This window comes from Clarias gariepinus, chromosome 8, assembly GCF_024256425.1.
Source record: "Clarias gariepinus isolate MV-2021 ecotype Netherlands chromosome 8, CGAR_prim_01v2, whole genome shotgun sequence".
Taxonomy (NCBI): Eukaryota; Metazoa; Chordata; class Actinopteri; order Siluriformes; family Clariidae; genus Clarias; species Clarias gariepinus.
In genome coordinates this window covers 10,392,621-10,523,890 of record NC_071107.1, presented here as the reverse complement: position 1 = coordinate 10,523,890, position 131,270 = coordinate 10,392,621, and the positions used below count along the sequence as shown (strand labels likewise).

General features: G+C 38.1%; 5 protein-coding genes across 8 annotated transcripts in view; 4 read left to right on the top strand and 1 right to left on the bottom strand.

The window, feature by feature from the left end:
• Positions 1-12,188: 12,188 nt before the first annotated feature.
• ldb3a (LIM domain binding 3a) lies at positions 12,189-35,896 on the top strand. Of its 3 annotated transcripts, XM_053502379.1 has the most exons (9): positions 12,189-12,375; positions 19,315-19,466; positions 24,365-24,440; positions 29,603-29,625; positions 30,599-30,802; positions 32,417-32,446; positions 33,401-33,564; positions 33,856-33,892; positions 35,526-35,896. In XM_053502379.1, exons 1-9 carry the CDS (start codon positions 12,280-12,282, stop codon positions 35,620-35,622), a joined length of 879 nt encoding a protein of 292 aa, XP_053358354.1. In that variant the 5' UTR covers positions 12,189-12,279; the 3' UTR covers positions 35,623-35,896. The 3 variants fall into 3 exon arrangements, with proteins under 3 accessions (XP_053358354.1, XP_053358355.1, XP_053358356.1); XM_053502380.1 differs by lacking the exon at positions 32,417-32,446; XM_053502381.1 differs by lacking the exons at positions 29,603-29,625; positions 30,599-30,802; positions 32,417-32,446 and adding an exon at positions 25,783-25,991.
• Positions 35,897-48,775: 12,879 nt separating this feature from the next.
• Positions 48,776-57,709, top strand: LOC128529064 (LIM domain-binding protein 3-like). The gene is made up of 9 exons (XM_053502378.1): positions 48,776-49,093; positions 52,165-52,221; positions 52,774-52,967; positions 53,396-53,446; positions 54,072-54,468; positions 54,581-54,761; positions 54,868-54,988; positions 56,083-56,198; positions 56,302-57,709. The coding sequence occupies exons 2-9, from the start codon at positions 52,172-52,174 to the stop codon at positions 56,389-56,391; spliced, it is 1,200 nt and encodes a 399-aa protein (XP_053358353.1). The 5' UTR covers positions 48,776-49,093; positions 52,165-52,171; the 3' UTR covers positions 56,392-57,709.
• Positions 57,710-61,992: 4,283 nt separating this feature from the next.
• Positions 61,993-98,179, top strand: bmpr1aa (bone morphogenetic protein receptor, type IAa). Its single transcript, XM_053501483.1, has 13 exons — positions 61,993-62,265; positions 80,085-80,203; positions 85,820-86,094; positions 92,515-92,680; positions 92,763-92,865; positions 92,961-93,057; positions 94,054-94,147; positions 94,833-94,971; positions 95,075-95,267; positions 95,870-96,167; positions 96,281-96,456; positions 96,625-96,755; positions 96,904-98,179. Exons 3-13 carry the CDS (start codon positions 86,025-86,027, stop codon positions 97,027-97,029), a joined length of 1,593 nt encoding a protein of 530 aa, XP_053357458.1. The 5' UTR covers positions 61,993-62,265; positions 80,085-80,203; positions 85,820-86,024; the 3' UTR covers positions 97,030-98,179.
• A 17-nt stretch (positions 98,180-98,196) lies between these two features.
• Positions 98,197-115,243, bottom strand: mmrn2a (multimerin 2a). Its single transcript, XM_053501481.1, has 8 exons — positions 114,748-115,243; positions 109,869-109,991; positions 109,676-109,782; positions 109,479-109,556; positions 108,704-108,874; positions 104,150-104,589; positions 101,896-103,381; positions 98,197-99,340 (listed from the first exon to the last, which is right to left on the bottom strand). Exons 1-8 carry the CDS (start codon positions 115,092-115,094, stop codon positions 98,937-98,939), a joined length of 3,156 nt encoding a protein of 1,051 aa, XP_053357456.1. The 5' UTR covers positions 115,095-115,243; the 3' UTR covers positions 98,197-98,936.
• A 6,777-nt stretch (positions 115,244-122,020) lies between these two features.
• The window catches only part of sncga (synuclein, gamma a), a 10,213-nt gene continuing 963 nt past the window's right edge, over positions 122,021-131,270 (top strand). The window contains exons 1-6 of one of the 2 annotated variants that reach the window (XM_053501417.1): positions 122,021-122,342; positions 126,375-126,416; positions 128,457-128,584; positions 128,726-128,746; positions 129,893-129,949; positions 131,222-131,270. The exon at positions 131,222-131,270 is cut by the window's right edge and continues 963 nt beyond it. In XM_053501417.1, the coding sequence (XP_053357392.1) occupies positions 122,222-122,342; positions 126,375-126,416; positions 128,457-128,584; positions 128,726-128,746; positions 129,893-129,949 (369 nt within the window). In that variant the 5' untranslated portion in view covers positions 122,021-122,221 and the 3' untranslated portion in view covers positions 131,222-131,270. The remainder of the gene's footprint in view (positions 122,343-126,374; positions 126,417-128,456; positions 128,585-128,725; positions 128,747-129,892; positions 129,950-131,221) is intronic. The other variant, XM_053501419.1, reaches the window with a different exon arrangement.

Below are 131,270 nucleotides of genomic sequence, written 5' to 3'. Positions count from 1 at the left end.
GCTGCATACAATACCTCGGTTGTAACGAGTGGTTATTTCAGTCAAAGTTGCTCTTCTATCAGCTTGAATCAGTCGGCCCATTCTCCTGTGACCTCTAGCATCAACAAGGCATTTTCGCCCACAGGACTGCCGCATTCTGGATGTTTTTCCCTTTTCACACCATTCTTTGTAAACCCTAGAAATGGTTGTGTGTGAAAATCCCAGTAACTGAGCAGATTGTGAAATACTCAGACCAGCTCGTCTGGCACCAACAACCATGCCACGCTCAAAATTGCTTAAATCACCTTCCTTTCCCATTCTGACATTCAGTTTGGAGTTCAGGGGATCGTCTTGACCAGGACCACACCCCTAAATGCATTGAAGTTACTGCCATGTGATTGGTTGATTAGATAATTGCATTAATGAGAAATTGAACAGGTGTTATATTCCTGGACTCCTTTCCACAGGTGATCATCTGATCCACATAGTCAAAGTCAACTTTATTGTTGATTCTGCTACTGTACAGTGCATGCATATAGAAAATTGAAATTGCGTTACTACCTTTCAAAAAGGGAAAGATATCATACCAGAAGGCTGATATGGTGCAAAGTGGAACAGTGCAAATAAGTGTAGTTTAAATGACCTTTTTTTAAAAAAGTTTGTTTAAAGTGACATAGGTTAACAGTTCTCTATTGCTGAGCTGAGGTACTGAACAGTCCAATATTGCACAAGTGACAGGTGCATGTGAGTGTATGTAAAAACAGTCCAATGCCGCACCATTGACAGGTGCAGGTGAGTGTATGTGAAATGGGGAAGTCTGTGTTCAAGAGTAACCTGTGTGTACAGTTCTTCATTGCTGGGCTGAGGTAGTGAGCAGACCAATGCTGAAATATTATATTAGTCTATCTGGCACAGGTTTTACACCAGATCTCCTTCCTGACAGAATTTGTATAGAGGCTTGGGCCCAGTGCTGAGAATGCACTTGTGCATGGTTTGGACAACCTTTTGGGGAACCTCACTGTGCTCTTCTGTCAGAACAATGGAGATACTTCAACTGTACTTATGGAGCAATAAAGCATGTATATATTAGGAGGCCTAATTACATTATCAGTGTAAGTGCACAGAAGTTGAAGTACTGTAATGAAAATAAGTTAAAACCTTGAAAGGACTGTATGATGCACAGCATCTATAGTAATGTATGCAGTATTGTATGTAGTGTAATCTCTGGGACTTTAACTGAGGCATGACTGTGATACCAGATGGGCTGGTTAGAGTATTTCAAAAACAGCTGATATTCCTTCTTTTTTCACACACACTATTTATTTTCTACATTCTTTGGAAAAGATGAAATAACACATATGCTATTAGGTAATTCAGTAAAAACACCAACTGTTCTGTTGGTGCATTTGCAAAACCCATCAAACACCATAATGAAACTGGCCCTCATGAAGACCTTCCCAGGAAAGCAAAAACGCAACCTACCTCTGCCGCAGAGGAGAAGTTTATTTAGAGGTACCAGGCATCAGAAATGGAATTTTTGACTTCTGAATGTTTGTATATACAAGGGTAAGGAACTGCACTCTGGCTGTATAGTTTATTTTAATAAGCCTTTAGAAAAGACAAACTTGACATAATGTCATTGTTTTGTCCATCTGTAAGTTTTTGTGTTCCCTCATTAAAAAATATATTAGGCTGCGCAGTGAGCCACGAATGCGCCGCTGTCTTCACTTATTTATCAGAAGCAGACGCGCATCGCCCTCGGAAAGCAGTCCTCTGTGTCAAATCTGAAGTTTAGACTTCAGCACTTCAAAAAGCATCTTACTGTAACGAGCACTGTTGATTGTTGACGGTTTTTCCTAATTTTATTTTTTATTTAGACAAATTGTAGGTGTTTAATTGCACAGGGACTGTATATAGGGCCGTACTCTTCTATATAAAGATATCTTTAACGATTATTGTTTTTTTTTTATTCTCCTACTTCGTAATAATTTAAACAACGACTGAAACTTGTTTCTGTTGTAGCAGACCTAAATATACTAGTGAGAGTGTGGTCATGGTGAATATTTCAGATGGCCATATACTGTATTATAAAGGGGCATGCATGACATTTAATTTAACTTAAATGTGATTTAAGTTAAGTGTGATTTAAGTGACATTTAATTTAACTTAAATGTGCCATAAGTAAAATGTCCATCCAAAATTGTTAAACAGAAAGGTAAATAAAAAATTTGGTTTTAATAAATTTCTGGAATGCTATTCGTTGAAGTTGTACATTTTAAAAACACTTTATTTTACCTTTTTTTTTTAGCAGGGACAATTGGTGTTACCTTGTTAGTCTGTTAAAGAGTCAAGGTTGAAGGTTGACAATCTGGTGAGTGCCACAGCAATCCCACCCATATAGTTGACAGACCAATGTAATACGTCAAAATTTTTGCTTTATGTTTGACCTCCAAACATGTGTTTGACAGACACTGGATCATCTGATGGCAGACATATGTGCATGGGTAGGAGTGTAAATATGGAATGAAGGGAATGGGTTGAAATTTCATCTTGTGTCTGTCAGGTCAAAGAGGGGCACTGGGGACCATATCACAGACATAATTTGCGAAATTAATGAATAAATCTTTGAAAATAAGAATGAAAAAGTAAACATTTAGCAAAAATGTTAAATTGGCCTGTACAGTACTAACTTGATTAACTTTCATGTTTTATGTGACTATGTGTTTGTCATTTATCATTATTGTAAAGCTTGATTTAATTGTCATTCTTTTACTAAAATAAAAAATCATATCCTCATTTAATCTGAAAGTTTCAGTTACCAGTTAGTTCTCATTGTCTAAAAATTACTCCTGTAATCTTTTATTAAATTCTGTTTTAAAGGAATGCAAACTGATTGTTGTGCAGATCTGCCCTCTTCTGGATAGAGTGTGATCTGCACACACTTCAGCAATAGCTTTCAGGGTTAGATTTTCAATCTAAGTACTGTATGTACAGTACAGTATTTTGCTTACGTATACAGTAAAAGCGAAATAATGTAATTTAAACCACCTTATATATAATATATAGTTTTCATATAGTTTTCTTACTAAGCAGAAGCTATCCTGGTGAAGTAAATACAGTATGTCATCCAAGCAACCCACTCTTCAACTTGCATCTCATATATAAATGCATTTTAAATATTCAAAATGTTACAGTGTTTTTAATAAGAAATGCAAGCTTTTACAGGGGAAGAGCATGAATATTTATGATAACTGTTTCCAAAACATTATTTATCGCATTTGGTATAAAATAAAAATATGAAAAATGAATTAATGATGTCCAGCAAGATTGTACAGTAGGAACTAGGAAGTCCTTCCATCATGTCTCCTGGAGGTGCGAGATGACAGTGCTAATCACTAAGCCACCAATGTTAAGCAAAATGTTGTTTGTGCCAATGATGTACTTCTCTGAGGCATCATGAGAGAGAGAGAGAGAGAGAGAGAGAGAATTCCATACCAAATGTGACAATGATGCAGGTATTCTGTCATTTACTATGCAAAGGCAATGATGCAGGTTTGTCATCATATACTATAACTGTAAAGTGTGTTTTAATATAACAACAGCAGCTGCCGCTCAAATTTTGAACAAAGCCCTGTGTTAGTCAGTCAATCCAAAAGTAATCTTTATCTTAAGCCATGGTCATGCCCTGTGGTAGTCACTGTTAGGATAAAATCACCAGTAGTCCTCCAGAGAGGTGCTGACAATGTCAAAACATTCGGCTGAGGAGAGAAGCCAGGTTCTGATGAAAAGATCATAGCTGTAAGGAGTTCTAGAAACATTCGCTGAATCGTGTATACAGCCATGTACATAAGGTATTTGGTTGTTTCACAAAATTTACTTTCGCATGCTAACTTTCCAAGCACTCTGCCTCTTACGTCTGGCGAACATAAAGTTTAGCTGGGATTTCCCATACCCATGTAACTCCAGGGTCGAGGTCTTGATTCCCCCCTCGGGTCTCTGTGCGTTGAGTTGGTGGGTTTCCTGCGGGTTTTCCGGTTTCCTCATGCAGATTAGGCTAATTAAGTGTCCAGGGTGTACGCCGCCTTGTGCCCATGGTCCCTGAGAGACTTTAAGGACAGGCTCCATGTTTCCTCATCCTTGTATGAATAGTTTGGAAACATCCGGGAATCTAGGAGGAGATGGAATCTATGGCTAGTGTCACCAGGACCTCCACCAAAAAGGTCAAGGTAAATATGTCAAATAATGAATAAATACCTCTAGGTTCCAGGTTTGATGAGTCTGTGTGCATGGAGTTTAAATGTTCTCCGCGTGCTTGGTGGGTTTCCTCCGGGTAGCCCTGTTTCCTCCCACTGTCCAAAGACATGCAGGTTAGAATAATTTCGGTTCTGTAATGTGTAAATGTTGACTGGAAGTCCTAATACAGTCGTAAAAATGGGAATAAATCGATGGTCACCATTGGCCTCCACAGTCAATAGTTGGTCTCCCGAGGTTCCTTGATGGATGGATCGATACATGGCTGAGCTAGTCGTAAACAAAAAAATTGTACTGATTTGATGAAGTTACTACAGGCGTGTATTTGCCCTCTCCTTTTAGCCAGTTATGGATGGAGACTTAATTAACACCGAGCGTAGGCAGTAAAACGAACTTCTGCATGGGGTCACAATAGACTGTGTGGGCAATATTTCTTCCTCGCCATTTCGAGGTGGCTCTAACAGGGCACTGGAGTTGATGAGGATGCCCCTCCATGCATGCATGCCCTGTCCCTCTCCCGCGGCTTCCGTAGATCTCAGTCCTGCAAGCGGATCAGGCAGCGCGCGCGCACGGAGGGGTAACGGCGGACGGGGACGCGCATCCACTTCTTCACGGCAAGTACTTTAGAAACGGGTGAACTTACTTACACTACAGCTGGACTGTCTCTGAAATAAAACTTTTGGATACAACAGGACATGCGCAGTTTAATGCTCGACGTGTTGACTCGCTAGGCTGCCTACGGCACGCGCTGGAAGGCACGCGGCCGGTGTTATGCGCGTGCACCTGTTTATCGTTAGCATATGCTAACTAGTGTTAGTTAGGTTTTTTTTTTTTTTTTTAGTTCACCTGTAATTGTAAACAGCTCGTTTAAAGTAGCTGGCATGCAGTTATTGCAGAAAAACGGCGTGTTGGATAAACAAAATGTTGAAGTATCTTCTAAAAGTGTTTATTTGTGTCCAGCTGGATAACAATATACACACTAAGTTGTTATAAAGTGTTTGACAGGTTATGTTAATATAAAATATGTGGGTATAAACATTTTGTGAAACATGTATGTAGTTATAATTATTTAAAAGTAACAAAGCTTCTGTGGAAAGAATTTGGATTAATTTATTAAATATTTCTGGAAGTCTTGAGTTTATAACAAATCTTTTAATTCATTCCCCCCTAAATATGTACTTAATTAGTGTAAATTTCTTTGTCTTGGGTTGGCTGTCTTGTAATTTTAATTATATACATATTTAGTGATGTTAACTCATAAAACTAAACATTTTCTTTTAACTTTTGAACACAAGGCCTGGAAGCTTTACTTCCATTTCGCTTTATATAATAATAATAAACCTCAGAAGTGTTATATCCAATAGATATATAGTATACCCTATAACAATTATTCCAAATCGATTATTATTATTATTATTTAATTGTTTGTTTTTATTATTTAGAGGGGTTTCTAAATAATAATTTTAAAAAAAGTAGTATCCCCACCCATTCCCAGCCGTCATTAGGGCACTACCCCATTAAGGTGCAACAACCAGTCACGGAGGGCCGAAGACTATAACTTGTTTCCTCTAAGCCATGTGATGCCAGTCAACTGCATCTTTTCGAACTGCTTGCTCACACCGTTAGGAGCACAACACACTCGGAGGACAGCAGTACTTGCTCCTTCCGCTTGCATGAGCTCACAGAGGGCATGATTGGCTTAGAGCCATGATTGATGTGAAAGCACTAGAGTGCCTCTCATCCCTCCCCTCTGAGCCCTCTCTAGGCCAACCAGCTCTCTCTGGGCCACTCGGCTGCGAGAGGCTACTGCACCAGTAAGTTCAAGGGTTCGATTGCCCCCCCAGGTCTGTGTGCGTGGAATTTGCATGTTCTCCCTGTGCTTGGTGGGTTTCCTCCAGGTACACCGGTTTACTCCCACAGTCCAGGGACATGCAGATTAGGTTATTTGGTGTTCCCAAATTGCCTGTAGTGTGAGTGTGTCCTGCGATGGATTGGCACCCTGTTCAGAGTGTACTTTGCCTTATGCCCTAAGTCTCCTGGAATAGACTCAAATACAAGATCTGATAACTGCCACACAAGTAAGAATCATGAAAATAATCCACAGGATTTGATCCATGCCGATTTTTTTCCCTATAAATGCAAATTCCCAAGTCTTAAATTTACATTGTTGTTAAATGTCATGTTTTCTATACCATTTGTAGTAACATAACGTTATGGAACATCTGTTGGGCAGGTTCAAGTTAAACTTATGCTATAGCAGCAGATGTATTTTATTGTTGTTGTTGATTGCTGTACATGTACAAACAGGAAGGGGAAAATCTGTCATGTATTAAACTTTGGAATGTGTATCCAGCCGCCACATCTTTTCCAAACTGCTGCCCATTTTCCATTAAAGAACAGCTGGATAAACCTGGACAACAGCTGTCTGCCCATTATTGTAAATATAAGCTCCAAACATGCATTTGGCTACTCTTGCTCTAATCAGCAAAGGGGAGAGTGTATGACGACCCTCTCACCAAGAGAGCTCAGGCGATAAAGGCTCTGACATTTTCTGCATTCCAGCTACAGAGAGAGTGATCTCCTCTCTGTTGCAAAATCATAGGTTTATTCTTGTTATAATACATTATCACTTCTGTAGTAACATCCCATTCATAGGGAAAAACTGGAAATATATAATGTTGAAGGACAATGCTTTTTGAAGTTTCACAGTAACAATTTGCATTTTTTTTTAAACTTTATCCAAGAGAGAGAAAAAGGCTGGTAAGGAATATAAATGTAATGCATGCTAACCTGTTTCGAAACACATTTGCTGGCAAATTGCTGTGGTATAACAGGAATAAACATTCCTATTAACACTCCAGGATGTGTCCATCAATCTAGCCATCTATCCATCCAGCCATCCATCCATCCATCCATCCATTGTCAGCTGCTTATCTATAATTGGGTTGGGGGAACCCCAAACTTCCCTTTTCCCCAGCCAGCTCAACCAACTCTGACTGGGAAATCCCTAAGTCTGGCCTCCTCCTAGCTGGACATGCCAAGAACCCTTTCCTTAGGGAGGTGCCTTGGTGACATCCTTACCAGATGCCCGAACCACCTCAGTTGACTCCTTTCCACACAAAGAAGTAGAAGTTCTACTCACAAATGTCTGAGTTCCTCATCCTATCTCTAAGGAAAAGACAGCCACCCAACTGAGAAACACGATTTCACCTGTTTGTCTCCACAATCATGTCCTTTTAGTCATAACCCAATGCTCATGCCCATATATGAAGGTAGAATCGACTGAAGGATCGAGAGCTTTACCTTTTAGTTCAACTGTCTTTTTCGTCATTACGGTGCGGTAAAGCAAATCCAGCTACTGCGGCTCAGATTCTATGGCCAACCTCAAGCTCCAGCATCCTCTCACTGGTAAACTAGACCCTGAGATACTTAAACTCCTTTACTTGAGGTAATGACTACCTGGAGTAGATAATCTATTGGTTTCCTGTTGAGAACAATAGCCACAGATTTAAAGGTGCTAATCTTTACTCATTCCTCCTGTTTCACACTGGTCATAGGAGAATAATCAATTCTTAGCAGCAGTAACTCTTTATAGTTAACCATTCTGACCGTGATTTATTTTCTTCATCAGTATACCATTTTCCCTTGTTTTTTTGGAAATATTCCTGCATGCTATGGAGAGTTACTGTACTTTAAATGACTGTCAAATTGTCAATATGTTAAAATCAGACAGCATACTATACCTCTATCGAGCCTCACGTTAAACTTAAATGTTGTAGCAATCTGATAGTACAATAACTGATAACTATAATTAATGTTTGACATAATTTTACCGTCATTGTTAGTACAGTAGTCCTTTAGTGTCACCATATGCCATGACTATAAAACCCTTTGCCCATGACTTCTTTAACTAGTTGTTAAAAATCAAAAAGTACCTAAATATCCTACAATTATTGTGTCTCTCACTTTGTACTGTATTTGGCTGGCACATTGAACGGAGTTTAAGCTTCCTATATACAACATTACTGTTCTTCTACCAGTAGCTGACTCTCGATAATCACACCGTTGGCATTATAACAGGAACTTGATTACAGAATTGTTACAGAGCATTACTTCAAATTCTTCCATTGACAAAGAGCCCTAAATTTAGCTACTCAATAGAGGTCTCCCAAATTAGGCAGGGTGGTCAGGCAGGCCTGAAACGATTATCTCGCTCCTCCATATCCATGTCCTGAGCCTGTGACAGCACACCAGCTTCATCTTATCTGTGTGGTAGAAGCAGAGTGCAGGACTGACATTATTCAGAGGCTTTCTTATGAGGACTTTTTGTAGATACATCATAGCAAATAGCAAGTAGCAAGAAAAGATACTTGCTTAATTACTGCCGTTATGGTACTATTTAGATTTAGAGGTCCCCCAAAAACAGCATTTATTTACACTAAGAAAATGTGTGAAAGTTAGGATAGGTGTGTATAAAGACCAGGAGGACAAAGAACTGGATTTAGATAAGGACCAACTCCAATTTGGATAAAAGTGTTCATAGATAGGTCCAGATTTTTGTAACCGAATGTCCATTATTTGGGCCCTGATTAACTATAGGTGTGTGGAAGCACAGGCAAATTTGATAACACTTACAGAAACCATTCATGCTGATTTACTAGCATAGTTCTGAGGATATTGTCTGTCATATTTGCACAATTCTGTGCAAAAGTCTTGACCCACCCCTCATTTTTTCTTTTTTTGCAAAAAGAGTCAAACATTTTTGTACTTTTAATGTAGTCTTGGATAGTCTTACTATCCAATAGCTATAAGATTAAAGTTGCAAGGCTCAATAGATTTATAGTATGTTGTCAGATAGTCCTCCAACCTTTCTGAAGGAACTTTGGCCCTCATTTTCAGTCCAGTCCCTGTACCTGACCATTTTCAAAGGAATGTTTTTTGTCTGTTAAGCCACTTTGTGACCTATGAATCAATCAAGCATGAAACACCGTCCAACTTAAGGCATGAACCAGTGAGAAACATGTGCAGATGATGACAAATCATCAGGCCAGTGATTGTCATATTGGTGATGCCGAATGCTGAGTGGTTAGAATAGAAGTGAGGTTGCTGCTGAGGTCCTACTGAACTTGTATCTCTGAGCACCTATGTACATTTTCACCTCTGCATACTATCACAGTAGTTTCAATTTAATTTTATATAAAGTTTAATTTAATATGCATAATTTCATTTCATTTCATTTACATTAATTTTGTAGAAATGAGGAGTGACTCAAGACTGGTGCACAGTACTGTAAGTATGAATTTGCTATAAGAGGTGGAGATAAGTTATTTTATGACCTTATATAGTATTTAAAAATAAACCAGTTTGTTTATTGATTGTTAGCCTATTAGATTTAGAAATTAGAAAAAATGCAAACATAACCAGAATTACTAAAAACAGTTTTAATTTACATGGATGCTATTAATAAAATGTTTATGCATGTCACCAAGTTTTAACTAGCCGTTTGTTTAAATGTTTTTGGAAGTCTTTTTGGATCTACTGTAAAAAAAAATTTCTTGACATTTAAATATACATTGGATTTTGGACATTGGAAGCCGTTTAGAAAAAAAATAGCACAAGGAAAAACCTCATTTACATATTTTAACTCTTTTAACACAATTTGTACAAGTAGTTCTTGTAAATCACTTCCAAGATGATTACCTCATGCACACTCAAATAAAAAAAAGTGTAGTTTAGAACATGTTTAATTTAGAGCTGTACAACACAGTGTTACTCTATAAAATATATATATATATATATATATATATATATATATATATATATAGTGGAACCTTGGATTACGAGTATTCCACAAGACGAGCAAATTTTTTTAATCAAGTTTAACTTGAAAAACGTGCATTGTCTTGGTTTACGAGCACCGAGTATCATGTTTCACGCATGCGCCTTTTGTTTTGATGCCGAGCGTCACGTGATCTGAGCCAACGGTTTTTCTCTGTCTCGCGCTGCGGGATCGTCTCCCCTGCTGGGTCTTAGTGCTCGTCTCTTACTGGTATAATCAACATCTGTGCACGCGTGTACTGTTTACTATAACACTGTGACTACATGTGTGTGTGTAAAACATATTTTATTTTGTGTTCGGAAGCGCATGTGTACAGCGCGTGTACTGTTTCTTATAACACATGTGTGTGCGCGTGAGTAAGGCAAAAAAAATTCTCAATACAGAGGATAAAAATCTATTTTCTTCCTTATGTGTGTGTGTGTGTGTGTGTGTGTGTGTGTGTGTGTGCGTGTGCAAATTTACAAACATTAAATTTACAAATGTAACATTTTTAAATATTAAATATTATAACTTTTACATTTATGGCATGTTTGATAAATGGCTGAGTAGGATAGGTTTAACTATATGTCTCTCTTTATATGTAACAGTATGAAGAAGTTTATCAAAAAAAAAGTAAATTCTCTTTTTTGTTAAAAGTAAAAAATAACAAGCCATTTACTTCTCAAAGCTATTTTAAGCTATTTTTTAGGATATCATTAGGTTAAGTGTAAGTTTAGCATCAGTGAGAATGAGGGTAAGAAGGAGGAAGCACAAGAAGCAATGCACCCATCGTACATGGTGACCATGTGCTCGCCCTATCATCCGGAGATCGCTGGTTCGAACTCCGGTGATGCTGTTTTCCTCTCACAGCCGGAGGCGCAGAGAGAGCTGATTGGCCGTGCTCTCTCAGGGGGGAGGGATGAGAGGTACTTGCGCTCCCACATTAATCACGGCTCTACAGCCAATCAGGGGCGTCTGTGAGCTCGCGCATGCGGAAGGAACGGCTACCGCTTTCCTCCGAGTGTGTTACTTCCCTCCTAATTGTGCGTGAGCAAGCAGTTCGAAAAAATGCGGTCGGCTGACATCATGCGGTTCGGAGGAAACACGGGATAGTCTTCGCCCTCCCGGCTGAGTGGTAGTAGTAGCCTTAATGTGGGAGCCCCCTAGTGACGGGGAGGAATTGGCTACGACTAATATTGGGGAGAAAATTGGAAGAAAGAAAAAAAGTATACATGGTGACCACTGTACAAGACTCTGGAGGCAGTGTTATGATCTTGGATTGCTTTGGTTGGTCATCAATATCAATGTTATATGGAATACAATGGAGTCAGGTGACTGGATTAATTTTTTTTTTTTTTATGTCACTGCCAGGAGCACTAATGAAATCTAAATGCAGTCCAACGAAAAATAAAAGTGCATGGCATTGTTTTATCAGTGTATCTCTGACATAGTTCTTCATACTGTATGTGTACCCATCTAACATTTTTAGGATTTATGTCTCTAACTGGTCAGTTTTCTTCATGCATTGAGCACACCATCATTTTACATCATCCAGCTGTAACAAAATCTGATGCAAGATCTGTTGCAGGGTCACATCAAACCTACAGAGTACTTTAAAATGGCAGGTCCTTTGCAAGCTGGGTTAATTCCTGTCCAGTATGATCAATAAAGTTTGTAGTAACCTTTTTACTTTGTAGACCTCTTTGATTTGGTGGGTCCTAGCAGTGGGGTCTAGAAATCTCTTTTGGCCTAAGAGGAGACTATATTAGCTCTGTGAATCATTGGAGGCTTAGCATTCTGGGTGTCCCCTTACACGCCATATAAGGCCCCCCTCCCCCCACCCCACCACCCCAATGCCTCTGCGCTATCGGTTTCTTCAGAGAGACGCCTATTCTTAGGCTGTCAGTCCAGCTCATCTGAGCAGGCAAGAACCCTCTTCCTCTTGTTCTTGACTTTTTACTGTCTCTTGCACTCATTCCTTCGTATTAGTTAGACTTTTGCTTCAGCCTGTATTGTTTGTTGTACTATTGATTTTTGCTATTTAATTTTTTTCATTTATTTTTATAACGAAGAAAAAGTTTTGCTTTACTGATTTTCCCCCTCTCATCTTTATTTTTAATGTATTATCTTTTTTCAGAGGCTACGTAGCACCTTCCTGATCTTCACCTCTATTTTTCCCCAATCTTTTGAAGGAAGACATACAGACAAAATAAGAAGGCTTTTTTTTCATCATGAGCACTTATACTGTGACACTTGCCGGATCTGCACCATGGGGCTTCCGCTTGCAAGGGGGCAAGGATTTCAACATGCCTCTCACCATCTCCCGGGTAAGTCCAGAATCAAGTAACGCAAGTCTAGTTCATATTCGCTGATCGTTTAAAATCCACTCACACTGAGAACAAGTGGTGTTCACACAGGCTAATATGTATGGCCTGATTGAATGAATAAATGAATGAAACTGTTAAGTTACTCAGGATGCTCTGAATTAAGTGTTGGTTTTGTTTATGTGATTTATTTAATTGAATTTAACTTTCAGTGTAGTGCTATTATACCAGGCTGACTTATAATGTAAGATTGTATTAATGACTATTTCTATTGGGGCTTTGATGTATATGGTACCATTATGCAAAGGAGGATAATTTCAAGACAGTGAAACAAATGGCATTTCAGGCTTGTGTTCTCCAAGTTTATTATTGCTCAAAATGGCATTCGTAAAAGTACCTTATGGGCAACAGGTTAAATTAGTAGTAAGAATAAAATATAATGGTCATGATGCTATAGGACAATAATCACTAATTAGCGTGGTGTTACCAAGTGTTTTTATTTATCATATTCACCTTTTTCCACTTTTAAAATTTATATTTACATCACTTTTTGCAACCTAGCGGTTTTGTTTCTCTTAAAGCCCAGAGCATTGTTTTGAATTTTTAAAAACATGAAGAATTGAAATTAAAGGTAAAGAAACTTCATGGGAGCTTCCCAGACCTCAAAGAATTTTGAACATTTTCTCCCGGGAAACTTTTCACGTGTTAATCCATTTACATGATCATCCATTTTAGAAAAGCAAAACTTGCATATTAAAATGACCCTTTATTATAAACCTTCAGCTCTCAGTATTGTCAAAGTTATTCTAATAGACACAGCATCTGACCAATCAAATATGAGAATGTGGTATGAAGTATAGTAATACATATGCAGGTCTTTTAGGGTTTCTGCATTAAGTGTTTATATGTAGGGATACTATTTTGTTAGTGTTTGTGCCTAGTGACATGTTTTTTTTTTCAGCTAAAGTTCTAGTCTTTTCTATTCTTAGCTCTCCAGTGAGGAACAGTTCATGACTCAATTGTCATTCTAGCTTTAAAGGCTCCTGAAAAAAAAAAGACATGTGCAAAGGGATAAGGAGGGCTTACAGTAGCAGTTGGATACAATCTCCATGACGCTGATCCTCTCCCATTCTGTCACCACTTTTCACATGCCTTGTAGTCAGGAACAATATGTGTCCACTCATTTTCCTGGTTAACATCACTCCTCTGACGTTAATCCCCCTTTGTGGCCCATCAATGAAAAAAAAAAACGGTGCCAGTTTTGCTTTGTGGAAACACAATGCCGTAGCCATGATACGTTTGTATGTGGGTACAGTATTTTGGTTTTATAGTAAACATATTTGGATGCACTGAATGTCTTGTTTTAGGCGGATTCCTTTGGTTTGGACAGTATTTGGCTGGAGAGTGGTGGTTAAATTTGGATGTGTGAGTCAGATGTGAAGGCTTTCCCCCTGCAGTAAAGGCCTAGCAGCAGAAGGCCTAGTCAGTCACTGCAGTGACAGCTGAGATGCAAAACTTCACTCTGTGCAAAGGGGCTCGGTGGCATTCTGCTAAAAATACCCCTAAATAATGGCAGTTTCAGTTACACACATAGGGTTGTAGAGGTACTGAAAAAAACCTGCCAGGTGTTAAAGTGATTTGAGGAAGTTTCTGTGTTTGCACAATTGTCTTTGTGTTCTTTGGGATATTTTTTATTAGCATGCTTTAGGATGGGATTAAAGTGAACTATACTCCTGGTTCTCATGCACTGTGTCTCATGGTTAATGAGTTATGGTGACTTTCTGGATGTTTTTGATGACTATGTTGCCAATATTCAAAATACCACACTGCATTCCTACTAATTACATAGTGCGGTTTGGATATTCTGCATCCACTAAGGCAAATCATTTAAATACTTATCCTAAAAATTGTGAGTTTTTATTAGTGCACAAAATAATCCCCAGTATGGGGTAAGACATGACAATATGCAGTGTAATATATAATAAACTGATTTCTGTTTCAGACACACCAATTTATTTTCTATAAGCTATAAGCTAATTTTATGGTACAACTAAAATTAATTGTATGTTTTCTGTTGTCACTTTTTTGTATTAAACGTGGAGCAGGAGAAATGATGAGTAGTATTGGCCACTATCAGATTTTCTCAAGTGGTACTTAAATATCAATTTCTTATTTTTGTTTCATTTAAATTACATACACACTTCCACTTACAGAGTTTATTTTTGCCCACCCAGAATTGTTAATTCAAAGCATTACTTTAGTTTTTTCCATACTACTTCTTTTAATTAACTAAAATCTTTATTAATTGGCATTTATAAGGGCTTGGCTTTGAAAAAAACAGATGGCTCTTAGGAAGCATTAGATTGCAGCTCTTATAATCGAAGGCAGCAGATGAAAGATATAAATACTTCTATATGAAGTTAAAAACCTACTAAAGGAGGCCAGATGGGATCAGTATACAGCAATCTCATTCAGGAGGCATTCAGGATAAAAAAGGGGAAGACTACGAGATACCAAGATGCTGGGCCTCATTTATCAAGCTGTGTATGAAGAAAACCTTTTCAGAAATTGTGTAGCATTAAGACTTTATTTGTCACATATACACTACTAAACGCTATATTTCCCATTTTTTTTCAGTTGTATAAACTAACGTGTAATGACTTATGTTAAATTGGTTAAACTTTTTTGAGATGGGGCTTCACAAAATGTCTAGTGTTAATTAACTGCATTCTGAAATTGTACTTGGTTCTACGGAGACTTGTAAATTTGGTGGGACTATTTGGGACGATGTTTAGAAAAGGACATGTGACAATGCAGTCATTTAAAAAGATTAATCATCGCCTTTTAAATTTATTTATAGGGCAAACTCATTTTGTTGGGCGTTTAAAAATCATTTTTCTTCCTGGCTGACTTAATATTGAAAATAATCAAGCCACAAGAGTAAAATATCCAAAAAATCTATTGCTTGCTGGAGAGGTCTCACATAACAATGGTGTAAATAGTCACTATAATTTTACAGTAATTGTAACACAGTGATATTAGACTGGACTCTAGTTAATATCTAGTCATTAATGGACATATTAAGTCGTGTGGATGCAAAAAATGGTTCAGCTTAAGTAAACTGTAGGCTTATTATATATTTTTTTATTATCAGAGCCCTGTGATATTTGATCCAATAGGACAGTGGCATTCGAAATGGCTCCTGTCATCAGGTAGTAGACCTAAATGTCAAACATCGCTTACACACTTTCTGATTTATTATATCTGCAATGCTTTACTATCTATTCTCTGCAATAAAATTTACTAGGATACATGATTGGAGGTATGAGACAAATAAGCAAAATGTGAAGTTTAATTGACCAAGGTTAAGGGTAGGGTTAATAGTATTTAGCATTTAGTAGTATGTAGGAATATTTATTTACAGTAACACATACGTCACTAGAAATACCTTACAAAGATACAATTACAAGTGAGTGTGTGGTAGATGACACACTGGCATGTATGACCCAACAGTTCTAAGGTTCTAAAGTATTTTTTTAATCATACCACATACCATTCCGCCAGCTTCTAAGCATTACATATTAAACTGTAATAGTTATACACATGACATTTATTGGACTGATCTTTGGTTTCCAGAAAGGAGATGAAGATCAGGTTTTATGCATGCAAACATGCATGCAGGGAGATCTGGTGTTTTCTGACATCTAGGGTGAGTGAATGATGTGTGATGGATGATGGAACAAGCAGTGAGAATAAACAGTGGAAGGATGAGGAATTGCTGATTTAACTGATATTTGGGTAATCTTTTTGAGCAAAACTGCAGAGATCCCACTGAAACCGATTAGTGTTCAAAACAAGTACCCAAAAAAAATTGATGTGGTATTTGGATGCCTGGATGGACAGTGGAGCTGTGCAATAAAGCTTGTAATGAGAAAGGAATGCTTTAATTACAAGTCTGCACTCATCCATCCAACTTTTTTGTTTTACCCACAAATTAATGAATCAAATTCTTTATCCATTTGTTCCAGTTACATAATATCCATGTTAAAAACAAAACGTTTTCTACTTTGATGCACATGATGGACGTTAAGTGGCATGAATTTGGGGCTTGAACCAGTTAATGTTAAGTCTTATTACTTTTATTGATCAAATATCAGGAGCCTCCAATATTCTTAAAAAAAAAATAATAATCCCGGCAGCCTCTCCTGGCTTGGCTTGTGCAGTGAAAGAGCCAGTGGCTGAGTGTGCTGACAGGCATGGTTGTTTTTAGTGCCCTGTTGAAGGTCAGCTCAGCACTATTGGAGAGTTATTTATATATATATATATATATATATATATATATATACAGTATATATATATATAAAAATATATATATATATAAAACTCAGGCAAACTAGCCTGCTCCATCTTCTCTGTGGTGAGTATGTCAACTGAAAGACTTTTTTTTACAACATTTTTTATAATTGTTAGCTGGACATTGTCTACCTTGATTTAAAACTGGAAACTTGATTTAATAGCTTTACTAAAAAAAGGGCATTTTAAGCAGTATCCTGGGAAGAAAAACAAGCGGTGAGATAACTGTGCAATTGTACATCCATGATTTTTATCAAAAATCTACTTATTAATCTCTTACTGAAATGAGGCACATTTGTCCTAACATACTGTTTACTTTCTTTTATACTGTATCTCTAAACACTAAACCATTCATTTGTACTAAGCACACTACTATCAGATTTAAATGCCAGTTATGTGGACTCATTCAGAAATGTAGACACAATGTACTAACATAACCTTAATGTCGATCCAGTATTATCTTATCTTCTTTATTTTCACTTTCCAGTCTCAGTAAGTGGTGTTAATAATGCAGTTGAAAATATCAAGAGTGGTTTGCATCATACCAACCCCAACCTTTATCTTCTTATTTCGTATGTATTTCCTCTCTTTTCCTTTTTTTTCTCTCTGTGGCCTACTTTCTCCCCTTTCTGTTTTCTTTGGCACACAGAACAGGTCTTTTTTGTGTGTTTGTGAGGGAACAGGAGATTTCAACAGGGGTATCAGCCACCCATTCACCCAGGAATCAACTGGTATGAGCTGAGCGCAGAGTTAAAGTGTGAGCCAGTGCTGCTAATCCCACTTTCAAAGCCTTTGTTGTGACATGTTGCTTTATTATTCGTCACTCTTTTAGTTTGGTCTAAATCGGCTTAAAAACAGATCAATGAAACAGAAGTGAAATGGGGGTGGCTTGTCTTTACTTTTAAGTACAAATCAATAGCAGAAAGCATCCATTTCCTATCAATCCATTTATAATGCAGCATATTAGGTTTGTTGGTGTTGTTTTGGGGTTTCTGTTGAGGCGGGACGTTGGTGTAACACTTCCAGGGTCAAGGTTTCAATTCCCCCCTCAGGTTGGTGGTCATGTTTTCTCCGTGCTTGGTAGGTTCCCTCCAGGTACTCTGGTTTCCTCCCACAGTACAAAGACATGCAGATTAGGCTAATTGTTGTTTCCTAATTACACATGATGTGTGTGGGTTTATGCCCTTAAATGGATTGGAACTCTTTCTAGTGCCCCGAGTTCCCTGGGATAGGCTCCAGGCCCCAAGCAACCCTGTACAGCCTGAGCGGTATAGCGAGCGAGCGAGTGAGTGAGTGAGTGAGTGCTAGTGTTCTGTAATAGATTAATATGAAGGGAACGCCATTTGTTTCCCAATTATCATTTTAAATAAAAGATTCTAAAAAAAAAGTTGTAAAAAATAAATAAATATATTATTTGGTAATAAAGCAAGAACAGAAAGAAATAACAAAAGCTTGAAGACCGTAGGTGGTTGTGGATGCAGGAATAGTCGAGTATTTATTTTTCTTTTCAGCTCAGTAATCCAAAATATTGCTAGAGCACTCCACTCTACTGCAAAACCTCTACTTGTTACTTAAAGGTCTTACACACATTCCATGATACATAATATGCTTGATTCATTTAGTTTTTTTTTTTTTTTTTTGGTATGTTATTAGGCATTACCCACACAGGCCATCCCTTCATGATGGCTCAAAAGTAATTCTCCTAAGTAATTTTGGACCTGGTTTCAGTCCACATTGGAATTCAGGTCAGATTAAAATTAAACACAATACATAGGCAGCATAGGCAAAAGCTCCCTTAGATTGGCAGTGTTACACTGAGGTGCAGTAATCACCTGTGTATCTAAGTAAACTAAGCCGTTGCATGAACTGTAGACTGTACCACATGATAAAATCCATCAGCAAAAATCTCTCATCAAGCACCTGCAGAGGTTATTCAGAGGTTTGGAGTCATTAGCAGTAGTTTTTCACCAGCATCAGCAGCACTATCACCACACTAACCTTTACACAGATATTAAGAGTCTCAGACTGCTCCGTGACTCAATTACAGATGACATTTACAATAACGAGGATGAATGGTCTCTATCATGTGGTCATGTGATTACTCCCTAGACTAGTGAGTTTAACTGTTGCCCTGAGGAAAGAAAACAACAACTAGCCAGTGCTACACAGATCTAGCCTAAACACAATTCCAAAGACATCAAATCATTCAAGTGGATGCACCAGAAAACATTTATGAAATCACCAGGACTAATACAATCTTATCATGATACCTAGGTGCTGATTTGATTTGTTTAGTGATTCTGTATTATGATTTTATAAATATCCTTAATATTTTGTAATTATTGAACCTACAGTATCTTCACTGTGAATGTACAGTAGCTGATATAATACGACTCTTCCTGTATAACAGGAGTAATAGTGCTTTTATTGACAATAAAGCATCCTTAAATATATTTTAATCATGACATCATTCTCTAATTAACTCGCCTTTATTTTGAAATATTGATAGATCAAGGAACTAACTTAAAGCTGATTTTAGGGAATGATATGCTAATATGTTGATCAGTGGTTTGCCATGTTTTTACACAGATCACACCAGGGAGCAAAGCCGCTTCAGGTAACCTGACCCAGGGCGACATCATCGTAGCCATCGACGGTGTCAACACTGATGGCATGACTCACCTGGATGCTCAGAACAAGATCAAGAGTGCAAGTTTCAACCTGGCCCTGACCATGCAGAGGTAAATTGACCTGTGATGTGTGTGTGTGTGTGTGCATGCATAATACTAAAACATTCAAGTTTAATATGTCTATACATCTTATATATTAAATACTTATCTAACTCTTTTAAACATATCAGATTGTTGGCTTCAATGGTTCATGACTTCACATCATTAGTAAATGCTTTGAGGGGAAGATAGATCTCTTATAATCCATGGTTGCACACAAAATTGAACACAAAAGGTAATTTGAAAATGCCAGTCAGCCTTTAACATCGATCTTAGAGCTGTGAGGGTAAACTGGAGTACCTGGAGGAAAGACATCAAGTATGAGACCAAAAGAAAACTCTCATACACGGACTAGCGACTAGATTTGAAACTCAAGCCTATAAGGGCAAAGTTTCTTGTGTGTGTGTGTGTGTGTGTGTGTGCGTGTGTGTGTTCATGTCTCACTGAAACACTCTTTCTTAAGCAATTGCAAGTGGTGTTTATAGTGCAGTAAAGGTGATCAAACAGACATATTAGGAGTTAGGGGTCTGGTTGTTATATTTGGCTCAACAAGCCTAAGCAACACGGTGGCGTAGTGGATAGCACTGTCGCCTCGCACCTCCAGGGTCTGGGTTCGATTCCCGTCTGTGTGCATGGAGTTTGTATGTTCTCCCTTGGTGAATTACCTCCAGGTACTCTGGTTTTTCTATCCCTGTACAACAGGATAAAGCAGTACAGTATACGTAAATGATGCACGAGTGAATGAATGATCCCAAGAAATCAAGCAAGTACTCTTTTAAGATGCTTGAAATAAACAGCCTTCTTATTTTTGTCCTAACTCCACTATCCTGAAGGATTTAGCGGTTAGTACAATCAAACAATTATCCTCTTAATTACCAGGTGTACAGAATAAAAAAGGGTAAACCTGTCCCATAGGTTTCAACTTATTATCTGCTATATATTTCTAAAAAGCGGCATTGTAATATTTGTTATTACAGTACATGCCTTCATATTTCCGTACTATATTTTTTTATCTTTCATTTTGGAAATGACCAATCAATCTGTACCTCACTTGTTTGTGCCTTTATTTATGCAATGTATTTTCATTTTTTCCCATATATTTGTGTTGGAATTCAGGCTAAGTGGTTGCCAACCCAATTTTTATAAAGTGTAAATGCTAGCTGAATTTACCATATTTGTAGAAGAGAAGGAAAAGCAACTGATTTACCACTACCAGGTCTCTCAGGTCTATTGTAAGATGTGGTGCAGTGTTTTGCCAGATAAAGGTCACAGAGGATCATTTCTCGTAGTCAATTAGCCACACCCCTGGTAGTTTGATGGGACCAATACGATGTGAAAACACACTCAGAGAAGCACTGTGAGAGAAATTGTATGGTAGGGTCAATCCTGTTTTATCATGCAATGTTGTTTTTATTTGCAGATTCTCAGCATATACTGCTTCTGTAGTTTATAAGTGTACATTTAAAAGCACCTGCTAAATGAAACATGTTTTTCAAAGAATATGACCCCTGTTAAGCAGTCTAGTAATTTCTCATTTTCTACGCTTATTGCCACTCTAAAAGCAAAATCTTTTATGCTTTTGTGAGTTAGTTATTTTAAAGAAATTATGCTGAGTGCTAAGTGAATTGTATTATTTCTCTATGTTGGTTTTGGAACAGCAAATTATTCCCTTAAGTCCCAGAAAACACATGATTCCAAAAACAAATGTACATCTTCTGTCTTACATTATTTCAACAGAAATACCAGGCCAACAGACTTGCAGTTCCTGAACAAACTTGGGCTTTACATGTTCTTTGAATAAACGTTTGATACTGATATAATGATTATACATGTATGATGAGAAAGCCTTATTGTTCTAACATAAATATATTAAATATAGCAATAGTAAAATAACAAAAACATTAGCAGCTGAAGTTTTAAATCCTGTAAGGCCAGCACTTCCTACTGATGCTCGATCAGATTGAGATCTGGAGAATTTGGAGGCCCAGTCAACACCTCGAACTGTGATGTTCTTCAAAAGATTCCTAAACAATTTTTTGCAGTGTGTCAGGGTGCATTGACCAGCTAAAAGAGGCCACAGCCATTAAGGAAAGGCGTTGACACAAAGTGTTGTACTTGGTCTGCAGTTATAGGTAGGTCGTACATGTCAAAGTAACATCCACATGAAAACTATACCCAAGGTTTCCTAGCAGAAGATTGTCCAGATCATCACACTCCCTCTGCCAGCTTATCTTCTACCTATAAAGCATCTTCCCTAAGTAAATGGCGACCTAGCTGTCCACATAATATGAAAGAAAATGTGATTCATCAGACCTTTTTCCATTGCTCTGTCGTCTATTCAAATATACTTAATTTTCTTGTCCCAATCAAACTAAATCAGAAGAAAGCCATCTGCAAAGTCCCGTCTGCAGTTAAAAATCGCCTGTCGCTAACTGAAAATGTCTTTCTTTCAAAAATGGCCTTTTTCTTGCCACTTTTCCATAAAGACCTTTTATGGAAGGCCCCATAATTCTCCCACCTGAGCTGTGGAGCTCTGCAGTTTCTCTCCAGAGTTACCACAGCCTCTTTGCTGCTTCTCTGATTAATGCTGTCCTTGCCCGGCCTGTGAGTTTAGGTGGACGGCCACGTCTTGGTAGGTTTGCCGCTGTGTCATACTCTTTCTATTTTCAGATGATGGATTGAACAGTGTTCCATGAGATGTTTAAAACTTGGGATAATTGTTTATAACCTAACCCTGCTTTAAACTTCTCCACAACTTATCTCTGTCCTGTCTGGTGTGTTCCTTGGGCTTCATAATGTTGTTAGTTCAATAATGCTCTCAAATCACTGGGGTATGTAAGCAGGAATATTAGTATACACGCAACATGCCAGTAGCCTGATGTGGTTGTGGTACTGCCTAGCAAATTCCACTGAATGGTTTATTGGCAAAAAAAAATAAAAAAATCTACTTGCTTGATTATAATGCTGGACAAGATGCACAAGAAATACAATGTTTCTACACATGTTTTTGTGCATATTGCTTAATTAGAATGTAAAGAATGTGGTCTCATCTGACCACAGGACTTTCTCCCATGACTCCTCTGGATCATCCAGATGGACCCTGGAAAACTTTAGACAGGCCTGGACATGGGCTGACTTAGGCAGGGGAACTTTCCGTGCGATGCAAGATTTGAAACCATGACGTCTTAGTGTATTACTGATAGTAGCCTTGGAAACGATGGTCCCAGCTCTCTTCACGGCATTGACCAGCTCCTCTTGTGTAGTTCTGGGCTGATTCTTCACTATTCTTAGCATCATTGATACCCCATGTATCTACTTAGACTTTGGTTGATTGTGGGGTGCACAGGTGTCTTTATGACAGCTAACGACCTCAAACAGGTGCTACTAATTTTGAATCATGAGCAGAGCTGGACTTATCAAAAGCAAAATAACAGGCCTTTAAGGGTCAGAAATCTGTCTGATAAGCAAGTGATCAAATACACAGTAATTTACAAATAAATTGTAAATTAAAAAAATCATGCAATGTGATTTCCGGATTTTTCTTTTTAGATTCTGTCTCTCACAGTGGAAATGCACCTATGCTGAAAATTGTAGACACCTCCATGATTTCTAAGTAAAAGAACTTGCAAAATCACAGGGCGATCAAATACTTATTGACCTCACTGTAAACTGATCAGCCATACATACATTATTGTAATTTAAAATATATTTTTAGTTCTAAAATAAAAATGAAAATGTATTTCACGTAAGTAAAAATGATAATTTTTTTTGTGCCACCCTATATATGACATGGCTCATTTTTGCTTTTACATAAATAAATGAACGACTGGAATGAATGAAAGAATGTTTCACACACACCTACACAAATATCTTTAAGAAGAAACCTATGAAACTTACTTTTGCCTCTTTTTAAGGATTTTGCAGAAATGTGACATTACATTGTCATAAAACAGATTTATCTCCTGCATTACTACAGCCTTTAAAAAAAAAAAAATCACGTTCTTGCATTACAGTTACTAAAGAAGAGTCACTACACTTGGACACAAAATTAAAAAATGCTTTATGCACGCACACACACATGACCACGATGTTTTAGTAAACAGTACGCATGCGCACTGCAACTGAGCATGGGAGATAATTACCCATAATCCCGCAACGCGGGAGAGAGAAGAACCATTGGCTCAGTTATGGCCATGTGACAATCGACAGACAAAGTGGATGCACGCTACTCGTCAAAACCCCTCTCTTCATCAGGCTAAAATTTCTTAAAAAATTTTGCTCGTCTTGCAAAACGCTTGCAGATCGAGTTAGTCGCAATCCAAGGTTCCACTGTATGATGTTCTGTGTCTCTAGGCATAGTATATACATTTAGTGTACTATTTACTACATGAACACACAAACATAAGAACATATTGGAGACATGCAACTGAAAAATGTGTGTACTGGGTCTGTGGTAAATGTGAAACCCTTAAACCAAATTCTGTAGACCAGTAAATGTTTCACAGTAACCACAGACCCAGTACACAAATTTTTCAGTTGCATGTACATGTGAACAATGTAACATGCTGGGAGGAGAAAGTGTGTAGATTGATTGAATTGATTCTAGTTATTTCTAGCTCACCCTGTTGCAACGAGTATGTAGCTGAAATTGTTCCTGAATATTGTATTATTTAGTTCCCAACCCTGGTCTTTGAGGACCTCTTGCTCTGCACATTTTAGTGTTTAGCAGGGAAAACACTAAAATCTGCACGTGATGGGATGGAAATAGATATTTAGGTATTCCTCAGCTCTGCCTTTATCCTCTTCTCCCACTGAGAATCAGTCATGTCTTGAAGATGAAATGATTTTTTGTGTCACATTTTGGGGCTTCTCTCATAAACAAACTTTGAAATATCTATGTTTTCTTGTAGGTCAAAGCGCCCAGTCCCAGTGTCCATGACTGCACCAAGAATCGACACTTCAATTCCTGTCATCCCTCATCAGAAGGTACATGCTAGCCAGGCTTAAAGCGTTTGTGTTTACCTACTTTTAATCCCAGCAGACCTTGAGTTTCCTACACCTCCAGCTATGAATATAATGTTTGTGAAGATTTTTTGGTGGAGCTTCTGCTTAAATGTCCGCTTTAACAAGAATACTTAAAAAAAATGGCAAAAAAATGGGGCTGGGGGTGTCAACATTTGTTAAAACTCTGCTAATGCTAATATTGCCCTCCAGTGGCTGCAAAAAAAGTGCAGGTAAATTCGGAAAACCAATTTGTTGAGTAGTTTTTATTTTAGTTTAAAATCATTTATTTTCTGAAAATAAAATAAATGACAGAAAAAAAAATAAATAATTTAATCCCTGACTGTAAAAATTAGACAGGTGGTTCCAAGATTGGAGTGCCTTTAGCTATTTTAGGTCTAAAAATTTTTAATAGTGAATCTACAAGATCTATTTACATTTAACCATAATTTTTTTTATCGTGTCTCGTATGCTTGCTCTCCATTCATAAATAAATAAATAAATAACAATTTTGAGTTTTTATCATGAAATTAGCAAACACTGAAAACCTTGCACTTTGTTGAACAAGCATCTAAGCTTATTTATAGACATTATATTTAACTACATTTTTAAATTATGGTTTTAATAAGTATTATAAGTATTTCCTTTCAGTTCCATGTTATGGAATGCAAAATGTACACATTTCATAACCTGTAATAAAGAAGTCATGGGAAAGTATGTTTACACAAGACATTAAATGTGTTGACATGACTACAAAATTAATTAGATTTTTATTAAGCTTATTTTAATTAAATGAACATCTATTGGCTTGGGACAGACCAAACACATTTAATAAATTTTAATTAATATTTTCAATTATTTACTTGAAACATGCACATTGGTTATTTCAATAAAATGGAATTTAAGCGATTCTATGGGACACAAATAGCATTACATTTATGGAAAAGCACAGAATCATTTGCGTTAACCAGACACGATGCATTAATTATTAGATGGTTTTGAACATTTGCTTAATATCTAGAGCAGTTAGATGTTATGTTTATGTGTTTGCACTTAATGTTTAAGGTTAAACCCATTCAGTTTATTAGATCAGTTAATATAGTCTTATCTATAGTCATACAATATAAATGTTGCCACTATAACAAGAATAATTATAATAGATTTCAAGATGACATAGTAGTTAGTATATCACTTATGTATTATAGAGGTTAATGTGTCACAACGATGCTTTTTTTTAATGATCTAAAAGCAGGCCCCCTGGGAACCTACTTTTGGGAACCACACATCTAGGTCTCCTCCTCACGACCTGTCCTTTTTATCCTTTAAGGGTCATCCTTATCAAATCAATGGTGGCCTTGCTACCTGTGCTGAAACAAACTCCTACCACTGCAACGCACAGGAGCTCAGCCAGTCCTCTAGCACGCAAAAGAGCCAGCAGTATAACTCCCCAGTTGGACTGTACTCAGCAGAAACGCTGAGAGAAATGGCCATGCTTCAGGAGAGAGCTAAAAGCTTGGGCTCAGGCAAATCACTGGGGTATGTAAGCAGGAATATTAGTATACACGCAACATGCCAGTAGCCTGATGTGGTTGTGGTACTGCCTAGCAAATTCCACTGAATGGTTCATTGGCCAAAAAAAAAAAAAAAAAATCTACTTGCTTGATTATAATGCTGGACAAGATGCACAAGAAATACAATGTTTCTACACATGTTTTTGTGCATATTGCTTAATTAGAATGTAAAGAAAAAAAAAACTTTAGCGAATGTTAGGCAAGTGATCCGTCCCATCTGGCTGCTAATAGGCATGTGTTGTGTGACAGAAGGATGACAGCAGTGTAAAAAGCAGTTGGTAATTCAATACAGCAGTGGTTCCCATACTGTCTAGGCCATCAACTCTTTTGGGGTTTACACATGCCAGGATTCACACATGGATTCACACATGCCAGGATCATGTGTGATGCACAATACACACCACAAACACTGACAGGCAGATTGATTGCTTTAACACAAGCTTATGTTATGTAAAAGTCAATTACCTCTAGAGGTAACATTTGCAATCTTTTTCACACATTCAAACTGTTGAATTTGTTTGAACAGGTATTGGAGGCTATAATTACCCACAGATTATTTATATGTTCTACCATTCGACTGACCTTAACTGGTCAACTAATTAGGTTTTAAACCTGCATCAGAATTTAAAAAAAGAAAAAAAGAAAGAAATTTCTAAGTGTACCAAAGCCCAGTTAATGATCCAACCTTAGGATTTTCAACACTGATCTTAAAGAGGTCCTGTTATGATCCTTCATGCAGTGTGTCATGTAGCTGTATGTGAACATAAACTATCTGCACTATCTGTGACGCCAACAGTGCACGATAAATAAAGTTTTTGTCTATTAAAAAAAAGTCAGTTTACATTCGCCTAAACGAGTCGTTACAAATCTATTTTTACTCCACGTCCCTTCGTAACATATTTGCATAATGTCCGCCCACATTCTACGTCGCGAACAACTTGCCCGCCATCTTACAATTAACGTTACCACACTCTTGTTAATGTGACCGAGCATTCATGCCGGGTTCGCTTAAACATGTTGTAATATTAAAAAAAACAATAAAAACTAGAGCACACAAAATCCTTTTTAACTGTTTATTCTCCACCATTCACCAAAACTGAACTTAAAACTATAGTAATAATGGTGGACCAGCGCTGCCGTTATTTGTTTGGACGAGAGAAGAAGTGATTGCTGTGGATCATTTTCTTTCGAAGATTTTTTAACCGGATTATCTTTGACTGGACATATTCCCCGGACTTCTCACCCTCCATCATCGGCCTCTCGGACTTCATTAACCCCGGTGAGACCGAACCATACTCGGTATACTCGGATAACATAAATACAATAAACACGGACTTCTGACATTTTCCACTCACTTGCGTTCACATACACATACCGTTTATTATATGTAGTTTGTTAATATTGTTATATCTTCGTTTGGTTGTGGTGCACCTTTTTCGTTTACTTTATTTAGTTTTGTATGATACAGGTTTGCTTTATCTATTTGTTTGTGTTTGTCCTTTTTGCTCACAGGCCTTTTAACGCAACACTGACACAAAGATAAAAGACTTCTTGATTTTTGTAGCCATAGTTAATATAAAATTAGCTGGTCGTTACACGGTAAAACCGACGCCATCTTTTCTATGTATTGACGGGTCTCCAGAGCTGTCGTTCAGTTATGGTAATGGGCGTTTCGTTTTCCGACACATGCTGTAGCGGTGGACCAGTCATAAATCACCGTGTCATCTGACCAATCACAGCAGTGAGGGCTCACGGAAAGGAGGGATTTAGACAGACTGAATCTTCGAACTGCTTCACACGAGTTGGTTACGAATCATTTAGAAATGGGGTAAAATTAAATCTATTTTTGGAGAAAACTAAAGTGTTTTTTGACCTTGCATACATGTAAACCTGTTTTAAGAGACTCATTAAGCAATAGTAGCAACCTTTAAAAAGGCATAATAGGAGCACTTTAAGATCTAATGTTATATCTAATATTATAATTGAAACGTTTTATCTTTTACTAATTTAATTCACCTACAACAGACTGGAAAAGTTTGCGGAATTTTGCAGATAAGGACAGAAATATTTGTGACAAAACAAGTGACTAGCGGCCATTTTTATAGTTTCACAGATGTTTATTTATTTTCACATTTGAAAATCTTCAGTCTTTATTTATTAAATAAAGATTTGTTCAAATGTCCGTGTGCAGCTTCATCTGATCCCTTAAAATTGTCCTGAACAGAATTGGTTTTATTTTGGTTAGTGTGTTTGTTTGTTTGTTTGATAATAAAAGCATTTCATTTTATCCATAATTTTTTTTTTAAACATGTATAGTATTATATATGGCCAAACATTTTACAACACATGCCAGTCATTGCCATATTTCCTCCTTCACTAACTTGTTCCTACAAAGTTGGAAACACAACTGTTTCAGATGTCTTTGTATACTTTAGCATTATAATTTCCTCTTCACTGTAACTAAGTCCAGTCCTATTCAAGCATTACAATGCCACTGTGCACAAAGCACAGGAACACATGGCTTGCCAGCGGTTGAGTGGAAGGGGTAGTCTCCAGGTTATTCTCCTTAGTTATGCTCTAACATCACCTATGTGTTATGTTACTACAACAGCCTAAGTTGGACTTTATCTAGAATTGGGAGTTCAAAAATCTATGTGTGGGATGTTTACTTTCAACCATTAACAGACACTTAAATATTATTTATGTTACAGTATGTAATTTTCCTTAGACATATAAATGCATTTTTTTCTTGGTGGAATGAGATTCAGTTCTTTAAAAGTTTTTTGATTTACCATTTCTGTTTACATTTTAAAGAGATTAGTGTAGTCAAAGGCGTGGGTGAGAGAGAGAGAGAGAGAGAGAGAGAGAGAGAGAGCACCTGTTGCATCTCTCTCTATAAAAGGCCATGGATTGTCAAGGTTCAGATGTCTAGCTGCTACACTGATATATCTTCCTTTCCTTTCACAGCTCAACTCCTCTAGAGGTTTTTTTTTTTTTTTTTTTAGGATGAAATGATTAGTTGACAGATAAAAAAAATCCCATTCTAGATTTAGGCCATGGCTATGGATATTTGTACTCAATCAGCCACAAGAGCAATGAGGTCAGGTAAGAAGGGCAGGGTTGCAGCTGCTGTTCTAGTTCATCCCAAATGTGTTCAATGGGATTAAGGTCAGGGCTATGAGCAGGTCAATTAAGCTGTATAATTGTGTGCTTCCAAATTTGGAGAAGGTCCACATATAGGTGTAATGGTCAGGCATCCAACCTTTCGGACATATAGTATACATTGTAGTGTTTAAGTAGTGTATATTGGTTGTACACTGGTTTTAAAGTTTACTCTAGGTAATAAAATAGGTAAATATTATGAATGTAATATAAATGTAAATATGATCGATTTGAATTTAAATTGAAATATTTGAATTGAAATATAACTTGTCTATTAAAAATGTAAAAATGAATACAGAATGGCTGATCTTCAACTGGTGATGAACAAGAAGCAAATTTAGAAACAGCATCAGATTGTGACACACTTGACAAGATGTTTTTTTTTTCCTCTTCTCTTTATTTTTGCAATCATAGGTTATTACCAACATGCCTACCAAGTTAGTACCATGCCCCTGAGTGATGTAGTGCTGTGTTTTTATGTGCATGTCTGTGTCTGTGAACTTGTTTAGGTTCTTGACTTTTGTGCACTTCAGCATTTTGTGTATTGCCAGTTGAAATCTGCGAGTCTGTAATTAATCTTGTTTTGCAGAGTTGAGAAAGCAGAATTTCTTTGCCTGATGTACACGATCAGTTAAAAATTTGGACACAACTTTTAATTCCATTGTCTTTTTGGATTTTTATTTCTTTCTACATTGTAAAACAATGCTGAAGTCATTCAAATATGCAATAATCTCATTTGAACAGTTGATATTGAGACGTGTTTGCTACTTGTGCTCTACAAAGCCTTCATAATGGCTCTAATTTGAGGTGCTGTTAACTTGTGTGTCCAAACTTTTGACTGGTACTGTATATGGCAATGTGTGGCGCTGTGTTGTGTCGTGCTGTGCTCAGGAATGACAGGGCTGTCAAATGGATATTATATCTGTATTATCTCTGTAGCTGCATGTTTGTCATATTCAGAGATTACAGTACATTGAGATCATTGGTTGTGGCAAGCATGATGGTGAACTTTTACAGTATTGTGATGAGATTTTAGACGTTTTTTTATTCTGGGATTTAAAGGAGCTAATGTATATGTGTTGAAATGATCATTTCAACATTTGCAATTTGCATTGCTGTGGAATGGATTAATCCAAGAAGCATAAATATTCTTCACCTCAGTGCTTTAGTTCTTCCCCTTAGGTTAAAACGTTGACATATCTAATAATTTTAAATTTACAGATTTACTTTGTTGCTCCTTTAAAGCCTTAAAGGCTTTTCTCGGGCAAAGGGTTTTTGTACGTTCTCTTTCCTGCCTGTCTTACCTTCTAGCCATCACTGCAACACTTTTCTCCTTTCATGCTCTTCTTCATCCCTTCTTCCTCTTTGTTTTCACCTCTTCCCCACATCCAACTAACTCTACCACACCAGCAATGAGTATGTGCCCAGTTTCAACCCCAGTGCCCTCAAGGATACAGCTCTTTCCACCAACAAGCCCATTGAAGTAAAGGGGCCGGGAGGCAAGGCCACCATCATCCATGCCCAGTACAACACTCCGATTAGCATGTACTCACAGGACGCCATCATGGACGCAATCGCTGGTCAGTCTCAGGCCAGAGGGGCTGAAATGTCCGGGTAAGCCCAAATGCACCGCCTTGCCTTTTTCCTTTTCTTTTCTCTCCTGCTTGCATGAGCCACCCTCCCCTTTGTGCTGGTCAAATAGCTGTGCTTGGTTCAGCTGCTGCAGTGTGCTGAATTTGGTCAATTATCTTTTTCCAACATCTCTTTCTTGCTGTCGTTTGTGTAGTTTGGGTACATGCTGAATACCGAGAGTGCTGAATGGTTTTATTATGACTTTTAGTTGGGAATGTTAGCCATATGTGACGACTCTAGTCACATATTTCAAGTGTATTGTTACATCTAGTTTAAGTGTTTTTGTTGTTTGTAGATTTTATTATGCAGTTTTATGAACACTTTCAATTAAAAGGTTGATAACAACAGATGTTTTAGTACCATAAAGGCATTTTGATAAAGCCTTATGGTTGGAATTTATTTCAAAGGCAAATTGAAAGAGTGTAGTTAATGCACAGGAATACATTTATTTGTGAATCATATGGGATTATTAATAGTTCTATATATATATTATCGTTTTCATTGTGGGAAGTAGTGAAGAACCATGAAACTCATGGTCAAAAATTTAGATGCCAAAAAAAGCATAATATTCTATCATTTGCAGAGCATTTTTGTTGGACATTCCATATGTGTTGTTTCATAGTGTTATTTACTGTTTTTCTAATGAATGTGTATAAGCGTGTCTAATTCTATAATTGTGTTTATTTTTTATGTTAGTGAAAAGTCATTGGTTCCATGTTAAACCTTATAGATAGAGTGGACATGAACAGAATGATCTGTGTAGTTTGTTAAATTGAGGGTTGTGGAATTTGAAAGATATCGACTCTATTAAGCTCAGTGGAACTGCAGGAGCTTCATATAAGTCACATGGGTCTGACCTTTGGAATGCATTTTTGCGCATAATGAGAGTTGTGGAATTTGTCTTTTATTACTTATATTGTACTGACAAACATCAAGGAGTGTACAGAGCAGAAAGATTTACAACGACCAATAATACAATTTTTAATAGGCAGATTAGAAAAAATACTAAATATCCCTTTAACACATCTCATTGATTCCTTTAATGCATCTCTCTTCACTCATTTATTCATTTGAATGTCTTTCAGTTGAACGGGCATGATCGAGTTTCTTGTGTGTTTGAATGCTGTAATAATGTATGTTAGACTATATGTATTACAGCTCCAGTGTTATACTCTTAGAGGAAAAAAGTCCTTAATGTATACCCTTACAATAGAACGCTTAACTATTCAAAGAACTCACGAGGAACTGTCTCTGATCGTGAAACTGAGTTTGAATGAGTTGAACCTGAAGGGTTTCACTATCAAATTTAGGTAGATCCCATTTTATAAGGATTTTTTTAGGAACCCTTATCAGTCTAAAGAACCACAATGAACACTGGTTTAAGAGTGTATATGTTGTATATGTTACAGTAGGTACTTTATGAGAGAATACTGAAGATGTTTCTGTAGGAAGCTAGACAGAACATTGTTATGAACATGTTTCTAATGGCTCTCTGCCACTCCTCACTCTTGTTCATCCATGGCTCCACCATCTCTGTGTGCCCTCCTGCTGTCCTTCTATGCCCCTCTGCTGCCTCGGCTGGGTGACCATTCCCAGCGATGAGGCTCTGTCTGGCTCTCCCATTTCGTAAGTAGTTCTATTCATGTATTTGTAAATCACGTAGGTCATTCATTCCCCTACAGGGCAGTCTCTCTGGCTTCAATACGTTTACACACCTTGTCTCTAAACCCTGACAATCATTTCACTTCTCTGCCACCCTTCTTTTTCACCTGTTAGATGTCTGAGTTTGAATGATGTACTTTACTTCACTGTGTTACTCAGGGGGACATAATTTTTTGTCATCCAAATAATTTCTAGTAAGCGGTCAATTTCTCCCAATTTGCTTGTGTTACCAATCTCTCCACCACCAACCAGGGAGGCTGAGGGCTAGCACATGCTTCCTCCATTTTACGTTGCTGCTTATGCAAAGTCACCGCACACACATTTAAGAAAGCGCAATCTGCACATCTAAGCCAGTTTCGGACTCCTGGCTTCTGATTTTGCATTCAGGGTTTCATGAATACATTTCTGCTTCAGTACCATTAGAATAGTGAAGGACGGTCTGTTGAAATGGGCTTTGGTCACTTTGGCTATTTTCTGTAGTGATTGTTAATTATTTATTCACTTATAAGATCTACACTTAACATGGGAACTGCAATATCACTGCTCTACTCTGTCATCCTTCTGGGCAAGAGATTCATGTATACTGAATGTTTGCTCTAGACAAGCTTCTGCTGTTTAGAAAGCAGTCATGTCCCAATGCCTTTCCTCTTCCGTTTGTCAGCTTATGCTTTTCCATCTGTACCTTAGTGAATTAAAAAAAGCACAGCAGATAAAACCAGTAACTTTACCTTTTTTAGCACTGTGACAGCTACTAATATCTATTTGCACTGTACTAAGTTCCAGCTGGGAATTATTTAATAAATATCACAAAAGGACCTTTTTGTAGTAACCCAGTCACACAGTAAACTCACATAAACCTTGAGCCATGCCAGCTGAGGAGTGTGTGCTTTACGGTTGCGGCTCTTTCTGTGGTTGCAGTAGTCTGCCTGTTAAAGAGCGTGTTATAGACAGTGCTTCCCCAGTGTATCAGGCTGTGAATACCAGAGAAGAAGTGCTGGACCCTGATGAGTGGACACGGAGAGCCGCCCACCTGCAGTCCAGGTCCTTCCGTCTCCTTGCCCACCTTACCGGCACTGAATACAGTGAGTGTGCCCTCCAGACCCACACACACACCATTTAACCTTCATGTTCTTTTTACGTCAATAAACGATAATTTTTTATTATTAAACACGTAAATAAACGTGTAATAATATACTGTGTAAAGATGTCCCAGCAGTTAAAAGGACATTTTGTGTTTATTAAATTTAAAATAGAGTGCTTGGTTAAGATTATACCAGTTTCAAAGCCTGGACATAATTAATGCACTCTTCATAGAGAAGGATTACTGAGCGCTAATATTTTTCTCTCTTTTTTTTTCATTCTTTCTTCTGCAGTGCAAGACCCAGATGAGGAAGCTCTTAAAAGAGCAAGGTAGGCAGATAGCAGCAGCACCCGGTGGCCAAAAACATCATATTATTGACTAGTTGAGATAAAACTTGATTTGAAACAAAAAGGACTGACATGCACTCACACAGCCTGACCTCTCTCTGTGCTGAACTTTAATATTATTTTAATAATTTCATATTTAATTTCATACTTCACCCACACGCATTTTCTCACAGCTTTGAATGAGATGATCTCAGGATGTAATCCTTAACGATTGTAGAATTCTGCAGCATATTTTTTGAAAGAAGACCAAACTAGAATCCTGTTAGTAAGCTAAGAACCTTTATCTATATGATAAAATAGTTGAAGAACTTTTTTTGGCTTTTCGGTCATTTCGCACATTTTAAAGTGATATATAATGTCAGGTACAGACAGGATAAAGTATTTAAACAGACACAATTTTATATTTATATACTTTACATAAAATGTTATATTTATATAAGGGATTAAAATTAAGCAATCATTACATGCTAGATGTGTAGACTTTTAACCTTAATTTAAGGGTATTGACAAAAATATTGTAGTAATTGTTTAGAAATTACCAGCTTTTTTTTTTTTTTTTTACAAAGTTCCTCCATTTTCAAAGGTTTAAAAAGAACTAGATGGCCAGTTGTGGTCTGTTTCTTTTTTAGTTTATTAGTTATTTTATGATAGAATAAGGAGAGAATAATCTGGCATTGATTTTAGGTGTTGAATTTACATTTATTGGCTGTCTATGGGAACTCTCAGTATATGGTCCAACGAGTTGTCGATGCAAGTGAAGGAAGACATCATTAGGATCTATCAGGGAAACTATCAGGGAGATAACAGAAACTGTGGCCAAATCAACAATTTAGTACATTCTTTAAAAATTTACTAGCGAAACCTGTACTAGCAAGTCAGCGACACCGAAGAGAACTAAATTGGGTAACTGCAGAATACTTCTCATTCACAACATCCAAGAACCACCATAGAAGCCAAGAACACTCTATAGAAGGCCAAATTAGATTTTGCTAAAAATAAGTAAGACGATAATTAAGTAGATAGATAGATACCAAAAAAGGACCCCAAGGCAAATGAAATGTTCTAAAAATGCCTGACGCCTACCTAACCGAGCATGCTCAAAACTCCCACAAATAAGCAGCACAAAGGTTCTTAAGGGAGGAAACTCAGCAATTTGTAATGTCCATAGGCTGCAGAATTTACTGCAATAATTAACTGCAAAACTGTAAAAAAAAAAAAAAAAAAAGTACATATAATTTTTTTTTAAATGTTAGTTAGTTAATTGGATGAAAATGTCCAATTATTTTAAACTTTTGAAAATGGAAAATTTGAGAAAGAAGAAATGCCTAAAAAATTCTAATTAGTTAGTGCAGTTTTTTGTTAAACTCCTTGAAATGAAGCTAAAAGGCTACACTTTACATTGTATTACTGTCCAAACACTTACGGACTTATATGCCTGACTTTAGATAGCAGTGTTTTATTTAAGGATGAATGTTACAGGAAGTGCAGTATAATTGATCACACAGTGACCTTGGACAGTGATCTTAGAGTGGAGGTTCTAACTCATTGCTTTCTCCCTTCTCCTCTTTCTCTTTCCCTTTTTGTCTTTTTCTCTGTACCTCTCTTCATGCCACAGGGACATATTTGAGACAGGAGCTAAAGGCCCTCGTTTTGCTAAATTGAAAAACTGGCACAATGGCCTGTCAGCCCAAATCCTTAATGTGTCTCAGTAGAGAGCTCAGGACAGACAGCGGTAGGCAGATGATGTCATGGAAAGTAGTCAGGCAACGCATGTGAGAGAGAAACGTGCAAGAGATAAGTCAAAGTTGGTTCATTCACCACAGCTCTGTGGACAGATTTTATGTTCCCTCTGTATACTCTCCCTACGCTGTGGCAGAATGGTAGAACGTTTTATTGAATGTATTGGCCATTGTGTAATGTTTTTCATGCTGTCTCTGTATCTGAATCTGTATAAGAATCAGCAAATAAAAGCTGTTGGACTGTTAATTGAAAAATATTGGACAGGTTTTTTGCCGTTTTTGCTTGTATTAAATTTGCTTGTTGACATAGGAACTCGTAAAATCTGCAAAAAAGATCTGGATAATAAATTAAAGGGAACGTGTAATCGGGTGACCTATGCAGTATAAGTTGATTATTGATGGGGTGATCGCACCAACAGAACAGCCATTCATTAAAAGATTAATATAAACCAAATAATTAAGCAACTATTTAAAGGTATTATAAGGTCTGTTTGTTCTTATTTAATTCTTGTGTCATATTCAATTTAGTCGATTGGATAGTGTAAATAATGTAGTTCATCTATGAAATTAATTTATTATAAGGCCTTTTTTGGTATTTGTTGAATCATTTGTTATTTAGACATGTTTATTGGGAGAGCAGATATTTAGCAGTGCTTAGAGCATGCAGTGCAGACATATGATCTTCAGCTTCCAGTTCTTTCTTGCAGATCTTAAATAGAAGTTCATAAAAAAATATATATAGTGCCAGGCAGAGTTATTAAAAGCCTTAGACATGTCTGTTTCTTACTTTACTTACGAATATAAACAGTCGGTGAGCTGTTCTGCATTTGCTGTTCTGAGAGTTGAGGTTTTGCAAAGGTTTGCCTACTCTTAGAATAAAATTAAAACTGACATACGTTCCCTCAGAATGACCCATAGTAGATTTTCTTTACTGAATAACTGTTATGTCCTTCAAGCTAAATCATGTTTAAAATATTTATATTGACACATCTGTGATGTGTTTAGTGATTCTGGTGCTAATTTGTTGCTTGTTGCTTTATTCTCATAAGTTGTGTGCTGAGCTTATTGGAAAAAAAATAGCTGGGAAATTCTTTATCAATGTGGGATAATGTTCATGTCTCATTATTATGCCCCCCCCCCAAAAAAAACAAAAAAAAACAAAACAGTAAGAGCTTCTTTTCTTACACACAAGTTTTCAGCAATATTCAATGTCTTTTTAATAAGAACTCCAGCATGAGCGTAGAGGACACAGGAAACTCTGGAGCCGTCTACAACAGAATAAGCGCAGCAGTGTTGATAGCGGTATTAGCATGAAAGTTTTATCTGCTGTGAGCTGACTGTACACATGAGATGGTGAGAGCTGGATGGACTAAAGAAGTAAAACACTGCTGCATTGTTGCTTGCCCACAATGTATTTTTACCTTTTTAAAATATTTTTATGTAATTTGGGGCCAAAAGGATTGAGACAAAAGTAAAATTTAATGTCTTGATGACAGTCAATTTTTTTTTTAAAGATAATACTAATTTATTATTATATGCAATAAAATTGCAATACAACAATTAATATTAAGTAAGAAGCCCTTTTCTAAAAACCTACTTGTACTTCCTGTAGATACAAATATTTGCCACAGAAGTTTGTATTGACTTGACAATTCTTTAATAGTTTTAACCATTTTTGTGCAGAAGTGGACACCCCAGCTAGTAAAAGTCCTGCCACATATTTGTTCCATCCATTAACTAAATCGAATGAATTCTTCAGCCAGATATGCTATAACTAAGCGAAATCACCTTTTTTTGCACAAGGAGAACTGTAATACCGGACATAGATTGTTTAAATACTTTTGTCCAACAGGGTGGATAGATTTTAACACTTTCACAAAGAAAAAGATAATAGACTCAATGAAGATGCAAACCTTTGCAATCAACTCTACCTAAGCAATGTTTATTTCATGAATAGCATCTAATATCATTCACTCGATAGCCAGATACACTACAGTACTTCATGATCAGATACAGTCATAAGTATACAGTGTATGGAGAATAGCCAAGGTTTATCATGCAGTTATTAAAAGACCTGGATAAGACTTAAATCCTAGGAATAGCAACTTCTCTAGAGCTGTTTTGTGGCTGAGAGGACTTATCAGGGAGATGGAAACCATACGATCTCTGCACCGTTGGCCATCTGTGCTCCCGTCCAGCAGAGATAATAGACTCAAGAAGGAAATCTGTATTTGCGAGTAAAGGGTCGATAAGGCTTTCAAGAAATGTATCTGAAGGTAATTCTGCTTGTCTGGTTGTGGCGTAGGGAAATACTGATGGCTGTGCCATGTTGTTGTTGGCTGCTGTTTGTTCTTGGTTTAAATTGATTGCCACTGCTAACTGCTTCGCCATTCTTGTCTGTTTCGCGCTGAGCCCCCCCCCCACCCCCCTCCACCCGCACTTGCATGCCTTGCATGGAACGTCACCTGAAAGAGTGTCTCTTGATGGCTGACCTTTCTCCTGGCCTTCATTTCTCTTTCCCCTTCCTCATCCAGTGATACATAAATATATATACAACATGCTTGCATTCATACTTATCCACCTCATCTGTTCTTTTGTAATACCCCCATTCCACTCAGCCTAATTTGCTACCAACCTCTCCTGACGTCTCCTGATTCGAAATCAGCCTTAAAGTTGTTGCGGTTGGTACCAATTTGGTGAATTTTTCGAGCGTAGTCACCCCACATTGAGCTATCAATGATTTAAACGAGTTCGTAAGGGCGTGAAAATTAATCTACAATGAATTTTGACACAAGGCAATAACGAAGTGTTGGTGACATGATAACGTTTCAATTGGCTCATGTGCTGTTAAGGAATTTAACAATGTTATGTCGGATACTAAAGAGTTTATAACGAAACCGTACTGTCGCCACTGACATGAAGCAAAATTACAACGACGCTACCGACTATTACAATGTGATGTGATGACCTCATACCGCCCTGTTAACGGATAGATCCTATAAAATAGATGCTCGACTTATGCAGCTTTCAGTTGGAAGTCCATCGTGGATGTTACAGGAGAGGTTTGAGAAGAGATGGAACATCCCTTACGCTCTGGGTGCACTTGATGGCAAGCATGTGGCTACACTGTACGTAAACCAACACGGTTAGGTAAGCCTGAACTATAACTTATAAAGGATTTTTTACATTGATGCTGGCACTTGTGGATGGAGACTACAAACTCCTTTGGGAAGATATTGGAGGAAATAAACATATGTCAGATGCCCAGCTATTTAATGACAGTAAGCTGAAGGGGTGCATAGAGGATGGTACCATTACCTTTCCTTCACCAAAACCCATGAACAATGATGACAAGCCCATGGCTTTTTTATCCTTGGTGATGACACTTTCGCCTTTAGGACTTATTTGATGAAGCCCTACAGTAGAGGTGGACTTACATAGCTTGTGACCAACTACAGGATATCTAGAGGGAGATGTCAGCAGGTGGCAGGTGCTTCAGACCACTCTGCAACCAGGTCCAGAGGTCTCAATGTTAGTGGTTCAAGCAGCAATTTGTCATCATAATTTGATGATACTCAGGTATCCTGGATTACAAAGCACTGAACTGGATTAAGTAGATGCCAATAACAGCCTTGTTCCACTGGAATAGAGGAGGCACGCCCTTATGCAAAGAGAGTACCTCAGACTTTATTTTAATAACCCTGGCAGCAGGATATGATCCATCTTTGATAGAGGGCCTGTATTTTTGTGATAATATGTTTCTTATTGTAAATATAAATAACATTTTGGTGTAAGTTAAACAGTGTTTTTTTTTGTAAATAGAATGTAATAAAACTTAATGTATAAATATTATAAGTATATTAAAATTTATGAAATACTTATGTTTTCCAAGGTTTGGAATGAAATGAAATCACCTAACTACATATATATTTTAGAAATAAAAAATATATGATAAATTTGTCATTAGACTTTATTATGAAAATAGCAGAAATAATCAAACCACATATATTTTAGATTAAAACATTGCTGTTGTGCAACAAAATTGTAACTTTTAATCGTTGTTTAATTATCACAATTTTGGTAATATTTTACTTTTTTAGTTTTGTCATTACTGTTATCTACATTTAATATGATTGTCACAATTCTTAGCATATCAGTATCATTTATTTAATTAATATACCGCTGTCTTTTATTACTGTCAAAATAAAAGAACACTATATGATGTTAAAGTAAAAGTTTATTTAGATTTAATCCAAAAAAACAAAAAGCTTAGTTCTTTACAAGTTTCATTTTTGCAAACTTTGCAAACACATCTTATTCAGTCTTTATAAGATTTATTCCAAACAAAACAGATTTATTTTCTACAAGTCTCTGACTGGTCTCTGACTGAGAAGGCTGAGGTTCAAACTGGGTTGCAGGTGGACTTGTGAACTGTGAGGACTGGTATTGCTGCTGGCTATAGTGAGTAGGGAACTGAGGAAGAGGTTGGGTTTGGAAGGCCTGGCTTGGCTGTGGATGACTAGGCACCTGGTGCTGCTGGCATCCTTGCCGCTGATATCCTTCGGCACGTGTGTCCAGTTCATCAAGGGCATCGGAAAGTATGTCATTAATATTCCGAGACACCTGCCGGTACAGATCCTGGGGCAGCTTGTTGAGGACCGTTCCCACATACTCGGTGAAGGCACGGCGTATGGGATCTCCTTGAGGCTGTGTGGCTTTCTGTAGGAACTCCCGGGTCAAGGTCATCAGCTGGTGTTCATTGGCCTCCGTGAGTTTGAACATGTTCTCTTCAGCAGATGTTTGAGAAGAGATGAGCTGATTGGTAGACTGGGAGCCCTCCCCATCCATTGTCTTCTCCTGAATACTGACCATGGGTTGTGAAACTTGTTGCCGTCTGTCAGCGATGAAGGGGGCCAAGAAACTGAACAAGTATCCAGTTATCACGTTCACTGTAATAATGCCTACCAGTCCCTGATTTCTTCTGTTCCTTCATCATTTTTCCATACCTTGTACGCATTGAGTCGTACCAGGTCTTGATGTGCTCTTTGGTCGTACCCATCTTGGTGGCCTGTTGAGTCCAGGTGGTGTCAGACAGAGCGTTATCATGATATTGCTTGCGTTTTTGTCATATAGAAATGGATTTTCGAGGAGAAATTTCACCATCATCTCCTCTTCCTTAAAAGTCATGTGTGTTCTCTTGGGCATTTTCTTCCTCCGGGGCTGTGCTTCCATCTGGCCACTGGGAGGCGCCTGTGTATCAGGAATCACCTCGGAGAGACTCACACGCTCAATGGCTGTAGCACTGTGCGTTAACGAGGGGGAAGGAGAATTCCTCTTTCCAGACCTCCTGGCAGCTTTTTTTTTTGGCATTTTCAACAATGTTAATAATAGGCGATGACGGCAACTATATGAGCTGCAATGGCGAGTCGGCCGCCTTCTATTCGGTGCCATTCGGCTGCCTTTGTTTGGTCCGTACGGCGACACAAGCGCCTCATTAACAATTTCATTGGTTCATCTCTATTTCACTGTCCAATCGGCTGCAGACCCGATGACGTCACTGGGCGCGCGTCGGCTCTGTGCGACATCGCTGTGAAATCGGTATGTCGGTACTCATTGACTGCGTTCCGATCGGCATGTTGTACCCTGCGAAGTAACACTTCACAAAGTGTTAGGCCATGATAAGTGTGATTCCAAACCGCATTGAGGAAAACCGCTTAGCTTAAAGGGAACTGTGAAAGGTGTAGGGAACAAGTGAACCTTGGGGCTTCATTTTACCGGAAGTGGGAATTAAAAAATTCCCAGCAGTCATTGCGCCTCGCTGGAGCTTGAAAAAATGGAGCTCGAAAAGGGATTTATATGTTTATTAACATTATTGTCGAGGACATCATATTAATAGTACACAGTGATTTAAATTTTAATTTATACAAGAATGATTTTTGTACGATTTATACACATTTTAATAATATATATTTTATAATAGTATCAGTTTTTGTTTCAATAAATATTCAATATTTAAATTTTGTAGCGTGTTTCCAAAGCAACAGGTATCCATGGTACTTATGTTACCATGGTAACGCACGGAGGAAGTGACGTCTGCGCTGGTGACTGAAGGGTGTTTCAAATGTCGACAGAAGTTCCCTTAACCGCCATTCACTGCACATGAAGCAGGGCGTAGGGAGCACTTTTTGTAGTAGACTTCGGAATAGAACACAGCCATTCGATAGTAAGCCGTTTCTGGTACGATACAATTTTTTTTTTTTTTTTTTTTGCTGCTTAAGAATCAATAATGACGCAATAAACGGCGCCTAATAACCGTCAGTAAGCCCACAGTTTTAAACATGTTCCAAATATTTCTCCCTACGCACCGAGCACAAAGAGAGTATAAAGAGCCGTTACCGTCCTCCACCGAGCTCTCCAGGCGTCCTGACGGATTTTCTTGGTTGCAGATTCAGTACTGAACTCTTCTGAGTAGAATGGGGGTGTAAGAGGCAATTACCATGTACATCTTTCAATGACAATTTAGACTTTAACTTCTTTACTCTCTGTGTAATGTACTGTAACATTGTGTAGATGTTGCACAGTATTCCACAGTTGTAGGATTTTCATATCTTGGGTGACTGTACTGTTATTAACCAACTAAATTCATTCTACATCATATTAGTTTAATCACAGTAATTTTAAACCAGTTAGTATAGTACATAAATAGTAACTCCACAAGGTGCGTTTAAGTCAAACCAGGACTTTTGATTTTGCAGAATAACAGTACAGTTCTGATATTAAAAACGCCTGGATACCATCAAGGTAGAATGTCTTCTTAGTATGCCGGAGCCATGATTAGTCTGCCTGGTTTATGGCTGAAATCCTGGCCTTCAAGGAACTCCTTTAATGATATGTGGAAATGACTTGGAGCATGGTCAGGACTGTACAAGGGATGTGGCAATAATTCCACATCCCAGGCAAAGTTCCTGTAATGTGCAAGTGATGTTGGTGAATGATGGGTCTACAGTTCCCACAGACAGATGCGTCTCTTCAACAAGTCAGAGTCAAGTTATCTGTCTATTTTCAAGGATCAGACATTCCACTCGCTAAATTTCCATGAGAACAGCAGCAGTGAGCTCCAAGGGATCATTATTCACGGACATAAGGCCTTCTTTATGTTTGCACCATTCAAATCGGGTTTGCGTATTCATTCATGAGAAATTTCATTACAAGTCCAGGGATGACTTGAATGCCCCTTGTAGAATACTGATGTAGTATTAGTTTTTTATTTTTATTTTTTTATTAGGCACTCCTTATTTTTATCAAGTTTTCAAGTAATGCTGCCGATTATTGTATTCACCACAGTACTACATTAATAACAGGAGCATAATTAATGGTAGAATATTGTTTTTATTTTTTTTATTTTATTTTATTATTTGTCTGTAGCCATTCTTTAACTAACATTCCAGTAAATATCTGTCTAAACTCACACCTCATCTTTCCTTCTAATTGGTAGCCTTTGACCTGTCTCTTACTTTGTCTGCTTCATTCAGCATGAAAATACCCTTCACTATTGTAACCCCTATAAATCCACATTCACTGTAAATTCATTATTCATTTTGAAGCTGTTGCATTTTGGATATTTTGGGTATTTGTGTCTGTGTTGCAGCAGTTTGTGATTTATAGTGTTATACAAGGTCTGTAATATTGGCATTTTAGTGATTAGTTTACATATAATTTGCCTGTGAGGACACTTAAGGAGGCCTTAACAGCTTACCAGACAGATAGAGGTTGAGGTTTTGTCTGTCTGAATTAAATTCTGCTTGAGTACCACTGCATTAGGTGATTCAAGAAGAATGAAGTGGTAGCTCAGTAACATGTACATATAGGTCCTGTAGAATAAATGAAACTGTTACTAGAGCAATATAGATCTTTGAGAGCTAGTCTACACATGAGCCTTTAAAAACTGGTCAGCAGGTGGTGCTGTATTGCTTAAAATAACTGCATTCATTTTGTTAAAGACTGAAATTAGATTAGATAAGATTTAACTTTTTCACTGCATGTTTAGGTACAATGTGTAAATGTACCAGAAGTAAAAGTAACAGCAGTTTGTGATTTGTATAGCAAACAATAAACAATATAGAAGTATAGCAGCTAAAGAGTTTTAAAGATGCGATTTGCTATTATTGCCCTGACATTTAATAGTTATGGTTAGTTTGTTGACTACAAGCTTTTTCCTGGAAAAAAAGGGATTGATTCATACAAAGTCTTAGGTTTCAAGGCTTGTTTTATAAAAAATTATAATTCTTCTCATATTCAGCAGATCTCTTTCTCTCTCACACACTTTCTTAGGGCTGTATCAATGTAACAATGTATCATATCATTTGATACAAGGCTCTAATTTGATACAAATCCATATTAAACAATAAATTAGCCTGAAAGCATACTAACTTGGGCTGTCTATTATAAAACACTGATTCCATTACGTGAGGTGTAACAGACATTTCAACGTTATCATGCCTTCCTCTGTATGTTGCATCAGAAGATGTTTTAGAGGTGGGAAAATAAAGAGCGATGTGTCTTCCATAGCACAGCTTGCTTGTTACAGTATGTTCAAGACATATGTTATGATATATTGATGAGACCTGGCAACCATGCGCACCAGACCAGAGCTAAAGTTAAATTAGCCATGTCTCAGTTTTTACATGCTAAGGCACAGCTTGTGTTTTGCACAATGATAATGAGACTGAATGGATTAAACGTATTTACTGTTAAGTTTCAGTTCTTGCACTTGCAGTGTGCCAATCCATCACAGGGCACACACACACACTCACACACTAGGGGCAATTTGGAAACACCAGTTAGCCTAATCTGCATGTCTTTGAACTGTGGGAGGAAACCGGAGTACCCGGAGGACACACACTAAGCACGGGGAGAACATGCAAACTCTACGCACACAGACCTGAGGCGGGAATCAAACCTCTCGACCCTGGTCTTGCGAGGCCACAGAACTAACCACTATGCCACCATGCCACCTTGTATGATATAAATCTTTTTTTTTTTTTTTTTTTATGTGTATTGGTACATCCCCTGACATCCCTATATACTTTGTGTCTTTCATGTTGTATAGCTTGCTCTCTCTCTCTCTCTCTCTCTCTCTCTCTCTCATGCATTCTATATAATATTTTCGTTCACTGTGTGTATGTTTGTGCAATAACAGAAGTATCAGTCAGCAACTTGAGTTTGTGCTGAACTAAAAAATAGTCCTTGTTTTCTTTGTTCAAGCTTCTCACCTCTTTTCTACTGTCAGTCTGCCTCCACTCCACTACTGATAACACTCAGCCTACATACACACCTACTCAACACACCTAGTACACTCAGAGCTTGCACACTCATCCTACACATCTAGTTATCTAGAACACTTAAAGCAATGAATAATCTGACAAGTTCACCACAGAAAGCGATTCAGGAGGATCAGAAACCATCATCTCCAATCTGCTCTCAATCTGTTTTTTTGCCCTTCTCATGACACCAGTGTAGGAATCATGTAACGTTCATGATGATTATATTTAATGTGGGTTTAGGAGGAAGGAAGGGTAGTAGGAGAGAATTTGGAGAGATGGTTGTGAGTAAGAGATGTCAGCCATCAGTCCACCACCAGGCTGCTGCTGCTAAATGTCTGCTGTTTATCTTCACTCCTCTGCCTAAGCATCATCCCTTAAAAATATACTTTTGTATTAATCAACCAACAGATTTAATACTGAAAGTAGATTGTTTTAAAAACTAAAATTTGGTTTGTAGTTCACCTGACCTGCTCGGTTTATAATATTTAAGATTTTTATTTAATCCACTTGTAATCGCAAAGATGATTTTCTTCCTTGGTTGCACTCACTTACTTTTGATTTCTGTTTTGCATGTTGCAAACCATATGAATCTGTAAAAGTAACATCACCACTTGAAAAAGCTAGACTATTTAAATGATATATAGATCCATATTTTCACTTTTTTAAATTGTTTAGAAGTACTGTTGTGTTAAGCTGATGTAAAACGGTCCATGTTGCGTTTTTATTTTAGTGCACTCTTGCCCAGCTGTGATGAACAGCTTTAAAATATTGCAGTGTCTCTGTAAAAAAAGCTGTAGCTTTTCGGTTCTAAGGTAAATATAGATACGTACAATGCTTTTGAATTATTGGCACCCATGACAAAGATGAATAAAGAAGAGCATGGTTCATACAATGTTATAATAAATTATGCTAATTTGCTATATCACAAAAATTGTATTGATTGTAGAGTAATGTGTAGGAAGGAGACTCTACCAAACTTGTGTGCACTGTTACACTGCTCTGGAGATGTAGTGTACGTGGCGGGAAGAGTTTTTTATATGTAATATTTCTCATATGTGTGTTGTATTATGGAACTGTATTATGTTCAAACTGACCAAAGGCCAGCCAGTCTAGTCCACTTTTACAGAAAATATTTTTATAAGAATAGACTAGACAAAACAAACTGCAAAAAAGTAATTGCTGGTCATAATTGAAAGGTATCAGAACACCCAGTACATAACAGCCAGCTGCTTATGGGGCTTAGCAGGCAAAGAGTTCAAGGATTTAGATCCGGCCACCGGATGTGCTGGACAAACAAGCCAGATCTGTATCAACCCACAGCACCCAAAGGATCCACTGCTAACGTACCAGTGCCGGATTCAACAGCACACAACCCCAGAAGTCTTGTTGAGCCATGCACTGAGGGGCCAGAACCTACATAACACTGGGCATAATGTTTAGTGTTTTAATGTAATGACTTATTGATGTTTATGTGGCAGTCTGGGAAAACCCTTCACATGCTAAAGTTTAATAATTTTCCACATACTTCTAAAAGCTATAGGCTTTCTTTTTTTTGCTGTATTATGACAACAATTGAAGTTTTATGATTTGATATTTAGTTACACTTAAAAGTGAAAATTGCATTTATGCATTTATTACGGCAAAATAAACATTTATCATATGTAGCCTCACAGTAGTGAGTAGTAGTAGAGTAATAAAGTAATGTATAAATGGCAAATACATGTGGTTTGTAAGATGACAATTATTATGTATTTATAATTTATGAACATCTAAATCTTTTTCATGATTTATAAATAATTCTAGCAAGCAAGCAATAAAAATTTCCTAGTTATAAATGTGGAAACTTGAAAAATTGAAAAAACATGAAAATTATGAATAAAAAATATGAATAATTTTTTATAATTATCTACATGATTTTGTCTGATTTAAGGACTTTAAAATACGGCCAGTTAAGATAAGCAATCAATGCAGGTCCATTGAATACATTGAAATAGTTTATTAAGCTTGCAGGTTAATATTTTCATTATTTTCAGAGGGTACCAATAATTCACAGCAAAGCACTATAAACTCATATAACTCCCACCTACTTTATCAACACAATCTATAGTACATTATTTGGGTAAATTGACTTCTCTTCCCTGCATTCCATGTTGTTAATGTTTTAGTCAGTGCTCCTGGTTTCTTTTTAGATCTTTCACCCTGTCCTTTTCTTTGCCCACCCCTTTCCCTCCTTGACTGCCATCATAGCACAGGGCTGAGGAATACTGCAGCCACTAATTTTGCATAACATTAACGCAGTTGCATTGCAGACATGAGCTCGCTGATGAAAGCATGTGAACGCATGGCTGTTGCGTGTTTATGTTCAGACAGCCTGTAAGATTTTGGTATTTTGTATGATTTTAATGCATCCAAACTTCCTGTGCAGTACGTCTGTCCAGCATGCTGCGGTCTCCACCAGCACGGCCGCTGTCGCTCTGTCCGCTTCCGCAGCAGCTTTGCCCAGTCAGCTCCCCGCTGAGCTGCAGCTATCCAATCAGGTGCCTGAGCAGCCTGCTGAACCAGCCTCCGTAGGCTCTAGCCATGTCAGGTAATGCTGCATGCTTCTGCGTCTCTGCTTCTGTCGTATTATGTCATTGCCATTGCAATTCTATGGTTTGTCATTTTTGATCTCTGGTTTGAGTGTGTGATGCAGAAAATCTTTGCACAGTGTTTGATTTTTAAATTAAAGCTAAACTTCAATGTGTGCACAAGTGTTCATGTACAGTAGGTCAAGACCCATGGATTTTGCTTTAAAAGGTCTCAGGTATATAAGTTTCCTGAATCTGGAACTTACTAAATCTGAGAAATTTTCTAAAATCTTTCACTTTAAAATTTTTTAATTGGAAAAATGTGCTATTTTAAAACGGGTCCTATGAGATGCTTGTGAATGAAATTAGATTTGATAGAGCCGATCTATTTGTCTTATCCAATTGGAAATCAATCCTCCAGTGCAATTAAATTATGATTTATAGCTCTTAACATGTTCAGCTTGATCTTAACAGAAATTAAATCAGCCACTGCTGCTTCCATGTATCATTATTGCTGTATCATTATTGCTACATAAATGTGTTTTTGTTGTTTTGTTAATAAGGATTATTTTCATCTAACTCTGGGTTTATAAATTAATCATCAAGCTGAATGATAAATCATTTAGACGGTTGCATAACATTTCATGCCTAAGCTGCCTGTGTTGTATTGGTCAGGCTGGGATATTTTGGGTTTTCATGTGTGTCAGCTAGAAGCTGTAATAAACTTGCATTTGCAGACCCCACAGGTGCTTTCCTCATCAGTCACTGATCCACTGGCTTTCATAACTCTTTTATAACTCTGTCTTCTGCAGCTTTGGGTCACCCCCTGAGCCACAGGCTGTATCTCAAGCTGACCCTGTGGCTCACGAGGCCCATGAGGCCCCTGTTCTCCCCCCTGAGGGGCCACGCCACCTGTCGCTTGCTGCCTCAACCATTTCAACTGCTTTGACTGCTCAATCTAGGTACACTGCTAATTGGACCGAGTTGAGGAGGTCTTCAAAACATCACCACTCATTATCACTATTCTCTCTTTTTTTAAGTGGACAATATGTAAATCCAGTCATTGGTCTGATTGTGGATTATACAGTTTGCGAATTAGCAGTCGTACATGATTCTGTCTTCATTTGTTAGCTGCCCTAGACACCTAGCTGTTAGTAAATCCACAAATTACTGGTAGCTTACATGAATATAAGGGGGTATCCTTGTTATCTTACATTGTTTTAGGGAAATTCTAAGTAGAATGCCTCCTTTATTTCCAAACAGTCGTATAATTCAGACCCTACATATGGCATAAAGGTATCCGCTATACTAGAGACTTACATTCCTTTACACATTCAGTATATTCACATTCGACAGCTAGAGAAAAACATGAAAAAATCTGAACTGAACCTCAGTCAATCGTTTATGCCTCTCTCATTGGCTCCCATTAAGAAACCATGTGTATAAGAAAGGGCCGCCGCCCACCTCTGCGCTGGAAGCTTTGTCAATCACTCCACACTTCTGCACCAGAGCTTTGCCCAAAATCAAGCAATCGGGAAAAGCAAAGAAAGTCAGGTACAGACATCCACCTGGCTTAACTTAATAGAGGGGTGTGCAGAGTGGCTGAGGATGCTGGGATACAGGGCTACAAAACCAGGAAAAGGAAATGTGACCTTAAAATCTGTTGAATTGCAAACATTTATCTTTAGCCAGTGATTTTTTAGCAGTCTTGCCATCCTTGAGTTTCATGTGCTCTCATGCCATGGCCTGAGGTTTTGTGTTAAATTATAGCTTTTCTTTTTTTTTTTTAGCGAAGCCGTTTGAAAGTTTCAAAGGGATAAAATACTAACTTAATTCTTAAAATAAATTACGTGACTCAAACTTTGATTTAAAAAAAAAAAGCACTGGTATGACTTTCGACTGGTAATATTTTGTACAACAGCACTAAATAAAAATGTGTAATGCATTGTACACTCAGCAGCCCCTTAAAATAAAAAACATCTGTACACCAGATTCAGGCAGTTATCTAATTAGCCAATCATGTGGAAACAATGCTGTGTATAAAAATCATACAGATAAAGGTCAAGAACTGTAGAGTCTGTTATGTGAGAAAACCCTTGAAGGTCAGCAGTTTCTGAAATATTTAAACCAGCCCAGCTGACACCAACAACCATGCCAGAGTTAAAGTCACAGGGATCATATTTTTTACCTCAATTTTGATGTTTAATGTAAACATGAACTTAAGCTCTTGATCTGTATCTGCATGATTGTATGTACTGTGCTGCTGCCACAAGGTTGGCTGTTTGGATAATTGCATGCACTGAGCAGGAGTACAGGTGATTCCTTTGAGTGTATGAAAGTAAGTCAGGTAACCCGTGTGTGAAACTAGCTACATCAGCAGGCCTGGTTACATTTACATTTGCTACAAGGGCTATGATTTTTACATAAATCATACATGGCACTTGATCAGCTGCACAATTTTCTTCAATCTTCATAATGGCACAAATGCTGTGATGTCATGACACAGTATTCTGATGTGACAGTGAGAGTGAATGTAGTGCACAGCTCCACCATCCCACGCTCGCCAGTGTTCACTCTGCACGTCCCCTGCACGCTCTCTCTCTCTTTCTTTCTCTTCCTCTCCCTTTCTCCCTCTCAAACACACATACACACACATGAACACATGCACAATACTAACAAGCAACTCTCTGTGACCTGGAAAACCGATTGGCCTGAGTTCACTCAAATGCCCTATTGTGTACTTTCAATTAAATGTTAAGAAAAACAGTTGGTTGAAAACGATGCTGAACTCTGATCTAGGGCTTCATGCATGCTTCTTTAGTGCTCGTGCTCTGTTCTGTCTTTGGTTTATGACTTCATCAACTTTCAGGATACAGTGTGGACTGGAGTGAAACTATTGTGGGGTGATGAGACTTTGGTAAACATGTGTGTGTATACTGTACTGTATATAATATATGTTTAAAATGATCTTAATGCAATATACTGACAAGTAGTTTCTCTGAAAGCACACTATAGATAGTATTACTTGTACATGAAATGAGATACTTGTCCTAAACCGAATTAGGATGTGCTAAGGCATCTAAAAATGGCACAGAGGTGCAGAGGGTAGTTTTACTGTCTCACCAACCCAGGGTTCCCAGTTCAATCTTGAACTCAGGTTACTGTGTATGCTGGGCTTTGCATGTTGTCCATGTGGTGTTCCTCCAAGTTCTCCAGTAAACCCTTCCCCCCCCCCCCCCCCCCCCCCCACACACAAGAAATTTCAGTAGGTGGATTTTTCAACAGTTTTACTTTAAAACGGTACCGTTGTACATTATAATAGTTCAGAGGTTAACAAGCTATTGTTAGTAACCTCTGAACTACTATAACACAATTCGTTTATTGTAGTACCTCATGGTAACTAAGATTTGTATACACTCACTGGACACTTTAACAGGAACACCTGTATGTCTGCTCGTTCATGCAATTGTCTAATCAGCCATTCACAATAGTTACAGGCTCACAGAAACTTGATGGTTTAAGATTGTCTAATAGGAGTAGAACTCTGTGTGGTCTTCTGCTTTTGTAACCCGGGTCACTCAAATTATTCTGGATTCTGACAACAGTACTGCTGTTCACTGGATCGTTTGTAGGCCTGTTTTTGACACCATTTTATTCTAAATTCTAAAAACTGTTGAATGTGAAAATCTTTCAAAAAAAAGATATATTTCTGAAATACTTTGACAGTACGTACAGTATGTGCATGGTTTTTGAACTGTTGCATAAATGCAGATGCTACCTTACATGTTTGTGGACATTTTCATTTGATAATTTATGAATGGGCTTGTGTACAGATGTTCATATTAAAGTGGCTGTTAAGGGTATATTAAAACATTATGCTCCCATGGTTTTTATTATGGTCCTTTAGAGAAACCATGTCTACCGCTTATTTAACTAAAGCTTTATTCTGGTGTCGTATTGTGAACTATTATTGTTATGCTCTTGACCGTGACATAACTATGGTTTTGCTGTGGTATTTCTGTTAAATGTCACTAATATTACAAATTCTAACAGACAGAGTATCGTAACCATAGTCGATTATTATAAGAGTTAGGATTGAGAGTCAAGCGTTTTAGTCAGCAAGCCAATGATGGAGAGCTTTTTCCTGTTTGGCTTGACAACCTTGTGTACATGGACACATCAGTATATATTTGTTTAGTTTGTGCTGAGTGAATGAGTGCATGTTTTCCATAGATAAAATGGTAATTTTCCATCCTGTTTTGTTGCCATGTTCACTTATACTGTAGCTTAGCGCAGTGACCTTCAGACATCTGTTTCTGCCACCCTCAGGCCAAGCAGAGCTAGATGTAAGAAAAGATCTGCTGATCTGATCTACTATGCTATACAGTGCAGTACTAGTAATAAAAAAAGGAAATATAGTAACTATAGTTACAATAGGCGTTTTTGCTGATGTTCAAATTTTTTTTTTTTTAGGGAAATAAGTGTTCAAGTACAAAACTAATGTACTGGCTTGAATCAGCTATTATTGTATGCAGCTATAGGTGTACATGGCGCTTGTGGAAACCATTTTTGCCTCTTTCTCACACACTTGCACCATCACTTTCTTTCACTGTCTCGAATTGTAGCTTCACCATGCAGTCCTCATCCAGTTACAGATCACAGTACCAAACCCCCGGCATCAGGTACTGGTGCAGCACTGTTTCTTTTCCAGCCCTGCCACCTTCTTTCACAACCTCCATAACAGTGTTAAGAGTGAATAACAATCCTACTCTTCTCTCTCTCACTCTCTCTCCCTGTCTGTTTCTGACTCTACAGACAATATTTATGCTTTATTAATGATGTTTCTTTAACCATTTGTGTTTTAACCCTTTCTGACCAATATGTAAGTGTGAAAGACCTGTGCTGACTGTGTCTCACCCCGGTGATGGTGGGTCTCTCTCTCTCTCTCTCTCTCTCTCTCTCTCTCTCTCTGTTTTAACACTTGACTTTTTGACACCAGGTTCTTTGTCTCTGCATATATGTGGGCTTTGATTGTTAAAAACAATACTAATTTTTACCTTAAAGATGAACAGAGAATGTCAGGTAAGGTCATGCGACACCTGGAGCTTCTCAAGTGGCTATGTTCAGGATATGATTCATTTTCTTACAATTAACGTCACATTATTCAGTAATCAGTTGTCAATTTAAATATGAAGTGAGATCACTGTAGGTGTTATTTTGTATTTCTTTTTCAGCAGTCAGTATGCACAGCAGCCACCTATGCACCAAGCTCCCTATACTCAACAGCCTGTTCACATTCAGTCAATTCCACCCAGTCATCAGGCTCCACCCATGCAGCAGAGCTCCATCCACATCCCTGTAGGTCCACCTCCAGCTAAAGTGGTCAGCACCGCCACGATTGTGCCTACAGCTTATCCTAGTGCTCCAGGTAGCTACAGTGCATCCAATCACACACCTGTATTGTAAGACTTTTCTGAGGAACATTAAAACACGCCTGTAGGTTTATGACTGTCACCTAAGGTCTATTAACTTTTTCCCTATAAAAAATATTGCCAGCCTTCACCAGTAATAGGCACAAATCTCTATGACTATGCAGATTGGTCCGTCAAGGCCTCCTACATGTATCCTAACTCACTTTAGTTCTGACTTTAGTCCTTCAGTATAGTCCACGTACGAAAGATCAAGACTTTATGTTACAAAATTTTTGCACATCCATATACTTAACCTAAACACAATAACACGTAGTTAATTACATATCAACTAAATCCAGTAGAAATATTGTTTAGAAATACAGTTTAAAAATGATGGTTTAAGACTTTCAGCTATGTTTAATGTTGTTGTATCTTGTGATTGCAGTGCCCGAGTGGCAGGCGGAAAAGCCACAAAGAGGCGTCCATTTCAGAGACGGTAAACTCTTTCTTGAATTAGCCTGCTACACAGTTACACATCACGGCAAAAGCATACACTGGTTGTTGAGCCATTTCACCTAATTGGACTTTTTGGATGACATTTAAAATCATCTGTAAGGAATAGACAGGCATTTCTTCTTCTTAGGTCAGTGTCCCAACAGAGAGCTTTAACACACAGTCCAAGAAGAGAGCTTCAATGGGCAGGTCCCAAAAAAGGCTCTGAGACAGGGCACTAGGGGAGGATCCTAAAAGAGATCTGTAAGATAGGGGTTTCAGGAGAGGGTGAAAAGAGCAAATACCAAAAATAGGTGCTAGGATAGGGTGACAGAGGATAAGAGACAGTCCGAACAGATTGCACTAAGACAGTTCCAAAAACGCTTTAATGTAATGCAGTTTTAGACTAATAATTTAACAGTAAGTTGACTTGCCTAGAGAAATGAAACACACCATGTCATTCTACCCAAGTCAACGTAAATAATTGGAAAATATCAGCTTGTACCCAACCAAATTAGCAAATGGCATAACTGCCTATGCATCACCATTATTCATCAAAACATATTTTATAAAGTATTGAATGATTTCTTCCAAGTGTTTTAATCAAACTTTTTTTTTTCTTTTGGCAGTCCCTGTTCAGGCCCCCGCTCCTGCTCCAGCCCCTCCTTCTGCCCCTGTTCATGGTTATGTTCCCACCCCGCCTGCTCCCGCCCCTGGGTTCACCCAGTCTTCCAGTAGACCCCCATGGGTAATGGATGACACTTTTGCTCAGAAGTTTGACCCTGGCAAGACCACTACAACCAGCGTCAAAGTGCAGCCTCTTCCCACTGCGGCCCCACCACCTCCTGCTTACATCCCCAACCATTCTCCTGCCCCTGCTGCCCCCAGCCCTGCCTCGGGCCAAGGCCCTGCCCCCTTTATCCCTGCCCCTTTTTCACCTGTGGCTCGTGGGGTGGCACAGAGAGCAGAGCGATTTGCTGCGAGCAATAGGACACCGATGTGTGGATCCTGCAACAACATTATCAGGTGTGAAATATTGAACGTGCATACAAAAAATAAAGCACAGAAATCCATACAGTTAGCTAAACAGAACAGTGAGTATATATGTTTTAATTGTTTAAACACTGCTGTGGTGTAGGGGGCCTTTCCTGGTGGCGCTGGGCCGCTCGTGGCACCCGGAGGAGTTTAACTGCCATTACTGCCATACATCTCTAGCTGATGTCAGCTTTGTGGAGGAACAGAATAATGTTTACTGTGAGAACTGTTACAGAGAGTTCTTTGCCCCTACCTGTGCCCGCTGCAACTCTAAAATCATGGGAGTAAGTTTTAGCACCTGCACACAGAAAGAGACACACTTAATCACCCACATAGTTCTAAACACGGTACATGTGTAGGAAGTCACAATGCCCACTGTGTCCTAAACAGGAAGTGATGCATGCTCTGCGGCAGACCTGGCACACCACCTGCTTTGTGTGTGCTGCGTGTGGGAAACCGTTTGGAAACAGCCTGTTTCATATGGAGGATGGAGAACCTTACTGTGAGAAAGGTAGTGTAAGAGTGGAATACTTGCTTTAGATGACGTTCCCTGGTAGTAGATATTCAGCAGTCTATTTTTACTTCTGCCTAATTCATTTATGCGATCAACACATTGTGTAATTATAAAGTCAGTTTAATATTAGAGGTGCTTCTCATTAATAAAGCTCTTACCATGCGACAGATTTATGTATCTGAGGAGCGCTTTTATAGGGAAATAAACAATAGCACGATGGTGTGTTGACGTCTGTTGGAAATCAAGTTCATTCATGTTCAATCACTTATGTTATAGCCATTAAAGCGGCTCTTGCCTTGGCTTTTCTTGAAGTTAATAAGACAAACTTACAGCTTGTTCCTAAGAAATTATAAGGCACATCATCCTCCATCTTGAAGATGTTACTGGTAAAAAATAAATAAATAAAAAAAAACAGCTTTATTTCTGACTGATACAAAGTGCTGAGACTGAAGATTTTTCAATAATCGTATCCTTCTAGAATTAACCAACATGTTTGTAACCTTTTAATGAACTATTAGTTTTGGGTTATATGGTGCGTAGAAGTCCTTGCGCATGAGTTATATTATTAGAATGTTTTAGAATGATCAAAACAAGCTGTGGTGAGTTTTATTTTGCAAAACAGTAATCAGCACTGGTGTCATAATTCTGTTCATTTGCTCTTGAGGTTTTCTCTTGTGATCAGATGAAGTGTTTTTTTTTAGGATTTAATGTGAACTTCATGAGGGTTATACCTATCCACAAGTTCTTCCCATTGCTACAAGGACTAATTTAACAAAATAAGAGCTTAAATTGTAATTGTAAAAGGTTCGCAAAAAATATATATATTCTGTTGCATTATTTACAGTAATGTGCAAAAGTCTAGGGTGCCAGTATACTAGTTTAAGGTCTGGACTGAAAATGAGAGACAAAAAAAGTCCTTCAGGAAGCCTGGAGAACCGGTTTGCCCCTTCGGAAGCAAATGTAAAAAAATATGAAAACCTTTGCACAGAACTGTACATGTTTTGTTATTAAATCAGAACTTCCCCCGACTTCTCTTACAAGTGTAGGTTTTTAGTGCATTTTTATTTATTTTATTTTTTTTATTCTCTCAGATTACGTTGCGCTCTTCAGCACTAAGTGCCATGGCTGTGATTTCCCAGTGGAGGCTGGGGACAAGTTTATTGAAGCTCTTGGCTACACATGGCATGATACCTGCTTTGTGTGTACGGTAAGAACTTCAAATATTTTTAAATATCTGCATTCTGCACTGTCATGTAAATGCCATCGATTGTTACAGTAAATCACCTCCTCACTTTCACAATCTTCCGCAGGTTTGCCATGTCAACCTAGAGGGCCAGCCGTTCTATTCCAAGAAGGACAAACCTTTATGCAAGAAGCACGCTCATGCCATCAACGTGTAGATCCAGCAGGAGTACAGTGATTGTGCTGGTCCCTGCATTTGCCTTAAGATTGGTTTGAGCTCTTTTAGAGAAGAATTCAAAATCTTATGACAAAAAAAAACAGCCTAGATATATATTTAATACTAATATAAAAAGATAAGTTGATACAATGTTATTTTTTGATTTAATACAGAAAGGGTGAATTTAGTTTTGTGTCATTTCGGGCTTAGATAGATCAAGTTGTTTAATGCAATTTCCTATAGAGTGAACATAAAGAGCTCTAAGTGTACACCGTGAGAAGGAAAATTAGTTGAACTTGAATTGATTGTACCATCATGCATGTTGCATTTGCAATGTGCTTATTTTACTTAGATGTTGATTGGGTTTTTTGTTTTATTGTTAAGCTTTTTATCTTACTAGAATTTAATATTTTACTTTCATTGTGTTGGGATTGTGGATTGTGTAGATTTTTCATTGGTTAATTATTGCAACGCACACCTAGAGAGAGGCAAGTTAGTATTTTTTATTTTAGTTAGGAACACTTGGTATGAGGTGTAATAATGCGTTGTAACTTAAATCAAGTGGTTAGGTGTGAAATATGTATTTGAAGCAAAGTGTTCGTGATTTGTTTATACTCAGATCTTGTCATTATCGATGTCGAGATTACATCTGGTAATGCCTGTAATGTTCCCGTGTACCTGTGCCTTAAACCCCTAAACGAGAACCTTAATAATATTTTTGTTTAATGATTTTCACAAGAGGTTTTATTTATATACATCAAATTTTATGAAAACTAAGAGATAATGTTCTAACACTGGTACCATGAGGTGACTTGGCAGAGAGTCGACTGGTGTGCTGTTGTTTTATTGCTGAGTTCATTTGATACCTAATTTATTTATGTTTTGTGTATGTGTGACCAGCAATGCATGGATTGTTTAAATCTGTCTATATACCGTTCCAGGTCCGCTGTTATGAAATAATTTTACATCTGGCCTGTTGATCTATATATCCAAATGTCTGTCTTTTGATTTTTTAAGCGAAAAAACAGAACGAGCATTTGCATGTTCTCCTCATTTTTATGTGGGTCTTCTCAGGAAAAAAAAAAAAGAACATGTTGGTAGGTGGGTCGACTATCCTAAATTGCCCTGTGTGATGGGTATGGTTGCCCTGAGATGGACTGGAGTCTTATTCAGGGTGTATTCCACGCTCACACCTAGTGTTTCTGGGATAGACACCGAATACACCGTTATCGTCACCAGGACAGTATTTCTATCAGTATATCTCTAAAGATAAACGAATGAATGGATAAACACAAAGAATAGGAAAAATAAAAAATAAAGCAGAACTTGATTGATTTTGATGGTGTTATGCAGTTTCTGCAGTTGAATAGGGATTTATTTCACTCCTGTTAATTATTCTGTGTGTATTATTTAGCCGTGTATTTTACCGTAACTCCTTAAAGATTACACCAATGAAAGTAATAATGTAAAATTATTTTAAGTTGTGTAACACATGGCTAATACATGGATTTATATACCTTTCTCTCTGGAAACACATTTTACTGGACAGTGTCTCAGAACACAAGCAAGTGATCATCTCAACTAGTAAAGTAATATTACAGTATGTAGCTGTATATGTAGAGACAGGTTGAAATTATGGTAATGTGTGCAGGAATGGGAAAGAATTTTATGTTGAAAAATACAGTACAGTAATTGTATTGGGGACATTTTCTCATATATTTATTTGTTTTCCATTGAAATACTAATTGTCTCACTGCAATGATCTACTGTTTCTCTGTTGTACAACATTTGTACAGCTTTTTTTTTTGTTACAAACAAAAGCAGTTTTGTTGAATTTTCTAAAATTAATAATGCTCCGCTTTATACCCTGACCTATTCAGAACTGGGCATATAACCTAGTAAAAAAAAAAAAAGGTATACAAATTGAAATGACGAAGTGTCTAACTGATGGCTGGTGTACTTTTCCAAAATATATTGATTTTTTGAGTGGATTGCCTACTGTAGATTTCCAGTGCTGAACTGTACTGTAGAAGATAACGTATACAGTATATTAAATCTAAAACATTTTCTTAACAGTTGCTTCACTGAATGTGCATGCCTTCCATTCCCTGTCCCATTTGCTTCAGCCTGCCATTTTAGCACATGGGGCAGCACAACACTGCAGTGGGCAGCATGACTGCCTCACAGCTTAAGGTCCTGGGATCGATCTGGAGCTCAGGTTACTGTCTGTGTGGAGTTTTTCATTCTCCGCATGTTAGACTGGGTTTTTAAAACTTGCACGATTGGCTGTGCTGAATTGCCATTAGCAATTTAAAGTGCTGATAGTTTTAGTTTGACAAAACATAATAAAAGGTTAATTGTAGGATAAATCCTGTCATCCTTCACGTGTGAATGAGTCTGTAATTCCACTAATGTAGTTTACACAGAAGATGAATTATGTTCTTGATTTTGCTGTCAGGTTCCAGTTAATTAAGAGGATAATTATATTTTTGTTTCAGAAAGTATGGAATTTATTTCTTTTCTTTGTTTGGTTATGGATATTATATTAATTTTTGTTGCTTGTATGATCATTTTCATGTCACGGTACACAAAAAATTACCAATTTATTAATCTCTTTATTCATTCATCAGTCTGTGCCAAACAGTGCACTACCACATGGTAGAATTTGGGAGTAAAGAGTATGAAGTAGTGTTCAAGGAATTCAACTGTTACACTGATGTGTAATATTTGAAGGGGAAATGACATAGTAAGTTATATGTGCGCCTCTGTGAATGTATTACCATTATTTAATTATTATTATTATTATTTTTTTTTTAATCCCTGATTTAATATATGCTTGCACTAGCCTAATATTAGCTGCCAGAAATGTACAAGACTTCCTGTGTGTCATTATTATAATAAACATTATTTTGCAGTATAACAATTTTGCTTGTGGTTTGCTTTAGGTAAAATACAGCCACAGCAAATTTATTTAGCTTTAAGACAGGTTTTTATTTTTTTTGGTAAATGTTTGTAGAACGTACAACAATTTTAGTCATTAGTAAGAGAACTAATAATTATTCCTGGTGAAAAAAGATCACAAATGTTGTCTGGCTTAGTTAAAAATAAAATTTAAATGAATAAAAGGGTAATGAGCAGTTTGGGAGATAAGAGTGTCGGCTTAGCCGGTTAATGTGACCCACTTAGAAAGCATGCATTCCTACCACTAAAGCATAGTGCATCCCACTCATTTGCTGCCTCATCAGGTGAACCCATGTTGTCTGTGCATTTTTTAGGTAAACAGATATTAACAGTAACCCCTCTATGGCTATATTTGTCTCTCTATTTCAACCCATCCATCACTGGAAAGGAAAGGACATTATATATGTGCTTAATAATTCTCATCACAGCAATGACAATCACATTTAGAAGCTGAAGGTACAGTAATGCATCTGACACTGTACACCAACCAAAACTAATTAGAGAGCAGAGACGATGGACTGTAGTTAGAAACTGATAACTGATTGAAAACTGGAGATCAGTGCATGGAAAAAATTTTTGGAGACTTGCTGACTGCAAACTTAGAATCTGATCTACTATAACAATGAAGAATAGTGTTGCCAAACCAGTGTCATGACCCAAATATCTGGTCAGTAGTGGTGCATGGTGGGCTTTTCCCACTGCAGGGTGTGTTCAATTACACGGTTCATGATTTAAAAAACTTTCTTACAGTTTGTTACACCATTAGTATTACTCACACCTTCAAGGTTGATGGTTCGATTCTCACCTTAGGTCCGTGGAGTTTGCATGCTCTCCCCATACTTGGTGGCTTTCGTTCACGTACGCTGGTTTCCTCTCTCAGTCGAATTAGCCTGAGTATGCAAATTGCCCATAGTGTGTGAGTGTGCGCATGCTTGTGTGCCCTGTGATGGACTGGCACGCCATCCAGGGTGTATCACACCTCATGCGCCGAGTCCCCTGGGCTAGGCTTCAGTCCTCCCGTAACCATGTATGTACAGGATAAGTGTTATAGAGAATGAGTGAGTGAGTGTTTAATGGGTGTAAAGTGTAGAGAAACAATGGTTTTGACTCTGTTCATTAGTTTAACTAATTGCCTTAATGTTTGAACAGCTAGAAGATGTTTATACTGATGGTGGTTTGCAAAATTTATTTATAGATAAAGGGGTCTCTGGGTTCAAGTTTTGACAAATTATGCATAGCAAGACAGGCAGACAGAATGATAGATCACTTTGTTCATCCAAGAGGGAAATTTACCTATTACAGAAGCACTAAGACTTGAGCCAGCCCTTATTTCTTCATACTTTGCTTCTTGCCAGACTTTCTTGTATTTTTAATGCAGTCTTGAGGAATAGTTCTCCAGGCTTTCTAAAGGACTTTTTTTTTGCATTTCATTTTTGGCCAGGTTTTGCCTCTCATTTTCAGTCCAGTCCCTAGACCTGTCCAGATCCAGAGAAACAATTTTGTTTGTTAAGCCCCACAGTGATCTATGAATCATTTAATCATAAAAAAAAACCCATCTAAGTACCTTAAGGCATGAACCAATGAGAAACAGGTGCAGATGATGACATACGATTAGGCCGGTGATTAGTTTACTTGTGATGCTGAATGCTAAGTGATGAGGAAAAACAAGAGGGGAAATGAGGTTGCTGGTAAGGTTGTTACATAAACAACCTATTTCTTAATTGTATCTTTAGGCGGTTTGTAGTTGGTCACAGTTAAATATCTGTTGTCGTTTTTATTTTATTTAATCTAAAAATATTAAAAGTAATTTAATATTGTAAAAAAGAAAAAAAAAAGAATATTTATCTATTTTCCATACCACTTGTTCATTGTAGGGTTGTAGTGGCCTGAAGTCTATCCTAGGGAACTTCGGTCACAAGGCAAGGCACATCCTGGATCAGGAGCCGAGCACACACACACACACACACACACACACACAGACACACACTATAGGTGATTTAAAAATGCCAAGCAAGCTACTCTGCATGTCTTGGACTGTGGGAGGAAACTGGAGTACCCAGAGGAAATCCTTTTCTTCTCCGGACAAGCTTTTATCCGGATGCCCCAAACAATCAGAAAGGAGAGTCATCAGAGAAAATAACTTTCCCTCAGTCCTCCGCAGTCCAATCCCTGTGCCTTTTGCATAATATCAGTCTGTCTCTGATGTTTTTCCTGGAAATAAGTAATTCTTTGCTACCCTTTTTGAATTCTATGGACACTATCATCAGTCCTGTGTCATGAAAACAGTAAAGCATCCTGAGACCATTCATGTGTGGAGTTGCTTTTCAGCCGAGGGAGTAGGCTCACTCTCAATTTTGTCTAAGAACACAGCCATGAATAAAGAAGTGAACAAATCATCCTCTTTGTGAAAATGAATATTTCAGTCATTCCCAAAACTTTAAACGGCTGTATAATGTGTATTCCTGGGTTATAACAGATATTTATTAGAAATACAATGACCGTCAAATAGATAAAGATGAAAGAATAGATTAAAGTGGCCACAGAGATATCCTGTAGCAGGGACTGGCATTTCTGAAGTCATGACCGGCTTGTCCGCAGGGAGGCGCCTCTGAGCTGTTGCTTCTCTTCGGTAAATGAGATTGATTTGTCTCGGCGCGGTGGAGAAATAGTTTAATGTTGGTGGGGGTTCGATGGAGAGTTTATTCGAGTCGTGGGCAGCTACTGAGTCAGTCTGCGCTCAGGGTGTCGCAGCCGTGAGGAGAGTAAATTCACTGGATCAGATGAACTAGCTTTGCTTTCCGGAGGGATCGACCTGCTCGCTGCGGGAGAACTTACTCGGACTGTTTGGAGGTCGCAGCGCATTACACCAGCTGTATTAGGCGTTTCACTTAAAGTCGACGACAAATGGCAGAAGGTAGGCGAATAAAATAAAAACTGACTGAGTCTTAATCTTTCGTCGCATTTTTTGGGGGAGTGTGAAAGTTTACGCTTTCGTTTTCCTGTTTATTTTCACATCGACGTCTGTAGCGAGCCATCTTACCTGTCGCCGGAACTAGCTAGTTATCTCACACTAACACACACTCTCTCTGCCTCAGCGACAGCGTTGGGTGGCTTATTTCCTAATTATAACCACTTCAATAATTTTTTTTCATACAAATTATACATTTTAATAAACTTTCTCCACGCTAGGTTTGAGAACTGCGCTGTTTGCTAAACTACTAGCTACGTGGTCTCGCTTGTAAATGTTATTGTTCTGTGGCGTGCTAGCTCCTGCTAACATACGCAAAGAAATTCATGTCCAGGCTAGCTAACAGGCTTGTTTTTTTTTTCAATATGGTTATAAAAATGTTTATTATTATTATCATTGTTGTTGTAACAGTGCTTTTTATATTACATTTGAATATTACGAGTTGGCTAATTTTGCAGCTTAGGTTTTCAAAGTTAGCTTGTTACGAAGTTAGCAAACTACAAAAAGAAGTGAACGTAGGATTTTATTTCTCGCTAGTGTTGGTGCCTGCCGTTGACAGGGAAAGACTGTTTGTAGAAATAGTTAAGTTTAAAGCTAAAAATAAGCTAATCTGCTTTAGTGTAATAAGGGATGATCTGGGTTGAAGCCCAGAGACATGTCTGCCTGCAAGAAAGATGTTGTTTTTGTTTTGTTTTTTAAAAAAAAGGAAAGTCACAATTTTGTTGGATGTGAGATCATTATATGGTATTGGTTTCCACTGGTTTGGTGGCTGAATATTAGGTAATTGTACAAAATTGACCTAGCAAGATTTTAAAACTACTGTCATTTCAAATTATTACAATCAATGGGAAACAGAGGATATAGAAAAGTTGATGTTTACCTCTTGTTTACTCCTAGTTGTACTTCTTTCGTCGCCAGCCAAATACACTCCCTGTAGGGGCCAGGGGTAGCTTAGTGGTTAAGGCATTGGACTGCGGTTCAGAAGATCCCAGGTTCAAACCCCACAACCACCAAGTTGCCACTGTTGGGCCCTTGAGCAAGGCCCTTAACCCTCAACTGCTCAGATGTATAATGAGATTAAAAAAATGTAAGTCGCTCTGGATAAGAGCGTCTGCCAAATGCCTAAATGTAAATGTTCAGAAATCGGAGTGAAAAAGTAGATCGGCTAAGATTAAGTTATGTCTTAAAATGACCCCAGCACAGTAAAATTTACTTATAGCACTTCAGCAGGTAAAAAAAAAAGTACTTTCAGTAAAATGTTCAGTTTAGTTTTTCTAATTCATATTTTGTGTTACAGGTGTTTGTATACATTGAGCAAGTAGATTATTAAATCCACCACATAACTGTTCTTCACATCGCTTTTACTCAGCGTTTTGATTTCGCTTATATCCAAGCACTGCACAAGTTTTATTAAATTCTGTCCAGCGCCCACAGTTTAAGACCTGCCTAGTATGCTGTCAAAATTAGCTGTTTCTTATCTTGCACATAGCTGCTCATAATTTCACTTCTTCTATAACATTTTGATTTCATTTATGGCTCAGGTCTTTCTGGACAGACAGACAGATTTTTTTTTGAGATTTTCATTGTAAAAAACATAAAGATATCATTGAAAGAGCGAGTTCCAGACAAAACCGGAGTTTAATTTTTTATATATATATATATATATATATATATATATATATATATATATATATATATATATATATATATATATATATATAGATTTTGTTACGTGTACCTTTACCTTAACTTACCTGTTTAGACGCTTAGTTCCATAAACCACAATTGAACGAGTATGTCTCCATCAATTCCCCATTTGTTGTTTTTAAACCTATACCTTGACTTACTTTATAAATGTATTCAAACTGTTCACAGTATCATCGCAGTATCATCTTCGATGTACACCTGTTGTGATAGGTGTAAAACTTTTCAGTATTGTACACCTACTGTTTTTATCCATTTTTTGCTATCCGCATTAAAACAGTTTTTAGAATGTTGGTGCCACATTGGATGCCAATCTAAAAGCTAATGAGAGATATGAGCAGCTGGAAAATTACTGAATTCATTAAGTATAAGAATGTAAATGCTGTTCAGTGTCGTCAAGTTTTAAAGCTGTTTATAAGTGCAGTTAAAAAATTGGTTAAATGTTTTAATGCAGAATAAGGCAAAATAATCAATTTATGATCAATATTCTCTTCTAACAAGGCTTCTAATGTAGCACATTAAACTGAAAGCCAGCTCAAGAAAAAGCCAAAAGCTTGTTGGGTGATGCTTGTTGTTGCATCTCTCACATTATATTTTATTCAAGGCTAATTATAGTCCTTGTTATTTTCTAAGTTTGTCTAAAGATAAGGCGACTGAGCACCATAAGCTGGACAGTTAAGCAAGCATGTTTCTGGTTTTGTCAGTGTTTACATTATTCCATGTCCAGTCGATCAGCCTGGCCAGGCCGTGCTCAGGCTGATGTGTGTTGTACAGCGGGTGGTGCGATTCAGATTCAATGCTGTAGTTGGGGCATTGTGGACAGTTTCTTAATGCTTTTGGTCTGTGGTCTACATTCAGGCTTAGTTTAAGTCCTTTTGGAGAACTCCTTTCAGGGTGAAGATATTCAGTTTTTTTTTAGAGCTGATGTATAGACAGGAAGAACTGAGTCACTGGCTTGCATGTGTGTGCCGGAGTGTGTCGTGCCCAGTAATAACTTTTTTAGTTTAGACTTCTTATCAGCCACCGTGGCTTTACAGTTGGGATTATATTGTCACCTGTTTTTGTTGCATGCTTTTGACAGTATATACTTGTATTTTTATATTTGCTGGTTTAGTCTTTTTTTTTTTTTTTTGTAAAATAAAAGGAGGAACACAATGGACTGGGCCTCAGTTAAGAAATAAGGAGGGTTTCTTTTTTTCCCCTCATCTTCTTGAAACAAGGGTGAACAAACCAAATAGCTCGGATGTCAAATGCAAATCATTCTGGCTGTAGATATGATTAGCCAGTTGTTTTTTTTTGTTGTGTCCGGCTGGTCTGCATACAGTATGACCTAGAGATTAGCAAATACTTTCTTAGTCAGAAAAGTCTGTGTCCCCCAAAAGACTTCGACAGGCAGCCGTAGTACTTTGAGGTTCAGTCTTTCCCGCTTGCAGTCTAAAATCTGGTTTTAATTGTAGAGACTGGGGGAGGGAGCTGAGTCTATCTGCTCCTTCACCTACCGTTCCATGCCTAAAGCATGAGCTGGTACAAGGTCAAAAAACCAGATGGGACTTAATGCTGTGCTGCGGGTCCGAGTTCTTTACAAAAGCGAAAGTTAGACACTCGGCTGTATACATGTGCCAAACAGCTGTACATTCCACAGCTTCTCTTGCAAGTCTGATTTTGGGAGAAACAAATTTAGCACTGGAAAAAAATTAACAAAAGAAAAGAGAGGTGAGAGTAGGCCATGTGAAATTGGTAAAATGTGGACTATATCTGTAGTCCTTTTGTCTGTTTTAGTGGTGAGAGTGTAGGCGCATGAGCATGGAATCCACATGAAATGTACTGAAGGGTTAAAGAGTGGATTGTAGTGCTAAGGTTTTTTTAATTTCTTATAATGTCATGGGTTTTTGCATAAAGTAGATATGTGATGCAAATTTTTGTCTAATGAAATGTACATTTTGACTGTAGACTGTGTAGACACTAGAAGAAAAATATTCTTCTGCTGAAGAATATTGCCAGGGCAATCTCAATCCTTATTTGATCACAGTTAAAATATCTCTCTACTAACACTATTTGTATCTCTGTGTTTTTGCAAAATCCCTTCTCTGATGTAGTCATGGCTTTCCCAATTCTTATTTTTTTGCTTACGTCAAGATGAGTGATAAGGAAAAACCAAAATGGGGTGCTGTTCCAGCCACCAAAACAGCTACAGCCTTCAATCTGTCTTGGCACAGATTTATTGGAAATCTAGCTGAAGTTCATGCAGTAGATATTTACTCAGCTGGTGTTTTGGTGATGTTGGACATAACATATGATTTTAATCTTCACCATAACTGTTTCACCTTGTGTTATCGTACGGCCTGGCTATTGTAATACAAACTGTTTCAACATGTGATTTAAAAAAAAAATGATTACCAGTCACAATACATTTCATTTTTAGTGGTTAGTAAGGGTAGACATGGAGCATTTGCTTGCATGTTGTGCTTTGCTCAGACAAGACATTGTATTTGTTTTTTTGGGCTTGCTGTGTACAGTTTAATAAAACGATATTGTATTAGCAAAAGTGTTGTGTTGATGCATGTCAGCATGGCTGTGACCACATACGGATTAATGCTATAAACTATCAAGTACGTGAGGTTAGGGGCAATGTGGCTGAATGTTATTAACGGTTAAATTTTTGCTTTGCTGGCAGAAATAGTTCCTGAAGTGACCGTCATTTCACCGGAATCTTACTCATATTGGTTTGTACGTTCACGTTAAAGGTGATTCTGGTAAAAATGTTATGTTTTAATTAGGGATGCACCGAAATTTCGGCCGCCGGAAATTTTCGGCCGAAATAGCATTATCGGTTTCGGCCGAAACGTAAGAAAGCGCCGAAAATAAAAGCCGAAATTGTCGCCACGTCTCTCCCATCCTCCCGTCTCGTTCGCGCTGTCATTACGCATCAAACACGGAGTATGTCGGCGGTTTGGAAGCACTTCAAAGTTTCAGATGAGGACAGCAAAGTTGCAATAATTTTAATTAATTTGTAGTTTTTTTAATACAAACAAAAAGAAAATATTTTAAACATGTTTTTTAATGAAGACATTTTCGGTATCGGTTTTCGGCCAAGTGCATCCAAAAATTTCGGTTTCGTTTTCGGCCCAGAATTTTCATTTCGGTGCATCTTTAGTTTTAATTACCAAAGTTGTATTTCTTGAAAGTATCCTTTCCCATGTCCACTATTTTTCCTCGCACCACTTAGGGAAGGCTTTTGTAAAAAAAGGAGGTTTACATGGTGAACAAAGACAAGTGAAGTAGATAGTAGTTTTGAGTGTGGAATTATCCGTCTAGGAGTTTTGCCAAATGCTAAGTGGAGCTGACCACATGAGATTTTAAAGCGATGAAGATTCAAAAAAATAGACTAGCTTCAGATCTCTTATCTGAAGCATGGCTTTAACTCACCCCCATACACCTCCCCCCCAATCCCGTTACCGAGTACGCTAATCACATGATACAAAGTGCCATATTATATAAAGCCATTGTATCACCGGAATCTTACTCATATATACAGCAACACAGGTCAGGCACACGAAGCGTGTACGGTAAAAGGCAGCTAATCATAAATGAGTTTGGGAAATTTGCAGTAGAAATTAGTGCGCCTAATGTCCTCTGCTATTTGGGATGTGGAACAGAGCGGGACGTTTTGCAAGGCTTGCCTTATTGAAGTCAGGACACAGAAAGGCAGCAGATCAAAGCTTTTCTATCACCTTAAGCAACAATTCAGAGCATTACATGCCATTACAAGCATTAATTCCAGTAGCATAAATTCATGTGTGTCTACTTCTAAAAGTCAGTAAGAAATTACAGATGCTGTAAACCTTCCACATTGCTAAAGACAAGCAGGTTCCTGTATACACTGTTACAAAAGAGGACTTCCAAAAACGACCAGGGAAAAGCGATTCAAAATCCCTTCACAAACCTGTTTTTTGCAGGACAAGTGTTCATTTTCAGCTCCAGTAAGTGAAATATTTGGCCTTCACCGCAGGCTTATCTGGTCTAGATGACTGGACCTTATAGGAGTTTAGCCCCCTATGCCCTAAACCTCATGCTTGCAGATAACTTCTTTCGTCAGTGAGCGCACGAGGGAAACATCGCACACTAAATAAAATAAGCATTAGCACCATGGCGCTTAGTCGAGGAGCAGCACGTCTGTTACTCTTGAGATGTTTTCGCAAGTAACATTTTTCAATTCTTTTTTTTAAATGATAATTATACTGTGTTTAACTGTCACTTTAAACATCCTTCAGTTTAATGTAGATATTGAAGTATTTGGTATACATATCAAGTTATGAAATGAGAAAACAGTGTCTGCATTAGATAATGTTTTCAGCTCATCGTTTCGATAATTGTTTGGTAATATCCGGAGTACAGTTCATTTAATTTGTGCTTGAGTCATTATGATTTTTATGTGCATGAAGAGTTGTTTACTTTTTCCCGCTATATTTTAGATTAATGAATGAGTTTTAAACACGCTTTTTCAGTCCTACATGCCCTTCAGTTATTCTCTCTTTCTCACTCTCTGGTTTGTTTCAATTTACATAGTGAGAAAAACAAAACCGAATAGCAAACAAACACAAAGTTACGAAAGTTTTGCTCTGACTCAGGCTGAGCAACTCTACCAATAGTTGTGAAAGAATCCATTTAACAATTATTTAAACACCCCAGACGTAAACTCATTCATTTTATTTATTAATTTAAAAAATAAATTTATGTATTTTCACCCTGGGATTATTTGCAGTAGCATGAGAAAGGTATTTTGATAGACTTCATTAAGTCACTCTGGATAATCTGAGGCGTTGCTGTAAACGTACAGAATGTGTTAAGCATACCGCATTAAAATCATGTACACAACCACTGAATAATAAAGAAAATACTTCTTTAGTGATGTTTATGCTCCCAAGAGGAGCATTTTTTTTTTAAGTATTTCTGCTTGCAATTTTATTTTAAAACCAATACCAGCAATGAGTTTTTCTTATCTAGTTTTTGATTTATAATATTTTATCCGCCTTGCATTGAACTTTAGTATGCTGATTTTGTGACTTATCTTTTTTTTTGTTATTGTTGACCAAAACAAACTAGCACTGGTTAGTTGATTGACCTTTCTGTCAGGGGAAAAAAAAAAGTTTTGTTGTGCAAAATCCCCCCCCAAAAAATGTTTTAATTCGAACTTTGTGTGACAAACTGCTTTTCTGTCAACACAATAGAAAATAGTTTGAATGTTCAATCATGTATGCATTTATTTTTTTTTTTGTCCAAAGTGAAATAAAAATAGGTCATGAGCCTCATGATGTTTGGGTGCTGTGTCATATACAGTAGAAATGCTTTATCCTTTATAACTTTTCATGCAATTTACAGGAATTAAAACAAAATACCATAATAACCGATGAGTGTAGATCTCCATTCAAGACATAGTTAATAATAAGTGTTTGCTGTGGTTACACAATTCTAAATGTTAAAAACGGGTCAGTTCTGTTGGAAAGTTAATTTGGTGATGGTTGCAGGGGCACTGCGCGTCAGACATTAATGAAGTAAACAACTGGTCTATCAAGCTTGTTTGATGAAAAAGTAAAGTATGGGAACACGTCAGACCCGAGACACCACTTAAACCGTAACCATTCACCTCCTTCAGCAGCCATCTAAAGCAGACAGACACGTTTGGTGCCCCTGGTCCTGAGGCAATTACTTATACATTCACAAAGTACAGGCCATGTGAGGTGGAGACCCTTAACTGACTCAATAACAACCAAATTACTTGAGTATGTTAGCATTCAGCACAGCATTTGAAGCAGACAATACAAAAGAAAAAACACGGTCTCTGGTAGAAAATAGTCCTCCAGCACGCAATTCCTGAGCTCTGTAATGGAGACATGCCTGGAATGTCTGAAAGCTAATGGTCCTTAACTGCCAGCTAGAATTATTTTGTGTTCAAGATAGGGGGAAAACTAGTAACGATGTGTTATATTGGACTCTTCCCATTTTGTAGATGGTTAGTTTAAATATTTTTTGTTGCTCATTCATTTTTTATGTACATTACTGTATTCCTCTGTACAGACTCATTGTCCTGGAGGCAAACCCTTTCATCACACCGTCACTGTACCTATTTTTTTTACACCACAAGTGCATGTTGGTTAGATTACTGAGAGTCTATGTATATCTCAAAAAAACAAACAAACAAAAAAACTATCTACTCTACGTCTCAGAAGAGCCTACAACAGGTCACAGGTGACGGTCAGTATGTTTACATGCACAGTTGTTTTGAGTTATGGTTATAGCTTGTCTAGGTCATTTAATTGGACTATTGCTCTTCTCCCATTATACCAGCACGGCAGGGGAATCGATATATTGATGGTAGCATGTCCGGCTCCGTTACAATAGGTAGTGATACGACCTCTTTCTGCTTGTAGGAAGGTCTTTCCGGTTAATCCATTACGTCACAGAATAAAACAAACAAGATAACTGACAAAAACAAGCATGTCAAGCGGTGAAAAGATAAACGTTACAGCTCTGTCTATTTCATCTACTTTCAACCTTGTGGTTATGGTGTTCTCTGACGGTAGATGACATCGCTGTGTTGTTAGCACTGACTCCCGCTGTTAGGCATTTCTTTCGACTTCCCAGGTTTGAAAACCGTGGAGTATGTGCGGAACGAGTATGCCGATTTCTGTGTCCAGTTGAGTTATATGTTTAAGAAAAAGCTTGACTCTCAACTGCGTTATCTGAGAGTGCTAGTTCGACTTTGAAGAAAATTTGAGTTAGTCAGACTGAAATAACACGTGTTCACATTTATTTTAAAAGTCTGGTTTCATTTGGGCTGATGCAATTAGTCAGACTCGAACATCATGTCTACATACTGATCGTTGTTACTAGTTTCAGGTATGCAGTGTAATTCCAAAGAAGTACCAAATTGGTTTTCTTAGCTTTTTGACAATGTAGGTTAGTCTTTCCAAGCAAGATAAGTTCCTCCATTCACATCCCTTGAGTGGGTGAGTCCATGCTTTTCCAGAATTGTGCAATTATCTTACAAAATCAATAAGTACACACAATCCCAAGTACACAGTTTGGCACGAAAAGGAAAGTATTTTTTTTTCTCCCCCAACCATATAACACAAACATTCAACCACATTATGCAATTCAACCACAATTATTATTATAGTGAGTGTACTTTTTTCTCTTTACACTTTAAATAAATATTTGGTGCTTTGATTGGTATCTGGCTTAGTCTAGCTGGTGTAAGACACTGTATGTCCCTATCAGCCATATACAGTATATTAAAATAGCTTAAGTTTTGTGTTTGTGGATTAAGTGTGAGCCTTTAGACAGGCTGCTTTCCAGTACTTTCCACTTCTCAAACTTCTTGGAGGTTGAAGCTTTTGAGTATGTTAATAAGTCATAAAATCGAGAGAATGTTGGCAACAATTTAGTAAATTGTCCATCTCCTGAGCTGGGAGAAAATTATTAATGTACAGTGAAACCTCGAATTGTGAGTAACGTGGTTTGCGAGTGTTCCGCAGGACGAGCAGTCTAATTAGAGAGGTTAAAGATCTATCTCTGTATCATCTGTAAAGAGAGATTTCTCTCTCTGTATCAGCCTGCTTCATTGGACACTGTGTCTCTCTCTCTCTCTCTCTCTCACACACACACACACACACACACACACACACACACACAGACCCCTCCTACTTTCGCCTTCACACACACACACACACACACACACACACACACACACACACACACACACACACACTCTTTCTCTCTGCTCTACACAGAAACACTGCTTTGTCACAATTCTTTTTAAAGGTAAAGTGCAGGTTAATTTGTTTTATTTCTACTTTACAGCAGTGATTCCATTAGTGTGTCGCTCAATCGAGTGTCATTAGAAAGATTTCATGTTTATTGCGTATTGCGTGTGTGTGTGAAAAGAGTAGAGGACGGGTAAGTGCGTAAGACAGAAGAGGGAGAGGGGAGCTTACTCTAGATTCACACAAATGCATACACACACACACTCAGTGCCTGCACGCACAAACGGAAACACTTATCTTTCGGGATTTATTTGTACATTTTTTTCAATGGTAAAGTGCAGGTTAATTTGTTTTGTTTTTGCTTTATATTTTGTGTTTATTTTTTATGTATTTATTTTTTTGGGCTGTGGAATGATTGAGTTTCCATTATTTCTTACAGGAAAATTTTACTTGGATTTCAATTGTTTTGGAATACGAGCTTGCTTCTGAAATGAATTATGCTCGTAATCCAAGGTTCCATTGAAATTCCAGTTTCATTTAAGAATTTTTTTAATTGTTGTGGTTAAATTAACCGCTAACACCTTTAACTATCAACGTTTTCTTCTATGCTCAGTTTTTCAGCAATCCTGACCTCATTAATGAGGACTTGGCCCGAAACATTCTAATGCTAACAATTTGCAGCTACAGCCAATTTATAACCAGCTTTTTTTTTTTTTTTACTTTATTGATGTGTATTACCTGTATCTGGCCATGCATCCATCTTTTTCCTTGAAATCCACAGATGATATTATTCTTGATCTAATACATTTGGTGTATGCAATAGAGTGATGGCATTTTACATGCCATCACTCTAATCTCTCCAACCTAACTGAGATTTTCGTATGTTTATAAGGACAACGGTATGATTTAAAGCTGATCAATCACAGGGCATTATTAGTGAGTCTCCTTGTACTTGAAATTACACAAACTCAACTTTATACAAACTTTTTTCTTGTTTTTTTCCCTCACAGTTCTTGTATATATTTTTCTAAGAATGGTAAATAATAAATGTCATCTCATGCGCTGTGCAGATTGGTCTGGATAGCAAACAGAAAACTCCACTGATTTATCAAAACTGGATAACACCAGTATGCTTTGTTTTCCCTTCCTTTAAGTTGTCGTCACTTACTGTAACTCATTGTGCCTGTACACGCAAAGGCAGAGCACTGCCAAAGTGTGTTCTCTTTATTGAGAAGTATTGAAACTAAGCAAAAAAAAGGATTTCGCAAGCTTGCGAACTTTAACAACCCCCCCTCCTCTCCCAGCTAGCCTCTTGTGTTAGGATGTCAGTCATTTCCCAGCCTGATTGAGTTCCCCTGGAGGTCTACAGGAGTGTATTTCAATCTGCGCTGCACAAAGAGTCGGGTTGCTCCGGGAGTCTGTGCCGTGGTGGCACAGAGCAGGAAGGTGGTGGAGGTGGAGGTGGGGGGAGACCAGCAAGATCGGATTTCTTATGGCTGCCTGCGTTCTTTAGACCGCTTGCACCTTTTTAGAGGCAGCCCCCTCTCGGCTCTCTGACTAACGCTGGAGACAGGATGGCTGAGCAGCAGATGAAAAGCATTCGCTCCCCTCCTCACTAGCATCCCAGTCTCGGGAGCCTCCTGCACAGCGTGAGCCTGACCTGTTATTACACAAGTGGAGTTGGGACGGTTTGTAGTGAAGGTGGAGAAGGATGTGAGGGTGATTTTATTTATTTTTTTTTTTTTGGTCGACTTGTTCACTTTCTTTATTGCAAGAGTGAATCAGATTGCAAGCTCGCCCTGCAAGGGGAAAACTGACGCGGTGTATTGACGAAGCCCCCAGCTGTCCTTTAATGGTATTGATCCTGCTTTAAATACTCTCAGCTATCAGAGTAAATTATTTAGAGTGGCACCGGATATGCCAAATGCAAAGACAGGCCGGAACCTAGAGCAGTCCAAAAAGATTTTTGTCTCTTGTAAGATTTGGTGTATTACTAAGGGTTATGTCTCTAATTGTGATGTCCTTGTATCATTGAATTGATTGTGTACCCCTTTTCTATTTCCCTAAAGGTAAGCCTGTGAGATCCTTTCATGGAAACGGTTTTAGTATGTTATTGACAGAGTTTTGGAGTTTGTGGGTCCAGTTTAACATTTTTCACTTCAACATTTTTCCCCAAGAGGCCACGACTAATTTGTGCTGTGCCCAGGAACGATTGCTCCCAACTTCCTACACCCCCGGTGGCCAACAATTGCATAATTTGTTTTCTCTCTGTTCTTGGATGCCCTTGCTTATTAGCCCTCTCTGATACAGAAGGTGACCGTATGCATCTGTTTGGCTTGTGAGCCGTTATTAAACACGAGAAGAGAAGAACAAGGAAGTCAACTTTCGCGCTATGACTATTAGTTATATTTCTAAAAAAATTTGAATAGCAGCACAATAGCTTGCGTGCCTTCCTACTTTATCACCTGTGACTGTGTAGGTCAGGGGATGAGATTTAGTTTAGACTCAAAGATTTTGGAGTAGGCGGACGGGAATGATGATGTCGTGCCTAAACAGCGATCCACTTTTGTTCTCTGGTAAGATTGGCGTCCACATCTGATTGGATTCATGCCTGAGTACGCTGTATCATTCTCAAGACCATCTTTCCCAGTGGCCTTGGGCACAGTTCCTCAGAGTAGAACGATTGTGTTCTCACTGATCAAAATAAACCAGACTTTGGGGTCAAGTGTTCTTGGAAATGATACCAGGATCCTAATGTGAAAAAAGCTTTATGCAGCTAGTTTAATGGTTCTCGGAATAAAAATTAGTAGAAGAAGAAGCTCAGAACAGATAATACAACACACAGTGTTAGTGATCTGGACATATTTAGCAATAAATTTAAGTGAAAGCAAGGCAGATTTCAAACTGTGCTATGAACATATCATTGAGTAACCTGCAGCAGCATCTTGCTGCAATACAAATCACCTTCTCGGTGTTTGTCTGGAGTGGTACCTACCCCAACCAAACATTCAGTGAACCCAAATATCAACTCGCCCAACAACTGTCTAATGCTAGCTTGCTACTTTAATAACAGAAATGCCAGAAAAGTACAAGAAACCTGACATTATTAAATCACCATCAGCAGTTTCACTTGTGCCATTGTTTTGTAGCCTTCCAATATATATGCTAAGGTAAGAACAAACCTGTCTTAATATTAACACAATGTGAGGCTGGTTTATTAGCAATAATTAACTAGCTAATGATATATTTCAATTAAATCTGAAAGATTTATCTAGACATGTTTTTCAGATGTTACTTTATCCTCCAAATTATGCAGTTGGAAAATAAAAACGTTTCCTATTCATATGAGGAAGTCCTAGTCTTTTACATGTCTTTTTACATGTCATAATTTCACACTTACTAGGGGTGTGAAATTTTATTGAGGTGGCTACCACAACACTTTATGTTGTGTCCTATAACTCAGCAGGAGAAGATCCTTGCTAGCATTACACATTGGAAATATTTAGAGGAATAAAGAATGTGCTTGTATGGAAAGAAACAATACACACACTGCACACTAACCCCATCATCGCTCTCACCAGTCTTAGCTAGGATACTTTGATATCTAGATTTAAGGAGAGTGATTGTATGACTAGCGATGAGGAGGATGTTTGTGGGGTTGGGGGTGGAGATGTTGAGGCATAAAGGGGGAGTTTTGTGACCAGAAGTTTGCAATGTGTGTCATGTAACCCATGCATCATTACACAAGCAACAAGTCCGCTGTAGCTGCTAGTCATTAATCGTGTTTTTTTCCCCCTTTTAAGTCAAGACTATTATTAATGGATGATCATTGATTCTAGTTAATGACTGGTTGACTTCCTGTGCATTTCAAGCTGTCGATTATGAAAAATGGGCAATAGATTTTTATTGTTAAATTTCTAAAAAGCTATTGTGTTTTTGTTTTTTCCCCTTCCCCATGTGGACCTGTGCAACTGCTGTGTAGTAGAAATGTGCATGTGTATAATGCTGATAACTACATACTCTCAACATGATTGTGTATGGGTAACTGAAACCAGAAGTCTACCCTTTGGAATGTGTTTTTGCATATAATGAGTGTTGTGGAATTTGACTTTTTTTTTTTTTAACACATTCTACACATGTGACAATCTTTATGTGCAGGGTGCAGATAAAGAAGATGCATCACAACCAATACCTAGTGTAATGTACTTATGCACCTCCGTTCTGATTTGTTGTCTTTAATTTGTCTGTTTGACCGATTTGAAAAAACAAAGAAAACCAACAAAGAAGCGTTGCAGTATGCAGTTAAACTTTGATTTCATTAAAAAAATATATTTACAGCGCTTTTATCAATGGTCATCGTTGCAAAGCAGCTTTACAGAATAAAAAGAATTAGTTTGTACAGTGTGAGAAAATGTCTATAAATCATAATTAATAACCCATTCTCATTGGGTGAGTGTTAGGATGCTGCAAGTTCCTAGGAGACCTGTTAACATGGCGTCCACTTTTTATAAAACTGTTTGTGAAAATTTCAAAACTGATGATAGATTATGGAATGGTTACAGACTCCCGTGACTTAATACCGTAAATTAAAAAAGCAAGTTATTACCTGTAGCTGAATAAAGTATTGTAAACAGTGCATGCATGTGATGTGTGTTCCTGACAAGGTTAAAGGCTGGTCAAAGGCTGCTCTTTGGCTGACGTGTGTGTGCGCGCGCGTCATTGGACACTGTGCCACAAACACAGACCCCTCCTACTTTCACCTTCACAGACACACACACGCTTTCTCTCTGCTCTACATAGAAACACTGCTCTGTCGCAATTCTTTTTAAAGGTAAAGTGCAGGTTAATTTGTTTTATTTTTACTTTACAGCAGTGATTCCGTTCGTGTTTTTTTTTTTTTCTTTTCTTTTTTTCTTTGGTTTACGAGTGTTTTGGAATAAGAGCCCGCTTCCGGAATGAATTATGCTCGTAATCCAAGGTTCCACTGTATATATTTAGCAGATGTAAAGCATACATGTCTACAGTATGTTTTTTGTTAGTCCATTTTTATTTCATTTTATTATTATAACAGCTCAAGGAGCAACATGTTTGTGCACTTTTTAAATATTTTAGTTCCGTTTTTAAATAAAGGGTTGAAAATAAATGCAGGAAAAAAAAAAAAAAATAAACAGAAACATTTTCTGTTTTTGCCTTTTATCCGATTAATCGAAAAAAACCCCAACAATCTGCAGATTATTTGATTATTGAAATAATCGTTAGTTGCAGCCCTACTTTAATTTGACTCAAGGTAAGATCATTTAAGATCCTTTTTTTTAATTTATTCACCTCTCCATCCTTGTGTGCATTGCAAAGTAAAAGAATGCAGGTAATTTAAAAAGATTAATAATTCTCTATTGACCGATATGAAAAACCATTTAAAGTCAAGTGTCTGGCTCGCTTTTTCTTTCTTGAGTTTGTCTCACTTCATTGATCATGGGACTCATGGTAAAAATCCAGTTATGAATTCTTTTTTTTTCTTGCTGCATTACACACATAATCGCTATCATTGTTGTCCTTAAAGAAAAGTAAAAAAAAAAAAATTCAAATGATCATATATTTATTATAAGAAGAACTATTTGTGGTACAAAGCTCTAGTACCAAAGTCTTCTGCAACACTAGTTTGACAGCACAGACAAAGCAATCAAACATTTCAGTAAAGAATTTTTATTGCTCTGCTCTAAAAACATATGCCACATATAGAGGTTTTTGTCCATCCTAAAGCACCCTGGTTTCCCACACACCTGTAAATTGTGCATCTTGAAAGCCGTTGCATTCCTTGGAATCTGTTGGTGATTGCTGATCCTGTTGGCAACTGTCCCACGCCTAACCGCAAAAACAGTCAGCCAGGCATTTTAGATGGACTGAATTGTTTCAGTTATACATGTTTATTCCTGTACATGCATTGCCAAGTACCACGTTTAAGCTGTTTGTGGTACGTGACTGATGGCAATGTGTTGCCTATGTTCACTCCTAGAACACGTTTTTTATTTTCTATTTTTTTACTCCATGTGCTGATCCAAAAACATGCGCAACATCTTATAAAGTAGTCGATTTAATTCAATTCAATTCAGTTTTCAGTTGATTGAGTGCAATGTTGTCTCACCATCACATCTGTTTTTGCAAATTGTCAAACCATTAAAAAAAAAAAAAATACACAAACCACAGTTGGAAGGAATGCACAGTTTTGGCAAGTTCCAACAGTTATAATTCCTGCAGCTGAGAACAAAACACACCTTAAGCGTCATATTTGTGATATGTGCTCATCTTAGATCACGCCTCCTGCACGTTTGGACTAGAATTTAAGATTAGATTTATTTATTTATTATTTAAAAAAAAATTTTTTATGTTGTGCTATATTTGTTTTTGAAATCAAAAGGTTGTTCAGTGTTAAATTCACTTGTGGGTCGAGTTGAACACAATTTTACATTTTAATAATGTTTTAATAATAATTATTAAAACATTAATATAATTACTTAAACTATATATATGTATATACTATGAAACTGAAACGCAGGCCAATTTAGTGTTGGAGATTTCATGGCTAAATTTGACCAACCTGGTGGCCAATCTTCATTAATTGCACATTCCACCAGTAAGAGCAGAATGTGAAGGTTTAATTAGCAGAGTAATAGCACAGTATAAAATATAATAAAAAAATTGCTTATATTTGACTGATATGTCACACAATGCACACATTGTGTGACATATGAGTTCAAAAGAGGACAAATTGTTGGTGCGCATCTGTGACCAAGACAATAAGTCTTTGTGGAGTATCAAAAACCACGGTATCCAGTGTAATGTCAGCATACCACCAAGAAGTATGAACCACATCCAACAGGAGTAACTGTGGACGCTAAAGGAAACTGTCTGAAAGTGATGTCCGGGTGCTAAAAAACATAAAACCACAGCTGCCCAACTCACTGCAGAATTAAATGTGCATCTCAACTCTCCTGTTTCCACCAAAACTGTTCGCCGGGAGCTTCACAGGGTCAACCTTTGTTAACTCGTGCCAGTGCCAAACGTCAGTTTCAATGAGGCCAGCAGCAAACATGTATTGTTCTGATGAGTCTATATTCACTAACTTTCCCACAGCCGGGAGAGTTACGGTGTGGAAAAGCCCCAAAGAAGCGTACCACCCAGAATGCTGCATACCCAGAGTGAGGCATGGGAGTGGATCAGTAATGGTTTGGGCTGCAATATCATGGCATTCCTAAACGCGTCACTGCCAAGGACTACCGAACCATTCTGGAGGACCATTTGCACCCAATGGTTCAAATATTGTATCCTGAAGGAGGTGCCGTGTATCAGGATGATAATGCACCAATACACACAGCAAGACTGGTGACAGTGTGTTTTGATAAACATTAAAGTGAAGTTGAACATCACCCATGATTTCAACAAGGGTTCAACAGTGGCGATTTGGTGAGGCCTGTGGTTTAAACCGTCTCCATTCTGTACACTGATCCAGAGTTTTAACACACTGTGCTACCACTACCCCGATCAATCACTAGTACAACTAGTAGAGGTGATCTCATTACACTTGTAGTGACCAGGGAGGTTTTCCTTGCTACTGTCGCCATCACACTGGGCTTGCTCATCAGGACCAATCTTATAATTTTGATTCATACACATTTCATACAAACTTAAATAATTATTTAGATTGTGTAAAGCTGCTTTGCGACACAGTCAATTGTCAAAAGCGCTGTACAGATAAAATTTAATTGTAGTCTTAAGGACAACACGAAGAGGCTCTAGAAAATACTTTACAATGTTACCTTTTAATATGACACGCTTTCAGTGTTTATGTAAATGACCTACTGCTGATGTGATTGTTAAATACACATCAGTCATGAATAGCGAACAGAGCTGCACAAAATGCCACACAGCAAGATGACAGTATGACGAAAGCCTTTATCGAACGATCTGAGCACACAGTGGTTTAATTAAGAAAATAATATGGATGTAAATAAATATAAATCTTGTTTTCATTTGGTTTTGGCTCATGTTATGGGGTCTGGATTGGTGATGTTGGGATTTCTTTGGCGGATTTGGCAATCTCACTGCTGACAAAATGTGCTTGCGTGTTCAGTGGAGACTTGAACCGGGTATAATGGTTTATCATTTCTCCGCTGTCCATTCGTCTTCAGATCACCTGATATGGATGTTAATACCAGGTTTGAACAGGTGCTCAATGCAAAGCTGTGCTCTTTATTCCACATCGTTGACTTTATTCTGTTTCTTTATTTTGTTCTTTTGTAGGAAATTAAACGTCCTCTGGATCTTCTGCTCTGGGGAAGCAGAACAGAGTGATTTCAACACTTGCGACAACGTTCACAATGTACTTCAACACAGAAATGGAAAATGGATGCATTGTTACGGTATGATTTCTACCCTGTGTGAAAGAACCAAAACGTTTTTTGTGCTTTTTAAAATAACAAAATGCTTTGAGAAGAGCTCCTTTCTTCGCTTCATATCGCAGAATAAAAAAACAAAACAGTGCAACACGGAAAAAATAGCAGGATTTCTCACTCATTGTCTATACGATAGCCTATCCTAGGGGACTTGGGGCACAAGGCGGGGTACACCCTGGACAGGGTGCCAATAATTCGCAGGACACACACACAAACACACACACACACACAAACTACAGGCAGTTGAATGCCAATTAGCCTAATCTGCAGGTCTTTGGACTGTGGGAGTAAACCGGAGTACCCGGAGTGCCCTCTTGTCCTCTTAATAAACCTAAAATGGTAGGAATACTTGTTTCCATGTTTTATCGCAAAATAAAAAATAACGCAAAAAATCACAGTTTTACCAGATTATTAAATGAACACAAACCAAGACTGATTTTTGAAAAGCTTCTCTGTTTCCCTGAACTGGGATAATTGCACATGTCTGGAAAAGCTGTATGTCCAGCTGTCAAGATGATTTTGTCTGATGTTTTCTCTGTAGGTGGTACAAAATGAATTTTATTTTTTCCAGACTTGGGTCTAAGACTTTAGTCTGTTCGGTGTTTTCAAGCCTGCTCATTGAAACTGTGGTATGGTCTGTGTCAGGGCTGGACCCTATCCACTCTGAGCACATTGGTTTAACTTGTAAGATTACTTCCTGTTCCAAGTTTTTATGGTGCCAGGTAATGTGGAGGAGACAGAATGCCTTATTGATTTCCGAAAGGATACAAGTGTCATGCTGGCCTGCATGGCTAAATTTTTTATGAGAAGGGCTTCTTCTTTGCAGACAAATTTTTTTTTTTTGGCAGATTTTTTTTCTTTTTTTTGTAGCGTAATTTGGTATGGGTTGTTTCCCACTCATCTTATTAGGAGATTTTCCAAGTCAGGGACTGCTACAGGCTAACTTGCTTCCCTGGATGATTGTGAAGCTGCTGAACGTGTCTTTAGGAGGAAGCATAACACACACTGAGAAAAGTGTTACCTGACTCCTTCTGCTTATTTGAGCTTACAGACACCCACAGTGTCGCTTTGATTGACGTGGGAGTGTGAATACTTTGCGAGTGTATCAGCACAGAAATGACATGTGATTGCATAATCGAAAGGAATTCTCCTACATGAAGTAATGAGCTGTTCACCCGCAAGAGGACAGAATCCGATTCCTGTTACAAACTCAAGTATTCAGGCCAAGTGTGGAAATGTGCTTAGGTACGTCTCCTAGGTACGCTTTCAGTGTAAATCAATTCCTCTATTTAAAAAAAAAAAAAAAAAAGATCTGAATGATCCTATCGTCCCTGATATCTTTCAAAAGTAACCTTTGTTCTTTATTTTCTTCCTTGTAGCTAGACTTTTGTCCTTTTAAGCTTGTCTTTTTGATTAATTCGTCAGGAGGGAGCATCATTTTGATTAATTGGACTAGCTTGTAGAGGCCAAAGAAAGAAAAATGGGTGATGATGGAGTGAGTGCCGGTCAGGGGGGCACATCTCGGTATTCTAATGCTAATCCAATCACAGGATGAGGCGCAAAGCAGGCGAACGGACAATGGCAGCGGAGCCAGAAAGTCTGCTACGAGGCACAGCAAAGCCTTGAAAGGCATGTGAGGCAGGACGACGCCACGGAGGGAAGGACACTGAGAGCTGCCTGTGAGGAGGGGCCTCAGGAGGGAGCAGGGCTTCATGCCAAGTCAGGCTAAAGAGAGGAGGTGTCAGACCAACACCAGGGTATGCTGGTGAGAGATCAGCTGAAGTGTCCAACCTCACTATTGGCATCCTATCTTTTGTATACAGATGCATATCTCTTAATTCTGTAAATGCACAGTAGTGGTTATTATGCGTTTGTGTGTAAATCAGCATTAATATTATAATATAACATCTGCCTAAAATGGTCTTTAGTCTCTCCGGTACAGTATATCCTTTTACACAGAACATATTGCTTTCCTAAGGATTGTGAAACATCAGTGGCTGGCTATAAGATTCTCCGCAGGTGAGCCCTGCGCACTCAGGACAATACCTTCTTTGATTCCAGCGCCTTTTACAGAAACGTATGGCGCCAGTGAACGACCAGTGGAACACTAAACTCCATCATTAGCACCGTGCGTCTGTTCAAGGTGATGGAAAGATTACTTTTTATTTGGTGTATGCGGTGGCACATGTCGTATGATTCTCAGAGCCATTTCTTTGATGCACAGTATGTATGAATGACGATTTTTATTTTATAATTTGACATAATTTATTCCGATCGATCAATTTATCCTGATCATTAAGTCAGAAGGTCCAACATATATAGGGATCCAAAAAATGTACACACACTTCAACAGTTATCTAACAGTAAAAAAAAAATAATAATAATTTAATTATGGTATCAATGTATAGTGTTATGTTTCTTCTAAAGATGTCAGAAGTCACACCCTCAAAAGAGATGCATGTATTTTTCACGTTAATGTGTGTACACATTTTTTTGGGCACACACAGACAGACCGAGCTTGGAAAAAAAAAGGATGTATATAAATGGTGACTGAGCCATTAGTACTCAGATTTTTAGATATCAGCATTTCCTGTTTCATCCCTTTTACTTAAAAAAGAAAAAAGTAATTTTGCGTAAATAAGTGGTTCATTTCATGCTTTATCTGTCTAATTTTACATTTAACCTTAGGGATTGTTGTTTACCACTTATTTAACAGCAGATATAAGCAATTGTTCGTGACCCACTCCCTTTTTTCCTCCTTTCTTGAAAAGACATCAGAAATGCAGCTTGTCATGTTATCAATGAGCCAGAAAAAAGTCAGATGTCCTGAAGAATTTCCCACACTGGAAAACCTGATCGTGGAGCCTTCTTTCATGTTTGTTAAATAAACGTCTCCTCACTGAAGACATCTTTATGTCAACAGTTACATGTTTTTCATCAGTTTATGTGGAGCATCCACCACAGGACTCCTCATCAACGAGTTGTTGCTATGCAAACGAGTTGTTGCTATGCAAACGAGTTGTTGCTATGCAAACGAGTTGTTGCTATGCAAACGAGTTGTGTGAAGCTGTTGATGATTCTTCAATTGACTTGAAGGAATGCTTTACACACTCCTCCTCAACCGCTTAAGCTGGAGGGTTTGAGGTTCTTCTTTCATGTACAGCCAGTTCGATGGCCACCCACAATATTTCAGCTCAACATCACAATATTTTTACTTGACTATCTTGGTTAAGGTTTTTTAATCTGATTCATCCATTAAACAGCCCAAAATTTTTTACTCTGCTTGAAAAGTAACCTGTAAATTCCTTATTGGCACTAATTAATTATAATTTTTGCATTTTTCAGTTTCAAGTTGGATTATTGGATTTGCATTGGATTTCTCTTGATGCTGTGCCTATACCAAATAATTTGGTTACTTAGAGTGTATTCCAGCTCTAACCCTGGGGACCCAGTGTGCTTTAAGGCCTTTTCACATTAGGGCCCTGGGATTGTTTCCAAGTACACTTGACCATAAAGTCTGAAAAAAGTAAAGAAAAAGTAAAGTAGGAAAACCAGTGAGAGCATCGCTTTTGAAATATTGATCATATTAATAGTATTCGGCATCGCACAAAGCCTAACTTCCTCGTTTTCCTCTCCTTATGAGTTTAACAGAGGCTCACAAACCAAACAGTTGCATATAGGTACCTGCTGTAGCAGGAGTGTACCCAAAAACGCCTTAAAATCAAGGAGTGAGGCGCGTGAAACAATAGTTCCTGGGCACGGTACGATTATATCATGTTTGAAAATGTAAAACTGCCCTCAGTGTCGTCTATTCACATTTTTAAACCATAGCACTGTTTTACCTTTCAAATTCCAAAAGCGGGACATGGGCTTAATAAAGGATTTTCATTTTTTAATAAAGTATTATTTTTTTTATTTCACTTTTGAGTGGATGTGTTGTCGCTCTACCTTTTTAATTGGTAACTAATGCAAATATAAACCTCCTATATGTAGCCTTATCTTTTTGTTACAGTCAACAAATACAGTATTTCTAACCTTAAAATAATAAGTTTTTCATGCAAATTCAGTACCCGTGTCACACTGAATACTGCAGGCCAGGTTGCAGTTGCACTCTATCTGTATTAATGTTTAACACAGAAACACGCAAATCCTATGTCATATGCAAATACATTACACTCCACCAGATATTATCTTGAATCCTCTGAAAGTGTTGTAGGCTAGGTGACTTTTTTTGTTTTATTTATTATGAATTTGAGGTCAGGTGTGTTACTAAGAACCACTAGGCAAATTAAACTATTGTGACAACATTTAAAACAGTCAAAATGTTTTGGATGATTCTGTATTTTCCAACGCAAGTAACTTAGCATTTTTTGGCACATTTACTCTGGAGTGTGTAACACTGGTAACAAAATTAAGCTGTACTCTGTCAAAACACCACAGCGATGTTGTCTTGTTCCTCAGCTAACCACAGCAGTCTTCAGTCATTACATATTACCACAAGGTCTTTTTTTTTTATGGTCAAAATGTAAACACAGCTCAAAGGTCATTGAAAATTGTGTGGTTTGTAAATCCTAGTTTCTATGCCTATGCTTTTCCATAAAAGTTCATTCTTTCTAGAAGTAAACCTAGTTATCGCTGTGTTATGAGCAGTGTAGAACACGCACAAGCTCATCCAGTCATGATGCTTGGCAGATGCCTAGATGGCGGGGTTGCTTTTTTTTGTCTCCTTTGCCTTGAGGAGGCCTACTTTGTTCCCCTGTTATCCAGTAAGGGATGTGTGAAAAGTGGGGCACAGGTCGGGGCGCTTTGTCTCCCTCGGGCAAATCAAAAGTGACAGACACCAGCCCACTCTGTCACTAATTTGCACCCCGTCAGCATGGTGGAGTCTGTGCTCAGAGCCACTAATTGCAGAGAAACATGGATGCTTACAAGGGAACAGACACATCATGTTATTAACGCTGGATAGGGCTAGTGTGGGTAATTGCAGAATATCCTTGAACAAATAGTCCGGTAGTTTGAGAGATGGTATGTACTGTATTAGGAGGGCAGTTCGCTGTGTCTGGTAGTAGCACAGTTTTTGTGAAGTAGCCATGTCTCTCCACTGGATAGTTACTATGAAGGAAGTATGATTTTTGCATCTGTTGTTCCGTGTAAAGGTGTGCGCTTTGTCTCATCAGTCCCTGCAACCAGCATGTTCCCTCCACCAATCCATTTAAAAGTGAGCCCTATGAAGGTTAAGCCCTCTATTCATCAGTTCTTGTGAACACACATCCTCTGTATATCAGTCCCTGTGAACGAGGTATGCTTACTAAAGAAGAAGTGGTCTTTGCCTTCTCCATATTTTTTATTTTTTTGCAGAAATAATACACACCCCTAATTGAAATCTCAAGCATGTTTATTTTTAATAATTAACAAATCAGTTTGAGGATTTTTTCGATGTGCGTTTTCTAGTCATGATTACACAGTTTTTACAGTGAGCAGTAAAAGATGATTGCATTGTTTGGCATCTCAGGAGGAATGTTATGCATTCGTTTGATTTGCCTTTTTTCTTAATTTTTTTTTTTTTTTCCCTTCTTCTTTTAGAGCCGTGGCATAGAGGATCTTGTATGGACAAAGCTCTGAAATTTTAGAAAGAAATCCACCCTCACTGCTTGCGTTCTCCAGTCAGCTCCCTGTGACACCACCATTCCTCTCCCCTTTATTGGACTCGATCAGTGCTGGTGTGTGGAGGCAGGGGCGTCTGCAGTTCTAAGTGCTTGTCCTAAAAGCGCTTCCAGGCTGTTTGAGAATGACCCAACTTCACTTGTTCACCATTCTTCTGTTTGAGGTCTGCATCCTCCTGCTCTCTCAGACTGAAGGTAAGGACACTTCTTAAGAAAGGGTTCCTTAGTAATGTAAAAATATGCTAAGTTTAAACCAGAGCCAGTGACTGGCCTTGGTTGAAGTAGCAAATTCAGCTGGGCGAGTGCTGTAACAGTGATTATGCAGGGTTGACTGTAATTATGATTAATATAAACTTGTCCTTAGATGCTCGGCAGAAACACGAGAAGAGAAGATGCGTATCGCACAGCCCTTTTATAAATGATAATCCAATCACACAGGGTTGTCCCAATGTAATCGGGTTATCACATGATCCCAAAAGCTATAAGCCAAACAGTCGCCAACACAGTTATTAGATTGTTAACAGTGTGTGTTCAAATTTCGCATCAATATTGGATCTGAAACAGAATACTCTGATTCTTTGTGTTTTCCTTGTGCTAATGCGGCGTAGAATGTTGTAAAGACCAAGATGCATGTCTGTCCCTTAATGTGTGCTTTATTTTAATGATGTGCCCTGTGATGTGTGGTGAAACTGATAACGTTGTTTGCTAGAGGTCCATAAAGAGGGCATACAGTGCTGTTGGCTCTGGGAACGCACACCAGAACACCCACTAGTTACCATAAACGCACCTGGAGCTACTGTAAAGGTGAACCTGTGGTCCTGATAAAAGCCCTTTGAACAGCCTGTGAGAGCTGTGTTTAAATGCTCATAAACAAGATAAGCTGTTATGAAACTGGCTGTTTCTATCATGAAGCTTGGTCCTAAAAACTGTTTGCAATAAGAGATCAGTATGTGTTGAGTATTGTGTGTTTTTTTTTTTTTTTTTTTTTTTTTTTTTTTATAAACCAGTTGCAGATTACTTGTGAAACCTTTCCAGTTCTGTAGTGGTCGTCAAATGTCGTTTCAAGTTTCGTAATAAATAAAATGGAGTGATTTATTACAGGCCTTGTGTACTAAAAGTAGCTTTGACAAAAAAAAAATCAATCAAGTAATGTGATTCAAATATGAGGGAATTCTGGAAATACTTTGTGTGAAAAATGAGCACATACCAAAAGTCAGATACAAAGCTGCACAACTCTTAAGTGTGAAAACTGTCTCAGTATAATGTGCATCGAGTTCTGTTGAGTGACTAACAAACCACATCTTTCTCACAATCCCCCACCATTCATCCTACAGGAAGCTGTTGGCCTGATTGTTGTCACTCTCTCTTCCTTTTTGCACATTGACTATTTCCTGTATAACACTGTGCGACTCGCCACAGGGCACGGACATTTCCAAACCATTGTTCTCCGGAAATATTTATTCTCAGTGGTGTCACTTACTCACTTTTAGCTCACTTGATGATAAAGGTTTTGTGCTCATTCAGTAAGAAGCGGTATTAATAAGAGAGGCCAGATCCTGCTTAGGTCCGTCCATTATATTGGACAACTGGCCAAAAAGTTAACTTGGCAGAATAAAAAAAAAAAAGCACCCTTTTGCTATTTAATGTCATGGGAATTGCACCCATGTCTTGATTTAATTTGTATCAATCTGGCAACATTGCCAACAAATGCCAGCATGGCAAAGTTAACAGATTAAACAAATTCCAAGATTGCAGATTGGCTTGTTTTGTTCCAGCAATCATACATCAGGATGTTTTTGACAGGTCTGACTGTAGCAGACTTTGTCGTTTAACTATTGCACATGCAGAAGATATGATGTTGACACAGCAGCCCGTATCATTCACCTCCGATCTGTAGTCTGCGGTATGTATGATGTTGGCAGTCTGAATAACATCAAACATCTTTCATGTTTGTGGTGTTAGATTTAACACCTTACTGTCTCATGTTGCAACAAGTAGCATAAAATGCAAATGCAGTACTAGAAAAACAGGTGATTAGAATTTGGCTCTTGTCATGAAATATGGAAATATTTAGTGTTGGAAAATATATGCAAAAAACCTCTCACCAAAAGTTACCCTGACAACAAAATAAAAAGATGTACACTTTTTTTATTTATTTATTTTATTGTATTTTTTTTATTTTACAAATGTATTATTTTTTAAATCTCAATAACTAAATGAAAGGTTATCTCATGATATAAGAAAATATAACCACTTATTGTCACTATTCAGAAAAAAAAATTTTTCTTAGGGAGGATAAAGATTAGAGGTTGAAGCAATGAGAGAGGTCATGTGGAGAGTAATGAGTTTGGATTGACCATATTCCAGAGTAATGGCCGAAGCAGGATAAGAAGGGAAGTGCATCAAGCGATGCACCCATCATGCATAGTGCCCGTTATACAAGCCTCTGAAAGCAGTTTGTTTCAATTGGTCAGGTCTAGACTCAACAATGTGGCAAAAAATAACTTTTTTTATCAGCCGATGACCTAAATCTACTGAATGATCTGGTTATCACTTTCGTAAAAATTTTCCTTTCCCCAATATTCCAGGATTCAAATTGTGAAATAGTGGTTCTGGGACCATGAGATAATTTCCACAAATGAACTGGCCTTTAGATTTAGATTGCATGCTGTAATCAAAGCTCTAAGGGGAGTTAAACAAATATTAGTGTGCATGTTTTACTTGGAGGCAGTGTATGACAAACAATTGGATTAGAAACCTGTAAGAATATGAGCAAATATGTCAGTCTGAATGGTGAGATGATGAGCTTTTCATAAGTATGTTTCATTAACAGAACAGTTTTTTATTTATTATTATTTTTTTTTTTATAAAATTGACATAAGATTTATCTTGACAGTATTTATAGGCTTAATTTAGTTTCAGCAATCCAACAATAAACCTTTAGAATGCAATAATAAATAGAATAACAGTATAAAATATGTCTTTTCTAATGGGTTGTGATTGCTACCACTGTAACAATTTGTTATTGTAATACAGCCGAATCAAGCTTTAGCTGGCTGTGCTTCACAGACTCATTTTAGATAGCTTGGGTTTAAGAACGCTTTTTTATTATCCCTTTGTCCTGTGTTACTTTAAGGATGTGTATCTGTGTTTGTGTGTGTTCGTGTGCGTGTGGGGCAGTAAATGGAGAGGCTTGTTGGGGTGCGGGGTGGGGAAGGGTGTTTTGCCAGACCTCAGACTCCACCATGACTGCAGCCGAATGAAGCCTGTGTGTGTGCGTGTGTGTGTTGAGGGGGAAGGCCATGAGCTCAGAGGTTTCCTGGCTTCATCTATCACAACTTAGCCAGGCACAGCACAGCAACAGGAGCCAGAGCCTTGGCCCAAGTTAAATGTCTTAATTGCTGTCAGCTTGAAAAACTCCATTGGCTTTCTGCTGTACAAAGATTCTGTCCTTTCTAAACTGTAGCCATTCAACTTCTGACAGTCACATTCAGAGCTGTGATTGGTATTTAAACTGCTGCTCATTGTATCTGCAAACAAATTCAAATGAGCTTTATGACCATGGCTGTACTAAAAGGAAGAATAAATATGCTCAGTATTCAGGACCTGTGAATGCAATGATGCAATGATCTGAAAGGATGCCTTGGAGACTGCGCTTGTTTCTGGACAATCTTATGGTTCCGATGCTAGTGAGCGGAAGCTGAAGTTAGTGAGGTGGGGGGGGTGGATCTTGGAGGTCTTTCTGGTTTTATTTCGAGTCTTGGCTCATTTGATGCTTATGCAGGTTGTTCCTGACTCGAACTTTCCGCTTAGCTCCTGCACTCGAGTCTAAACTAAGCGGATTGTCATCATCATCATCATCAGGAGGAGGGATTGCCCCGGCCTGGCATCAGGACCAACGTGGCCTCTTCTGTATAGGGTTATTGGCTAGCTCGATTACAGAAGTAACCTAATTTACTTTCTCTTAGTGTTATGTAAAGTCTAGACAGTCTAGCTCTACTTGTATAGATGCTGCACTGCAGCCTGCAATATAGTGGACAATATTTAGTCCCTATTTTGAATAGTTTGTAAAATAAATAGTCACATAGGTAAAATTTTTTTTTGTACCCAAGAGATAATTAAGCAGTAGTGTTTTAGGCTAATTGTGCGACACATTGATTTAGGGTGAATAGTGGTAAAGTGGGACAATGGGTAAAGTGGGACAGTTAAGCTTAATTTATATCTTTGCATGGATATGTTTTTATTACTAAAAATCAACAATGAGTTCATCATTAGCAAGTATGTGATAAAAAAAATATATTAAAAAAATGTGTGGCTATGACATCACTTCCGGGGTGTGGCACATCATATTTAACAACCATTTTCAGAAAGTGTCCCACTTTACCACTATTCACCCTAATTATCTCAACGTTGTACCACGTGAGCTGGAGAGGAGAATGAAAAAACAAATGTTTTATTAATACTTGGGCACTCGTACGATAAATAACTAAATCATAATAAAACAATCATAATCAAAGGACATTTTTCTGCAATGTACATATTATTATACCTTTTCTGCTCTCTTAAACAACTGAAATGGAAGAAATACCTGCTTTCCTTTCTTTTCCTAAGGCTATCAGTTCTGCCTGATTAAGTTGTTTATCTCAGTGCTTTACTTTAAGCTCAAGAACAGAGAGCCAGCATTTAACTTCTCTGCTGCCCAAAGCTGGAACCAGCTGCCAAAAGATCTCCGATACACTTTGGGGGGGAGACTTTCCTACTATACCTGTGAGACTTTCTGCCCACACTGTAGCATTTTCCGCCCTTCGAAGTAACTTTATGTATAAAATGTCCATCTTTTATCCATTCAAGCGGCCATTGCTAAGTTATGGTTGGCTGTATTGACCTGTGGTTTTACATCAGCAGGCCTTGTTTATAAGGAGACCTTTTGCAACCTACGAGTGTACAAAGACACACTTGTACACAAACCTACCAAGCACAAGGAGGACATCCGAACTCCACAAGCACAGACCTGAGGCAAAACCTGAAACCAATTTACCTGTTTTAAAAGCAGTATCATCTTTGGTTCTGTTTACCATATCCAAAAAAAAAACCTAATATAAACATTTAATATTATTATTATTATTATTATTTAAATCGACTGATGTTGTTTGATCTTGTGACTTTTTTGTGCTGCTTGACTTTCAAGAGTTAATGATTGCTTAAGCTTATTGCACAAGGTATCTACAAGATCATGCCACCTTTTATTGCGCCGCCATTGCGTTCTGCGTGCGGGCAGCAAGCAAAGTTATGAAGTGAGTTAAAGCACACTGAAGGCTCTTTTATCTCCCTTGGATATACAATTAAATCACTGAGCCCTAATAAAATTAGCTCCATGACTAGAATTTAGCCAGAATTCCAGATCAGCGGCAGCAGAGAAACACATGGATGGAAAGGGGGGGACAGACTGGCCAATAATGAGATCTAAGAGAGGGGTTTACCGGAGGAGCAGACTGCCATGTTTCTGTGCCTCTGAGCTCTACACAGAGCTGCTTAGGGAGTGATTTGCTGTCTTACCGACATGTCTGGACTCGACTGTCTAGAGTGGAGTCATGCTCCAGAGGAAGTGCCTACAGCGGCAGTCTTACTTGTACACGCACACACACACTCACACACTGTTCTGCCGTCAGACTGCCATCTTAAAAGGGGTTGGGGGGGGGGGGTGATAGCTAACGAAGCAGGAGGAGAGGTTTTTACTCAGCAGAGCAAGACTATATGTGGTCACTAAAATAAAGATAGATATGAACAAACCTGAGGTTATGTCCTCACTGATTTACGTTGTAGTAAAATTATAGCCAGCTTCAGTTCATTATTGGGTCAATACACACATCCGTTAATCATACTTTGGTGCACTAAGGATGTTTGATTTAGCAAAATAAAACAGAACTTTTCAGGATAGATCAGGCTGTGTTATGATGAATTTTTATTAATTTCTTTGTCTTTTTTGCTTAAAGAGTAAAAAGAGAGGATGCATTATGGAGGAAACAACTTTATGGATAACATGCATTAACAGGAACTACCAGACATGCAAATGCATACAATGTTTGCACAGTTACTGCAATACACTCTTATTATACTATACACCATTCTAGACATATAAATACTAACTGCATTTCCTTGGCTCCGTACTGTACATGTACTCTGCACAATGACAAAGTTGATTCTAGTCTAATCTAATATAACATCTTGAAGATATTTTACATATTCCACATATGTAACTTAAAAATGGGTTGGGGGATAAATACTTGGTGTGGTATTCAAAAAATCAACTTGGGTTGAACTTTTTCAGCATACTCGATGTTGACAGTATCTGTGCAAGGCTCTGGACAAATGTAGCATTTATGAATTTATCTCTCACATCTTTGCTAAAATAACTGCTATGAAACTGCAAACAGTGCACAGAAAATCCTACCAGCTAGAAAAATTTGGCTGTGATCTGCCCCCTAGTGGTAGAAATATTAATCTTCCAGGTTACAGAAAAGGTTTATACATGGTGTTGTACATTTAACTGTAATAATTTAGGCCAATCATGGTTTTTGCACTGGTCAGTCAGATGTTTTGTTCTTGTTCCTACAGCTGGTCAGAACCCAGACCATGTGCTCCAGGGGGTCGGCGGCAAACATGGCTCGGACTCCAGAAGACCAGCTCCTGGTTCGACCGTGGAGCCTGAGGACGCACCACGTTTCCTCAGCTGTTCCTGCTTAGGCCACTGCCCAGAGGACGCCAAGAACAACACCTGCATGTAAGTGATTGCCACCAGAAAAAAATAATAATAATCTAGAACACAAAATCCCTTGGTTTGACATACTGAGTTAATGTTACAGGACAAATGGGCAGTGCTTTGCCATCATTGAAGAAGATGAAAATGGAGAGGTGTTCGTAAGCTCTGGCTGTATGAAATATGAAGGCTCTCATTTTCAGTGCAAGGTAAACCTACAGGTTGATGTTCATAAACAGGTGCAGGCTGTTTGAATGACATGATGTAGTGCTGTAATAAATAATAAATGAACTTTGTTTTACAGGATTCGCAGTATGCCCAGGCAAGACGAACCATTGAGTGTTGTCAGTCTGACTTCTGTAATCGAGATCTGAAGCCTGAACTGCCACCACGAGAGCCAGGTCAGCTCCGGCCTATCAGATATTCAACTATACTTACTGTCCAAAAAAAAAAAAAAAAAAAGGCCCACATTCTTATATTTTGTTCTTCCGCCTTTAGACTCAATAACGGCACACAATGTGTAGTGTCTAGTTTATTTGTAAAAATGATTCCCAATGCTCCCAGAACCACTCTTTCATTATTTTAGACCTGGAGCCAAAAGGGAAGAAATACTCCATAGATGTGAGAACTTGGTCATCCTGGTCTTCTTCACCTGACTTCGTTTTATTGCCACATAACTTTGCTAAGCCTAGACTTGAGCAGCTTAAGCATCCCCAAATCATAACACTGCCTCCAGAGGCTTGTACAGTGTGGCCCCTGTGCAGGATGGTTGCATCGCTTCATGGGCTTTCCTTGTTACCCTCATGTACTCTGGGAATGGGTTTAAACCATGCAACCTTTTCCCATTGCTTCAAAGTCCAAACTTTATGATCCCTAGCAAATTTAATTAAATAAAATTATTTAGTATTCCATTTAATTTAATTTTAATTGTTTGGTATTCCATATAATATAAAATAAATAATTAATTAGTCTGATTGAGAATAATTAATTTTACATTTTTCTCTCATGATGTCTTGGAGAGTTATGTTTAAATCTACATCCAGATTTTTTAATTGCTGCTATGTGATGTGGTGGTAAATTCTCCTGTCAGATAAAAGAAATACCACCAAACACTTGAATATGCTCAAATAAAATGTTTTATTCCCAATCATCCCAAACTCCAGGTAGCAATTCTTGCCCAACTATACAAATTGGATTTGACAGTTTTTAGGGTGTACATGGGTGCAAGCATCCCTAAGTCATAAATCATATATCATGAATTCCTAAACATAATTGGTTATTGGTTACATATATTAGCATAATACGTCCTACCATTTACTACGGTTTAAAATTAATACCTAATATAGAAATTAGGTATTGATGGACATTGTGACCTTTTTGTAATTGTTTTTTCCCAGAGGTGTTCCTTGCTCCTTATTGGCTGGCCTTGCTCATCTCTGTTACTGTGTGTTGCTGTATCCTCGTCTGCATCACTGTGGTGTGTTACTACAGGTACGACCTTTATCTGACCAGTGCTTGTTTAACTAAGTGTTTTAGATTTTAAAGATAAGCTGTAAAATCAGCATCTATGTAAGATAAAAAAAAAAAAAAAAAGTAAAAAAAAAAGTAAAAAAAAAAAAAAAGATTTAATCTGGAGGAGTGTTTGATGTGCTCTTTTATAAAGTTCAGGTTTGAGAAGGAATACTGATCTGATTATGTAAAAGCACAGACTCAGAAGAGAACATGTATCTTACAGTGCGCATTTCCAGTTGCAATGACCGTTACTATTACCGAGGATTGTCCAACAATTTTAGACTGTAAAATGGAATAACTGAACTTTTTCCAATTTTAGTGGGTGCCAGAAGGCTGAAAGTGAAATATGCATTTCACCTGCCAAGTGCTTTTAAGGTCTTTGCCATGGATTTGTGACATTTTTCTTGTTTTAATGTGTACTGCTGGATCATTCACTCTGAGAGGAAATGAATAAATGCACATACCTTAACACTGTTGAAGATAACTGATACCCACATCCTGCTACTTTTACATCTTTGGAGAAGATCTTTGTTGTCTGTAGACTTTGTTTGGATGTGATGTATCCTACTTCCAGGAAGGTTCGATGAAGGGCAGCGATAATGTGAGATCAGGGTCAGTTGTGAACATGTTTTTATTTATTAAATTTTTTTATTTTGTATATCAGGTATAAGTGGCAAACAGAGAGGCAGCACTACCACAGAGACCTGGAGCAGGCCGAAGCCTTCATTCCTCCTGGAGAATCCATCAAAGACCTCATCCACCAATCTCAGAGCTCAGGCAGTGGCTCTGGACTCCCCCTGCTGGTGGGCACCTTCTCATGCATTCGCTGAAGCCCATAGAACTGTGATCAGTTCCTGTACATTACTGTTGCTTTTACACTAATCACTTTCTGATCTCTGTGTTTAGGTACAGCGTACCATTGCGAAGCAGATCCAGACAGTGCGTCTAGTTGGGAAAGGCCGCTGTGGTGAGGTGTGGTTGGCCCGCTGGAGGGGGGAGAAGGTGGCAGTGAAAGTGTTTAACACTCGTGAAGAGGCCAGCTGGTTCAGAGAGACTGAGATCTACCAGACCGTGCTTATGAGACATGAAAATATTCTGTGTAGGTTTTTCAAATTAATAATTTAAAACTGTTATTTGTTTGTCATGCATTAGAAGTCAGGGCATCTGTGATTAAATATTAAGAAAAGCTTTGCAATGATTTTTTATTTTGAGGGTATAAACCATTTACAGAAAATAAATAAATTAAAAAGCAGTCTTGGCATTGGAAAAACTTTTTTTTTTTTTTTACTGCCGATCCCAGTATTACATAATTTTAGGTAGATATAAGTGTTGTTTGAAGAAACTGAAATTGTATTTATTCCAAAGTAATATATATTTTTCAAAAACCTTCTCCCGGGTTGATAAATTACAATGGATAAAAACAATGTTTTGAGGACGAATGCAGCTTGGTGGCAGACTCTCACCTCAACAGAAATTTTCATTGGTTCAAGTAAAAAAAAAAAAAATCCTAATTTATGCTTTTTGTTCTGCATGGATAAATGTAGTTTACCCACAGTTCTTATTTTTGATCCATTTTAAAGAGTTTTTGAGTTTTGTATGCTTGTATTGTGACACTTTATTTCATAAAGTGTTGTATTGCTGGTTGTGATTGGACAAAACCCATGTAATAATTAATCATACATTATCCTTCATCCCCAACAGGCTTCATAGCAGCTGATATAAACGGTACAGGTGCCTCCTCCCAGATGTACCTCATCACAGACTACCACGAGAACGGTTCTTTGTATGACTACCTAAAGTTCACAACCCTCGACACGCAGTCCTTGCTGAAACTGGCATACTCGACAGCATGCGGTCTGTGCCATCTTCACACCGAGATCTACGGCACGCATGGCAAACCAGCCATTGCTCACCGAGACCTGAAGAGCAAGAACATCCTCGTCAAGAGAAACGGCACCTGCTGCATCGCCGACCTAGGGCTGGCCGTCAAATTTAACAGGTTCTTTTCAGAGTCAAAATTAGCCTAAATTAGGTTTTGTGTCGATGCTGGTTTAAGAATGGCCATCCAAAGATCTGTTTATTTATTGTAATATATTTCTCCTTTTGTTTTAGTGACAGTAATGAAGTTGACATCCCTCTGAGCACCCGTACAGGAACCCGGCGCTACATGGCCCCAGAGGTTCTCGACGAAAGCTTTAGTAAGAACCACTTCCATGCCTACGTCATGGCCGATATCTACAGCTACGGATTGGTCATGTGGGAGATGGCGAGGCGCTGCGTCACAGGAGGTACTTTTTCAGTAACAGCATTCCCCCAAATGTTTGATTCTTTGCATTTTATGATTTTAGATCTCTTAGAGCTTTATCATTAAAGTATATATTAAAAGAACAAACCCTAATGTATAAACAAAAAACAAGCACAAGAAAATATTATACTACTGTTCCTATTTTTTTAAGGGATAGTTGAGGACTACCAGCTGCCCTATTACGACATGGTTCCCTCAGACCCTTCATACGAAGACATGTTGCAGGTAGTGTGTGTTAAAGGATTGCGGCCCACTGTGTCCAACAGGTGGAACAGTGATGAGGTAAGTGTTAAAATCTGCTTAAGTTTGGTTATCATTGTCTTTTCAATTTAATAATTGTAACTACTTGCATTGAAAAACATGTATGACGTTTGAAACTGACATGTAAAATGTTTATTACCTGAGATTTGAGTGCTGTCTCTGTGTTCAGTGTTTGAGGGCGATGTTGAGGCTGATGTCAGAGTGCTGGGCCCACAATCCACAATCTCGCCTCACTGTTCTACGAGTCAAGAAAACATTAGCCAAAATGGTGGAACTCCAGGACATCAAAATCTGAGCCATCTCTAAACTGGGTTTGTTGCCAACAAGATCAGACTCCGTCCTGTTTAACACGGCCTGTGAGAGATGGAACTCGATGTCAGTGCCGTCTTTGCTCCTTCCCTGCTTGACCTGTGGGGAGCACGTGGAGCCAGTTTTTGTTTGTTTGTATTTGTTTTGCTTTCTGTGAAAGCTGTATGATCACAGGCTTTGAACAGATTCAGACTGCAGCTGTTAAAGTCTTGGGATGGACAACTGACCCTTCTGCCTTACACACCATTTTATGTGTTTGTGTCAACTGTGTATGCATTTCTCTTTTTTTGTTTGGGATAAACTTAAATTCCTGCCATATGGAAGAACTTTTATGAGTCTTTGCCAAGCGCAGTTATAAATGGACTTGTAAATAAAATTGTAATGTTAGACTGCGCAAGCTAAAAAAGTAAGAAACGTTCCACTAATAGTGGTTCATAACGCCAGACACTTCAACCTTTAATACTGTCGTATTAGACTTCCCTGTGTACGTATGTTGAGTTTAGTTAACACTTTAATGTAGTTAGAAATTAGTGTTCAGATAGTTCACACTGGTTGCTATTAGAAATGTATTATGATCTATTCCTCCACTACAATTCTAAATCCTGTATTTCTCATTATTTTAAGGGAATATTTTTATTACATTTTTATTAACCCTTACTTAAATAGATGTTGTTTTAGAATTGGTGTCCCGGTATGGACTGACTTTCAGAAAAATTTACATTTATAGACCATGCAAACAGAAACACACGAACACACCAGCCTTACTTTACCTTTATTGCTTTTCCATGCCACTGAAAAAAAAGTAATGAATCACCATGACATGGTTCTTTATACACAGGAAGTGTAGATCAACAGTGCAGATTTTAGTGCCAGATTAATACTATGCCTTATCAAAGTTTGCCAACTTTTCCCAATGTTCTAATAGGTAAAATTAAAGTGAAATATAAATGAAAAAGTTTAAAAAAGGTCATAAAAATGCTTTTCAAAAATACATTTGTTGGAAAAATATAAATACGTAAAGATGATGGTGTAACTCAACATACAATATAAAATAAAATAACAGAAAAATTGCTGCGTAAGCAATATGTGCACTCTTTGGCCAGCAGAAAGTATTTTGGATGAATGAAAAGGATTCTTTTTTTTTTTTTAATTATTATTTATTTACGGTAATTGGGAACTAGTGTTTGTTATTCATTTCTTGTTTAAGGATTTAGAGCTGTGATTCAAGACTTCTTTTTACTCCAGAAGCAAAACTAGCATCTCTAATGTGGTGTAGATATTTAAGTGTTGCTTTGCCCTGCCCTGCTTTGTACTAATAAAAGGTAACTGTTGGTATGTAATTATTACACACCTTTTTAACATAACTTCAGATTGAATGGGTGCCTTATGAGTTTGCCAAGAAAATGCAAAAATCATACATATGATAACGTGTCCATTGTATGCATTTTAAGTAAATATTTACTCTATGAATGAGTGTTTGTGTGGTTCATTGCAGATTGGTCTCAGACAAGTGTGTGAGCACAAGGCATTAATGACTTGACATTAATGAGATTAAAAATCTAACTTTGGCAGTGGTGTTTTTTTAAGGTGCAGCAGAAATGTAGATACTTGGTAAGTGTTTTTTCCACTGTATTTTGTGAAAGCTTAACAAGTATTTTGGCCAGCTTAACTCTAATAGTAGCAATCATACATAGAAAAATCCATAAACACACATATTTACAGTCTCAACCTGGGAAGAAGTCTGAAACAGTAAAGATACTTATAAGACCTCCACCATCTTTTATGCCAACTAGTATGCCCAAGACGCTTCTTGTAAAAATAATAAAGAAATGCAAGTTCATTTGTTCATCCCAGTGCTTTTTTTTTTTTTTTTTTGCAGATGTGAATGTGTGCTTATGTGTGCTGTAGGAGCAGCAGTCCAGCAAAAGTGTTCTCCTGTGGCTTCCCATGCTCCAGTGTTCCCTGCACTAGTTCTAGCTGGATCTCTTCACCCTGTTGCAGCTGTAGGAGGCAGACTCGAGTAGCAGGACCCCATGACTTCCTCATGCTTTGGTGCAGCGACGCTGCCACTTCCTCTCCTCTCTTTAACTGGGCTAAAGATGGCCCAGGCCCAAAGTCCAGTGTAACCACAAACAGGTAAACCCCCGCGACGGGTGCACGGAATGTGCCCGTTTCAGGTGAGTACATTTGGCCATGGTTTAGGGATGTAGTTTCAAACACGACTGTACCAGGTGTGTTCACGCCATCTCTGTTGTTGGCCACAAACATGAACGGGTTCTCAGAAAGCTGACTGTACACTAAAAGAGAAAACGGAACACAATGTGATTTGGATCTAAATGTTCAGGCTTAAATGTTAATAAACAGTATTGAGCACATTTGACACGTCTCAGTGTCCCCTCTGGCTTGCTCATTAGGGATATACTGTAGAATTACACATGCATTGCTATAAAGGTGCTTTGTGATATTTTCTATTTCTAAAAGCTTTACACATTATCATCAACAAGTAAACTGATATAATCTCTTCCACCCTGATATGAATCTCTTAACATCTTAGCTTGTACAAATGCTTCTTTTATCACATTCAAAGGCTAAGTTGTGTAACACATGATTGAAGGTTATGACACTCCTTAGGCTTGCAGTAGACCGACATGACTTTGTGACTCAGTAACTGCAGTATTAGGGAGAATAACGAAACCCATTCATTTATTTTGATGTTTATGAAAGCTTTTGGTATTGCCTTTTTTTTTTTTTTTTTTTTTTTTTTTTTTAATGATTGTTGTTCATTATAATCCCTAATAAAAAAATTAAAAAAAAGCAAAATTGGTGAGAATGTTGTGTAACCACCCTGACCGACTGATGCGTATTTTGCATGTTATTTGGACGTTGAGAAGAACATTTTAATAAAACCTTCTAACCTAGCACATTTCTTAGAAATATAATGAGGGGAATTAAATCGCTTTTATGTGTCATAACAAAAGTACACTGAGCCACGGTAACGGTTAAGTGCAAGTCAGTTTGTCACATATGACTCAGATGGTATGTCATTTACACCTCAAAATTCAAAACACAATCTCTTCAACTCTGGGGAAATGTTTGAGTAAGATCTAATAAGATGTGTGTTAAAGTTTTCAGTTCTCATAAGCTTTTGTAGTTAGCAACCCCTTGCTCTAAAGGAAGCTATTTAAGTATTTCTTAATGGGATCTTAAGTAGTTGTTCCTTAGGCTTCCTGAAAGACTCTTATATGGCTCTTATTCTCAGTCCAGGTCCTGTACCTGACCAACTTCAGATTAATTCAGAATGTTTTTTGGTCCTTTAGGCCACACAGTAACTTATGAATCATTCAAGCATAAAACAATCCAATTAACTTGAGCATGAACCAGTGAGAAACAGGTGCAGAGGATGACCTGATCAGGCAGGTGATTAGTATACTGGTAGTACGTAGTGCTCAATGCGGAGTGGTTGGAACCGATGAGGGGGGAAATGAGGTTGCTGCAGAGGTTGTTATATAAACAACCAGTTTTTAAACGGTATCTTCACGTACTCTGTAGCCTGTCACAGTAAAACATTTGTTCCCATTTCTTTTATTTCATTTTATTATAAATGAAGAATGGCTCAAGACTTTTTCATAATATATGTATAGCAGAGTGTTAGTAAAAATTCAGCTACAGTAGGTTTCGCAGGAAGACATTCAGGTGAGGTTTGTTTGTCAGATATGAAATTATAATGTGCATGAAGAAGAATAACCAGATTTCTAAACACATCTAATAAATTGCAGTTGAGGTGGCTGCTCACTAGAGGGAGATGTTGCTACAGAGTATATAAGAAAGCTGTAAAACTAAAAACTTGCCTCAGACCACTTCTCAGGAACTTTGAGACGGTTCTTTAGAACCTGCCACTCAAAACTATTTCTTACTCCCTCATCGTCTATATCACTTATACCACGTCCTGTCGTGGGGGGCCTGGAGCCTATCCCAGGAGACTTGGGGCACGAGGCAAAGTACACCTTGGACAGGTTGGCAATCCATCGCAGGGCACACACACTACGGGCAATTTGGGAACAGCAATTAACCTCACCTACAAAGCTTTGGAGTGTGGGAGAAAACCGGAGTACTCGGAGAAAACCCACCAAGCACGGGGAGAACATGCAAACTCCATGCACACAGAAACGGGAATCAAACCTGGCCGGGAACCGAACCCAGACCCTGGAGGTGCAATGCGACAGTGCTAGCCACTTCACCACTGTGCCGCCCTCACAACCACAGTATTTCCACACTTGGTTATTATCATGCTTTTATTGCCTTATTCATGTTTAGCTTGGAACACTTCCACAAAGTTACAGTAGAGGAAATAACTACACGACTAAAGTGACCTTTCATGCTCAGTAATCACCATTTAGATGCCTAAACCAACTTTCTAAATCGCCTTTATTGGAGATGATGGATTGATAAACATTCTGTGCAGTTTATATAAAAAATCATTCACTTACTCACTCACTGTCTATACCGCTATATTTTGTATTCAGGGTCGCAGGGGCCTGGAGCCTATCCCAGGAGACTTGGGGCATGAGGTGGCGTACAACCTGGACAGGCTGCCGATCCATCACAAGGCACACACACATACACACACTGATTCACACACTACGGGCAATTTGGGAACACCAATTAGCCTTATCTGCATGTCTTTGGACTGTGGGAGGAATCCAGAGTACCTGGAGAAAACCCACCAAGCACGGAAAGAACATGCACAATCGAGCCTGGCCCGGAATCAAACCCGGGCCCTGGAGGTTGAAGGCAACAGTGCTTGACAGTAACATTTTTTGCACATAAAAGTCTGTAATTAAAAAATTCTTACCCGTCGTTTTGAGCGATGTATACCTCTTGCTGCGCTGTGCATCTCTTGTTTCTGATTTCTGTTGCCTCTTTCTTTGATGTTTGGCTTCTTTTCTCTTCATTATCGCAGACAATTTATTTAAATCGACTGTTGCTTCAGAATCCGTTAGACCTTCAGTGTTGCTGAAAATGCTGCTGAAAATCTTGAGGTGATCGTCAAGGCTCTTGCGCACACTTGTCAACTCCGCCTGCAGTTTGCCCTCTACATTTTTGCAATGAGCACCTTTCGAACAATTGCAGCAAGACAGGCATTTCTGCTCTCCGAGTTTGACGACATGTTCTTGAAGTTCTTCTACTGTTTTTTCCAAAGCAATGAAGTCGCTGTCTGTGAAAACTGCAGGCTCTTCTGAGAAATGCCGAAATTTCTCTGGATTTTGGATCCTTTTGAGATCCTGTGTGATCCAGTCTGCCATCTGTAATGGTTCGTGTCCTGTGGGATCCTCCGAGTTAAGCATGGAGGCTAGACTTCGGCTGTGTGCGTTAATCTGCTCCTGCAGGTCGCTGATCACCTTCTTCAGCGCCAGGATGGAGTAGGCTCTCTTGTCTTGTTCGGACCGCTCAATAAACACTAAAACCTCCTCATCAAGTAGGAATTCCAATACGTCACTATGACGTTGGGCGTCTTTCTTCAGAGAGTCAAAAGAGTTGGAGAGATAATTTATCTTAACAGCTTTCTCGGCGTCATGTTTCTGTAGCTCTTCAATAACGTACTTAATGCCTAAAATATTTTTCTCACCTGTTTGTAAGGTTTGCTGAAGTGTCTTGCGCTTCTCCTGCTCAAGCGCCAGCATGTCCTGCACAGTGTGTAAGCTTAATTTAATTTCTTCCACTTGTGAGCCCGAGGCGCCATTTTCCCAAATGTTTACCTGCTCTTCTGCAGCATTGTCTATAGCTATCCTGTTTTCATTTGCAAACGCTGTTAGGTTATTTATTTCCTGTTTCAACTGTGCCACTGATATGCTGAAGCCGGTACAGTCACAGGCTCTGCTTCCAGAGCTTATGTTATAGAAGTGTGTGTACAAATAGTCAACATCTACCTCCAGTTCATGTACTGTGACTTGGAGAGTGGTCACATTTTTAGACAGGTCATCAACATATTTCCCAACCGACTCCTTTGCTGCATCCACTTCTAGGAAAGCCTCAATGTATCTCTCTTTATTCCTCTGATATTCTTGAGTTACACGCTCCTCTAAGGTCTTGTAGTGCTTCTGTAAATTCTTAATTTTTTCTGACACTTGGACTTTGTCTTCCTTGATGACACTGAGATGTATAGTGTTATTGACAACCTTATTGTCCAGACGAGTAATGGCTTCCCAGACGGCTGCGTCCTCCTGAGGCTGTCTGCCACGACTTGGTATCTGACTTACAAGTGTTGAAACGATCTCCTCCAGCTGTCCTTGTTTCTCTCGTGTTTCCAAAAGTGAAGAGTTTATGGAATGGAGACTCATCTATGATACAACAAGCAATTCTATTAGTTTTAATATAGTTAAAGAAACAAGCAGCACATCGTGGAAGAATGTCCACGTTGGATTTCTTGCCAGCAAAAATGATAACCATCATATAGATATTGTACCGTTTACATAAGCAAATTCTACAATATGAAGCATTCATGGAAAAGCCTTCTCTAGGAATGCTGAATTTTCATTCCTGTAATAAACAAGTCTAAGATATATATACATATACACTTTATCCACCCAATTTATTTAGAGTAACTGAACATTTATGGAGTTCTCCACTCATGTGGCAACAGTGCAATTGAAGACATTGTGCAAATACAGGGCAGGAGCGTTAGTTAATGTTCACAACAATCATTAGAATAAAGAAAACCGGTTGTCTCTGTGACTTTGATCGTAGCAGGGATGTTGATATCAGAAGGGCTTGTTTAAAAGTTTTATAAACTGCCCATTCCCTGGAAATTTTACTCGCACAACAGAGTTTAGAGATTACACAGAATGGCACCGATGTCGCCTTCTGCTGTTGTTACTCATCCACCTCAGGGTTTAATGTTCTGTGTCCTGAGATGCTTTCCAGCACAACAAAGTTGCAAAATGTTTTTTCTGCAAAGTTTTTTCACATGTTCGATGTGAACATAAACTGAAGCTCCTAACCTGTATTTGTGTGATGTTATGCATTGTTTGCTTCCACACAATTAGCTTTTTAGATAAAGTATATGTATAAATGTATCTATTTATACATGGATACATTTGTGTTCTGACCTGTAGCATCTTCTGGTTGCGCTTATTTTGCACATCCATGTCAATCTTCAGATTGGTTAAGTTATAGGTGAGCATGGCCTGTTGTGCATGGAGCTTCTCTTCCATCTCGTCACGCTGGAGGCCAAGTTGCTCACTTAGTTTTTGAAGGGAATCAGCCATTGCCTCATGATCCGACGCCTGGCTTATTTTACCTCCCATCGGGTTGGACTCTCCCTGTACCATTAGAAGGACTTGCATCTCGGTCATATCCTTCTGTAAGTCCTTTACCTCCTCAGACAGGCGTGCTAGTGTCAGGTTAAAGCTGTCAAATATGGGCTGTAGATGAGACATCATAACATCCTTTAGGTAATGGATGGGTACAAGCCCAGGATTTGTATAATGTGTCTCTGGTGGAGGTGCACCTCGATGTCCATTATCCACACCGGGGGGTGCTGAGGGGGCTGGAAAAAAAACATTAAGAATTAACTCAACAACTTCTATAAAGCATATACCCATCAGTAGCTGACTGTCTCCAGGTCTGTCTGCTTAAAACAACAACAAAATACACTGTTGACTTCCAATCAAGTCTTAGATAAGCTAAAGTTTTCGAATAATTCTATTTTAATTCCCGCAAATAAAGCTGATTTTAAACGCCAATTTAGCTGACTGAAAAAATAGTTATTATAACTTTATAGTATTTTATGCAAGAAAAATGTATAACTCTCTCTGCCCTCCAGGGGTCGTCCCCACAACCTTGGACCTCTGTGGTAAGGTGAGAAGCTGAATTTTATGGGCATGAGTGTTTTCCTATCCAGTTATACAAACCATAGTGCTCTGGCCTCCTGGGAGTGGGACATGCTAGTCCTGACTAATATTTTACAGTGTTGTGTCATTCTCAAATCTTGACAGACTTATTTTCCCAGTCAGTGGTGTTTCCTTTTAGACGTTAAAATGTCAGACATTATTTTCTAATTCAAATAATTTACAGCTCCGGAAAACCCCTGTTTGCACTGGAGACTGGAACATAACTTTCATAGTCTGACCACTGTACCACAATCATTATAGAAGTGTTGGTCTGAATATTCACCAATAGTTGCGATAAGGTCTACAATATGCATAATTTTTCAATGGTTTTAGTTTAGTGATTTATTTTATGCATTCTATAAATACTGGAGATTTCAAAACTATAAAACGACGCATATGGCATTGTGGAATTAAGTAACAACAGTAGTCAGTTTTTATTTTATGAGACAAAGATCAGCTGTTCTGGAATAGTTCTTGCAAGAACAGTATTGTCAAGTGCACTTGTGCTTTCATGAAGACCTTCTCAGAAAGTCAATACCAAAACTTAACTCTGTTGCAAAGGAGAAGTTCATGTAGAGTTAGCCACCTCAGAAAGCACCAATAAACAACCAGCACCTCAGAATAAAGGCGTTATGAAGGGCTTACGTAGCTAACGCATCTCAATATCAACTGTTCAAAGGTGATTACTGCATATTTTGGATGCCTTCAGATTTCTTTTACAAGGTACAAAGAAATAAAAATTAGGAAAGACCATGGAATTAAAGGTGCGTCAGATTTTTTACTGGTAGTATAACTGCATCTCGTATATCATCAGAGTCATTCAGTCAGATTAAAAAAAAGGCCAAGGTGGAGTTTTACTGATAGACACCATGGGCGAATTTATTGCATCTTACTAGGATTTGTTTTTCAAGCTCTTTTCATCTTGGCCAAATAAGTCACTTTTGTAATTTTGAACAGGCATGATTTGCATAATTACTATCAAAATATTCTTTTTGATTTGCTATATGACAAACTTTTGTTCATAAGGCTCCCCTACACACTTATTACCATTATTCTCATATTGTAATATTAGTCTCTCCCACATGTTACTAGCCTGACCTGGTTAAGATAAACCAGCTGCTTTTGAAATGTTCTCACCTCGACCGATATATTTGATGATGGAATGTTTTTATTCTATATTGCAACCTGCATATCAATTCCATCCGATTACATCACCCTCTATGTACAAAATATTGAGGGGAATTTTTTTTCCCAGAGAAAGAGCGGATATCCTGGGCAGGAAGCTGCAATGAGAGGGAGACATTAAGCTGGAGGAGTCGCAACACACGGCTGCAGAGTTTGTTCTTACTGCTGCAGGAATCCTGTGCTGTCTGCCTGTAAGGATATGCAGGAGACAGGCTGTAGACAAGACACGCTCTGATCGTGTATACAGCGGGACAATGTTCATACCATTAAAACTATACCAGTTTACTGTTTGTATGTAGCTCATACTTGTACAGACAAGCTGAGATCATCTGCATTGTTCAAGATCTAGTCATGGACGTCATAAGTTTGGATTCATTTCTGTTGTCTTTTAATCTGTGTTCACATCAATGTGCTAAATAAAAAAAAACAAGCCTGGTATATAATTAAGCAGCGTAAAAGGACTGAGGCCCGTATCATCTCTCCAAGGATTCTACATAGAACTATTCAGGCGGAGACATTAAGGATTATCAGATATTCAGGAATTGCTGGAGTTGTTGACATTTTCACGTTGTCCTTATGTCCGAGTTCTCTCGTTTGCTCCTGCTTTACAAAACATGCAAACAGATGAATCGTCTATGCTAAGTTGGTTATAACATAGTTATAAATGAGTATGCGAGGTATAAATGTATGTGCAAGGTGCTCTGTAATGGAATTGTGTCCCATCCAGGGTATGGATATATACTCCCTCATGCCCAGTGTTCCTGGGATGGACTCCAGATCCATTGTGCCGCTGCTCAGGATGAAGGGGGTTAGTAAAGATGGATAGATGAATGAATGAATGAATGAATGAATGAAAGGGTCCTCATAAAAGCACCCATATAAAAGCCAAATCCTTTGAATCTGTTTTTATCTATTTAAGTTTTTTTTTTTTTTTTTTTTTTTTTTTTAAAGACCAAAAAAAAAAAAGATCTCGATCTTAGAGAATCTGTGCACGGCTGTTTGATGGTTGTCCAAGCATTTTAAAACATTCTTCAATGAGAAGAATTGTCAGGAAGTCTTTCCAGTATTGAGCATCCCCACTTTAATCACAAAGAATATAGAATGCTGTAGGCTTGATTTTCCCTTTGAAAAAAACTAATTTCAGCTTTTATGGTCGAGGAGCCAGAAGAAAGCTACTTTTTTTTCCCCCTGAGAAAATAACATGCTACCACAGCGTACTACAGATTTAAAAAAAAAAAAAGTTTATTTTCATAACAATATGCTTAACATATGAGGGGTAAATCAAGATAATGCACAAAAACCAAACAGCATTACCATAAGCACCTTATAACACTGGACCATCTGTTTGACAGCTGAAGCCTGGCTGGGTCATGAAGCACTTTTCACAAAGATCAATGATATACAGCAATAACAAAAGAAACAGTTGGTAAACATTCCACCTAACTGCAGGTAATTATAGCCAGGCGTGTTTTTATAAGCCACTGAATTAGTTGTATTTTGGTGTACTTAAATTTGTCCATATGGCTTTTAATTATTGGGTGAATTTTATTAAATACACAGAATGATGACCTTGGTTATGTAGTGTTTTTAAAAATATTTAGCACATAATGAATATCATTTTAGAACTTGATAAGCATTATATGGCCACATACCCATATATGGGGCTTCTCTATACAGTTGCCTCAAAGTTATAAGCTCCCATTTATCAGGAAATGTCTTTATGATGCAGTGTTTAAAATTTTTGTTTGCTGGGAATAAAGTCCCTGAACCTGTTTCATTATGACAATAAAAAGGTAAATGGTTTGTCAAGGCTGCAGTGGAAGAATCTGAGTGACCTCCACAGAGGTCACTGAACACACTGGAACGATGGCTTCCCACCAGGCCTTTACACTTGACATCAGTGCTTGGCCTCACTTATACTGCTGTGCCTGAATGAACAAATCTCCATAGCCATGTCCTAAAAGCTAAAGAGAAACCTTTCCAGAAGAGTAGCGACTATTAAATCAGCAAATGAGGGATCACCTTCATGTTAATACCTACCAAGGGTTAGGGTTAGGTGGGCTTGATGGCCAGGTGAACTTATTTGAACATGTATGGACACATTTTTTTGCCATATGTTCATGCATTCTGGTCATGGAATTGAACGTGTGTACTTTCTTCTTGGCAATAAGCAGCCAGGTTCTTGGGTATAATGAAGTAAAAAAAAACAGCAGCTGGTCGTTTCTGGACTTAAATCATATCTTAGGTAGGTCAGTGGTGACTCAAATGGTTATGGTTCTGGGTTACTGATTGGAAGGTCAGGAGTTCAAATCCTCAACTGGCAAGCGAAGCCCTTACCCCTATCTGCTCCGGTGGTGCTACATCCTGACTGACCCTGCCCTCTGACCCTACAGTAGCTTCCTAAGTGGTGAATGCAAAAGAAGTAATTTTGTTGTATGTACAACTAACATTGATAAATAGCTGAATCTTCACCTTCAGTTTTACCCCCTATAGCTCTTAGCCTTCTAGAGAATCCTGGCAAACTTTTGATGTGTCTACGTGAAATAATAATTCCATACAGAGTAAAGATTTTAATACAGCACTTACCGTCTTTCTCATGGTGAGGCTCATGGCCTGTGTATGAGCTTGGAGTGAAGCCATTGCTGTTTGTACCCTCTGTTTGGTTGACCTCAGGCTGCAGATTCTCAGATAGCAAGCGCCTGGATTCGTGATGGTGATTCTGCTCCTGGTTTTGGTTGTGGGTTAACTTTTCAGGTCCTGAAGTTAATATAGGCAGTATTTAGCAGTTTTTTCAGTTCACAGTGCTCTTTTTTCTACTTTGCTTTGAAATCATCTGCTCAAAAATGGACCTTTATCAGCTCAGGACTTTGTGTCTTATTTGCGTAAATTCTGTTACATTTTTGGCTTGTCTTGATCTTTTCTAAACAAAGCGTTCTGTGGAGATCCTGAGTAGTATCTGGGTATGTTCCATGATTATGATAGGAAGACTTTTTGTATGTTAAACCAGACAAAATCTTACATCTATTTTAGATCTGTGATATTTTCATTGCCCTACTATGTACTATTATTTCACTTTTTGTTTCCTACTTAGTGTGTGCTTTAATAGGACAAGTACAGGCTAGTCACACACCCCACTCAGTGGACTTGCTATAAGTACTGGCAGAACTTCTTGTTCACACACCCTTTCCTTTTTCCTATACGGGTGATGACCTTCCCACAGTCAACTACCGATTTGACTCATGCTTCATTGTTTCCTGAGTTTGTTTTGCTACAACTGGTATGGCTAATAAAGTAAGCAGGACTCTCTATCAGGACGCTTGCTTGAAGCAGGTTAACCATGCAGTAAAGGCAGGACAAATACCTGTATGGTTGATCACTGGACCTTCTGGATGAAGCCCTATGTCCGTGTTAGAGGCTTCAGATTCAGGGCCATTTTCCACTGGAGGACAGAAGAGTGGCAAAAGGTGAATTGGTTTTCCGTCTCGGTTTTACGTACACATGACACCTTTCCATTGGACCAACTGAAGGCTGTTCTAAAAAGGCCAAAACATCTAGTACCTATATCGTCGCAGCTGCTTCCACCATGACCAGGGCAACACCTCCACGAGAGCGATGTAAGGATCTTTTGCTGCTCTCTGTACACCGGCCTAGTGGACACCTTGTACCTGCATAGCAAAAACGTCTATAATAATGTCTTTTGTACCAGCACCATTTGGGATTACCACAACAAAAAAGTTTTACTTTTACTCACATGACTAGATAGCAATCTGGTGTTCCATTAGGGCATGGACTTTGGGACTTGATGATGTATTTCTCAGTACCGCAGGCCACTGACATGGTGACTACTCGCTTATGTACAAATGCACACCAGTTTCTGTAAGAGAACAGCAGTAAAATTTGATTCATTAATAAGAAAGCATCTAGATGTTAAGTATGTCTGGTGTGGTAGAGATGTTTAATGCCTGGAATAAGATCAGTTCTGAAGATATAAACTAATCTGGTAAAGTGACCTCAATAAGAGGGTCATATAAAAACTTTTAAAGTGAAATTATAATGCTGATGCTGAGGGGTTTTCGCTTAACACAATGTAGGTTATCAGGGAGTTATCTTGAGCTGACACCAAGTAGGATAACAGCATTCATCATAACATCTGGCTGTCATTTAGTTAATTAATGTTAGATAAGATGAAGGATACAGTCTTTCATACTGTCAACCCCGGCAGCTAAGCTAGGGCTCTGTGCCATGTCACAGATGTGAGAGCCTAAGTGCTATCTGTACTTCCACTTTTATTGAGTTATTTTCAGTGGGAGTAATGTGAGATAAGTTTGAGATAACAGTTTGTTATTTTTACTTGTTCTCCCTTCTTAGAACGCATGAGTAAGCCAATATACATTCTGTCATCATCAGCCAAATCCACTCTTCCGCTGTGGGCTATTGTTTTAAACGGTACAGTTCAGTTCACACTCAAATGGTGTGGCAATTTTTTATGTTACAAGTCTAACAGCTATGTTTAACACTTTGTGTGCAATTTCTGATCTTTGACTAATTCCTGCTAATTAATTTGACCCATTTGAAATCCAGTGAAACAAAAGTCCACGTACTGGACACATTGAAGACACATTGAAATTTTATGTTACATAATCAATAATTGCTTTCCTTAACGTTGTCCATTTTCCCAAAATTGTCCATTATTTGTGTCGGGAGTTCATCTCACTAGTAATAATGTGCTTGATTCATCACTAATTACTTGATTTAAATAACCTTTCATTAACAACTAATAATATAAAGGCATTTTCATATCTCTGAACTTCACCAGAATTTTAACGGTCACGTTGCATATGCTTCATTTGAACCTACAAACCAATAACCGCATCATATCAAAACCCATGAATGGTCACTTTTCAAAATGTAAAGTTCAGCTGTTTCTGCCCAAATATTGTAAAATTTCTTATTCTGAATGTTAATAGGAATTCTATGTTGTTTTTGAAATACACCTTATTGCCAAAAGTATTCGCTTGCAAGCCTACACATGCATGTGAACTTGAGTAGCATCCAAATCTTAATCCCTAGGGTTTAATCTGATCATGGCCCATTCTTTCCAACGATCACAGCTTCAACTCTTCCGGGAAAGCTTTTTACACGGTTACGAGTGTGTTTATGGGAATTTTTAACCATTCTTCCAGAAGCGCATTTGTGAGGTCAGACACTGATGTTGGACGAGAAGGCCTGTCTCAGAGTCTCCGCTCTAATTCTTCCCCAAGGTGTTCTATTGGGTTGAGCTCAGAACTCTGTGCAGGCCAGTCAAGTTCTACCACAGCAAACTCGCTCATCCATGGTTTTTTATGGACCTTGCTTTTTGCGCAAAAGGCTTGAACCACCCTTCATTTGTCAATTAACTTGGGTACAGAGACTGGACTGAATGTGAGAAACTAAGACTTCCCAGAAAATGAGAGGCAGAAAAAGTCCTTTGGGAAGCCTAGAAAACTATTCCGCAAAAAACTCCATTAAAATATTAAGCTTGGCTCAAATATAAGCAAAATATAAAGAAATGAGGACCGGCTGAAGACTGTATGGTCCCAGTCAAGTCAGAAGTTACTACAAGTAGCAGTGGATCCCACATGGAACACTAAGCAAGTATATTTTGGCTCATGGTCTTTTTTTAACTTCTGTTCCCATCCACTCTCCATTTACATTTAGCCATTTGGCAGACGCTCTTATCCAGAGCGACTTACATTTTTATCTCATTACACATCTGAGCAGTTGAGGGTTAAGGGCCTTGCTCAAGGGCCCAACAGTGGCAACTTGGTGGTTGTGGGATTTGATCCTGGGATCTTCCGAACCGTAGTCCAATGCCTTAACCACTGAGCTAAAAATTGTAGAAGCATAAAATTGTAGTATTGAGGAAGCTGCTGGCTTCTCTTACATTCCTTATTACATGTATTTCTTGAGTTTGTGTCTGTTCTATATATGATCAGCATCCTGATGGTGCTGCTTTATGTTCATGTGAGTCACTTCCTGCTGCCTGCTGATGACCTCATGGATATACAGTTTAATAAGCATTGTGTTTCTGTCGGATAATCCTGTTCCAGGTGCATTGGTTCCTTACAGGAAGGAAAAGTATGATGGTGTCTATATTTTCAACACTTCTCCTGAGCCTACCTCATTCATTTACTCACTCAAAAGAAATGACTATACATACAGACGGACATTATTCTGTTTATATTATAATCACAGATATGCGCTCCTGTCTGTTTGTTCTCCTCTTGATTAAGCCGTGGGAAGAGAAACATTTTGTAGCAGAGTTCTATTGCTAAATTTGTGTGTTACAGTCTTGCCCTTGTTTTGATCTCTGCTAGAATAGATATCTACATCCTGGAACGATAAAATCAGGTTGTTTTATTTTGTTAAACCCTAAATTGTTGCAGCAAACAATGATCCAATGTCGGTTTAACTGCAAGATCTGTTACACCTAGATGACCAACTGAGATATGTTCAGAACTTGGTTAAGAAAATAAACAGTGTCCAAATCCTCCAAAGTCTCACACTCTGAGCTCTAAAGTTGGCGGCAACATACAGAGGCCTGACTTTAAATGAAAGCAGATTAGCTGAATCCAGTGCATGACAATTGAGGGAGTGAAGAGGGCAGTGGGAACATAGCAACAGGGTGCAAAAGGATGGAAAGAGAAGGCAGAACAAAATGCCTTGTTCCTAAAGTTCAGGGGGCCAAAGTGAGCCAGTGAACTTTGACCAGAGTTGGTATTTGATTTGCCCAAAGCTCATACTTTTGATTCAGCAAAATCTTTCAGTTCATTGATGTATAACACATGTTGACCTGAAAGGTGGAACATCCTTAATTGACTTTTTCCAGTCTGATGGATTTGAAGAATCTTAAAAGTATTTGCACAAGAAGTTAGTTCCTTATCACTAAACTCCAGTTCTTCAATGCAGGTTTTCTGCAATTATACTCTGAAATTTTGTGCATCACTCTCCCAATTCTTTACTGGCTCTCTCGGAGATACCCATGCATGCAGATACTTGACATTATTTTGGAAAGTTTCTTTCTCTCTGTCCCTGAAGGCCTGGACCTCCCCTGGTCACATCTGCTCCATAATAGGCTCTTCCTTAACAACATTCAACTTTTATGATAAACATTCAGTTTTCCTATGGTTAATTTTGTTCCAAGTTACTGTACTTTCACATTGAGTGTGTTTCACTGGGAAGCCTTTAAAGTTTGAGACTATGCTTAGTTTAGCTTAGTGAAAATGATATATTGAGAACCAGACCATAGTAGGTTCAAAACCGCAGCCAAAAATGCCTTCCTTCCAAAAACAGAGCCTTTTGTAATCACCTGCACCGTCTGCCATGGGGCCTCAACACTTAAAGGACTGGCTAGTTGTTAATCTTTGTGCTGGCAGAGTCACTGACAGACATTATACACCAGGGAATATCTTATTTGTTTTCTTCCCTCGTGCACAGGCGATGAACAACATGGTTTACCTCAAGCCTGCATTTGATTACAAGGATGTGAGGAAGCTTCTAAAACTTCTAAGTAGCTTGTCTATTGATGAACCAAATTGCAGCAGTTTGGGATGAGGCCCTTTAGGAGCACACTGTGAGCAAGCTTGCCTTGTTATAGAGCTTTTGTGACGTGGAAGGAAAATGAGGCTTCTGAAGGCCACTTGATTTACATTATGGAAGACGTCTTTATCCAGAGAGACTTACATTTTTATCTCATTATACAGTTAAGGGTTAAGGGCCTTGCTTAAGGGCCCAACAGTGGAAACTTGGTTGCTGTAGTCCAATGCCTTAAACCTTCCCCCTTTGAGTTAAGGGTATCAGCATAAAAATTGCTGAATACAAATGCCACTTTTGAGATATTAATTTGTATATATATATATTTTTTTAAAGTTCAATTTCCATTTTTTTCCCCTTGCATTTCACAATTATGAGCCACTATATGTTGGTCTATTACACACATAAAATCACAATATATATATATACATTTACGTTTGTGGTTATAATGTAATGGATTGCGATTCATTATCTCTAGTTAAGAGGAAACGCATGCACTTCTGACACTCTTGGTATGCAACTTTTTGCCACTGAAGCAAAACTGGTCCATCTTCAGAAAAGCTCTATTTGAGAACTTCCAGCCCAGACGTTGTGGGAGGTAATCATAGATGTTTGCTAGATCTGCACGCTTTTGTTTAACGAACTCTCAGCTTGTGTTTAGTTTCCCTGTCAGCTTGGCTGCAATTACAAGAGATCAAGAAGATAACTGCTTGCCTAGGAGGTGCAGCCTGATGGACGGTCTAAGAAGATGTTTTTCCATGTTCCAGATCCATGTTTTGTTTTTTTCACTCTTATAACTTTATTTGAATTTCTACAGACCTCGCTTTAAGACTATGAGCAGCATTTCCACCTTTTATAACCTACATCACAGCCACATAATCTCTCCACACAGCCATGTACATCACTAGATGATAGATGATAGATGTTTGTTTTAAAGTTCTCCATTGAATCCAGTGCAAAAAGAAACATGTTGCTGCTTTTGGTAGCATGTAGACTTTGTAGCTTCATTTATGACGCATTGATCTAAATAAATAAAGATTGCATGGTTAAACACTTACCCCATGCGTGCTGGAGTGATATTGCTGTGGGGTTCTGCTGAACCACCTTCTTCATTCCCAGGTAGATCCTCTGATGGATGCATGTGACTGGGGCTAACATGCTCCTGTGGGAATCGTACAGTTCCGGATACATCACCGCTTTCTTTTTGTGCTCCAGCACTGTGATGATCTGTTCCAGAATGTTCATGTGGATGTCCATGATTCCAACCATCTTGGTGGTGGTGTGATACATGCTTGAATTTCTTGTCCTCACCATCTTTCAGCTGTTGTTGGTCTTTAGGCCAAACATCACAACGTGCTGCCAGCAGCACTCCCTGCAGTAACAAAAACACTTTCAGCACTATCATCTCTGCACGCCACTAAACACATACACACATGTTCTGGCTTTCAAGCCTCTGTTGCTTAGTGAGAGCAATAGTTACTTTAAAGCTAGATTGCTTTTTGGACACACCTCCCCATCTCAGAAATCTCTTTTAGGACCCCCCGCCTCCTATCAGGACCCAAGTGTACTCCTGCACAACTCCCCCTTCTCTTCTCTTCTCTCCTCCTTCTTTTAATGGTTTCACAGTCCTGCAACAATCCACGGAAATGAACCTCCCATTATCCCACCTCCCCTGGAAAGGTCACAAAGCTTGAAACAATGTGACTGAGTTGATCTGCCTGGGATCAGCTTTTTTTTTTTTCTTTGTTTTTGCTCCCCTGTCTCATACTTGTACATGGTGGTCTGCTTTGCCAATGAGGAAACAAACCATTTCTCTTGGCAGGTTACTGGAATTTCTGTCCTTGTCACTTGTCCTGTGCTTCAAGCCGGCCACGTTCAGGAAAAGGATGTTGAGAGACAAGTGAAGGTCTGGACATTTAGGAATGTTTGGTCATGTGGAAATACAGTATTTTTGGGGGGGAGTTTGTTGCACTACTGTCTTTTTGTCTTCTAAAATTTCCGCCAGATAACACGAACACAATGAAGCTTATTATGTTGAGTAGAGGAGTGATGGTGGTTCCTTACTTTTATGATGAAGCAGAGTTTTGCTTGATATGCACTAGTTGCCATGGAAACATGTTTTTTTGTTGTTTTCACAGATCTCTATCATGCAAGCTTGACGTTTTTACCCTGTGACTGTGGCCTGTACTTCTTTTTTCTTCTTTTTTTCCCAGAAAAGATAAACACATCAGAGTAAAAAATGTTCTGTATCTCCATAAACTACTAACTTTTTAGCCATATTTTAATATAGAACCTTAAGACGCCTTACAGGTGTACTCATTTCATCACCTTCCATAACCTCTTTTAGCCTGGCCAGGCTTGCGGTGGACCTTTACCCTATTCTGTAAATACTGAATGTTCAAGGGTTCATTAGTGGCCGCTTGGCAGTACAGCAACTCAAACTCACAAACTCGGATCAGTAATCCAGAGCCCAAAACCCCTCCAGTGTTTAGGTGCCATGATGGTGCAGGAGATTGGAGCATTACCTCATCACAGCTCTAGGTTTCTCGGTTTGATCCTAAACTCAGATTACTGCCTGTGATCTCTTTTTGTTGTTTTGAGTTTCTTTTGTCTGGTTTCCCCCAATTCATAAAAAAACATCCACTCTGCCAACAATTGCTAAATTGCCTATAAGTACAATGTGTGCGTCTGGTGTATGGGGTCTACCATTATATGTATATACTGGGGTCCCATTCAGGAGGTTTCCTTGTCTCATTAATAAGCTCCAGGTCCAGCACAACCCTAACTATGATAAAGCTGCTACTGAAGTTAAATGATAGAATGACTAGATTAGAGCAGTGGAATGACAAAAGAGGGATGAACCATCTGGAGTGCAAGTGTCTATACAGTGGACAGCAGATGGCAGCACTCTCACACACGCGTCTGTTTCTGGTTCCTCGTAGCTGGAGGGAAGTGACCTCTGAGCCTGGGAACAAGAGGAAAAAAAAACTGTTCATAAAGACTTTGTTACAGCACATTAATGATATCTGATTTCACACTTATATTCCAAGGGCACTTTAACTTTAGACATGATCATACCAAGTAACACTGAGTACACCCTATAGTGCTTTGCAATCGGTTCGTAAGGCCTTGTAAGAAATCACACGTCAGTCACATGGTAGTCACAAACCTGACTATATAGAGCACATAGGGTCACTGAGGTCCCCAAATTTTCATTAGCCTTGATGTGTGTAGGACGTTTAGCCGTAAATCACAGGCATGCTGGGGCGCCGATAATAACATATACATGGAGGTGAGAAGCCCTTCTCCCTTCCCCCTTTTTTTTTAAAGCTTCAGTTTTACTCACTCACTCATCGCCTATACTGCTTTATTCCCTATACGAGGTCATAGCCGGCCTGGAGCCTACCCCAGGAAACATAGGGTACGAGGGGGGTACACCCAGGACGCGCACACACACTAACTAAGAAATGGCATTTAGCCGAGATGGGAATCAAACCCGCACTCTGTAGGTGCAAGGCGACAGTGCTAACCCCTAACCCACAATGCTGCCCAGATTTGTTTTAATGTCTTTTTTTTTTTTTTGCAGAAGCACATATACTGTACACATTATTAGCAGTTAATTCTTTGCTTTTGTTTAGGAAATGTGCCCTCTGTTGTACATCTCACTGAATAATCTCTGCAGAATAACACACCTGGAAACAAGTATATGAAAATGAATAGGAAGTCTTTAGAATACCCCACATGTGCTAGTGTTTTGTTTTACTACACTTACACTGATGGCTATTAAAATGTCTCAGGCTGTCTTATAACATTCAGGATTCTTTGTAACCAGCTTGTTTTGTTCCTTCTGTAATTGCTCTGGCCGAGGAGTCCATTCTCTGGCTGCATCGCACACACTCAATGGGAACAACTTACAGGAATTTCAGTGTATTCATAAGAAGTAATTATGGGAAAATATTATTTGCTTCTATTTTGTTTGGGTAGGCTGTTAAAGACGAGCAGATTTATTAAAAATTACAACATAGTAGATTCATAAATAGATTCCTAAAGAGCGAAGAAGAAAAAAAGGGAGTGCCAGGTGACAGCGGCAAGTAAGAACACCCTTGTGCAAAATCTTGAGGAACCAGACTTAATAGAGAACACGTTGTCTTCTGAAAGCACATACTGTAATAGAAGGATTGTAAATCATCACAGTTTCCAGGTATTGAGTATGTTTGTTAAGGGTTTAAGATGTGCTTTTTCTTTTTACAGGTTGTTCAAAAACATTTGTTATAGGAAGTCTGTTAGAGGAAGTCTGACTGTAATCACGTGTGTGTCCTGGAACAGGCGTGCGTACTGTATGTGCGCGCAGGCTTGTGCCATTTGTGAATGCAGGGATTGCACTAAAGAGTCCATGCCAAACCACTTCCATCTTTACTCCAGATCCACTGCAGATGTATAGAAGTGCTGGATGCTGACACCTAAACAAACACACTGTTTTTCTATGTGATGGTCACAGTCTGTTTGGTCTCAGTATAGATCAAATACACACAAGGGAAAATAATTTAAAAAGGTGGTACTGTAATAAAATGCCCAGTAGCCCTTAACTCACGTGTATCAGATCCACAAAATACGCTAAACAGATGAGCCGTTAGCACTCGTATGATTTCTGAAGATTGATGGAAAATAATGTTTGTTTTAATGCATATTAATATTACTTTATGTCTTTTTAAAGTAAACCAATGAGACAATCACGGCCAATACATTAGCAATGAGTCTGATTTTTTTTTTTCTTTAACCTTTAACCATAACCTCCTAATACACACACACACACACACACACACACACATTAGTTGTGTAACCAACTCTTATTATAATTGGCAAAGGCTCCTGTATACACTTAAGTGGCAAATTCTTATGTGTACTTTAACATGTTTATGCTAATTGATGTTTCACTTCTCTGACATTGTAATACCTCGTGACTGTGTTTTGCTGTTTCTCTATGCAGTGCCATGTTTTTTTTTTGTTTGTTTGTTTTTTTACCTTTTAAGGTATTTCAAAGGTCAGAAATTGTGTTGATAAAACAAAAAATACAAATCTACTGCTTAAGATGGTCATTTTATATAATCCATGTAATAAGGATAAATTTCATTATTATTTCATCAACTTTAATCAGTCAGCTGACTTTATTTTATTTCCACATACAGCGAGTTAGTTGGGCAAGCCCAGATCATAACACTGCCTCTAGAGGCTTATACAGTGGCCACTATGCATGATGGTTGCATCATTTCATGCGCTTCACTTTCCTCATTTTTATTCTCCAGTTTTATTAGTGTACTGTTAACCAAATTCCAGTTGTTGCAGTAATTCTAATGTTATCTTTGCATGATGCATGCCAATAATATGATAATAATAATATGAAATATACCATACTATATTACCACCGTACTATATTACTATACTAATACTTCTCTCATTTGTTTAACTGTCAGAGTAAATATTATGTCATGCTTCACCCCACTAAGGAATGACGTAAGTAAGCTTGAATTCTTTTATTTTTCCGCTTCAGTGATCCTACAACAACTCATTTGTCCACGTTAGAACCTTAGTGTATTAATAGATATTTATGGTTTTTCTCTGATTCACCACACTCTTACAGTAAGTGCTGTCAGCTGAGGTACTAGTCCCAAAGCTTCCTGTTATTCAGTACTTAGAAATAAGAGAGATGTAATGGGGCATAATGAGAACAGGGCTATAATTTATTCTGAAGGCAAAAAAATTTACAGTGAAAAAAGCATGTCTTTAACATCTGTAGCTTATGATTTAGAAACAGCAGTTGTGAAATTTGCTCATATTAAAAATAAAAGTTTTGAATAATTTATAGATATTTATAGAATAATTTTATGATTTAAAAATGTATTTATGGTTTTTAGGAATTTCTGCTTTTCAATATTTTTTTCTTCAATTTATTTATTTATTTATTTTTTTAATAGTTTCCACAGGTGGTCTGGTGGCTTAATTGTTAGCAATGTGGTTCAGCAACTCCAGGGTCGGGATACGATTCCCGTCGTGGGTCTGTTTGCATGGAGTTTGCATGGTCTCTTCATGCTTGATGCTTGGTGGGTTTCCTCCCACAGTCCAAAGACATTAATAGGTGTGCCTCTAATGTGTGTGTGCCTTGTGATGGATTGGCATCCTGTCAATGGTGTGCTCCGAGTCTCCTGGGATAAGCTGCTGGCCCCCATGACCCTGTATAGAGGATAAGGTGGTATAGATAAGATAATGATTTTCACATATGAGTAATTTATTTTTATGTAATGTTTGCATTATTCTATTTTTTAACCTATGATTTTTACACAATTCATTTTTTTAAAGATTTTCACATGCTTGTTTTTGTATGTTTCTTTCTTTATTATAATAACAATAATAATAATTATTATTATTATTATTATTATTATTATTATTACTATTATCATCATCATCATTTTGGCTTTACGTTTTCAGTCTTTCCTTACATGGTCAATTTATTTGCCGGTGTTTATTGTCCCCCCAAAAATCATGTTACATCTTTTTCACATGCAATTTTAGGTTACACTGTTTATGTAAATGCACATTTACATAAACATGCAATTTATTATTCTCATAATCACTTTAAAAACATAAATGTTTTTTTTCATAAAGGGTTATTCAGGAATGAGATATTTGTATTATTAATCCTATACTAATAATACACTAAAGTGCCTTCTGCAAAATGTAAATGAAAGTGAAAGGATCTGGAAAGACTTTCACTGTTGTTAAAATACATGAGAACAGGTTTTGTAAGTGACTCTTAAAACACATCTGTCATCGAACCTCTACCTTTCCCCCCCCCCCCCACCCCTAGGTGTTTTATACTCACATGTTTAAACCATTTATTTACTCGCCCTTCTCTTCTAAATTTCTTGAAAAAAAGCTTACACGAATTAAATAGTCATTATTTCTACCTACACTGTAATAAAGGTGTTTGTTATAGTGCTGTATTTGTTCATAAAACAGTACGTGACCTGTTTTGTTCTTGATGCACAACACTGCAGGGTGTGGGAAACACTACAGATGCTTCTCAGAAGCTTTTTATGAGAGAGTCACCTGACTCTTCCTGTTGGTGAGTGCAGATTTATCTCTCTTAATTCATCTTGTGGTTTGTGCCAATCCCACATCTTCAGAGTGCTTTGCAGTACTGATGGACGACATTTTCTGTATGTCAAATCAGTGCATTATATTAGTAACGTGTCACAGATCTCGGTTAGATGCCTGTAAGGAATCGATGGGGTTTTAGTTTCTGCAATATCCATGCAGCAGATAAGCGCATCCATGCAGGAGCCAGTATCAGCTTACATTCTGCCATTGTCCTGACAAATGCAACGTTCTATTTTTAGCCACTGGCAGGCATCCTGGGGTTTTTTTTTTGTGTGTGTGTGTGTGTGTTTTTAAACAGGGCGTGGTAGAGGCTGAGAGATACAGACACTCAATGCTAGAGGAGGATCTGGAGAGTCAGAATAAATAAATAAATAAATAAATAAATTTATGTAGTGGGATAATAACGGTCACAGAAATAACCACAAAATAATCCTTCATGTATTTAATGTTTTTATCCGTATACGTATCATGCCCTCAATCAAGAATCAGCAAGAAGAAATGGCAGGGGATCCCTAAATCCAAGTGTGAAAAACTTGTTGCATCTTTCCCAAAAGGACTCATGGCTGTATGAGATCAAAAGGGTGCTTCTACTCTAAATACTGTGCAAAGGGTATGAATACTTAGGACCATGTAATAATTCAGTTTTGAATTTTTAATAAATCTGCAAAATGCCAACAATTCTGTGTTTTTCTGTCAATATGGAGTGCAATATGGGGGAAAAAAAGAACTTAAATGGCTGCAATATAACAAAGAGTGAAAAATTTAAGGGGGTCCATAAATACTTTCCGTACCGTATGTGTGTGTGTATATATATATATATATATATATATATATATATATATATATATATATATATATATATATATTTCTGTTATTCATATATGAATGTATATATGTGTGTGTGTGTGTGTACAATTATACATTCATATATACATTCATATATGAATAACAGTAATATATACATATATATATTTCTGTTATTCATTATCATTTATGAGTAACACTCATCTATCTTAAGCATCTGCTGAAAATTGGTTGTATTATAATTTTTTTTGCTAAATTGCTTATTCACCTCAATCGTTCATTCGCCCTCTCTCTCTCTCTCTCTCTCTCTCTCTCTCTCTCTCTCACACACACTCACACACACACACAGACACACATCCACTCTGATGCCCTCCTTGTTAAGGGTGTCTCAATCTGTCTGAGCTCTCAGTGCCAAGCCTGCTTTCATAAGACCAACTCTCTAACACACTTTCCAAGGAGCCAACAAACACACACACACACACACACACACATTCACGCGCAGTGTGAGTGAGCAGCTATAAGACACAGCCAGCGGCAGCTGAAGGTCATACACAGATCTACACAGCTCTTAGGATGGATGTTCTGAAGAAGGGATTCTCCATTGCTAAGGAGGGAGTGGTGGCAGCAGCTGAGAAGACCAAGGCAGGGGTGGAGGAGGCCGCCGCCAAAACCAAGGAGGGGGTCATGTATGTCGGTACGAATTGTTATTTTTCTTTTTAATGTATTGATTTAAATCTGGGATGTCTGGGTTAAACACTATTAAATCCCACTCTATATCTATACACAGCATAACATGCATGTATGTTTTCTGGTATATTATAAGGTTAAAATATAAAACTGATGCAAGCTGCATTACCAACAATTTATGCTTAGTTGAAGGCTTAATATCTCCAGACCCTGTTTTATATGCAGAAAATATAGATATTCCTGTAAAAATGATTATTTCTGTAAACCTTATCAAGCCCCAGAGCTCTCTCCTTTGGGATGCTGCTTTTAATGTCATTATTAGAGCTGATGTGTGTTGTCATGATGAGAGCAGAGCCGTAAAGCCTGCGGATTTCCCAGCATCTCCCACCTGCCCGTCACTCTGATCAGCTGCTCATGTATCAAGCCGAGTAATCAGCACTCCATGCTGTGCTCCCCGAGGCGTGTTCAGCATGCAGGCCCTGTACAGCACTGTGGCTCCTCTATCTGTACTTTCCCTGACCGCAGTGGGAGGGAACCCGAGCGAGATGCGATCAATTCATGCCAGAACAATCAGGGTGCAGCAAATTAATGGATCAGCCAAGAACCAGAACCTTTCGACTGGGCAAATAGCGTATGCTACCAGAGGAGCTTTAATTTTAAGCAAGGTTTAGCAAATATTTTGAAATACTTCTTTACATGTATGGCTTACAGGTGAAAAGAGTTTCAGACCTACTACAGATAATAAAAGTGTAATATGGAATTAGTGCATAGACTTGACCTTGGGATGCTTTGGTATAAAAACAAATAAGCAAAAATTAGACATGTCAGCGTTTTAAAATGTACTTAAGTGTAAAAAAATGTTTAGTTTTTTATCAGATATCACACTGTAATAGCCATAGTTTTATATTCTTTGTATTCTGCTCAGTATTCCAATTCTGACTTCATTCTCTATCTATAATAACTACTTGTTAGATCATGGATTTTATTTAAAGCATAATTTTATAAGTATCAACTAATTTTCTTTAGATGTTTATTTCTTTACCATTGGACTTTTATTAACTTTAAGTCCAAAGCTATAATTATTAATATTTGTATATAATTATATAATTATAATTGTCTTTCCTATTAAAGTTTTTCACATTTTAACATTAATATTATGACAGTTTTATCAATTCTTATTACTTACTCGATTATAAAATTACATTACAAAACTCTTAAAATACTGTATAATATCAATGCAAGTAGAAAGCTCTGTCTGTGGTGAAATGGTAGCGTGTCTGAGATAGGAGAAATGATAGCGTCTACAGCGCCAGCATAAATTATCTGCCCTGTAAAAAAATTAAAGCAGTGAGCTCTGAGCTTAAAAGCATAAAAAATAAATGCTAATCTTTATTGCATAATATTGTGTGTCCAGAGGTATTGTAGAGGTTATGGTCATGATGGTCATGATCTCTGCTTATCTCCCCCTGTTAATTGCTTTATAGCATCTCTTAATAGAGAGCTGGCACTGTAAACACATAATGTGTTAGTATGTTTGGCTATGCGCTCTGAAGAACATAAGAACATGCATGTGTGTGTGTATATATATGTGTATATATATGTGTATATATAATATATTATATATATATATATATATATGTGTATATATATATATATATATATATATATATATATATATATATATATATATATAATGTGTGTGTATATATATAATGTGTGTGTGTATATAATGTGTGTGTGTGTATATATATATACATATATATATATATATATATATATAATAATAGCTTTGGACTTAAAGTAAAAAAAAATCCAATGGTAAAGATATAAACATCTAAAGAAATTAGTTGATACTTATAAAATTATGCTATATATATTTATATTTCAATTTGGCACTGTGTATGCTGTTTGCCTGTGTGCATCTTGTTTCTCTCAGACATGTCCATAAAACAAGCTTTGTGAAGAGAGGGCATAAAGCAGTGAACCAAAAGATATGTAGAAGGGTGGGGTGGTGGAGTGAGTGCATTAGAGTTGGAGGTAAAAGCTTCAGATACATAGTGCATTAGAGTTCCGACATACCACACACACACACACACATATCTGCTGTATAATTTTAGAGCTGAAGTGAATTTCAAAAATACAATGTTCAATTCCAAAACACCAACTATTATTATTATTATTATATAAATAACACAACCACAATGCTGTTTATTGCTACACACAGATGTACACACTGACCTACCGTACATACAAAAATCTAATCATGCCAACCCCTGCCGCCAGCTGAGAAGTAATCGTCCCAATTATGCCATAATCATTCATTTCCAGGATTCTCTCCGAGTAAGATGGATGGCATACTGTCCCGTCCCTGTAAATCACACAATTACTCTAGACAACTTGGGCATCTGTAAAAGCCAGACTTTCTTGTATTTTGTTTCCTATTCTTGATGAATAGTTCTCCAGGCTTCCCGAAGGACTATTTTTGGCAAATCTTTTAGTCCAGTCCATGTACCTGAATAGTTTCAGAGGAAGGATTTTTGTTTGTTAGGCCACACAGTGACCTATGAATTAGACAAGCATAAGAAACATCTAACATAAAGCATGAACCAGTGCAGTAAATGTGGGAGGTGCAGATGATGATAAATGATCAGGCCCATGATTGGTATACTGCTAATGCTGGGTATAACATAAACAGCCATTTTGGAAACGGTATCTTTAGGCACTTAAAACTTGTCGCAAAACATTTTTTCTTATACATACATAATTTACATATATTATTTCATAATTTTATTGAATATAAAGAAATAAGGGAGAGCTCAGTACCGGCTTTGCACATTACTGTATGTAGAAGAGGGCAGACTGTGGTTTTCTTTGACTTTTCTTTGTAACACAGCAAGAGGGGCACATCAAAATGCTGCAGTTGGCTGGCCTCAGGTCTGTTAGAAGATGCACGTGTTAATCTTCCTCCTCCCCCTAGCCTTTGGGTTGTAATTGTCAGGTGACCAAATTAGACAAAGATAACAAGGAAAAAAAATAAAAATAAAAAAAAACACCCATACTTCATTACATAAACACACTCGCTCATTCTCCATAGCGCCTATCCTGGTCAGGGTCAGAGGGGACTCGAGGCGTGAGGCGGGGTATACAATAGACAGAGTGCCAATTTTTGGAGGGCACGCAAGCTACATACTGTATACACACCTGCAGTTAGTTTTCATGCATTTAATAAAATTCATTATTTTATAATTCAGTAAGACTGGCACAAAATTTCTTTATTTGTGCTATTTAATTCCTGCCAGGCTCAGAGTCTTCCATTATCTGCAGAGGTATTTTGAGCATTTTGATTTTTGGATGTTGTTGTGCCATATGATATAGTGTGAGTCATGTTGAAACGGATATTTGATCACAACAGCAGCCTTATAAAGTCGAGGCTTTTGTGTTTGTCCCCCAGCGGTAGTCGGGTTCTCTGGAATGTGCATGTCTTGGTGCTTAATCAGCCCGTTGTCCTGGAGAACAAGAACAAAGCTTTATTTGACATGTGTGTTTGCGTGAGTGTATTTGTAATTATTATGAGAAGAATGAGGCTGACAATACACTGGGATCTGTAGTTGCAGAATAAATATGGATATTCTGAACATTTCAGATGCTTGAGTGGGCGTTTGCTGGAATTAGACATCGGACACAACATCAGGGTAGATGCTCAGAGTCTGTCTTGCATGTTGTGTAAAAGTGCCAATCTGGACGAAGTGTGTAACCGACATTTACTCTACTTTCATAATGCCGGGCTGAATTCCAGCTCCAGACAGAGGGCAGTGAGGCTGCAGGAAGGAAAGGAATATCCCTGCAGTGTGTTACCTTAAATTATGGCAAAATATAAACAGAGCACTTGGGGAACACCTGGACATGAAAATGAAAATGTGTTGCTTTAAAGGAGTTCCTTACTTTTCTTTTATTTTTGAATCACTATAGATACACATTAAATAAAGTGGATTTGAACATTTCATCTGTAACCTTTATATTTTTTGTGTTCTTCTTACAGGTACAAAGACAAAGGAAGGCGTGATTCAAAGTGTGAACACAGGTTAGAAGGACATACAGTCCTACAGTACATGCTTCTACAACACTTCCTTTAATTCCTGTGATCCACACAAAGACATTTTACTTAAGCATCAAGCACAATTACGGTTTATCCCACAGCGCTGGTGAATGATTCATTCTGATTAATCAGACATTATTGAGGATTTGAAACTCATATCATGTGTATTAATCCACATAGTCAACCAGATTACAAGTTCTGGAGAAGTCACTTACACTGAGAAATGTACGGCAGATACTCCTCATCAGATAAAATAACTGTGTGATAGCCAAAAGTATTAAGACAGAACTGAAATTTGATAAATTAAATTTTAATGACGTTCTGATGTTTGTTGACATGAGATGTGACAATTGGGACCATAAGAAGAATGTGTTATTTTATACAATCAAATTGATATACAGCAATCAATATTTAGTGTGAATTCCTTTGATCTGCAAAACCTGCTGGATCCGGCTGGACATATAGTTAGTCGACAAGACATCTGCAGTACTCAAGATCCTCACTTCCAGAAGATCATGTGCACAGATTTTCCACAAGATTTCACACTTCACTAGTGATGTTACTGTGACTGTTACTGAGGCTCCGAGGCTTGTATCGAGCAGAAGGGGGCGTGTCCAAATGAAGCCCTCCTTCAAGGGCGTGCGTCGGGTCACGTGACCAACAGAACGGTCTTTGCTGGAATCACGTGACCGACTCGTTCGGCGCTTAACCGACGGAGGCTGGTGCACTTTTCAGTTAATTTTCAAAAATTCAAAAACGTTGACTATATGCACAAACATTTCATTAACCAACGCAGCTGCATGTACAGTACATATTAATTGCTTGTGATGTTGCTACGTAAAATCTGCCCACTAGATGGCAGTACAATGAGCCCGTGAATGAAGCTCTTACTGTATTTTATCTTAATGAGGCTTTATCAGGTCATCACTACAATTCACTTGATAATTGCTGACTTCAAAAAGTAAAAGTCATCATATTTGTTTTATTCATTAATTAATCCAGCTGTGTGTGTGTTTTAATGTAATCACTGTAACAGGTAATATTATTATTATAGAATATTATACATTCTTTCCAACCTTCCAAACCTGACAATTACACATGATAAACTCTAGGCCAGGACGTAGTTACATTAACTTGATAAATGTACATTTTGCTCCACTTTGTCCCCGTTCCTATTGCATTCATCAGTATTTTTAGAACACAGTGGGCGCATGGCGGTGGTGTAGTGGTTAGCACTGTTGTCCTGCACCCCACCTGGGTGGGTGGGTGGGCTGGTGGGCTGGTGGGTGCATGGTCTTTGTCACAGTGTGATGGGGCCTTACATGACCAGGGTGGTGTGTGTTGTATCTAAAACAGTAATATCGCCACCTGCTGACTATTATGCATTATACATACTATTGCCTTTTCTCTGTGAAACGCTTAATTATGTAGCAGATAGTCCCACAAACAGAAAGTTCACATTGGAGAGAGAGAGAGCGAGCGAGAGCGAGAATGTTTACTACGACTTAAAGGATACTATGTGCTACTACAACCTCAGTAATTTTGTTCTTTAAATGGAGGACTTTTACTTATGTAATATTTCACTTAGGGGTATCTCTGTTTTTACTCAAGTAAACAATTTGTGTACTTTGCCCACCTTATTCTGCACATTCTACACATTGTCTTTCCCATGACCCGACATGGTTTCAACATTTCACTTCAACTCTTTTTTTTACTTTATTATGTTTAAATTTTCATTTTTTATTATACTATTTGTACATAATGTAAATGTAAAATTCTTTTTACAGCTGAAAGTTGTTTTCCCTATATTTTGCTGTTTCTAATTTATAAAAATGTCTCTCATTTCATACTTTATTATCTTATTGAAAACTCTACTTTTCTTATTTTTAAAATTTTGCGGTCATCAGCAGTCATATAAGCATTTCCCTTCATATCATACTGTGTATGTGACAAATAAAATTAGAATTAAAATTTGAATTTGTTAGTACTGATATTGTAAGTAAGGGTACTGTCTCTCGTCTGCAGTTGCCCAGAAGACGACTGAACAGGCGAATCTTGTGGGTGAGGCCGCAGTAGCTGGAGCCAATGAAGTATCTGAGAAAGCAGTGGAGGGTCTGGAGACTGTAGTGGCATCTTCTGGATTGGTCAACCCGGTAAACACAGCCATAGAATAAACATATGTGTAAAACTGATAACTGTATTGACCGGTTTTGTTATGTTTTTAATGTGATGAATTTATATTGTTAATAATGTTCTTATATCGATCTTTTTCCCTCATATGTGGCTGTGGCCAGGATGAACAGGCGATCACTGAGGTGCTATGAGCTCAAACATTCAGCATGGTCTTATGCTTCTGCTCATGTGCTTTCAACATTAAATCAGTTCATACCCTCAAAGGAAAATTTGCAAAGAATTCAAAGGAAGTCAAAATTTTAGATGAGGACATGAGATGTAGTCGATGCTGAAAGTCAGGAAGCACAAGAATGTTATTTCCCCTCCTGCCCCTGAGGTCAGACAGACCCACAGGAACAAAGCAGACTTCTGGCAGTCTAAAGAGAGATTTTGTCAATGCTAAAACTGAATTTCAGTGTGAGTGCAGTCCAACTAGGTATTTGATATATCCAGTTGGGTAACTTAGCTCTGGTTTTTAAAAAAATGTGAACACTAAGTTCTTTGGCACCTTAATGGCATGACAAAGTTGAGGTCATTCAATATTTGTTTTGACGACCAGAGCTTTCTGTGCGAATTGTTGATTTCGTCAAAATGACTTTACAAAGACCAACAAAACTTGACCAACAAAACAAGGCACAGAAGGGCGTGCACTTCTACTGAGAAATCTAGGTCATACGAATATGCAGATTGTTAACAAAACACCCACAGTTACGCACCTGTTTAACCTGCATGACAAGAAGAGGTCATTTGCTTGCTGGGATAGGATATTGCTCCTGGGTTTAATGACACCTGATGTGCTTTTATACCATAGCCATGGCCATTTTGTTAAAAAACAAACAAACACACACACAAAAAAAACTTATTTAAGACAGAGAAGCAATAAAAATATTCTCATTATTGCATTATTTTAGTATAACTTCTATTTTTTTTCTCATAGTGAACTCCTGGATTTTCACCAATGCGTTTTTTTCATATAGGCCTACATCATTGAATTCTAGTCATCATCTTATCATCTATATGCATGGGATTTGATATATATAAAAAATAATAATAATAATCCCCCTTAATTACAAATTCATACATGACCTCCCTGCTAACCTGGAAATTCTTAACAATGCATATGTTAACACTAACATCATTACATTTTATTTTATAGCACTCTCACATACACATATAGACAATGCACACTGGGTTAAATAAGGGATATACGATAAACCTGACTACTGCCCAGAATTTGTGAGTTTTTGGAGTGCTCTGGCTAATGCTCAGTGTGCTCCGTCTCTTCTCAGGCTGAACCGTCCCAAACTGAAGAAGCCGCAGAGCCAGCTGCAGACGCAGGACAATAGGTAAGAGAGGAAATAATGACAGGCATAGACTTATATGATGTGTCTGTAAGAGTAAGAAGGTGGATGTGTTGCAAGACCACACAGGAGAAAATACCTATCAAATACTCTGTCAAAGTTGGTGATTAAAAAATCTATAGATTCCATATGAATTTGGCATTACAGCCCATTATACACTATGCTAGCCGGATTATGGATTCACATATTTTTGTAGCCATGAACTGCTTCCAGTATAAAGAACTTCCTACAGTAGAGAAGCCTTCAATCACAGGCTTATCTTAATGTGCTCATGTAAAATGTTATTGTTTCTATAGAAAACATGACAAGCTGCAAATATGGGTCTTATTAACAGCAAGAGGGAGACATGACCTTGTAAGCTTATACAGTAAATGCTATAACAATGTTCTATACTGTAGTATGTATGAGTTTACGCTTTAATAACTGAAAATCCAGCGGTAAAAGGAATAAAGCTCTTTAGGATGTGCTATTATAGGAAAACAATCAATGGTAATGCATCACACAAAAAAAAATCATGTCTTGTTGTCATAATACCTACCAACCACTTCTACCATAAACTATTTTTAATAAATGAAATGGAGCAATTCCTGGTTTTACTGTATATCACAGACCTGGTGATGGTGGTAATGGAATGGGGTCTGGAGGGTGCATTTCGACTACACTTTGAGAAAACATGGGGCTTAAGCTACTGTATACCATATTATCATTAAGGGATGATATGGATTAAAAAAAAAACTTTCTTAAATCAAAATTGAGGTTTATATCCAGGGTGTATCTCGCTTCATGCAATAAGTCTTTTGGAATAAGCTCCAGGCCCTCACTATCCTGTATACAGGATAAGCGACATAGATTATTGGATATATGAATGAATGAATAAGTACATAAAAAAAGTCTTGGTTTTCCTGGGCAGCACACTGACCATAAAGTCACCAGGAATGTAACTACAATATATATAATTAGGCCAAATTATTTCACATCCCTCATTCTGTGTAAAGATGAATTCCAAAGTTCAGCTAAGACTCGTATCAAGCTTCTACAGCCTACTGGACTAAATCAAGTTAAAAGCAAGAGTTGTGGAATTTGGCCCTCATTACTTACATTGCAATCGGATTCCTGCTGACAAACCTCATGGTCCATGTGCAGGGCAGGAAGGTTTATAACGGGCCATATCTATTGTAAAAAAAAAAAAAAAAAAAAAAAGCTCCTCAATTTCAAACTAAACTTCACTAACAAAAAATTTCCTTGTTTGTTTTTCAGGGTCATTATCTCCATGATCGATGGTTTCTCGACATGCTCTGTTGGGTGT

Bases quoted from the DNA above. Each gene is read 5' to 3' on its own strand.
- mmrn2a (XM_053501481.1), bottom strand. From the start codon at position 115,094: ATGATAGTGCTGAAAGTGTTTTTGTTACTGCAGGGAGTGCTGCTGGCA. The intron at 109,557-109,675 runs GTACTAGATGTT...TCTGTCCTCCAG, and splicing joins AAGCAGCTGCGACGATATAG to TGGAAAATGGCCCTGAATCT. The intron at 103,382-104,149 runs GTCAGAACACAA...GTTGTATCATAG, and splicing joins GCAACCAGAAGATGCTACAG to ATGAGTCTCCATTCCATAAA.
- ldb3a (XM_053502379.1), top strand. From the start codon at position 12,280: ATGAGCACTTATACTGTGACACTTGCCGGATCTGCACCATGGGGCTTC. The intron at 24,441-29,602 runs GTACATGCTAGC...TTGCAATCATAG, and splicing joins CTGTCATCCCTCATCAGAAG to GTTATTACCAACATGCCTAC. The intron at 33,565-33,855 runs GTGAGTGTGCCC...TTTCTTCTGCAG, and splicing joins CCTTACCGGCACTGAATACA to TGCAAGACCCAGATGAGGAA.
- bmpr1aa (XM_053501483.1), top strand. From the start codon at position 86,025: ATGACCCAACTTCACTTGTTCACCATTCTTCTGTTTGAGGTCTGCATC. The intron at 92,681-92,762 runs GTAAGTGATTGC...TTAATGTTACAG, and splicing joins GCCAAGAACAACACCTGCAT to GACAAATGGGCAGTGCTTTG. The intron at 92,866-92,960 runs GTAAACCTACAG...TTTGTTTTACAG, and splicing joins GCTCTCATTTTCAGTGCAAG to GATTCGCAGTATGCCCAGGC.
- LOC128529064 (XM_053502378.1), top strand. From the start codon at position 52,172: ATGCAGTCCTCATCCAGTTACAGATCACAGTACCAAACCCCCGGCATC. The intron at 54,762-54,867 runs GTAAGTTTTAGC...TGTCCTAAACAG, and splicing joins GCAACTCTAAAATCATGGGA to GAAGTGATGCATGCTCTGCG. The intron at 56,199-56,301 runs GTAAGAACTTCA...AATCTTCCGCAG, and splicing joins ATACCTGCTTTGTGTGTACG to GTTTGCCATGTCAACCTAGA.